The sequence below is a fragment of the Neolamprologus brichardi genome, chromosome 3, assembly GCF_056152115.1.
Source record: "Neolamprologus brichardi isolate AB-2024 chromosome 3, ASM5615211v1, whole genome shotgun sequence".
NCBI lineage: Eukaryota > Metazoa > Chordata > Actinopteri > Cichliformes > Cichlidae > Neolamprologus > Neolamprologus brichardi.
Window position 1 is genome coordinate 33,136,818 of NC_142106.1, and position 116,048 is coordinate 33,252,865.

At 41.4% G+C, this 116,048-nt stretch overlaps 7 protein-coding genes across 10 annotated transcripts; 5 read left to right on the plus strand and 2 right to left on the minus strand.

Moving 5' to 3' along the window:
* Positions 1-815: 815 nt before the first annotated feature.
* tm4sf5 (transmembrane 4 L six family member 5) lies at positions 816-11,825 on the minus strand. Its single transcript, XM_087839327.1, has 5 exons — positions 11,454-11,825; positions 10,358-10,438; positions 6,991-7,133; positions 4,469-4,661; positions 816-1,191 (listed from the first exon to the last, which is right to left on the minus strand). The coding sequence occupies exons 1-5, from the start codon at positions 11,625-11,627 to the stop codon at positions 1,174-1,176; spliced, it is 609 nt and encodes a 202-aa protein (XP_087695453.1). The 5' UTR covers positions 11,628-11,825; the 3' UTR covers positions 816-1,173.
* Positions 11,826-14,382: 2,557 nt separating this feature from the next.
* On the plus strand, positions 14,383-17,449 carry zgc:103586. Its single transcript, XM_087839328.1, has 5 exons — positions 14,383-14,534; positions 14,632-14,748; positions 15,949-16,060; positions 16,135-16,192; positions 17,161-17,449. The coding sequence occupies exons 1-5, from the start codon at positions 14,528-14,530 to the stop codon at positions 17,272-17,274; spliced, it is 408 nt and encodes a 135-aa protein (XP_087695454.1). The 5' UTR covers positions 14,383-14,527; the 3' UTR covers positions 17,275-17,449.
* Positions 17,450-17,549: 100 nt separating this feature from the next.
* fis1 (fission, mitochondrial 1) lies at positions 17,550-22,993 on the plus strand. Its single transcript, XM_087837007.1, has 5 exons — positions 17,550-17,628; positions 18,230-18,362; positions 20,887-20,963; positions 22,047-22,152; positions 22,239-22,993. The coding sequence occupies exons 1-5, from the start codon at positions 17,584-17,586 to the stop codon at positions 22,340-22,342; spliced, it is 465 nt and encodes a 154-aa protein (XP_087693133.1). The 5' UTR covers positions 17,550-17,583; the 3' UTR covers positions 22,343-22,993.
* An 11,357-nt stretch (positions 22,994-34,350) lies between these two features.
* On the plus strand, positions 34,351-37,439 carry cldn15a (claudin 15a). Its single transcript, XM_035912489.2, has 5 exons — positions 34,351-34,689; positions 34,935-35,099; positions 35,373-35,454; positions 35,534-35,641; positions 36,624-37,439. The coding sequence occupies exons 1-5, from the start codon at positions 34,473-34,475 to the stop codon at positions 36,715-36,717; spliced, it is 666 nt and encodes a 221-aa protein (XP_035768382.1). The 5' UTR covers positions 34,351-34,472; the 3' UTR covers positions 36,718-37,439.
* A 2,891-nt stretch (positions 37,440-40,330) lies between these two features.
* On the plus strand, positions 40,331-48,435 carry dnajc3b (DnaJ (Hsp40) homolog, subfamily C, member 3b). The gene is made up of 12 exons (XM_087837035.1): positions 40,331-40,787; positions 42,023-42,133; positions 42,321-42,445; positions 42,552-42,626; positions 42,712-42,855; positions 43,028-43,209; positions 43,298-43,417; positions 45,171-45,276; positions 45,457-45,577; positions 45,807-45,939; positions 46,058-46,206; positions 46,890-48,435. The coding sequence occupies exons 1-12, from the start codon at positions 40,703-40,705 to the stop codon at positions 47,033-47,035; spliced, it is 1,497 nt and encodes a 498-aa protein (XP_087693161.1). The 5' UTR covers positions 40,331-40,702; the 3' UTR covers positions 47,036-48,435.
* A 59-nt stretch (positions 48,436-48,494) lies between these two features.
* Positions 48,495-52,006, minus strand: naa38 (N-alpha-acetyltransferase 38, NatC auxiliary subunit). Its single transcript, XM_006801698.3, has 3 exons — positions 51,891-52,006; positions 50,126-50,300; positions 48,495-48,945 (listed from the first exon to the last, which is right to left on the minus strand). The coding sequence occupies exons 1-3, from the start codon at positions 51,927-51,929 to the stop codon at positions 48,821-48,823; spliced, it is 339 nt and encodes a 112-aa protein (XP_006801761.1). The 5' UTR covers positions 51,930-52,006; the 3' UTR covers positions 48,495-48,820.
* A 5,217-nt stretch (positions 52,007-57,223) lies between these two features.
* On the plus strand, positions 57,224-112,837 carry chd3 (chromodomain helicase DNA binding protein 3). 4 transcript variants are annotated; one of them, XM_006801699.3, is made up of 41 exons: positions 57,224-57,300; positions 57,852-58,038; positions 60,579-60,706; positions 60,811-60,999; positions 61,097-61,224; positions 62,924-63,162; positions 64,616-64,755; positions 64,901-65,030; positions 67,071-67,240; positions 68,895-69,164; positions 69,276-69,479; positions 71,459-71,682; positions 71,762-71,893; positions 72,588-72,687; positions 73,932-74,123; positions 74,214-74,414; positions 74,503-74,640; positions 75,049-75,170; positions 75,923-76,096; positions 77,221-77,362; positions 77,583-77,714; positions 77,928-78,045; positions 80,687-80,811; positions 80,905-81,136; positions 81,435-81,619; positions 82,591-82,768; positions 83,028-83,114; positions 83,456-83,541; positions 83,970-84,103; positions 85,392-85,536; positions 87,841-88,003; positions 88,113-88,282; positions 89,288-89,498; positions 89,637-89,753; positions 89,844-89,978; positions 91,444-91,552; positions 93,702-93,834; positions 96,304-96,499; positions 97,341-97,504; positions 97,824-97,950; positions 110,654-112,837. In XM_006801699.3, the coding sequence occupies exons 2-41, from the start codon at positions 57,876-57,878 to the stop codon at positions 110,755-110,757; spliced, it is 6,237 nt and encodes a 2,078-aa protein (XP_006801762.2). In that variant the 5' UTR covers positions 57,224-57,300; positions 57,852-57,875; the 3' UTR covers positions 110,758-112,837. The 4 variants fall into 4 exon arrangements, with proteins under 4 accessions (XP_006801762.2, XP_006801764.2, XP_006801765.2 ...); XM_006801701.3 differs by having other exon boundaries at positions 89,847-89,978; XM_006801702.3 differs by having other exon boundaries at positions 83,049-83,114.
* The last annotated feature ends 3,211 nt before the right edge of the window (positions 112,838-116,048 follow it).

The window sequence follows — 116,048 nt, forward strand, 5'->3', positions numbered from 1 at the left end:
CAGTCCTGACCCGCCACAATATGAAACAGGGAAGTACCGCCGTGTAATCCCTTTATTTCAACAAAGTAACTGTATTCTAAATACCACCTTTTTAAACGGTAACTGTAACGGAATACAGTTACTCATATTTTGTATTTTAAATACGTAACGGCGGTACATGTAATCCGTTACTCCCCAACACTGCACACGGTCATGGGCACAGAGCTGGAGTCAGATGATGAGTAACAGGTTACAGTGGATCTGTGATCTATATGTGATGCTGCTGTGGATGCCCATTTCACACACAGTGAGGTTGATCCACCTTTTATTCTTCATTTGGATCCGCATGATGTTGCAGATGATGGATGTTACTGATACGGTCATCTCAGGCACAGAATTCACAACCAGCACGTCCAAGGTAGCATCTTTATATTACTGTGCGTATATAGATGTTTGCATCCTGAAATATGTGTTAGAGCTGTATCTGCTGTAGCAATGCTCCACACACAGTGTGTCTAAAGGCTTGTGTTAGTTCTGTGTAATAGCTCATAATTTGGGTGTGGGTTATAATCATAGCAGGGAACCATTATTACAGTTCAGATTGGCAACAGCCACCAGATTGGTGATAAATGTAGTACCATAGGCTCGTGCACAAGTTGTTGTTAGACGAAATGTCTGAAAGTCTTTGTAATAGTGATGGCGTGGTTTAAAAGTTCTCAACCATGGGGTCTGACACCTTTCTGAAACAATCTCTTACTGATAATGAGGCTTAGTAAAGCAGCACTCCTCTAGATGAAGTGTTGAGCGCTGCTGCGTAACGAAGAGCAAATCCAGCGTAATTTAAAAATATGCTGCCTTTATTTTTTAAATTTGATCACATTTTCACATTTACCTGGTATACAGTGTAAGCCCACATCAAACAGTTATTTGCTATTTATTCATATCCGTCCTGCGTTGATTCTTCAGCACAGGAATTACTCTTTATTTCATAAACTATTTCAGTTAAAGGAATTAAGTTGGGAGATACAAACAAGAAGATTGCAATTCACAAAATAATGGAGTTCGGTTCTGACACATTCTGGAAAGAGGAAACAAAAGCGAGTCGATGAGCGTCTTCGCAGAAGTGGCACCAATGGAGAAAAGCATGGGGGTCCTTTTGGAGGCCGGTCACAGCAGGATTTTTCTTCTTCACCCTTACAGTCCGCTTTCATCCTGCAGCAGGACAAACATCACATGTTCAGTTGACATATTGGACAGGACGCCGGCTCTCAAATGACTAACAGGGGTGTTAATAAACTGGAGAACCGTGTTAATATGTAGACATCTGATGATACAGTTCACATGTGAACGTGGACGTTGGGGACAAGTTTCCACCAAAGCACATTGCTGCATACTTTGGATATAATGTCTAAAGATAAGTAGAAGGACGCAGGTCATCAGTAGATGTTTAACCGTGCGCTAAATGTGAGCTTAATCTTTAGCGTGTGGATTTGTCTTGTCGTTCGTACAGTTCATGTTGGTGTTTATGAATTTTGACTGTTACCGTGTTTTCCGTCAAGCTGCTGGTTTACTTATTGCATCTTCATGGAAAGAAATCTGTCACTGCTTTTACATCATGTATTTTTTTTAGTAATTCTTTTAGCTGCTGCATCAAGAGGAAGGTATTGGAAAATGTTATCTGAAATATCTGAGACATGGGAATGTTTTTATGACCTTAAAGGTTTTTGTTTAAACTAACTCTTTATTGTTGAGTTTGGTGTTTTAGCTTTAGATTTATTTGTGCAAGTTTGGATTTTTATGTTACATGCACTCATTGCACTTTTGGGAAAATGTGCTTATTTGTGAATTTGCACTACAAACACAAACAAGCAGAGGTTAACGACTAAAGACAAACAAGAGATAAAATTAGCTCGGCTGTGCACAAAAGATCCTGTTCACAGCAACTGAAACCTACAAATGAGATGATGATGATGATGAGATAGCCTTTATTTGTCAGTTGCAGGTCTTTTGCCCACAACCGAGATGACAGACCTTGCCGACCGTACATACAATACACAAACATCACATTGGGGAGACAGGTCAGGCTAGGTAGCGAGGAAAAAAACATCGAAATGTGTAACACAAAAGGATAATACAGGAATGCACAGATATCAACACACCATAGCACAATAAACACAGACAGCAACATGGGAAAGTGTTCCAGTGTGTACTGATCTGGGACCACCGCAATCTTTCGACTGCGCCTCCAACTGACCCGATGTCCACATCAGAGGGGAGGTAAGCGTTGGAGGTGGCGTTGGATCCGGGGTAGGGAGGGTGATGCGTCGGTGAGTGCTTGTCAGTATCAGTATATGTATGTGTGTGCGTGTCCATAATTCAGCTGAGACAGTGTCCTTCGCCCTGCCAGGCTAAGTAAACAGTCTTCCAGCCAACCCAGGTGGCCTTGCATGGAATGGGAAGGAACAGACTAAACACAGTCGTTATCAGGGTGTTTTGTTCAGCTCCAGCCTTGTAGCTGGCGCCGAGAGGGTATCCGCATGAAGTGATGTTATTTTTTTTACTTTAGTGCGAACAGCTCATATGAATTTCAAAGCAGTTCTACAGTCCAACACTGGTCTCTCAATCTCCCGTTGGAGAGCCGCGAGCTTCGCCATACTTGCGTTCTGTGATGTTGTCATTTCTTGAGCTCAAGGAGCTGATTTCTGAGAACTCACGGCAGTGTGCCTCCCCGAGATGTCATCCAATTTTGCGCCCAGAGATGTTATTCCGGGCTAGCCCTTCTGAGATGTATCCAGTCTGCAGTCAGAGATCTTATTCTGAGTATTCACAGCAGCCGTAGCCTCTCCAAGATCTTATCCGTGGTGACTCAATGAGCCCATTTTGAGAAACTCATGCCTCTCCCATCGTTCCAATCCCAGTGGGCAGCCTTGTGGGGGTCTGAACAGCCGGTTCCACTTTCTTAATTCTTCGATAAGTCAGGGCCAAGCCAGCTCCGATCAGCCAGAACCCTGTTACCATGGTTCCGAATAGGTAGATATCGTCAGCAGTCAGGCTCACCCGAGCCCAAACTTCTCATTGAGAAAGGGGTGTCAATTGCATTTAGGGACCTGTTGATCCAATCCATAATTCCTCTTTTAGGTTTTAGAGAACAGACTGTGAGAGAATGTTCCAGGGAAAATACAAAAAAAAAAACACGAGACTAGACAAGGACATAAGCAGGGAAGATAAGGGAGAGGAGAAAAAGTGCGTCCGCCTCCTCCGAGAGCCAAAGAAGAAGCACATTATGTCTCATATCAATCAATCAATCATTCAATTTGTACATCAGCCATAAACTGCTGATGTATTGAAAAGGTTACCAGATAGTTAGACGACCATTTTTGCACTCGGGTTTTGCATTTTGGCTGTTTTTGAAATCATTTGTAATTACATTTGGATGTGAGGATGGTTTAGGTTAGTGAAATAATGCATCGTGCACTACTGTGAAATTAATTTGTCTACTGAGCACAGCCCTGAAACAAAGTGTATAATGTGCTCACTCCTTGAAGTATCTTTTAGAACTAAACAAGCGAGAGGCGGGTGTGACTGAGAACCAGAGGGCCTGTGGTGCCTGCTGTTCCCACATGGTAGGAGCTTGAGCACCTATTTTCTGAAGCAGCGGTGTCAAACCCAGCTTACAGTGGAGAAAAAATTCTGTAATCTCATTGTTCAGACTGTCTTGTAATTATAAACCAGAAAGCTTTTGTTAATTTACAATTTTGTTTTCTTTCCTGAATATCTGACGCTCATGCTCTGAATCACAACCTGCTTTATCAGCTATTTTACCCTACACAGGAACATAATTTATAAAAATTAATTATTAATTGAAAAAAGTAAAACAAGCATAAAAAAGGTATTTTTTCTTTATAATATGATTTCTTCGCGCAACCACAGGAGTCGCCCCCTGCTGGTTATTAGAGGTATTAAGGGTTAGGGCACATATACACTGGCTCCACTTTTTCTTTTCCTAGAGCTTTTATACTGTCTGCAGTCTAAATCAGTTTAATAATACAAAGCATAGATTTTTTTTTAGAACTTGTTTCCCAAAATGCTTAAAAATTCCTTTAAATTAGTGCTGTTTCCGTCCCCACTGGGAGCCTTTTTCCTATCAACACAGGATCCAAAACTACAAAACTTGTTTTTGTAATCACTGACAGGCTGGATGGAAGTCATGAACAGCAATCCAACAGTTCTAAAGAAATTCAGTCTGGAAGTACAAAATGGCAAACGGCCATAAATGGAGTTGCTGAGAAGAGCTGACTCCAGAGCTGAACCAAACAAGCTACAGCACATTAGTGAGCCGTCACTACGACTCTCATGTTTGAATAAACTGTTTACAATTTTACTGCCTCGAACATCTGACCTCTGAGACTCACAAATACACTCAAGTGATTAGAAGGAATTCCTCTACCCTCGCCCAGCTCAGGCAGAGGTTTAGGATTCGTTCACTTACGTCTTTGCTGTCCCGACAGTCTCCGCAGATGCATCCCAAACAGCCGTTGATCGCCTGGAGGCCGCAGAGCACAATTTGCAGCAAGCCCATGGCCAGCAGGATGGAGAACAGAACGATGTTCCACAGCACTATGTTTTTAGGGTGCACACATGTAGTCCACATATCCTGGTTTACAAGGTAGCTCCCATTGCCCCTGTGAAGGAGAGGAGCAGTGGAGCATAAGCAGTGACCAGAGCTTGTACTAACAGCATTAATGAAAATATGGATGGGGATGGGGAAGTGAAGAAAAAGCGGTGATGGTGGAAGAGAAGGAGAAAAAAGTGTGAGGTGGAGAAAGAAAGCGAGTTGCAATCAAAAACTTTTCAACCTTACTTATTTACATTAATATTAAACTAATACTTCTGAGAAATAATATATATTTTCTTTCTTGCTGATATGCTCTCACATCCCCTTAAATCAACACAAAGTCTGGAAACAGGTTAATCCAGTCCAGACAAGAAAAAACAAGTCTATGCCGCAGCTCAAAATCTCACGAACATCTTGTTTGTTTGAAAAATCGAAGATTAGATATGATATAATTTGATATTTTAGAACATTATTTCATTATTGCTACAATCATGTGAAAAGAAAAATTTCACAGGGCCTAATAGGACCTGGCTGGATCAACAAATGCAAGCTGCTCAGGTCCAGTGACTGCAAAAGAAGCCAAAACCATCACCCCACCACCGCCGTGCCGACAGCTGGTATGAAGTGTTTCTGTTTATACGCTGCGTTTGGTTTTTACCAAATGCAGCACTGTGCATTAAGTCCAGACATCGCAAATTTGGTCTCATCTGTCTGAAGGACATTGTTCCAGAAGTCTTGTGGCTCATTAAAATGCAGCTTTGCAACCCTAAGTAATGCTGGGATGCTCTTTTTACAGGAAGAGGCTTTGAGCTTAGGTTTTTCACAGGACTGCGTTTTGTTACAGGCTCAACAGCGAGGGTTAAAAAAAATAATTAGCCAATACAGATTACCAAGAACAGCAGTAAACAGCTGTTCAGTAAACTGAAAATGAGTCACAATGTCCAACTTGCACAGTCTGAACATCCAAAAGTAAGGTTATGTCCCTGATTTCTCTCTTTGTGACAGCAGCTCATGGGTCAAATTTATATTAGTTAAAGTTTTTCATTGATCAACATCCTGCAGTATCTTTTCTTGAAATTCCCTTTCACATTAAACACTATCGCTGCAGGACAGTGCTTGATCAGCGTTTACTCTGCAGGCAGTAAATATTTATATGTGACATCTTCAAACTTTATTTAAAGGCTGTTGAAGGTTAAAGCTTTCCTTTCCTCTAAACGGCATCACAGAAGTACAGAGTACATTACAAAACAACAAAGTAAACCAAAATACATGCGTGAATGAATCATTTCCCTTTTTGCAATCTAGAATTCTGAAAAATTTGTTTCCTCAATTTGATATCTTATCGCAGCCTATTCATAGTGACACAGACAGCCAACACAAAGGCATCTTTCCCAGCCTCCTTCCTTGCAGCAGATATAGAGCATGTCTTATTATCTGAGAGAATCACTTCTTGTTTTTCATATCATCCTTTCAGCACCATTAGAAATATTAAATAGCAAAATAGTTTGGGCTAAAAATCGACAGTTGACAGAACAGAAACGAGAAAGAGGAACTTAAAGTTTTCTGGAGGAAGGACAAGCCCAGGTCACATGTTAATAACCCAACATGTATTGTGTAATCAGACTTGTTTTTCTTAGTTTGCCCTTTAAACTGCTGTCATAACAGACAAGCCTGAATATTAACAACAAGCTCATATTTATTAACAGTTGTCCCAATTGCATGATGGGCCTTTATCACCTGCTTGTAAAATGACTCAGTGGTGACGATCACTTTGGGTGGATGCTTATGTAACCCTTTTAATTCCATCTGAGTATCGATTAATATTGCAAATGTTTAAAAAGGTCAAGAAACACGTGATGGAACATACTGGCTCGCTGTGCCACCTACTGGACTTTAAGAGTATTGCAGGATAGGGGTGAAAGGGGAAGGTGACGTAGAGAAGGTGGCACTGATAAAAAGACAGGAAGCTGAGCTGTACATTGGAGGGATAGTGGATATACTGCACAAAGGAAGATGAAGATGCAGTCATCAGGCAGGAGGAAAAGAGGAAGACCTCGAAGGAGGTTCATGGATGTTGTATAGGAGGACATGTTAGAGGGTTGGTGTGACAGAGGGGGATGTTATGGATAGGGTGATACTCTGTGCCAAAATCTAACAAAACCAGCCAAAGGAAGAAAAATAATACAGTAATGATTATATATTTTGGTGCTTCTCAAAGAAAGCTAAAGCAGTTAAATATAACTTAAGAGAAAAGAAGAATAACTGAAAAAGGAAATGTATATATTTTATCTGCCTCAAGGGTATCAGTCAAGACTATAATTACTGGCTCAATCTGCTGTTTCAGTGCTTATCAAAAAGTACATTTAAAAATATAATGATGAAGGTGGGACACTCACGTGCCCGTCTCTTTAAAGGGGTACTCCCATTTGCCACTTTCCACCTGGCACTTGGGTCCAACAGCCAACCCAGCTGAGGCGACACTGGTGCAGTAAATCCCACCAAGAACGCCGACGGCGGAGGATATGACCGAGTTCAACATCTAAAAGAAAGATGAGAACATTTAGGTGTTTTTTCACTCATGGAAGAGATTATGAATTATTGTAACTGTACAAGTATGTTTGTTCTTTAGAGAGATTTTTTTAGGTGATCTCTTTGCTGTCATTCATCATTTCTTTTGTTCTTTTTTTCTTCTTTTTTTTCATTTTTCTGGGACAAGTTCATGTTAATTTTACTCAAACTTAATGTGGAAAACAAATGGAAGGAGCCATGAATCACTGTAGGAGACACAGAAGTTTTATGAAGCATACAATATACATATATACAGGGAGTGCAGAATTATTAGCCAAGTTGTATTTTTGAGGAATAATTTTATTATTGAACAACAACCATGTTCTCAATGAACCCAAAAAACTCATTAATATCAAAGCTGAATGTTTTTGGAAGTAGTTTTTAGTTTGTTTTTAGTTTTAGCTATTTTAGGGGGATATCTGTGTGTGCAGGTGACTATTACTGTGCATAAATATTAGGCAACTTAACAAAAAACAAATATATACCCATTTCAATTATTTATTTTTACCAGTGAAACCAATATAACATCTCCACATTCACAAATATACATTTCTGACATTCAAAAACAAAACAAAAACAAATCAGCGACCAATATAGCCACCTTTCTTTGCAAGGACCCTCAAAAGCCTGCCATCCATGGATTCTGTCAGTGTTGTGATCTGTTCACCATCAACATTGCGTGCAGCAGCAACCACAGCCTCCCAGACACTGTTCAGAGAGGTGTACTGTTTTCCCTCCTTGTAAATCTCACATTTGATGATGGACCACAGGTTCTCAATGGGGTTCAGATCAGGTGAACAAAGAGGCCATGTCATTAGTTTTTCTTCTTTTATACCCTTTCTTGCCAGCCACGCTGTGGAGTACTTGGACGTGTGTGATGGAGCATTGTCCTGCATGAAAATCATGTTTTTCTTGAAGGATGCAGACTTCTTCCTGTACCACTGCTTGAAGAAGGTGTCTTCCAGAAACTGGCAGTAGGACTGGGAGTTGAGCTTGACTCCATCCTCAACCCGAAAAGGCCCCACAAGCTCATCTTTGATGATACCAGCCCAAACCAGTACTCCACCTTGCTGGCGTCTGAGTCAGACTGGAGCTCTCTGCCCTTTACCAATCCAGCCACGGGCCCATCCATCTGGCCCATCAAGACTCACTCTCGTTTCATCAGTCCATAAAACCTTAGAAAAATCAGTCTTGAGATATTTCTTGGCCCAGTCTTGACGTTTCAGCTTGTGTGTCTTGTTCAGTGGTGGTCGTCTTTCAGCCTTTCTTACCTTGGTCATGTCTCTGAGTATTGCACACCTTGTGCTTTTGGGCACTCCAGTGATGTTGCAGCTCTGAAATATGGCCAAACTAGTGGCAAGTGGTATCTTGGCAGCTGCACGCTTGACTTTTCTCAGTTCATGGGCAGTTATTTTCCGCCTTGGTTTTTCCACACGCTTCTTGCGACCCTGTTGACTATTTTGAATGAAACGCTTGATTGTTCGATGATCACGCTTCAGAAGCTTTGCAATTTTGAGACTGCTGCATCCCTCTGCAAGATATCTCACTATTTTTGACTTTTCTGAGCCTGTCAAGTCCTTCTTTTGACCCATTTTGCCAAATGAAAGGAAGTTGCCTAATAATTATGCACACCTGATATAGGGTGTTGATGTCATTAGACCACACCCCTTCTCATTACAGAGATGCACATCACCTAATATGCTTAATTGGTAGTAGGCTTTCAAGCCTATACAGCTTGGAGTAAGACAACATGCATGAAGAGGATGATGTGGACAAAATACTCATTTGCCTAATAATTCTGCACTCCCTGTATATATAACCTAAATATTTACTGTTAAGGGTTTTGGTTTCCATATTGGGGTTTTTATAAAAGTCCATGAACAGGGATTGGAAAAGAGAGAACTTGTGTTGCTTATCTTCTATTTCAAAGTGATTTCCTTTTTTGTTTTTTAACTTTTTTTTCCTGAAAACTTGCAAAAATAGAAATAATCATGCCCTAAAACTAAAACATTATCAACTCAGGCATTATGGAGCTTTCTTTTAATAATAAATAAGCAGGTCGACTTAGAGTAAAGCTAAACACAAAAGTTTACTTTATCCCCTGTAGAAAAATTATTAGGTTACTAATTAACTGCTATCATGTTTTATGGCTTTTATCCAATATATAAAATATAAACAGTGCTTAAAAATGTATTAAACTGCCAACCAGTGTAAGGTTTAGGCTGCAGTTGCCCTAAATTAACAGTGTTGGTAATAACATTAAAAAAAAGTTTCTGTTATAGTGCCTGTAATGGTTAATCCACCAGTACGAAGAAGCTCTTTAATCAAAACAACATTTTTAATGCTAAAATATAAATAATTTTGCTATCCAGGAGTTTTAAACAGCCAGTTTTGATTACTTGCTAATATAAAAATCTAATGCGTATTTCCCCGATAAACAAAAATATCATTTGTAGCTTTAATCAAGTTTTTTGCATTAAAAATCAATATTTGTGTTTTCTTGTTTTTATGACAGGTGATCTGATGAATTTACTAACCCCTTTATGCACTGTTGTTGATATCACTGCAAGGTTATCTACCCAAAATAAAAAGGAATGGCAAAATGCACGTCTGTGATGTGTTACTGGACAACGATCACATGGACAGTTCATGCACACAGTGGCTTTCTGCCTATGCTTACTCAAAGTTAGCCATTTATGGTCTCAGTGCATATAATTAACCCAGAGGATCGTACTGCCTCCAAAGTTAGCAGTCTTTCAATGCAAACATAATTTTTTTATTTCCCCTTTTCTTTCAAAGTGTCAATGACCTAAGATGCTAAAAGTCGAAGCAGTGCATATTTTTTAAAAATTGCTGTCTGGTTATTCAGACTTAATGGCTCCTCACTTCTGTAATTAGCAATGTAGTTCCTAATAATCAAAGAGAAGTGAGGATCTGGAATTCAGATAAAGAGCTGTACTTCTGCAAAACATATTCAGCAAAACTTTAAATACTTATTGTTTGAAGTACTAATGATTCTCTTTGTCAGACGCACCTCAAACAGAGCATCTGGGTACATTAATGATCATGCACTAAAGTTTGTCCTTTGGACTTTTATATACCTTTTATTACACATCATTATCAGTGCAGTCCGCCACACACAACAGTATTGTGTAACATGGAAATGCAATAAATCGTTCAAATGATTTCACTCACCCGGCAGCGGTTGCCACAGCAACCTTTTCCACAGCAACCCTTGCCCCCGGCCCTGATAGCTGAACAGCTCGGACACAGCATCTGACAGGTGCAGAGACGAGACATTACATCTGCTATCAAAAAGATGTTTTTGTTGTTGATGAATTCTCTCAAAAAACGTTTTTTTTCTATTTCTTTGGGTCCACCCACAGGTTACATACTTATTTGTGTGTACGCATGAGCACAATTGTGTGTGTGTGTATGTTCGCTTATCTATCAAACCAAATATTTGTAAATCCTGCATCAAGGTTTACCCAGCAAGCAGCGACATCCCAAAGTTAGACGAAAGGGATCAAACTTCCTGGTCTGAAGTGAAATGTTATACTGAAGTACAAAAGATTAAATATTTATGAATTATTTATTGATAGTGATAGCTCACACAATGTCAAGATAGTCCCCTTTTAATAAGGGAAGTGTAATACAATTTAACTACTTTAGCTTCTTTAATAGCATTAAGGAAACTAAAGTAATGAAAGCTGGCAAATTAATGTAAACGCTACAACATTTCTATCTCAATTATAGCAGCATAAATACTTTAGTAATGCATTTAAGTGAATTTATTTATTTTTATTATTAAAGATCTTTTATATGAGTGGTGTGATTTGGTTACATTCATTATTTATTTTCAGAATGACTTACATTTACATTCTTCTTCAATGTTTTGGTATCTAAAGCATGTTCATGTACACATAAGCTGAGCTAGAATTTAAAATGTTTACTCAGTGAGTCATAACACATCTTTAAAATAACCCTTAACCATTGTTAAAGGTGCTGCTTTTACTGGTTTTACATATGACAAGTCAAATAATAACATCACGCTGAACCTCAAAACAGGCTGATAGAGACAAAGAGGCGTGTACTATTAATAAAAATGCTCTAACAAAACTCTATGCTAATCTAAAAAGGATCATGCAGTAGTAATTCTCAATAAAACTCAATAAACGTAAGCAGTTTAACTTTACTAGTTTACACTACGAAACGTAATGGCTGAAAAACCCAATAAAAATGAGCAATAAAACATTTCACCAGACTCTCTGCGTGGAACTGGTTTACTCACAATCAGGCCTCCTCCGAGGAGCCCCCCCATGAGCCAGACCTCGGTGGAGATCTCGCTGGTCTTCAGCTGCTTCCCGTCGGGGAAGAAGAGCAGCAGGTTGGAGATGATGCAGATGAAGGCTGAAGGCAGCAGGATCAGACCCACCAGGCGGGCGCACTTTCCTGTACAACACATGGCTTAAGCTTCTTTTATTTCTTTCACTTGGCTGCTCTGTGGATCTGACTCCCCTCTCAAGAGGAAGTCGGTGAAAAGTGCAGGAAACCAAAAAGAGGAGGTGAACGAGAGAGAAAGAGAGAGCGAAAGAGAGCGAGAGAGAGGAGATCACCTGTGGCGGCTCACGCCACGAAACTCAAATACAAGCAGTGACCGTTACAGCGGGGAACAGAGAGGGAACAAAGGCCAGATGTTGGCGTGGGTGCTACCGATCTCTGATGTCAGAGCTGGGCGTCTCCTCACACGTCTTAGATAAAGATGAAAAGTCTTGACGTAGAGACTTATATTTGTAATGTAAAGTTAACCAGAAAAAAAAAAGTGAACCACTGATAGACTACATGGAAGGGGGGGGGGGGGGGGGGGGGGGGGGGGCTGTGTATGTGTGTGTAATTGTGAGTGTAATTGTGTTTGTTTAGAGAGCTTTATCATTCTCTTAAATGCCCTTTGATACCTGCTGAAGATCTGAGGTCATTACTGCAAAGAGAAACGGGCTTGGCTTACTGTACATCCTGATGAGAGTGTGTCTACCAAGCTTAATGAAACTGGTGGAGCACGGTGTCTTTTGCTTCACCTACCAAATCTAATGTCTAAATCTGATATTAATGCAATCTAGTAAAATGAATATTGTGGATGAATGTTCTCTTGGGATTTTGTGGTGATCTGAGAGATCGGTGCATTTAGTCTTAGAGGCTGGGAGAAAACTGCCAGATCACCATCATTGTATGATTTCACACAGCTCTGAAATGAACAATGTCATGTGAAGCATACTTAAAAACATTATGAAATGTCGAGACTCGAGCTGATTGGTTACCTATAAGATTCTGTAAAGATTTTTGTAATGTTTTTAAGCATTGCAGTAAAGATTTAAACCAAACAGCTCAGCACTTGAAACACAACATCCCGCTGCCTTAAGTTTCATCCAACACGAGTCATCATTGTTCGCTGACTTGTTTTACATTAATTTCTTAATTACATTTTTAAGCTATAGAAGGGGTTAATCAGCTCACATTGACTACATTTATAGCATCTGTCAATATAACAAATGATAGTGCCATAAAAGCACGTTCCACCATCTGCTCATGTCATTGAAGGGTGTGCTGATAATGATTTTTTTCCATGCACCTGATGAATCAATCACTCATTCAGTCACAGAAACAGTACTAAATGTCCAGATCCTTTGGGCTCAGAGTCTGGACAGCATATAAAAAAACAGAGAAGACAAAAATGTGTACTAGAAATGACTGCGTGGACTTACAACTATGAAAGTATCAGCACTCAGGTCAAACTCCATCACCTGTGATGGTACCTAGAGGGTTCTCGGGGAAGGATGATGCCAAAAAGGCCTGAATCCATCTCATACCTGCCACCCACCGAAAATATTTGGTGAATTTCAAAATGCAGCATGTATGAGAGGAGCCCAGGAACTGCTGACACATTTACAATTCTCTATCTCTCAAGAAAGCACTGAACGCACTGTGGTGCATGACGACGATTCACTACACAGATAAACATGTCACTATAAAAAGACTATTTGCCCTCGTAAACATGAGCAATAACTCTGAATAAAATGCAGCTGACAAATACAAATCAAAGTTTGATTTCTTTTTGAAATAATTAATCATTAATGAAAAGTGCTTGTTGTAGATTCACTGTGTACCAGTGACCCAAATTTCCATTTCATTTAAATATTTCCATTGTACTTAAATAACAAAATTACAGGGACATTTTTTTTTTTTACATGTAATCAAATTACTTAACGTGGGCATAAATATTTGTGACTTCATGCCACTTTACAGGAAACGTTTCTCATTCAAAACGAGCAAATAATTTTTCACTAAAAGCAATCTATTCAATTTCAGTTCAGTTTTATTTATATTCCTGTTAAAAAACCCTTTTAACATAAAGAAACCTCCAGCAGCATTCAGGGTCACCTAATCCAGCAGTAACTATAAGCTGTATCAAAAAAGAAAGTAGAAAAAGTGTCTGTCTCCTAAATCCAAACTGGAAGCTTTAATATTTAGATATTAATCTAGAGCAGAAGAACTTATTTTGGAATTAAAAAAATAATAAAACAAATTATAATAATGTGAAGCGCAACTATGACTGTGCATTAAACCGCCACCACATCTCTTTAGAAAACACTGGACTGCATAGCAAATGTAATTCACACAGGAGCAACGTGTATAAGAGACCCACGGAAGCAGAATTTGTACTTTTAGCAAGTGGCTGTGTTCTTTTTAATGAACAAACACGTGAGCCGGTGCAGCGGTGTGGTTCACTGAACAGCTCTGCACTACAATGAAAGCCTCTGGCACGGAGAGCTTTGAATACAGAGATGCTTGTTCAAATCATTGTGATGGTTTAACCCACTCATGGAATTTAGGAAAGTTCTTGATGACTTTATTTCTAAGTATGCAGGAAACACAGATGAACAATAGAGGAAACAATAAACCCTTGCCTCTTCTTCCATCTGTTCAGTTTGGATGCCTTAAATATGTCCGAGCACTAAAACTAGTAAACATGCCTTACACCACAGCAGCTTTATTCACACTTTCTGGTGATGTAGAACCTCCGAGTGTTTTACTTTGTCTGATTAAAAATTTAAGTGATTCGCTATAGCCAAAAGTCAGGTCCTCTGCAGTCCTGACATAACGGTCCCAGTCTGGTCGATGACGCTGCACCCATGCCAGCCAATAACGTGAACGGTAAACAGCTGTCACAAAGCCTCCTAGTTTCGCGACCCCCTGGCAGCCGTCGGCAGACCTGAATTAAAATCCACTTGCATTACCATAGTTTATTTCTTTGTCACGGGACAGCGTAGTTGGATAAGGTGACATAATCCAGAAGCGTCTTCAGCTACAATGACAGGCAAGTGCACCCCTCTCACCCCTCACGGAGTCTCAGCAGCCTCGGGGGTCATTTGTTTAATTACAGCTCACACAGGTTTGTTGCCTGTCATGCGCAGATCAAGTAAAGGAGCTCGTTTCAAAGTGCCTGCAGGCTCGGGACAAGGCTTACTGTCCATACAGCCGCTTCCCTGTCGGTGCGGCCGTGTTGACAGCAGATGGCGCCATAATCACAGGTAATAACAGAGAGGAGTGTGTTTTGCAAGCTCATAAAGTGCGGGTGTCATAGATACCGTAATATTAAGTAATGGATAAAAGTGCAATTAAGCAAGCAGGCTACTGTCCTTAAGTGCAGTTAAAGGTGGCTTTATTTCGGGGGCCAGTATAGTGCTTTTTATGTGCTTATTAGTCTATCTGCAGATTAAATGTTGTGATAAAACAGCACAACAGCAACAGCAGTTATAGTACTCATATGCTTCTCATGTACTAATGCACTGGTTTTTATAATCAAGCAACAAAAACCAGATACAATATTTATTCATTTCTAAGATCCTATGCTTTTCTTAATTATCACATGTATATAAGCACTTTTCTTATATTATATATATATATATATATATATATATTTTAGGTTTTGATATTTAGATTTGTTTACTTAGGTTGATTCGATTGCAAGTCAGTGCACTGAATTTTATTTCTAGTGTGCACTCAATGGTCTATGTTCTTAACGACAGTAAATGAACCCAAGTACTCTTCCACCGATACTACTCACTATATAACATTATTCAATTTTCACTTTTATGTCACTGTTCTTCTAATATGTGAATTTGTGTTTATCTATAACCTCAGACTCATAATTAATATACATGTTTGTGTATATTACACTGTAGTAAATGTTATAGTTTGTTTGTTGCGCAGGATTTTGTAGCTCCTCATAATGCCGATGTGCTCATGTGCTGCTGCAGTGAAACTTTCATTTCGTGGAATAAACCTATAAACTTTATCTTATCCAATCCGCTTTGATCTCATCTGGCACTGAGCTTAACTTGGCTGTGAATTTCCCCAATGAGAGACAATAAAGGATATTGCTCTTCTATTCTATTCTATTGTCTGTAACTTGGTTCAGTAGTAAAAACGGCATGCAGAAGTTATAATACAATAATGTGATCTCTATAGAAAGTAAATAAAACTGACAGAGGCGATTTTCTATCATAATTCTTTTTATATATTTTAATAGTTTCGGCAGACTTCATTTATAAAACAATTTACGAATCACAGATTTTGACTTACCAAGAGAAGGCAGTAAAACAGTCAGACCCAAATGTACACCTCACAAAGTACGATTGCTTTTCAAAAGCCGGAGATATCAAATATGATTTTACGATGCCTAGAGCACTGTAAAAGAACCTGTGGTCTAAGTATTGTTAGGATTCCAGGCTGCAATGTGGAGAATGCATCTTACGGACTGACGGTGTGTGCCGAGCGGACTGCCATCCAGAGAGCTGTGGTGGAGGGCCACACACAGTTCAGCGCTATCGCTGTGACATGGTAAGACACTCAGTCTCAACAAAGCACGTTGCAACATATTCCCGAACGCTCATCCTCTCCTCTCCTCTATGCAGTGACATCAAAGACCGCTTTGTTGGACCATGCGGAGCGTGCCGACAGGTCCTCATGGAGGTGAGGAAGTGTCTCTAAGGATTTTTTCCCATCTAGGAAAGTAACCCAGGAATCCAGGAACCCATATTCATCCTTCCCTGTAAAACACATCTATAGTGGGAAGTAGCTGTGTGTCTTCCGGCAGGAGAAGCTGCATTTTACAGGCTTGTTAAACTAGAACAGTAAAGTGTTATAGCTTTGCTACAGAGAAGGGCACTTTGTGTCAGCAAAAAAAAGCATATTTTCTCCTCCTAAAATCTTGTCATAAACATTTAAGATTAGATAAGATTTATTATGTGTCCTTTCAGAAATTAAAATTGTACCTTTGGGGAACTGGAGGCGTCACACTTACAGACATCAAAGACAGTAACAACAAGAAAGTGCTGCAGTAAAATTGATGAAGATCAAATATGTACGAATATGTGCGAGTGACACCCATATCATACCACATCATATCATGTGTCACCCGGATTTGTTCAGGAGAGTTATACTGCAAGGTATAAAAGACCTCTGGACACGCGACATTCATAAAGGTGGCACCCTGTAGCTCCAGCCCGATGTTAGTAAGGTGCATTCACCATGATACACACTGAGCATGTCTCGCCCCTTTCCCACCACTTGTGATTCTCAATGTTGGGTTATACTTTGTTGTTGCTGACTTGCGATCTTCCTGCTGATGTTTACAGCATCAAAAGGGATTTTTTTTTCTGTAATCCAATAGACCATTTTAATCAAAATTAAAAACACAAACCACTCTAAACCTCATGCTTTACATGCATGCAGCTTTTAGAAATATTTTGTTAAAGATGACCCATTATTGTTAGACTCGCCATTTAATCCAGTCCAACGATATTTTATTCCTGTTGAGTCTTGCCTGGGCTTTGAAATACTTTATGTTAGGAATAAATTATAATTTTGGAAATGACCTATTTTAAGCCTTGCTTGCTGATATTTTTATATCTTTTTTGCTCTCTCTCTGTGTTTCACAGTTTGGATCAGACTGGACTGTATACTTGACCAAGCCAGACGGCTCTTACAAAGAAACCAGCCTCAGTGAACTGTTGCCTTTAGCCTTTTCCCCATCACATCTAGCTAAGAACTGATGAAACCTCAGCGAGATCCTTCTTTGGCTGATCTTACAGTGACATAGCAAAATTAAATAATTAAATAAATAATAAATAAAATAGCCTGTAGACTTCTATCATCTTTGAAGCTATTTTACGATAAATAAATGTAAATGTGATGCCAAGCTACCCATAAACAATAAAGCTTATTGTTTAAACGTCTGATGTTTAGTTTTTTGTGGGGTTTTTTTGTTACGCAAGCGAGGCGTTACCAGAGAAATCTCACGATGACGTTTATGTGTCTGTCATGTGACCACGCTGGGCGTGTCTAAATTAGTTTCCGGAAACATGGAGGCTGTACTGAGTGATGTGGTGGCTCCTGAAGACCTTCTAGTAAGTTTTCACGTTATTAAACTTCTTCCTTGGGATTAAAACAAACATTTAGCATATGAGCGACTTTTCCTGTCGCCCCACGGTGTCTGTCAGTCGATAAACGTTGGTACTCGGGAGAAATGTGATGTGTCGACACGCACTTAGTCGCGTCACGTAGCTAGCTCGTGCTAATCATCATGTTTATGAGTGAACATCCGGACACTGTGTTATCGTAGTTTCGACTAATAAAACAGTTTATGGCTAATGTAGTTTGGCAGTGATGTTAGACTTTACTTTGTGAACTAACCTGCTCAATAGCTGAAAATTGTAATTGTTCCTCGTGGATACACAACAAACAATAAGCAAGGGTCAGGGCATCTGCTAACATAAACACAATCGAAGTGACTTTTTCTGTAAATGAATAAATAATAATAAAATATGAAACCAGGTATAAATTTTAGGTTTAAATCTGGGACTCTCCACCATTTGACCTTAGAACTGAAGAAGCTTATCGGATGAGAGGTGAAACGTCTTCAAGCAACTTAAAGAAATCCAGACGCTTTTCTTTGCAAGCTCCTTTGACTATGAAACCAGTCATTTTTGCCTATTTTTATAATTCCAGAAATTTGAGAAGAAATATAACAGCGAGCTGGCGAAGGGTGCTGTCTCCAAAGAAACAAAGTTTGAGTATGCTTGGTGTTTGATCAGGAGTAAATACTCACAGGATATCAAGAAGGGGATTGTACTTCTGGAGGGTAAGTCCACCCACTGCACCTTATGTACTTATAATGTTATTACTTTTCTGTTGGCTAACAGGATTGTTGCAAGTGCCCCTTGCAGTGTACTGAAAATCCAGATAGCTTAAGTCATCAAAGTAGTTTCCTTTTTACCTCATTAAATCACCATCGCAACTGGTGCTGAACACATAACCTGGGCCCTGTACTACAAAGCGAGTTCAACATAGCTAGGATTTCTTTCAGCTAACAGGATTCACTTACCCTAACTTTGGGAATCAAGATAAACGGTTAAAGGAAGCTGGTTATCAACTCGTAAAATTAACCAGAGCTTTCCCTTGCACCACAAAATAATGTAACTGTAGTAACTAAAATTATAGAAATGTCCTTGGATTGTAGACTTGGTATAGGTTTCCTGATGACTCTTTTCCGTTGACGCAGTGCTGGTGCTGTACTTATTCAGTTTGGACTTTTTTGAGAACCAGCCCACAGTTCAACATGAGCATGTATATTGCTGCAGTAGTTAAGTCCAGCTTCTTTCATTTAAGAAAACTGGCAAAGGAGACACCTGTCCTTTCATCTGGAGACTGTAATAGCTACTTTTATTATGTCTCAGCTTGATTATTGTAATGCCCTTAATGTTAGAGTTACCCATTCTTCCCTGTCGACTCGATATTGGTGCAGAATGCTGCTGTGCTGTGCTGTGGGCACACTACACGTATTCTGGCTGCCTATGCACTCTAGAGCCCAAGTTCTTGTATTTGTTTTTAAATCCTTAAATGGTCTAGGCCTGTCTTTATTCCCACCCTCCTGTCCGAGCTCTCTGGTTATCTGACTTGTTGTTCCTATGTGGATAAATTGCCTTTTCACATTAGACAGTCAGCTATGTGTCCATTTCAAAAACCCATGTTAAAGCACATTTATATTCTCTGACTTTCTACCCAACATGAGACATACATCTTGCTTGTTTTTATTGTTTTATACTTGCTTGGTTTTGTTTTTATTTTATTGCAGTTTTTATTGGTACTGTCTTCACTTCATTTTAATTTCATTTTTATGTACAGCACTTAGTGTCTTCTACGACTGTTTATAAAGTGCTTTATGAATAGAGTTGGTACGCTATGGACTGTTTCAAACTAATAGTTAAATCTTTTGTTTGGTTTTTGTCGTTGTTTTTGATTTTCCGTAGTTATTTAACTACATTGTTAATGGACATCGGTATACAAAAAGTGTAAGATGTAAACTGTGATCCCAGCCAGGCCACTTCAAAACTTTACAGTAAACAAAGACTTGATAAGTTAAAAGTGGGAACAGAGCTGGTTTAGTTTCAGCCGTTGTTTAAGATGAACCTTAAATGTGTGATAAGTTGAGCGCTCCGTTATTCCCACTGATAGACTCTTCCTGTAATTGGTTAGTATTTTGAGTAGTGACAGCACAGTTTGTCCAAATTTAGTGAACCTATAAATTACTTCTCAGTCCCCTCTAGTGGTGGCCCTACTGCTAAACCCACAGTCTGTGCTTGCACTAATAAATAAAGGAGGTTGGCATGTCCATGTAAAATCTTATACATAAAACAGTCAATTTTCAACATTATTAAAACTCAGGGATTTGTCATTCAACACAGCAAAAATATTCCAATCTTCAAATGGGAATAACCTTTAATCAAGAATTTTTGTGGAGGTTTTTTTCTTTTTTTTGTAAATAATGAGTATTGATTTAAGTGTTGTTTCAGCTGTTAACGATCAGGTATTGAAACAACAAGCAATACAAATAAAAGCATTGTACAGTCTAACCTGCGATGACCATCAGAGTCTAAGTTGCTGCTGGATTGCCCCTGCGGGGGTCCTGGTGCCCAGAACTGGGTGAGTGTGTGAGTATTTTCATATGTGTCTTTGAGGGTGGGAATGTATGTTTGTGTCGGGTCTTAGACTCCACCTCTCTCAGAACATCTCCCCCACCATACTCCCTGCCAGTGGCTGGTGCCCTCACCTGCTGGTGCACTGATGGTTCTCGGTGCTCGGGTGTGTACTGGCTCACTCTCGGCTGTTGCCTCTTAACATATTATGCATTATTAGCACTGTATGCTGCTCAGTAACATTCAATATGTATTATTTACTGTTACTGATGCTCATGTTGGTTGTTGCTGTGGTTTCCTACTGTCTTTTTGTTTGATTTTTCTCTTTCTTTTTTTTCCTTTTTTTTTTTGGTTGTTGTTGTTTTTTTTCCTCTCTTTTCTTATAAAAAAATAATAATAATGATAATGATGAGTGTCATCAGTGAGTCATTGCAGCAGCTCCTCCTGCGGTCGCTAAGGTCAGCGTCTCCAACTTTGGAACCAGCAATTTTGTGGTCTTTTTCTTTCTGTATAAATGGGTGTAACTGGTTTTGGATTAGGCACTGGCGCTGCGTCACTGGAAAAGCTCAGCACAGCCAGCTCCATTATTATTATTAAGATTATTCTTGTAACTTGTGACTTTGTGGCGGTTTTCAGCTTTCCTGGTTTGAATCGTGTGTTTGTTTGTTTGTTTGTTTGTTTTTCTCATAGAACTGGTTCAGAAAGCATCAAAGGACGACTCCCGGGACTTTTTGTTCTACCTTGCAGTGGCCAACTACAGACTCAAAGTGAGTGGCACTTGTTTCTTCTTCTCAGTTCAGGTTTATGGGAGACAAAATGAAGAAACAGACCTGCAGAAATCTCTGCTTTTGTATCACGCTGCTTTTGAGCTTCAGATAAGAGAGAGGGCAAAGGTCAAATCTGACAGACAGAGCAAAATATTTCTCTCGCTGCCTTTACCTCTTACTTCCTGCTCCTCCCTAAAAGCATGTCATCTTACTCATTGATTCGCATTTACAGGGGTTTTTTCTAATTGGTCGAATCCTAAAGTACTGCTGAGGCATGGTTACATACACTACTAGGAAAATGTTTCCTTAACACACCCAGTTCTCTGTAAAAGAAATGTCCTCACTTGTATTTCGGTACCATAATGTGCTCCTCTCTGACCTCCCACTCACCGTACTTGGAAGATAACTAATCAGACCTTCAAAATCTGCAGGTCACAATGACCTCGGTCTCTTCTGTGTTACCTTTTGCACAATGAGAGTACATGAACGCCTTTTACCTGACGATCTTCAACACATGATGGGTTTCTTTCATGCTTTCCTGCGTGAATAAAAATGTCCTTTTTAATGATGCCAGAGAGACATGCCGTTTAATGAATCTGTGGAAAAGTTTTGCCACTGAAGCTGGCAGTTATGCTGCCCGCATTCCCAACGAGCCAATCAGCAGCTGAAGCGGTAAACAAACGAACCAATCACAGGCATGCAGTGAGAGCTTCGTGACCGTATGAACTCTGGTGGGAGACATAAAAAGACGCAGATAAGCACGCTTATTGGTATCCTTGGTTTGCCGTATCCATTACATGAATCAGCATTTTTCCGAGTGCTCTGGAGGGATGACGTCGATCATGGCGGCACATTCAATCGAGGAGCGTTGTGTAACCTGGATGTGGATAGCAGGAGGAGAAAAAATGTTTTTAGACCCTTTACTATGGAGCAAAGTCCCACTAGCCACAGCAATTACTGCCATGGCTCTATCTCCCCATTAATTTAGATAGCCGCTTGGAGGTGTTACAGGGGTGGCTGTCAAGTGATGAGAGCTGCTTTTGGAAGGACTTCCGTAAACTAGACTTTCTCTTCTCCCTCCAGGAATATGAGAAAGCTCTCAAGTATATCCGCATTCTCCTAAAGAACGAGCCGGGGAACAAGCAGGCTCTGGAGATGGAGAAGCTCATCGACAAGGCTTTAAAGAAAGGCAAGAAAGAGGCTCTAAATGGTTTCATAATAAAAGTGCTTGTGTTTTGAAAACTACATCCTGACCTTTTACCTCTTGATATCTAGATGGCCTTGTCGGCATGGCGATCGTCGGGGGAATTGGCCTTGGCGTGGCCGGTTTAGCGGGCCTCATCGGCTTGGCCGTGTCAAAAGGAGCTGCCAAATCCTAATTTGGGTGCGAGTGGGAACATGGACGTTTTGCTGGACTCACACACTGACCATTCTGCATAAAAATAAAGCTTTTGTACTAAAAGCTTGGAAGACGTAGAATTCTGATTTGAGGGTGAAATTAAACTGCATTATTTAAAAGATTTGAATATTGCCAGCTGTAACAGGGGTGGAAATCGTCGTACATACATTTGTTGACACACTAATAACCTGTCACTTCCTCATTTGTCTTTTAAACAAACTAGAATAGGAGAGGTGTCGTTTAACCCTTATATAATTTTTATACTGTGCACTTCAGCCCAAATATTTACAGCTTGTAAAAAGAAAATTTGTCCAGATGCATGATTTTGCTTCAGTTGTTGTTCGTTGCATTGATTTTTGAAGCGTTACAGAAAGTGTTACTGATGAAGCGGAAAGTGAAGCCTGTAATCCTGTAATGAGGGAAGAGAATCGTTTGTTTGATGGTGACGTCTCGGCCGCTGCTGAGGAGGCAGTGAGCAGATGTTTGCATTTACTCTGGACACGCAGTTTCTTAAAGGGATGCAGCTCTTATAATGGAAATTAAACTTTTATGTTGTGTAAAAAGCATTTCCTAACATTAATATTAATGGGTTGTTTTCCATCTCTATTAATAAAATAATTTTCAAATGAGAGATTTGTGTTGTATGCTTTTGACATCTCAGAGTAACTACCACACACACACACACACACACTACAGTGGAGTAAAAGCTATACTTTAAATTCTTTTGCAGCACAAATAAGCATTTGATTACATATTAAAACATTGAGCAATGTATTTATATGGATAAATACATTGTAATGAAATGAAATTAAAAGTCAAAATCTGAATTTTACATAGTTAGCATAATTAGCCTATGTTGTTTGGGAGTCACATTTTAGTCACATTTTAATTGTACGTTGAAGCCTTTTATTCACCTGACATCCAAGAACAGCACACAATCACCAGTTATCTAACACCTATGTCTGTGGGAAGAAGCTGGATTGCCCTCGCAGAGAAATCCACGCAGAAAGGATCTAAATGGCATTTAGACCAAGAACCTCAAGCAGTGACTGCACTGCTGTGCTTTAAAAAAGAAAATAATAATAATTGAATCAAATAATTAAATGACCAACACTCAAAATGTTTAAAATCCTTTTAGAAAATGAAACGTAACTTTAAAAACATGTTATATACTTTTAAAGCTATTTCATATTTACTTTTGAACCTGTTTAATAATACTAAAATATGTATGTATAATCTTTTTATTTGTTTGCTATTTGATAATGAACCGATAATCTGACATATGCGATATGAAAGTAGAGCCGTTGCGCAGTGGTTTTCCCATCACTGCCACGCATAACACACATCAGATCAACAAACTCGGTGAACACAGCAGCTGTGAGCGCGGTGTCAAAGCTGTAGGTCCCGTCGACGATTCCCGGTCCACCTGACTGGTTTGTTAAAGAGCGGGAGCGCGCGCACGCAAGCTTCCTCACACACCAAATGAACTTGAACGCATTTAGCTCCCGAACTCCTTATTACCACAAGGCATGTTTATGTTCACACGTCCCTCAGTATTAACACCTGAAGTCCACAAGTGGCTCCGTGTCAGATTTTCCTTCCTGCTTCACCTTTGCGCACTTTGGCGCATCAGTCAACAGAATCTATGTAAAGCTCGGTGTTCTTCTGCACCCAAGCTGCTCACGGGGTTATGTAAAGGACCTGTTTGTGCTCCATCAAAACTGTCAGGGCTTTATTGAGATGAGAGCAAGATGTCATTCTATATAGAATTATGGGACTGGTGTTGCATAGGTGTCAAAAAAATTCCATTTCCAAGTGCTCTTTTGTTTAACACGGCAAGAGATTTTAAGTAGGCTACAGCATTTGAGTCACAACACCGTCTTAAATCAACCAAACTCTGATTTGCATTAAAATGAAAATAAACATTGCTGTGAAATTTTAGCTTCACATATTAAATACTTTTCCCATCTGATTTTTTTTTAAATTACCGAATCAATCAACCGATAATATATTGAAAATATGAAAGAACACCGGCACTCCTGCAAAGTCCCATATTCAAAAACACATTAATTAAAAAAAACAAAAAAAAAGAACTTGTGACAATTTTTAAATGATAAACACTTGAATTACTCAATGTTGTAAAATTAGACATGAAGAATACTTTTTAACATTACATTTTTAGTCACAAAAATGAAGAAAACTCACCTTTCTTATTTTCTGCTCTGCTCTTTGCAAAAAACATGTGATGGTCCATAGTTTGAATGTACAGTAGGCTACATAATAATTGCTGTTCAATTTAGCGTCATATATGTATTAGAATTAAAGGCGTGTTTTTTGTTTTTATGACATACAATGTTTATATCGTTTTTCTTGCACATTAAAATCAGAGGCAGTAATTGAAAATGCTTATTTCAAAAGATAAACTATTAAAGATGAAAGCCTGAAATGTTGAATTTTCTCACCATCAAAATAAAACGGGGTCTTTAATGTGGGACTCGTGCATCAACGATGTCTGCGTATTGGCTTATTAAAATATGTAGTCCTGCATATTTGAGCACACAATTTCTGAATAGTAAATAGTTCACTGCATTATGATGCTAAAACAAAAGATAGAATGCTTTTAAACATCGATTAATTAGTCACAAAAATGAAGAAAGTGCTATTTTCATTTAATTTTCATGAAGGATCGAGTAAATAGTACAAAATTCTGGAGTTTCTACGCCTGTAAGTACAACTGGGAAAATTTCCTATAATGAAGAGCACCTCCCTTTCCTCAAGGCCCCACCCACGCTTCACTGATTTCATAAAAAGTGGGTCCTTGTAACTGATGCAGATACTGTTTTATTTAGGTCCAGCATCACTCCAACACAAGACAACTTATAATCTAGACATGGTTTGGGATGAAGAAGAACTGAATGGCTTTAAAACACACGGTGTAAGAGTTTCTACAAGGAAACAGGAGCCAGGATTCTGTAACACTGTAACATTTTTCCTACTATATCCATAAAGATCAATCGATAAATCAAAGTCCGATATGAAACCCCATTCTTATCAATGTCATTTATTAACTGTTAGATTTACAACGAGGGATTTGGTGCACACAATGTGACAGCTTGTATTGTGATTGTCATCTCTGAGAGTTTAACCCACGCACGAGTTCGCTCACTCTCGATCATCCTCATATCTTGACCCTCGGAGAGATTCAAACAGCCAACATCTTTTTACAACGGGGAGGTTTATGGAGGCTATGGTTTATGTGCCGCGTTATCAGCGCGGTGGGATGTTACTTATTAACCCGGGTGAAAGGACCGAAACTCGGATCGGCCTGAGAAAACAATCATTTTCTCTGGTGTAAAATAGATGATCGTTTAGGTAAACAATTAGATAAAACCATATCTGAAGAAACAAATATCCAAACAGAGGAGCAGAAAATAGACATAATGTCTAACTGACCCCCGAGCTGTCTCCAGCCTCTTCCCACGTGCAGGTTAAACACACTTAAACATCAATGATTCATCAGAGCTGGTGTAATTCAGCTCAGCTTCAGTGCGTCTGAGGGCCAACGTCCGTCAAGTACCCAGCGGGTTTAACACAGATACTAATGTGTAATCACCGCGAAAGAGCACAGTGTAGAGGCTCACTTACCCCCCGCTGTGCAGGTGTAACTGTAAATTAAGGTTGTTGTGTATCCAGTTGTATCCAGTTAAACAGCAGCTGATTGCGGGCAGACACAAGGAAAAGCGGTACATTTTACTTTTTGTCTCTCTTTTATTGTGCTGTTCACATGTCATATTCATCATAATGTGAAAGTGAGTCTGTCTTTGTATGTGGGGCTTTGTCGGGAAACGGAGGCCAGAGGCATCTGCGGGAACAAAGGCTGTTTGTGTCGCAACCGATCACAGAGCGCTCACAACACTTTACAGGAGCGAAGCAGACGTCAAAATGAAGGTCGAGTTTGAAGATTGTGAAGAGTGTCGGAATTATGGAAAAACTCTTAACCCTTGTCCTTTGCATTGCATTTTTAATTTCTTTAACTGATGATGTGTTGCTGCCGTTTCTTTTTAATCTGGCATTAACATAAATGACATCATGTGGGTGCTGCACAATCACAAGACAAGTTTCTTCTACTGTTTTTTTTTTAAAGCACAAGAGTGTTTTTTAAACTTTTTTCTAAAATGAAAACAGCAATAGCACAGGAAATGGACAAACAACACAGAAAAGAGGACGAGCTTAAACAAACAGGATTGAAAGGGGGTCACGTGGTTAACTATATTCTCCCCATCATCATGATGTATATATAGTACCATGAAAAGGTGTTTTCTGAAAAGTAGTAGTAGAAAGATTTCTTATTTTTAGTGTATCTGTCCCAATTACATAATGTGTAAATACAAAATATAGTTTTTAAAGGATTATTTCTTCTATTTGGGGGTGGGGGGGGGGGGGGGGGTATCCAAACCTACAACAGAACAAGAACAAAATAAATGAATAAATAAATAAATGTGCAGTTCCATAAATATAAAGTACTAATAAAGAAAGGGAGAGGCTTATTGGTAAACTTTGAAATGGCATAAAAAAAAAAAAGACAGACAACAGAGATGACCTCTGTTTGTACAGTAGTCAGCAGCCAACTGTACACACCTGGAATCTGGTGACACGGCCATGCTGCACAGCTCTTGAGACAACACCAATGCATTCAGACCAAGTTCACGAGGCCGTTATTTAAGTGAATAATGAATATGAACAATTAACTGTTATTATTATAACTCATAGCATCACTTAATTGCAAACAGAAATTATGGCTACAGTGTTAAAATGTATGTATTAATAGTATTATAAGAAGGAGAAGAAGACATTATATAATAATACAGAAAAAGGCTTTCTATCCATCCATCCATTCGCTTCCGCTTATCCTTTTCAGGGTCGCGGGGGGCGCTGGAGCCTATCCCAGCTGTCATAGGGCGAGAGGCGGGGTACACCCTGGACAGGTCGCCAGTCTGTTGCAGGGCCAATACACAGGGACAGACAACCATTCGCACTCACATTCATTCGCACATTCACACCTAGTGGCAATTTGGATTATCCAATTAACCTATCCCCACAAGCTGCATGTCTTTGGACTGTGGGAGGAAGCCGGAGTACCTGGAGGGAACCCACGCAAACACGGGGAGAACATGCAAACTCCACACAGAAAGACCCCGGCCTGATGTTGGAATTGAACTCAGGAACTTCTTGCTGTGCAGCAACAGTGCTAACCACCATGCCACCGTGCTGTTGGTCAAATATCTTAATGCACATGCGCACACACACACACACATATATAAATATATATATGCACACATGCACACAAAGAAACACATGTGCATGAATGCACACATACACATGTTAACACACATCTCCCATCTGTGTTACCCAACCTTCATTTCCTTATAAGCCTTGTGGGTTTTGCACCATCTGCAATGCGGCTTTTGAGCATTTTTCATTATACTTGGATACAAATGATTTAAAGTGAAAGATGCCAAATCTGTAACTTTCTGGAAAGTGAGTGGAAAGTGGAAAATTATTTGTTGGTCTTTGAAGTTTCGACCTGTTGCTCATCAGGACAATGTTAATGTTTACCCAAGCATACCAACATTTGCTAATTGGCACTAGACTCTAGTAATAAAATCAAGATTTCTGTGTGGAAATTTCACCTTGAAAGTCTGTTTGTGCGTATCTCTGTGTGTCATAATGCCAAAAGTGGTTCTGAAGACACCTATTGTGGCAGAAAATTAACACAGCGGTGAAACTGAATACTTTGGCACGTGTTTTCTGTCCATGGAGCAGCACTGCAATAGCATAAGATGCGGTCATGACATTTCAGGTTTTGCTGACACTTTCACAGATGGGTACAGTCTGTACTTGAGAGATTCCTCAGCAAGATGAGTTCAGGTTTTAAAGATATTATGGTGGCACCAAATCCAAATTTATTCTTTGTGTCTTATCTTTACTACAAAAAAATCATACCAATAAATCCACACTGTCTGGACCTATGTGACAGACTTATACCTGCCATTCCCTGTGGGTATTTTGCGCTGGTAAAAAGCTGTGAATATTGCTCTCCAGTTTTAGCAATTTCCTCTTAGCATTGATACGCATGTTTCAATATGACACTTAAAGGTTGTATAATACGTTAAACCATTTAAAGCAACTGATTGGTTTCATTATGGCTTTATGGGCGTGGTCAAAAATTTGACTGTGGCCTGGCAACGTGAGCAACAGTCCAACAACTATTGTTTTATTTTGATACAAATGTTACTAAATCCTGATTGGTGTAGGAGATGTGAGGTCACCTTTTAGTTTAGTTTTTTTATTTAAAGTCCACCCCCCTCCACACACACACACACACACACACACACACACACAAATAATTGTGAATCTTTTAACAATTAGATTCAATGATTATTTACAGACATACTGACATTTTAAATAAACAAATGGACACAAAAAACTTACTAAGCACTTACCTGCTCGATCTCATCTCTCTAGTTGTGTCCACTCATCACATGCTCATCTCGCCGGCCTTTAATGACCTGTTCTTGGAAAGCACATGAAAAACTTATAAACTTCGTTCCAGGAATTAGTTTATAAATGCCATATAAAGTTTCTTTTAAAAGGCAGAGCCTGGGTGAAAGTTTCAATACAATAGCACCAAGTTATATGTAGCCAAGTAGGCCAAGAAATTGGGTTTAACAAAAAAGCTTTGCAAACAGTTCACTCATAAACTGAGACACTTAGGGCTGGACTGATTTCTCAGTTGTAGGTGAATGTCGCAGAACGTGGCTAATGTGTTTAGACGTAACTGTGGTTTGGATTTCTGTCTTTCTTGATAAAATGTTGGTTAGAGCAGTAAAAGGAAATAATAATGGCAGATATTTAGTTTGAAACACTTACATTGGTGTATGTAGTATGCATGTACTAACAGTATTTATCCACATGTACATGATATTCTTAATAGTCAGATGGGATGTAAAACTTCAAGTATCTAAAAGGGTTCTTTTTAAATTATCACAATTAAGCTATAATTAATATTAGATTTTTGGTTTGCTGTGCTTTTTATATATTTTGAGTTCACATGGCTGTCATTGTGAAAGAGATTGGATCAGTTAAATAAAGGTAAAATAAATAATACTAACTATGGATATCCTAAAGTAAAGCAAATATTTGTATTACTACACTGTTTTAATATAACCATATATTTTTCCTATTCTGAGGTACAATATCTTTTTTATATGGACCATTAATAATGTGCCAAATTTTCTTTTGTACATAACTAAATCTGAGACATTAATTAAATCACAGGAAAAGAAATATGTGTAAAACATAATGGAAATGTAAAATGTAATGCTTTAAAAATTGAACTAGTTAAAAGAAGCGATCAGGTAATCATTAAAAACATCAGCACAAATATCTGGGTGCCCCTTTCCCAAGAATGTTTTTGTTTCCTGGAAAGTTTGTTGGAGCATTAAATTACTCTGAGTGTTCTGGCTAATCATGCACTCCTATCACTGTGATGGAGAAGCATTTTGACAATATCCTGCTCTTCTCAACAGTCAATTGGGCGGGGGGGGGGGTATCGGCACATTTATAAAAAATAAGGGTTGACATCAAATACAGAAAAAAATAAGATGAAAAATAAAAAAAACAAAAGTGAAGTGTCAAAAGCTTGTTTATATTTAAACGCTAGGGAGTAAAGACGTGTCTTCGAGCTAATTTTAAAGATGTCGAGTGCTGGTGAGGTCCTAATTTGAAGAGGTAGATTGGTAAAGCTTAGGTGCAGCTTCGGCTTCAGTCTGCTTGTATGAACAAACACAAGCATCTGAGGACTACGCCAAGATAAAAGTTCAGAAACATTATAGGGTGCTAATCCATTTAGTGGCTTTAAAAAACAAACAATAAAATCTTTAAATGAACTGTAAAGCATACTGGAAGCCAGTGTAAAGAAGAAATATGGTCTCGCTTATATGTGGCTGTCAGGAGTCGAGCTGCCGCCTGCAAAGCCTGCATGATTCCAAAATAAAGGCGACTCCAATATTGAAGCCTGGATTAAATTAAAGCATGAATTACTTAATTAAGTCAGCAGATGAGGGAATATTTGTAATCTTTGCAAGGGCCCTCAGCTAGAAGAGGCAATTTAACAACAGAATTTAGTTATTAAATATAAAACTGCCAGACAAAAAGGTCACTCCTGTTCTGTTTAGTTTTTTCTTTTTTGCAAACGGTGTTTTGCAATTTTCCAAATGAAAAAGTTCCCCCTTAAAAGAGCAATGTGTGTCAGGAGGTTCGAATAGTACCACCTCTGTTTTTTTGTCCATTCATGTTGGAAAGGTCTATCACTGATCATGGTTCTTTGGCTGCAATACAGTCCAGCAAGGCCTTTCACAATATATATATATATATATATATATAGTATTCTATAGTATTCTTTTTAAGATAAAGTAAATGTTTAAAGTAAAGTAAAGTAAATGTTTAAATCATCACCAAAACATGAAAGTGAAAAGAGTACCGGGCCAAGGATAGATCCTTGTAAGCCACTGAACATGACGTAAAAACCATTCAAGGCGAGTTCTTTTAGTGCTCACAGCTCTCCATAAAGACTATGACACCATGATCCACTCTATCAAACACTCAGGTCTAAAAGCACTAAAAAGGCAGGATCATCTGAGTCTGCAATTAATAAAAGATCATTAAAAATGTTTAAAAGTACGGTTTCTGTGCTGTGATGTTATTTTGAAACCTGACTGAAATATTTCAGGTCTGATGGAAATTTGTTTCATGAAAACAGAAAAATGTTAAGTTAAAGTGTTGACTTTTGCCAGTAGCACTTTTAGCTAAGTGCGCACAATGACACAAAGAGCCATCACCACCATCAAACACTTCACCTACACCAAGGAGGATTTCACACCACCTTCTCCCACTACAACTTTTCATATTTATGAAGCAGATGTGAGGAAGCAGTTTAAGAGTCTGAATGCTCGAAAAGCTCCTGGCCCAGACGGTGTGTCTCCTGCCACCCTCAGACACTGTGCAAACGAGCTGGCCCCAGTGTTTTCTGGCATTTTCAACTCCTCACTGCAGGCATGTCATGTGCCTGCCTGCTTCAAGTCCTCTACCATAATCCCTGTCCCCAAGAAACCTAGGATCACTGGACTAAATGACTACAGACCTGTGGCTCTGACATCTGTGGTCATAAAGTCATTTGAGCGCCTGGTTCTCTCCTACCTCAAGACCCTCACGGCCCCCCTCCTGGACCCCCTGCAGTTTGCATACGGAGCCAACAGGTCTGTAGACGACGCTATCAACATGGCTCTACACTTCATCCTGCAGCATCTGGACTCCCCAGGAACCTACGCAGGGATCCTGTTTGTGGACTTCAGCTCCGCCTTCAACACCATCCTTCCAGACCATCTCCAAGGCAAGCTTTCCCAGATGAATGTGCCTGATCCCACCTGCCGGTGGATCACTGACTTCCTGACGGACAGGAAGCAGCATGTGAGGCTGGGAAAGAATGTCTCGGACTCCCGGACCATCAGCACCGGCTCCCCTCAGGGCTGTGTTCTTTCTCCTCTGCTCTTCTCCCTGTACACCAACTGCTGCACCTCCACCCACCAGTCTGTCAAGCTAATCAAGTTTGCAGATGACACCACCGTTATTGGACTCATCTCGGACGGGGATGAGTCTGCCTACAGGAGAGAGGTTGAACGTCTGGTGTCCTGGTGCAGCCACAACAACCTGGTGCTGAATGCCCAGAAGACACTGGAGATTATTGTGGACTTCAGGAAGGCACAGCCCCACTCCCCCCCCCCATCATCCTGACTGACACCCTCATCACCTCTGTGGACTCATTCCGCTTCCTGGGTACCACCATCACCCAGGACCTGAAGTGGGAGCCCACCATCACCTCCGTCATTAAGAAAGCCCAGCAGAGGATGTACTTCCTGAGGCAGCTGAAGAAATTCAACCTGCCAACACGGACGATGATGCAATTCTACACTGCAATCATCGAGTCCATCCTCACCTCCTCCATCACCGTGTGGTACGCTGGAGCCACTATCAGGGATAAACAGAGACTGCAGCGTGTTGTGCGCTCTGCTGAGAAGGTGATTGGCTGCAGACTCCCATCTCTGCAGGACCTGTACACCTCCAGGACACTGGGGCGTCCAGCTCGGATCTCAGCTGACCCTTCTCACCCTGGACACAGTCTGTTTGACCTGCTCCCCTCAGGCAGGAGGCTTCGGTCCATTCGCACCAGAACCTCTCGCCATAAGAACAGTTTCTTCCCCTCTGCTGTCGGACTCATGAACAATAACCATATGATTGTTCCCACCACTAACACATGACCCTACACTGTGTTCACTGCATCATCCCATGTTTGGCACTGATCACCACCTGCACTCATGTATATCTCATGTATCTATCTACTTAGCACTTTTAATTCTTATTCTTATTTTTATTTTCATGTCTATTTAAGCGTTATATGACAGTATGTTTGCACTAAGTACCTCAGCAATTTCCTAATGTTGTAAACCTGCTCAACATTTGGCAATAAAACCCTTTCTGATTCTGATTCTGACCACAATGACGATGCTAGTATGCTAATATTTATGAGGCAGCCATGTTAACCATGTTCTTCAGTTTGTTCACATTTGCAAAGAACACAAATTACAGTTACAGTTGTGGTGACTAACAAACCACAATAAATTTGAAACAGTAATGATAATAAGAAGTCATTTTCAAAAGGAGCCTTTGAACATTTGTAGTTTTTTTTATCAGCGCAAAATGTTTCATGGTCTCCCAGTTCACTCAGTAATGTTGCCAAACTATGTTACTTACCTTCAGTATTTACATGCCATTTGAGCAGTTTAATAATCTATCTGATGAAACATAAAGAGCATACCCCTCTTTGATTATATCACTGAAAATGTGCTCATTATATTTAATCGATTTATTTAAGCATTTTGTGAGTTTTTAGTTATTAGTTTCTTTGTCATTGGATAAAATAAATGCTAAACATTTGAATTTTTGTTACAATTAACAACCTTTGTGTCTTTTTCATTTCCACAAGTCGAACTTTCCCTTACAAACACTCGGGTCACCAGCAACTTGAGTCTGGCTTATTGTTGGTGAACTATTTTTGGAGGCTGACCTTTAAACAAACACATTCGCTGGTTTATAAATCTCCTCACCTCTACCGACTTGACGGCTTGGTGTGAAATGCAGGTTAAGATTTATCTTCAAATTATCAGTGAGGTAAACTCAGAGAGCCCTGGATTTGTCAACGCTGACCTAAAAGCTATCAGGAGGATTATTAATGGCATGAAACAAAGTGAGAAACTACGGGATGAACTGGGCAGCGTTAGACCTTGGTCTCTGGTTGGTGTTTGTGACATTAAATTGAACCTGTTAAATATTGATGTTTCCCAAGCACAGGGTGTGACAAAGAAATTGTTAACTTGAGTCTTCTGGCCTTGAGATATGCAAACCGAAACAATAAAACCTATGCGGTGGAGCATAATTTACAGAAATATATTTGTATATGTTTCGATATGAGTTTTGAAGTGTTATAGTGAATAGTGATTACAAAAAAAATAGTTGTTTTTTTTAAGCAATGATATCCTTTAAAAGTTATTAAATGACAAATAGTGTGATCGTTTATTTTGAGAGAATGGGAGAATTTTATATGTTTGAGTATTTTTCATAAACATAACCAGAAATGCATACAGAGTCACGGCGTCATTAAGTGTACCAGATGACCATTGGACCCTGAAAGTGAACCGATAAACACCTGTTCAGTTTCAGGGGTGTAAAATGCAAAAAAAAAAAAAAGAGGATAGAGTACATGTGTGTGCATGTGTGAGAGAGAGAGTGTGTAGGGGGAGGAGAGACTGCAAGTGAGTCATATAACTGATTATACTTATCTCTTGAACTGGACACATCTCTCAGTGGCGGAGCGGACACACATCACACACACACATTCACCCAAATCCGATGTTTTTATCGTCATAAAAAAAAAACTTTTATTAAATTCAAAAACTTCAGTCTGTCGTCACTGACAGTTGGGCCGAGGAGAAGTCATGGATCCAATCGTGGAAGTGGTGGGTTTGATTTTGGGGTTCATCGGATGGATAATGGTGGGGGTTGCGCTTCCAAACCGTTACTGGAGGACCTCCACTGTTGACGGAAATGTCATCACCACCTCTACAATCTATGAAAACCTGTGGATGTCCTGCGCGACAGATTCAACCGGGGTCAGTAACTGCAGGGACTTCCCTTCCCTGCTCGCTTTGAATGGTATGCTGACAAAATTTTTTACTTCTTAATAATATCATAAGGTTTGGGAAAGTTGGATTCCATCAAATGTTTATGTTGCTTTGTCTGGAGGAGGGTTTCTGTCATAAGAAATGTATTAAAAGGATAACTTGAAGAGCTTAGATGTCCTATCTTTTGTTGTACTGTGGGTACACATTAAATCATCAATTCATCTTTGAAAAATCTGCTAGAATTAGTGGTTTTGTGTATCTATGCACTGTTTCCAGGTTACATCCAAGCGTCTCGTGCCTTGATGATTGCCTCGATAGTGTTTGGCTCATTTGGACTGCTGGGCTCGCTGATCGGGATACAGTGCTCTAAAGCGGGAGGAGAAAACTATGTTCTCAAAGGGAGGATCGCAGGCACTGCTGGAGTACTTTTTTTGCTTCAAGGTAACAAAAACATAGAAAATACAGTCTGTTCTTCCTGGCTATTCAGATAACAATATTGACCTCCTATTACACTACCCCTTAAAGAAGATAAAGAAACCTCCCCAGCATGCTGATGAATCGTGATAATGCCCTACCGCTCTTTTAGATCAGTCCTACCTATTTTTGTTCTTGTTTACTTCAATACTTTGGATCAGAGTTAAACTCTGACCCGTCACTGTTTTATTGCTCACTAAAGACTCCCTGTTGTTGTTGTCCGTTTTTTTCTATCAAAAGGTCTGTGCACTATGGTTGCAGTGTCCTGGTATGCTTTCAATATCACTCAGAATTTCTTTGATCCCTACTACCCTGGCACAAAGTAAGTTGCTGTTAGTGGTGTGAGATAAACAGGCCTAAAGTGCAGTGCTGGCAGCCTATAATTTTGCTGTGTGTCACAGGTATGAGATAGGAGAAGGGCTTTACATCGGCTGGTGCTCTGCTGTGCTCGCCATCGCTGGAGGAGCCGTTCTCACCTGCTCCTGCAAATTGGGCACAGAGGAAAAATAGTGAGTTTGATCTCTTTTTGATGTACAGAGCTGGAGGAAATTCTCAGAGTCTACAGGTGCAATCTGGCCCGGCCATAAAACATGTTCTGGTTTAATTAAAATTGTGCTGAATGTTCTGTTATTAATGTGATACAAAGGGAGACGGATGGCTCTCTAGCGACTCACTGTGGCAACATGAACTTATCTCAAAGTGTCAATAGTTCCCACCCATCCAGGTGTCTTTGTCTCGACTGTGCTAAATGGCAGGTTTAAGGGGCTTATAGTAGGTTTATAGTTTATTTGGTAATTACCTGTCTCAATGGTAAACATAGGCAAAAGAACAAATGAAAATTGTATGAAAATTTTTTGACCAACCTTCATTACAGGGACATCATAAAACACGGCATAGAAAAGATTTTAAATTTGTCTGTGGAGAGATCTCTGTTTGGAAGCTCCTGAGCAGGTCTCAGACTGCTCAAAGTGAATAACGGAGACGTAGCAATCAAAGATTTGAAAAAGAATTGAAATCTTTGGCAGAAACAGAAACAAAAACCCACACACATCTTTATTAAAACCTTATTTTATTAGAAAGTCGGTAAAATTGTAAACTTTTTAAATCAGATTAGTGATTTATTTTTCTATCCAGGTAATCATAAGAATTAAAGTAGATCTAAACTGTGCTTTAAAAAGAAACAATGCAAACACATTACCAAGATGGCTGCCTAGTGGCAAGTGCTCATGTCCTTGATTAGAAAATTGGCTCCCCCCGGTGGTCAAAAAAAGTAGTAACTAGATTATTCACAAGAATTTTACTCACTTTACACTGACCATAGCCTTCTTATATTCACTTCTGATAGGTGCACTGCCACTACAAGGATAACTTATTCTAACACTATTCTAAAAATTTTAATTTTCTTGCTGAGACTCTGAGTATATGATGTGCAGCATGCTTGGGGTGATTTGTATTTCCACCATCTGATCCTGACGTTTTCTTTCTCTGCAGCCCTCTACCTCATGCAAGGGGAACTGTGTATTCTGGACCAGCACCAACCAGAAGCCTGGCCGCCAGTACTTATGGGAGAAACGCTTACGTCTGAGCAGGATTTGGAAACTCAGCTTTGTGGACTTATTCATCCCTACACTTTTGGCTGGTCTAACTAACACATTGTGCCATTTCATCACTGTGGAAACACTTGCAGTGCATCAGATGTTCACTGTTGGGAGTATTTCAGCTGTATATGTTATATACAAATGTATGTTCTGTAGAAATAACATGGATAAAATGATTGCAAAAAGCTTGACAAAACATCAGCGTCACTGCACAAACTCACTGTGCGCTCTCAATGATTAATATTTATATTTCTCTGATATTGTCACTTATTTTCCAATTAATTCAATCACATTTGTAAGGGGAAGGTCAAAAGTGTGATGATTGTTTGGATGTGTTGTTTTGTACAGTTTTGTAGGCGACACCTGCAAGAGGCGCTGGAGGGCAGGTTGTCTTTGTTTTGATTGTATTTTGCCTGTTTGTTTGTTTTTGGGTTTTTGTTGTTGTTTTGGGGGGGTAAGCAAATGTACAAATTTAAATGTTTTACATCGAACATTCCAGTTTTACTTACCACAGACAAAAACAGTGGTGGCTGTATTCTTCCTTTTTTTAATAAAAAATAAAATTAAAATTAAAAAACCATCAGCCAGGCGCATGATTACAGGTCATCAGGACATGATTTGGGTAAAATATTGTGGGAAATCATCAACAACCTGTTCAGTGTCTGTGTTCAGAGTAAAGACTGATTGTAAATGTTATATTTTCATCAAATTACACATTTTTACTATTTAAATTTGGTGCTAAAAGCAGCAAATTCAAATGTCTTTATGTGTCAAATAAAGACTGTATTTTGTACAACTTATTTATGAAGTGTCATTAAAGTGGCGGGAAGCAGCACCGTAAACAGTGTGTGACGGCAACTCACATGATTATTAAATAAAGATGATAGGGAAGAGTCACTGGGTGGTCACCTTATCCCGTGGTAAATGTATGCAGGTGGAAGCGGTCTCAACCAGGAGGACAGTGACTCCATTCACAGGACACATCGACCACCGAATGATTGAAAATCATGTGACTTGTGTGCCTTTGATAGCACCAGGTCTCAGCTCAGCAACTTCTTGTTCAGTTTGTTAACAAAACACAAGAGGAGAACACATCTTATGTGAGTTGGTGTGTGTGTGTCCACCGGTTCAAGGTGAACTCAAGCTGTTTTGGTGAAACATGGCTGCCCAGCTTCTTACTAAGACTGTTAAAATGCTCGATAGTGCAATTATCTGCTGAAGCTTAACCTCGGCGTCAGAATGGGGAAGAAATTTGATTTAAGTGACTTTGAGTGCCAGACGGGCTGAAAAATGCTGATCTACTGCGACAGATCACAATCCTTTGTAGGGTTTACAGTGAAACAGTCTGAAAAAGAGAAAATATCCAGATGCGAGAAAATGTCTTGCTGATGTCAAAGGTCAGATTAGAATGTCCTGACTGTTTTCAGATGATAGGAAGGCAACAGTTACTCAAATAACCACTCGTTACAACCAAGTCTCTGAATGCCCAACATATCGAGCATCAGAGGTGGGCAGTAACGCGTTACTTGTAACGCGTTACTGTAATCTGATTACTTTTTTAAGTAACGAGTAAAGTAAGGGATTACTATTGCAAAAACGGTAATTAGATTACCGTTACTTTCCCGTAGGAACGCTGCGTTACTAAAACTGTGATTTTTTTGCGAGAATGTCTCATGACAGTGACGTAAGCGAGTGCAACGTTCATGACAACAGCTGTGTGCAGATCAACAATGGATAATATATCGAGTGCGGGAGAGAGTATGAGCGTGCAGCGTTTAAAGCGTGGAAGTACTGACCTTACTTTGAGTTTGATTCCATAAAAAGTGACAAAAACATTAGTGTCCGTTGTGCGTGGGAAGAAAACGTCTTTTTACAGCGAAAAAAACCCTAAACAAACCCCGAGTGCGCTACGACATAATGGGAAATTCACAGAGAAACTCGTGGATTCTTCCACTAACCGCTGCGGCACACCTGCACCAGGGTAAACCTCCGCCTACCCCACTCCTGCTTTACAGGTAAAAATAGAGCAACAGGACCGCTGAGTCTTTGATTTTATTTATTTTCTGCTGTGTTTTACTTGCATCTATTTGAAAGACTGAGTGTAAACACAAAAAAATATTTTATGTGCTGGAATGTGCAGAAAATAGGTTTAAATGTTAAACTAATTTCTTCAAGTCAGAGAATGGTGCATATAATTAAATTTTTACTTGATGCATAAAGTTAAAAGATTAAAACTGATAAAACAAGTTTAAAAAAACAGACTTTTCCATTTGATTACATTTTGTATGATGGATTATGCAGAAAAAGTAGAATTGGGCTGAAAAATCTATCGCTTTATCACCTATTCAGGTTGTAAATTGTGTTTTTAAAAAGTAACTAAGTAACTAAGTAATTAATTACTTTTGAAAATAGGTAATCAGTAAAGTAACTGGATTACTTTTGGGAGAAGGTAATCAGTAATTAGTTACTGATTACTTTTTTCAAGTAACTTGACCAACACTGTCGAGCATTGAAGCAGATGGGCTGCAGCAGCAGAGGACCTTAATGGGTGACACTCATGTCAGCTAACATGATGTTGAGGCTACGCACGGACAACAAAACTTGACAACAGATGATTGTACTGATGATTCTCAATTTGCTTCAACAGCTACAGTGGTAGGGATTAGGAGTACACAACGTGAAAGCATTGATCCATCCTGCTTTGTATCACTGGTTGTCCTGCTGCTGGTGATGTAATGGTGTGTGATATTTTCTTAGCATGCTTTAGGCCATTTAGACACCTTAGCTTCATTTGTATGGCACAGGCTACCTGATTATTGTTGCTGACAACAATAGCGTGTCATGTCACACAGCCCAATCATCTCATGTTAAACATGACAATGAGTTCACTTTACTGAAATGGCCTCCACAGTCACCCCATCTCAAACTAATAGAGCACCTTTGGGATGGAAGAGAAGATTCACATCATGCGTGATGTCATGTCAGTATGAAGCAAAATCTCTTAGGAATGCTCCCTGCGCCTTGTTCAATCCGTACTATGATGAATTAAGGTCGATCTCACTCTTAAAAGGCAAAAAGATGTCCGACCTTGTACCACACGGTATAACTATGAAGTGAGTGAGCCAGTGAGTGCAAATCACTTCAAAAATGAAGATTCAGGATTATTTTAAATTAAGTTATTAAATGACAAAACTTTATAGACCTGCAGAGAACTAAAAGGAAGGATGATTTATCATGATCAATTATTATTATTATTATTGTTATCAATATTATTATTAGGACAGGATGATGATTACGGTTTTCGCATTCGTCGCATTTCGTCGCATTTCGCATTCTTTGAGGTAAAAACACAGACTGGGCCTGTTCAGCAGGTTGTTTTACATTGCATAACACGTCGTCATGTGTTACCACTGTTAATTACATACCCCGTGGTGACGTTTGGCCGCAGTGTGCAGGCTGCCGGGCCCATGCAGGGACATGGTGGGAGCGTCACTGTTAAAATAGCTTGTCCAATGAGAGCAGCCCACGTTTCTGGACGAACGCGGATGTGCACCTCGCGGACCAACCACGGAAAAGTAGAGCAGATAGGGCGGGGACGGCTCTGGCAGAGGGGCAAGGTTTCGTTTACAAAGTGTAAGGACGGTCAGCTGTTCGGCTTCAGCAACAGACTAGTCGTTTTAACTTTAAAACGAGTCTAGAAAATAATTAATTCAGGCGGGGTAGTGAATTCAAGCTGCTAGTTCTTTTGTGAGGGGAGGAACCTTTCAGCAACACGACTCATTTCCACACGGAATACTGTCCGATTGGGACTGTAAATACACCGTCGTAGCTGCTCCGCGGAGAGGGAAGACCCATGAGGGTGTAATAAATAACAGGCAGATTTCAATGAAACAGACCGGCGCTTTCAGTCGAAGCGGACGCAGAGCTGTGAAGTTGGCTGGTTCCGGTGTTAAAGCGTGAATCCGGGAAGAGATGGAGCCGTGTCGGCGGGCCGGACTCAGCGGGGTCCTGTGCTCCCTGTCACTGCTGTGTGTCATCCTGGACATCCAGCTGGACGGTAAGACCCACTTCACGTTAAAAGAAAACAAAAAACAGCCTGCTTACTCACTCGTTTGTCGTCTTTAGCTGCTAAAAATTCATCAAGCCGGCTTATTACTGACCCCGAAACTGCTCTTAAAATACTAATACAAAAAAGTAATTACTATATCGTTGCTCTGATTTAAAGATACCGGCTATTAATCTGTAAAAGACATGAAGGCTTTAAAAGATGTTTCCAAGGGCAGTATCCTTACAACCAGGGGCGTAATGAGGACTTACAGACCCAGCACCACCTGCTTTTACCTGTGTCAGGCCTGTGCTATTATAGTTCAGTTACATTTATGTGTGTCAAATCATTATTTTAAAAACACTGATTGTATAAGGTTTCGTCTTGCAGTAATACTCCACTTTTCATTATATCGGTTTTCTTTAGTTTCACCCCTCCCTCATTCCTCGCCAGCGCTAAAATACTTTCAGCTCTACACTTAACTGCCTACTTTACTACTAAAGTTGAGGTTTAATACACAGTAATTGTACTGTATTTAAGTATTTCTCTACCTTCTGCTTCTATTCCGCTATATTTGCAGATGGAGATTTTAAGACTTTAGTCGCTTATTCATTTGCAGATTAACTGCATTATTATAGATCAATGCCTATAAGCAATGTAGAAGGATGTAAAACAGTCCTCAACTGCAATGATCCACTAATATAATGTGTATGATTCTGAAAAGTGCCATTCTGTGTAATGAGTACTTTCACTTTAGGTAGTTAAAGTATATTTTGATAATATGACTTGTGCAATATTTAGCATAAAAGTGCATAAGAGGTGAATAAGGGAGAGGGAGGGGAGTGGGTGAAGATGAGTGAAAAAGGAAAGCGGTTCAAGTGAAAGACATGGTTTAGAAGATAGTAGGGAGACCTGCTGAGATGATCGCTCTGGTATAAAGACAGGAGACGTTAAGAGATGTTAAGAGTTTCATGAGAGGATGGAAAAGATTGGAAATGAGTACATCAGAGGGAAAGGTCAGACTGAGAAGTTCGGAGACAAGTTAGGTTGTTGGTCGGGTGCTGCAGCTCGATTGTGCGTTTTGAATCTTTTTCTGAGCTTGTGCAGCCTCTGTCATCAGAAGAGAGGTGCAAGTGGGAACAAAAGCCAAACACACGAAGAAAATTGGGCTACACTGTGGTTTCCTTCTATAAAGTTGTCCCTCTTCAGTGTCTCCAGCGAGGCTCAAGCCCAGTTTTATGTTACAGGTGTCTTTGGGGCAACTCAGGCTGAGATTGAGCACCACTTGGAGATGGGCCGCAAACTTTTGGCAGCTGGTCAGCTGGCTGAAGCCCTGTCCCACTACCACTCTGCTGTGGGTAAGGTTACACACACGCAAACACGTTCTTGCCACTGGCTGACATTTTCAGTCTACACAGTCGGTGCTTATCTATACAGTCGAGAAAGGTGTGTTATTGTGCAGTAAAAGAGTTTAGAGGTTCAAAGCTTGTGTTTGTTGCTTTTGTTAAAATAAAAATGAATAAATTGTGATGATGCATTTTCCAGAGGGTGACTCTAAGAATTACCTGACCTTCTACAAGCGAGCTGCAGTGTTTCTGGCCATGGGAAAGTCCAAATCTGCCCTGCCAGATCTGACCAAGGCTATCCAACTCAAGCCCGATTTCTTGGCTGTAGGTCACTCACTAGCCTTTCTTAATGTCTTCTATCATATTCCATTTCTTCTGCCCTCTTCCAAGTCTTCGTCATCCTATCTTTTCATCTGTTTGTATTTTTCAGGCCCGCTTGCAGAGAGGGAACATCCTGTTGAAGCAGGGCAGCACGCAGGAGGCTCGGGAGGACTTTGAGGCAGTGGTAGGTTTTATAACGTGCTGCTTTTGCAGTCCTAAATCACTCTCCCACGTATGTTTGCCACAATAATATGTACCTGCTGTTCCAGCTGCAGCGGTCCTCAGACAACGAGGAAGCTCAGAACCAGCTGATGAAGGCGAACGAGCTGGAGGAGCTGCAGGAGGAGGCCCAGGCTGCGTACCACCAAGGGGACTACAGCACAACGATCGCTCTGCTGGAGAGAGTTATAGAAGTAGGGGTCTTGTTGGTTAATTTTATTGTTCATTTACAATCTTACCAATACCAACTGCTTTAAAGTGTGATTTCAAATCTGATTTTAATGCCTCAGCATTTTAGTTATTAAAGGAATCAACATGATCTTTGAGCTGATTGCTCATTTATAAAAAGTTTCCGTCTTCCTCTAGATCTCTCCTTGGGATCCGGAGTCTCGGGAGCTCCGCGCAGAGTGCTACATCCGGATGGGAGATCCACAGAAAGCCATCCAGGATCTCACGCCGACGACGCGGCTTCGCAACGACAACCGCGCCGCCTTTCTGAAGCTCAGCAAGCTGCACTACAGCCTCGGCGACCACCACGAGTCACTCAAGTGAGCGTCGTTCCTGGAATAAACAAATAGGTCTGGCTTGCTCAGCCACGCAAATGAAGTCTCACTTTTTCCATCTATTCACACGCAGCAACGTCAGAGAGTGTCTGAAACTCGACCAGGACGACAAGGAGTGCTTCAGCCACTACAAGCAGGTGAAGAAGCTCAGCAAGCAGCTGGACTCGGCAGAAGAGCTGATTGAGGAGGGCAGGTGGGTATTTCTGTTGGGCTGAGGCACTTCGCTTCCACCTGCATGCAAATGAGAGTTTCAGAGGGCAGCTATAGTCTCAGCCTCTGACAGTGTAACATATACAAATGAGAACATAATTATTAGCACAGCTATGAAAATTTTCCCCAAGTCTTTTTTTTTTTTTTAACAGAGCAAGGGATTTTCAACACAGCATTTTCTTTAAAAAGCATAAATTATAAATATTTGCACACAGTAACAGAATAATTTCATAAAAGAAGAAAAAACACCAGAGTCAGTATTATTAGCCCGCTAAAAAACCACAAACCACTGCTGTGCAATGATTTGCTGTAACTTGTAATGCTCAGCTTGTAAGTTAAAGTTAAAACTGAGGGTTATCGTCCAACTTGCACACAGCAAAAAACTTCAGCAAGAGTTTGAGCTGTCAATGAGAAGACAGCTGGTCAAAGACAAAAGAAGACAGTTTAGACTTGAGAAAAAGAATGGCTGATGCTCACGTTGCAGGAGGTGATATACAAACATATCACAGCGTTTTCCAAGTGTTAAAAACTGGAGCGAGAAGCATCATTTAAAAATCCAAAGAGAGCCACACAGTGCAGAACAAGCCTGGAAGAGGGAGGAAGAGAAAGAAAACTAAGAAGACCCCAGAACAACATGACAACGACCTAAAACTCAGGGTTAAGAACAAGCTCCAGAAGACCAAAGTGAATGTCCCTGAATGGCCTGGGCCAAAGCCCTGACTTAAAAAATCTGGAGGTGCTGGAGATTCATCAAAGAAAAGTGAGTTGTGATTCCTCATGACACACGTGAGAGCCTTATTGAGAACTAGAAGAAACAGTTGCAGGCTGTTAACCAGCAAAGAGAACAGACTATTAGCAGCAGGGGGGCTAATAATGTTGATGCAGGTAGTTTTTATGACATATTTGTGTTTCTGTGCTCAAAGTAAAATAATGTAAGCATCCAAAATAAAACAAGCATGTTTGGAAATGCTGTGTTTGAAAGTCCTTGCTCTCTTTGGCTACGTCCACACGTACCCGGGTATTTTTGAAAACGCAGATTTTTCTATGCATTTGCACCTTTCGTCCACACGTAAACGGCGTTTTCGGTCACTGAAAACTGAGATTTTTAAAAACTCCGGCCAGGGTGGATACTTTTGAAAACTCCGTTTTTGCATTTACGTGTGGACAAGAAAAACGGAGAAAACGCAGAAAACGCAGCGTCAAAGATGTGCGCATTTTTTGACGTCACACTGTGCGCCACGTTATTGTTTCGGTGAAATGAATTTCTACAATACTGTTACTGTTAATTTTACTCTCTGCAGTGTTTAAATGCTTACATATACACACACAGTTACTGTCCCTCCACACATACGACTCGGTTCTGCTTCTATGCTCCAGCTTTGTTTACTATTTCCCACCGAGGCTTCTAGACTTCTGATTGGCCAACATGTCTACACGGTTAGGAATATATCGCCACCTGTTGCTTTGGCATGTTTCTTGCAGCGTTTTCCTTCATTTCTGCCTTTACGTGTGGACGGGATTATTTTTTAAAACGAAAACGGAAAATCTCCGTTTTCAAAAATACCCGTGTACGTCTGTACGTAGCCTTTAACGGCACTTGGGAATTATTTTTTTTTTCATAGGTGGGATAATAATTAACTCATCTGTACATTTGCAGCATGTAAACTGTGAACTGCTTCAGTGCCACAGCATGTTAAGTGCTTTGACCTTTAACTGTGTTTCTCTCTTCCCATTAGGCATCAAGAAGCCATAGAAAAGTATGAATCAGTAATGCAGACGGAGCCTAATGTCCCGTACTACACCAACCTGGCCAAAGAGAGGATCTGCTTCTGTCTTGTGAAGGTGGGAGAGTGACGGCAGCTTTTCTCACGAAGCGATGCTCATTTTTCTCCTCTCACATCCCCCAGAAGATGTGGAACCTCTAAATAAATCGTCATTCCCTTGCAAACGCACTGTCCTAGTTCTCAATAGAGTTCAGTCTTAGTTTGTAATCATTCATCTTTTGCTTCATATCATTTCCAGATTAAATCAGCGCCCGAGGCGATAGACGTGTGTTCGGAGGCCCACCAGAGAGACCCCCGCAACGCCAACGTCCTCAGAGACAGAGCAGAGGCCTATATCCTCAACCAGGACTACGAGAAAGGTGACACAGTCTTCTCAATGAATGCAACTCAACTCATCCCATGCTTATGTCCTGTCATGATGTCATGAGCCTATCGTAACCATAGACACAGCTTCCATCTCAGAACTGCACACGCAGTATCAGAAGATTTTTATTGATAATTGATGATTAAAGTAAAACAATATTACATAATTAGCCTCAGATATGTGGTGTTTAGGAGTAATCTGTAAATCCCTTGTGTGTCGTGCAGCTGTGGAGGACTACCAGGAGGCGAGAGAGTTCGACGGCGACAGCAACGATATCAAAGAGGGGCTGGACCGAGCCCAGAGGCTGCTCAAGCAGTCTCGTAAGAGGGACTACTATAAAATCCTCGGTGTCAGCAGGTAACCAGTCCAGCCAACTTCAACATAAACACTACACGTTTACTTTATTTTTCTGATGCCAAAGTCAACGCCCGTCACTTTTATAAGAGGGCCCGCTAACGCTCAGAAACTTCCTCAGGAATGCCAACAAGCAGGAGATCACCAAGGCGTACAGGAAGCTGGCACAGCAGTGGCACCCTGACAACTTCCAGTCTGAGGCCGAGAAGAAAGAAGCAGAAAAGAAGTTTATTGACATCGCATCGGCCAAAGAGGTCCTTACTGATCCAGGTCAGCAGCCAGCCTTGATATTTAGTCTTTTCCCTGATCTCTCTGAAAACAACTATTTACAGCCACATTTCCACACCACCAATATCTGATTTGAAAGAATTTCCAGGATTTTAGACATACTTTACTAGTCTCCATAAACATCCATCTATTCATTTTCTTCCACTTATAATAGACTTGAAAAGTCTCCGAAAACTCCAATAGCAATGCATGGTGAGCAGCATGTATTACAGTCCAGAACACAAGCATTAAAATTAGTTGGGCTAATTTAGAAAGTTTGGCTTTCTCAGAAATGAAGTGCGGTGAAGTTAAGCTGAGCTATGAGAACATTCATGTGAAAGAAACGAGCGGCTTTGTTCTTCTTTTCACAAAACAGACCAAAAAATGTTGCTCAGCAGACGTTAAAACTGCAGCTCTGCAGTCAAAGAACAAACATTTACTGACTGTCAGGTTTAGTCTGATGAATAGACTGATGTCATTTTGGTATTGTGACAGTAGGGGGCAGCACAGTGGTCCAGTGGTTAGCAGCTTAGCATCTAAGTTCAAGTTCACCGTCATCACAGGTCCTGTAAAAAATTGAATTGTAAAAGCAGAAGAAAATGCATGTTTGTCAAACCAAGTCCAAACTAGTTGATCGTTTACTAAAATGTTAACGATCCTGTTCTCTATTACTTTTTTTTTTCTAGAAATGAGACAGAAGTTTGATGCGGGCGAGGATCCGCTGGACCCAGAAAGCCAGCAAGGTGGAGGCGGAGGTCAGCAGGGCTGGCCTTTTCACTTCAACCCCTTTGAATCTGGCGGCAGCTTCCACTTCAAGTTCCAGTACAACTAGAGAGCAGGACTTGACGAACACACGGGCGGGGAGGGGGGTAGTGTCGTTTTTAGGTGGATTGGATACTTTGGAAAAAACCTTCGGGGGATTTTGGAGGACGAGTCTTCCTCAAAAGCTCTGCGTCAGCCTGGACGCAGGTTTTCGCAAACTTTCTTTTGTTATTTTGGACTTTTTACCACAAAATCAAAGGACCTACCTGTGGTTACTCATAGATTACGTTGTGCTTGAAGAAAATGAAGTCTACAGACGAGCTCCGTAGGAAATGTGTGACAGCTGGAAGCAGTGTCCGCTCTTATTCTTTCTTTGTGCCATTCTTTGAAGCGCTACTCGGCGCCTCCTTTTTATTTTTAGTGCCGTGACTCTTTGCTTGAAAATCTGTACGTCTGTCCGTTTGCTTGCAGTATTCTTTAAAGGTCTACTGATTTCAGTCTCTATTTTTTACCATGTCGAGACGTCTCTACACTAGAGAAGCAGGATTTTTATATTTATCATTAGACCTGTGGCTGTTGAGCTATATTTATGGTGAAACTCGAGCACCGCTACAGGAAACCTGTAGGTGTAAGAATTTCAATATCCTATGGATCTGAAGTCAGTGTAGGTGCTCTGTGATGTATACATGTATATTTTTAAATTTAAATCAGCGCCTCCTGATAGCTAATTGGAATAATTCTGTGTGAATTTTGGTTTGGAGATGTTCATTTATATCCAGGGGCAGACATTATGGATGTAAGTGCACAAAATAAGTGAAAAAAAAGTTTAGAAAAACAGCCGCAAATGACTGCATTGACATTTAGAGTATCTCTGTTTCTTCCCTCCTCCTTTCAAGGAAACGTTTCGAAAGCTTGCACTTTTACTTTGTTCGAAAAGGCCACTTCCCTCCTCCTGCACTCCTGAAATGTTACTGTAGGCCTTTGAAAAGCCTTCCACACACTCCCGTGTGTCTTCAGTGGCTATCCGAGAACCTCATTTATAAATAGGTCTTACTGAAGCGTGTCTGAGCTGCTGCTTTATTTTTCCCGAGGTACACCATATCTACTTCACAAGCAGCATGTTTGGATAATATTTATCCAATGGGTCGCACTGACACATACGAACTTCATACAGTTTATAAATGAGGTTCTTGCAGCCACACGGGCCACACAGGTGAACCGAGATGATGTTTTTAAAGACTTTATTTTTTAGCACAAATTAAGTTATTTTGTCTTTAATAACTTGAGGACACACTGACTGTAACCAGCTTCTACTGCTTGATTGTGTGAACAAAATGTGACAGGCTCTCTTTGTATTTAACTCTGAGTGGGATGGTTTTGTTTCTGGGTTTCTTTTGTTGGAGGCTTTTTTTTCCTGTTGCCAAACTGAGTCAGCTGACAAGCTCAAGTGTATTAAAATATTGAAACAAACGCATTTTTGCTCATTTTGTTTTGCTGTGTTTTAAAGCGAGGCGAGGACGGCAACAAAGTCTCAAATAGGGTGATTTATTTTAAAACACACTGTAATAAAGACGGGCACTGCAGACACTGAGACATACAAGTAAGCTCTCGTTTACTCACACCTCATGCACGCCCACACCATTTCTACACTCGCTGCATTGTGCAGCAGTTGACGCAAACGCACTCTTTCATCAGTCGCCGAGGGACTGACTGAATCCACGACATCGACACAGAAGGTCTGCGTCCAAAGAGTCTGAGAGACTGACGTCGTCCCTTCTCCTGGGATCGACCACGTCTTGAGTCTGGCTCGGCAGGACTCAGTCACATGAATGCTGTCCAAACAGACGGAGCTCCGTCAGTGGTTAGCTCCGAATCCCTGTGTGTCGTCCAGGCTGTCTGCCTCCACCTCGATGGACACCACGTGGTGGCCGGGAATCATGGCCAGGCCCAGGACTCTGGGTTCGCTCTGGGAGAATGTGTCTGAAAAGAAAACGAGACAACAGGTCAGACTTACTGTGTGATACCTTATTAAGCACACCTGCACGTTAATGTAAATACCAAGTCGGCCAATCACATGGCAGCAAATCAGTGCATTTAGACATGTAGTTATGTAAACAGAATGAGGAAGAAAGGTGATTTAAGGGGCTCTACTAGTCTGAATATTTCTGAAATTTTCCCACACGACCATCTGTGTGGTTCATAGAGAAATTTCTGACAAAGTGAAAATATCCAAGCTGATAGGAAGGCAACAATAACTCATTACAAGCAACGTACGCAGAAGAGCATATTTGAATGAACAGCACATACAGAAAGAACAGCAAGGCTTTGCCCAATAACAACAAAAGAAACAGTCTCATTTTATACTGTGACATTCAGACGGTTGGGACAGAGTTTAGTTTAAAGAGCTACCCTGCCATGTATCACTGGCTACCAACATAGCATAGTCTAAATACCTGCAGCCTAACTGGGGTATTTGACTATGCCCACCCCTTTATAACCCCAGTCCAACCATCATGTCATAAAGCTCAGATCATCTCAAACTGGTTTCTTGAACATGAGAATGAACTCATTGTACTCGAATGGCCTCGTCAGTAACCACATCTCCTCCAACAGAGCAGCCCTGGGATTTGGTGGAATGTTTTCAGCACCTAACATCATCTTCTCTTCCACTACAGTTTGTTTCTTAGCAAAACCAATAATCTAGGAACTAAACTACAGATTAATATATGTAAATATGAAATGATTTTTAACTGTAACATCAAAAGATGATAAAAGTTGCTCCATTTCCATGAGTTTCAAAACAACAGGTCACAGCAAATAAACCACAAAACAGTACAAACAACACAACTTTTACCCATTTCCCTGTGTGTTTTTTTGCCAAGTGAATGACAAAAGCATCGTGTATGAGTTTCCCACAGCTGCTGGTTCTGATCAGTATTATTTTTAGCTTTATTGTTAACCTTTAAGATGGTTTGGCATTGAGTAAAGTCACAGTTTGATAGCACACCTGTGTGTTTAAATATTTCCTGGAAAGACACTTCAAAGATGCTTTGATAATACAACACCATAAAAAGTGCGAGGTGTGAAAAAGAACAGAGCAGCCTTTTTATACAGAGTCAAAGGCATTAGTGGACGCTGTGCTCAGGTCGCCTCTGCGTACCTGTGGATTTAAGGAATTCCTGAGCTGAGCCGAGGATGACGTTGCAGTCCCGATCAGTGCAGAGGAAAAGGCCCACCAGAGTCCGTCCGTCTGTCATGCGGATCCTCATGTTCTTGTTCAGGAGCCCCTCCAGCTTCTGCCGTGCCTGAGATGATGAGGACACTTCAGACTGCTCCTGGGTGAGGACAATAAGGGAAAGTGAGCAAAATAAAACCTAAGCTGAGGGCTAAATTATTATTTAACAAACTAATTGGCACATTATTAATCCATTATTATATTATTTGAAAGAAGCCCTGTTTAGACACATGTAACGACCGCTGTGAAATTTTAGCTTCATATATCAAACACTTCTTATTATACATTTTTCTCCAAAATTGTCCATTGACCCACTTTCATAATGTTTTTTGACCCCAAATTTTAAAATCCGACAGTGTTTGAATGCGAATATCTCAAAAACTATTAAAGAAAAATGTGTGAAATTTGCACTGGTCTTTCGTACCATAAAAGGGAATCAGGATCTTTTTTGGGACACATAAACCAAAAAAAGTATTAGCTAGATAAAATGTGAGAAAATAAATTCCATGCACTCCTGTTAAATCTCATATCTCTTAATACGTACTGACATCTTTTTTTCCTGGTAGAACTTTGTACGTACGTTTGCACTGTCATACATTTTGTGAGTCAAAAAGTTTTAGCGGTGTGCCGTGTGCTTGTTTTCTTTTTGTTTTCTTTTTTCCTTTTGTGATCATTTTTTCTTCTTAAAGGATAAACATTATTTATACTGTGTCCAAGCTGGGTCAACTTTACTGTTATTTCTGAGCCCAAGTGGTACAGGAAGCCAAAATAAGAACAAAGTGCCTTGGGGGCTTGTTTCTAAACAAACAGGACTACAATGAGATGAAACTAAACACGGAGGCAGGATAGTGGTATGTCGAAAGACCACTTTCTGCTCCAAGGTGGGAATTTTTAGTCAATTTATCTGAGCTGCACAGTACTTGTAGGAGGCTACATCAAATGTATGTCCCTTTTCTTTTCATCTGCATGCAAAAATGAGTTTTATTCTTGCTAAACACAGAATGAAAGTTGAATGAAAATGACATTTTCTTAATTTCTGTGACCAAGAATTTCATGTTTAAAAGCTTTCTACTTGCTTCTGCTTGTTTTATGTTACAGTACTGTGAAATGAATCAATATACCATTTAGAAACTGTCACTACTGCATTTTTGCAATGTGATTTTTTTTTTTACTGTTCCAAATTACAGTTCCTGTTCAAGAAAGAAAGGCCTGTGGAAATGTAAGGCTTTTACCTTTAATAGTTTTGAGCTATAAAAAGGCCTGAAAGTAGGTGGATGGGACTTAAAACATATATATTGAAAAAAAAAATAATATATGAAGCTAACATTTTAAAACAATCACTATATATATATCCAAACTCTGGACTATAAATGTTTAGGTAAATCTGAGACGGTCGAGGAAAAAATAATGATTTGAGACAGAATGATCAAACTTTGCATTTCGGTGAGGGAAACTCAACACATAGTGAATCTCTAGTCTGTCGTTATATAAACAGTTAAATAAACGCAGGTTACCAGGTCAGATGTACAAGCTAATTTGTTAGCCACCGACTAACGAATTGGCTACAACTGAAGCAATGACAATGTTGAAATACTTTTCAGTTTAACTATTTTTTAGTCTCAGTTTTGACACGTTAAACGGCACCAACAACCCAGAGACAAACTGAAAAATTAAAACGAGAAACACATACGTGAGTCGAAGGGCCGTTTTCCTCAATCATTGTGGCCATAACCTGCCCCTCTTCTTCTCCTCCGGCATTTGCTTACGGAGCAATTTCATCGACGGACCAACGAAACCGGAAACGATCCAGTTTTATTTTCTTCTTAAAAGGGAGGTCCGTTAGGATGCTGGTAGATTTTTTTTTTTTTAAGTTTACATTATTTAAATGATAAATATTAATAATAATAAAAAGTTAACATTTAAGTCTGTAAATTTATTAATTTTAAGAGGAACTACCAGCTGGCACTGATCAAAGACTTCATTAGCCTCGTTTTAGCACTGTTTGCTAAAGCCTTTTAAAAACTCATATACCCATACTTTTCAAAAACGAAAACTATTACGTGTTCAGAGTTTTATTGTCGGGTAAGTTTGGAGAATTTGGAGTGTGGCATTTTAAAGCTCGCCTGTGTGTCCCCACCGTCGCCACAAGTGGCCGCTACAGGATCATTTTCCCTTCATTTCCTGACACATCGCTATAAAAACACTGATAAAATCACTGAGATTTCTATCTGATTTGTACGCGTTGCTTAACCCATGAGCTTCACTGAAAAGATGACTTGTATAACTTACCAATTGTTACTTAAAAATCCTTTCTGAAGTACCACATTTAAAAACCTGGGGGGAAACTGCTAAAGTCATTACAGTGGTTATGATTGTCGCAAAAATATCATTTTCACCGCACTATTATGGCAACACAATAACAATAAAGTCGCAATATCTGCAGAACAAATAAAAGCAGTCAAGTTAATTTGACTCAAAATAAAAGTAAAGAGAGAGGCTGTCAGCATAACTACAAATGAAATGAACCGTTACACACACTGTAGAGGAACCAATAAGCAAAAGATCCTCCATGCCAAACATCTCCTAACAGAACCATGAAACCCAATTACTTACAGGAAAAAGAGGACAGAGAAGCTGCGTGAGAGAAGAAGAAACACTATGATAGTAAACCTAGTTTTCTCAAGTGCCAAAAATCTAAATCTAAATGACCACATAGATTAAATGTTACACACTGGATAAGACAGATGATGTCAAACTGGAATGTTGGCATGTGAATATAAATATCTGGTTTGCACTTTTCTCTCAAAGTAGAGTTTGGAGGAGGGGCTAATAGTTTCTTTTCTATTTAGTTCCTACGTTTTCCTGCGTTTTTTATTTTTATTTTTATTTATTATTATCGCTGTGAAATATTTTAAAAGACTTTAAAAAGAATTTAGAGTCAAGATTTATGTGAGTCATTCGTGAGAAAGGAAAGATCAAGTTAAGACACGATATGATAAGATCAGACAAACACTGTTCAGCAAACAACCCGGAACAGATGTAACTACTGATGTTAAAAAAAAGCATGATTTTGTAGAAGATATACTCTTGTGCAGCAGTATTCCATCATATATTCACTGTATATCGACGCATCTCTATGTGAATGAAATGAATGAGAGTGAAAATAGAGCCTCATCTAGGTGGTGTGCATAGTTTGTTTTTTTTATATCTGGACTAAAGCCATAATCCACAGATCTTCTTGGGTGGTTTTGTAGTGGCAGTGAGTGCTGGCCTTGCTGCTGACTGTGCTGATGGTATCTTGAATCCTTAGAAGAGGGATGACTGGCATCATACTCGTAACTAAAGGTTTGTATCCTCTTTATCCTTCAAAACTCCACGCATAGCATGCAAAAGAAGGCTATTTTGTGTTTTTGACCTATCTGCAGAGAACTCACCCACATTAAAAAGCTTTTAATATGTGAGGTTAAAGTCATTATCAATGGCATCCCTAACCCTAGTGCTGTGTTTTGGAGAGAACCACATCCTATCCACACACCCATCCATTTAGCTCCTTCTGCTTATCAGATTCAGCGTTGTAGTTGGAGCCCGTCCCAGCTTCTTGGGACACTTAAAATGGCACATTTTAATAGTTTAGGTTAGAATGATAATCACAGATGATGACCTATGCCTTATGAGTTAAAAGGATTTACTTTCTTTTACTGTCCAAAGAAGCCTTAACCCTAAACCTCGATGTGTCACACTTTATCTGGTGGATGTTAAGAGACTCAAACTTTGCTGATTATGTCCTTTACAGTCTTGATATAGTTGGATAGCTCAGGAGTTTTTCATCACCCTCTCCCTCTCCTTCTTATGTGTCTGATAAAACTTTCCCAGAAATCATCATCTCTCAATGTACACGGCCACAACTGGAGCCCATTAACTGGCACAATTAAACCCCAAAAAGCACTGTGTCCCACCTTTACTTTTTAACACTTTATTACAAGTGTTTCACTGGTCAGGGAATACGCTGAGCCAAAACTCAACTGATCAGCACTTCTTCTGCTGCTAATTCAGTCCCACACTGCTGGATTGGCCCCCGCTGCACGCCTCTTATTTAAGCATTATCTGCTCCCCGGGTCGCCTCAGTTCAGACAGCTCAGCTCTGAATGGAGCTCAGGAGCCGGTGTCTTCCTCTGTGTGTCACACTGCATAAAATCTGGGTTAGCTGGAGCGCAGCACCCAGGGGAGGCTTTTCTCTCTCATCCTCGACATGTCTCCCTGCCAAACGGACACGGGGAGTGTTGGTAGTGGCGGGCGGGTGGGCGGGGAGGGGGAAGGCGGGTAGTCACAGCAGAGTAGCGCAGTATGTCAGGGCCTACGGCACATGAGAGCCCTGGCTGGTTTCACCCTTTTTTTTCTTTTGCAATAGCATAGTGAGAAACATGCACGCTTATGAGTACAGATACCTCACTCACACACTCACATACATAGGTAGTGTGGGTTAGAGTATGTAAGCTACACACACACAAAGCTTCCACATCACCAGCCTCTCAATCTGGCAACCGCAGACACCTCAGTGGCCAGAGGCTTAGTGGGTGGGTGGATGGGGGGACTCCAGTCACACACACTGTGATACACTTTCCCTGCACTGACACACACAGACATGTCTCCTCTACCCATGTTGTCTTGCGTCGCGCCGTCTCTCTCTTGGCAGATGTGGCCTTTGGATCAGACACTAATTAAATTCCTCTCCTCTCATTTGTGGGCGCGGGGCGAGCTGAGCCGAAGCAGCTCGAGCACCTGTTGCAGCAGCAGAGAGAGGAGGAGGAGGAGGAGGAGGAGCGTGCTGAGCAGGCGAGGCGTAACTGAAATGCTTGTTTACACGATACCCAGTTATTGGTGTGGGAGCCACAGCTGACAGAGTGACAGATAGCATAGAGACGGAGCGCTGAACTTGGAGACGCGGAGGCTTTACGAGATGTCACAACGGCTACGCTGCCTGAGTTGTCGGCCGTGTGGTCGGGATGTCTTTCAGCTTCTGACACTTTTATAATTCCACATTTTTCCCCTCCTGCATTCACTTACAGATCTGTTGGGACAACAGGAGGGCTAGAGAAGGTTGTATCATGGTGGGGTTCAGGGAGATGTAGGCGTGCTTGCACTGCAACATTTCAGTTATCTTCATATAAAACTTCCTTAGGTTGTTCAACAGTGGATGACACAGCTCTGCGTGTAAAAATAGAGTAGTAATACCTGTGTGCATCAACTACTTTACATACTGTATATAATTTTATAGACATAACTTTCTTTAATTTTAGCTGAAGTGGATTTAAAACTTTTAAAAACATACGTTTCTTCCTTTTTTTAAGAGATAGCAAGGTGCTATTTGAATATCTGTGTGTGTGTCGATGTGTGTACATGTGGCTTATGGTGTAAACCACAATGTGTGGTCAGTAAGACTAGAAAGGTGGTTCACTGAGGTAACAGTGAGCCTGGATTCACAATGCTTGCATTTCTTTATTTGCATGTGCTCAGCATGCAAACTGAATGGAGTGTAAAAGACCTTTTGACTTTGGTGTGGCCTGACCCCCCCAAGGCCTCCTCAGCTAGCTCAAACTTCAGGTAATACTGGGCGGGTGGCCCTTTAACTGTGGGCTGGTTGAGCAGGTGACCCGTATGCCAAAGGCTGCTGCAGCTGCACAGTCTGAGTCTGCCCACTGGCCATTTCCTCCACTCTTGCCCTGCCTTATCTCTGCACTATCCTTTCAAAATAAAGGCTGAAAATACAAAAAGTAAATGTTACTACATATAAAACCCTTCCACAGTGTGTCTTTGGTCCTGTCTTCCTCCTCTCACCCCCAAGTGGTCGCAGCAGATGGCTGCCCCTCCCTGAGCCTGGTTATGCTAGAGGTTTCTTCCTGTTAAAGAGAGTTTTTCCTTCCCACTCTCACCAAGTGCTTACTCATGGGGGTAGTGTGATTGTTGAGGTTTTTTCTGTATTATTGTAGGGCCTCTACCTCATATAAAGATAAAAACCCTTTACCTTTATATGAGTCTACTGTTGTTGTGATTTAGCACTTTATAAATAAAATTTCACACTCTTCCCTCTAACTCTGAACAAATGTTCAGACACTCTAGGGCCGACTACAGTTTGCTGAAGCGAATTAAACAGTAAAGACATGAGCAGCTTATTGGAACACAGGTGCTGAGATATTAAAGGGACCAAGGGTCTACTGCTACTAGATATTGGTTCACTGGGAAACAAGAGATTGCAAGAAATGTGTAATTTGTTCCGTATTTATTCAATATCTCTTTCAAATGAAATAGGAATCATGTATTTTAAAACATAATGCGCCTTTTAAAAATATATTTAAATTCTTTTTTTAAACCATATATTTGAATCTTTAGTGAAGTCACAGTTTCCTGCCTGACCCTGATTTTCTATGTGAGGCTTGAATGCGAAAAAAAAAAAAGCAAATCAAAATTCCTTTTGTCAAAACAAAAGTGCCCCCGGGCAGCTACCGAGGGCTGGCCGGGGTCTAGGCATTCCCATGGCCTTACTGCCATCCAGTTGTCACAGCTCGGCGCTAACGAGAGCGCGACTTTACAGCGAGAGCTCGGAAAATCTCTCGTGGCCGTTTTAAACGCCGGTGCGAGAGACGGCGTGCGCACTTGGAGCCGTTTCTCGCGGTGCTTTCTAGAGGTGGAAACGCGGTTTTGCATACCCCGACCTGTTTCCATCCCCACCACAAGTAGTTAATTTTTTAAGCAATACAATCTGATGTAAGTCTGGGCATGGCTGCGGCAGATTTTCCCAACCCCCCTCTCTCACTCACTCTCTCTCTCTCCTCTCTCTCAATCCCTCCCCAGCACTCATACACACGCACACGCTCACACACACACACACACACACACACACACACACGTATATATACAAGCGCGTGCCCAACCCTACTGCTGCTGCTCCAAAATAATTTCTTTTTCTTTTTTTTTTTTTTGAAGCACAACGGTGGGGGCTCGGGAGAATATAAGGTGGCCATATTTGATAGATTTGTGTCGGGGTCTGCAATGCAGAAAGCGAGAGTTGTTGCGTGTGATCTGGCAAGTGACAGTGACACCAGGCAAGTCTGTCGGATTCGTGACTGATCCGGACTTGAGGGGCTGGGAGGGTGGGGGGGATAGAGAAAGAGAGAGCGAGAGAGAGGGAAAAAAGAGAGGAGGGGAGGTGGGGGGGGTCAGAGAGAAAAGAAACAAACAAGTAACAATGTAACTTACATGCAGTCACACACCCCTTTTTTTTGCTCCTTGTAACAATGTGTACGTTTTTGAGGAGGGAGGGGGCGCGCGGAGGGAGAAAGAGAGAAGGAGAGAGAGAGAGAAAGGAGGAGGGGGGTGCGTTCTGAAATAATATAGTCAGCCATTTTTTATGTAAGGGGATTTTTTTTTCTTATTGGGGGGGTTGTTAAAAAATAAATATAAGAGGGCGGCCATCTTTGTTGCTCTGCCTTGGTGTAAAATATTCCAAAACGCCCCCCACTTTTTCCTGAGCCGATTTGAATATTAAATAAATATCATATAATCGGACAAGAACGCGCTTTTTCTCCCCCTTTCTTCTTCTTCTCCTTCTTCTTTCTTCCCCCCTTCTTCTTTTTTTTTTTTTTTTAAATACAAGGACGGATCCAATGACAGGGATATAATGTCCTCTCCTCTCCGGTCCTGTGAGGAAGACGAGGGCATGGTGGTTAATTCCGAGGGAGGAGATTTTGATGAAGAAGACGACGACGGGGACCTGGACGAGAACGCAAGCGACATAAACTCGCCGGCGGCGCCTCGGGAAACTGCAACACCAGCCGCGCCAGGTACAGTAAAAAACGGGAAACTGGCGGACAGGTCGGGAGCGCGCACACGAAATAAGAAATACACACACTCACGCGCGCTTTTTTGCTGCTTTTCTTAGAGGCACAAATATAAGATAGAAAAGCGCGTGATGGAAGTGTCCGAAACCCGCAGATCTTCCTTCTTTTAATCCCCCCACCTCCTCCAACACATCCCATCCAGGTCCACATCGGTACAGTAGAAAGCAGCGAGATCTCGAGTGCGCGCAGACAACAACAACAACAAAAAAGAAAGAAAGAAAGCCTCCTTTAACACTTTTTCCTTCCTCTTAAAAAAAGACAGCCGCACTCAGGCTGCTGTCCTGTTATGGCAGCTATACGTTGCTGTAGGTGCCATATTTGCAGCTGCGAGAGCGCGCTGTGCAAACACAAGTCCAGTTTGCAACAAAAACGCCACAAACTCACACACACAACCTACTGATGTGTTTCTGCTGTGTTTTGCACTTTGTCCTCACTCCACTTCCTCTTTGCGTCTAGCATCCCCAGCAAAAGTTTAAACTGAACTTGGCACCGCTGTTGTGGCTTTGCCTCCCCCCTCACTTCGTCGCAATCTCACTTCACAGCCGTGAAAAGTTGTTGAAAAGAAAAAAAAATAGTCCCTTGTTTTTTTTTTTTTTATTGGTGGGGTTCTTGGACGTGCAGGACTTGCAAATTGTTTTTAAAAAGCAGAGGTCTGCGGGGGTAATGAGGTCGCCCTGAAGGACTGGCACACACGCTAGCATGGACTCTCCTCTTGGCCGGAGGCTATGTATAAATCTGATAGCAGTCTGGGGAGACGATGCAGTCACAGAGCCGGGCGAGTGTGTGAAATCGCGGCGAGAGGCACAAACTGCCTGGTTGTCGCTGTGATAGGTCAGGACAGGACAGCACTGCCCCGCATGCTGTTCGTTTTCTTGCAAAAGGTGCCTATACTGCGTTCAGCTCCGGAGGACCTGCTCGGTCGTTACCCGTATTAAACGTCTATTATCGGGCATGTTTGGCGCCTCGGAGCTGGGTGTTAGTGTGTCTGTGTCTCATTCTGATTCTTAACCGCCCCCTTTCGCAGCAGCAGCAGCAGCAACAACATACAAATATCGATCGCGTCAGGCGATGATTGAGTAAATGACATTCTGGAAGTTTCTGTGACAGTGAACTTGCACTGGGGGGCAGTGAAAGTGAAGGGTGCAGAGAGTGGAGGCTGGTTAACCACACTGCAACAGTGGAGATCAGATGCACGGCTGAAAGCTGCCGTCGTGGGCTGTACTGTGAGCTCTGCTTTGGATGTGACTGAAGCACAGAGTTAAAAGTCAGCTCGGAGCTCCGAGTGTCAGGACGGCAGCCTGCACAAATCATCCCACTGCGCTCTTTTTTGTACTTAATTAGCTCGAGGGCTCCGTGGACCTGCTGTCACGCAGTGCGAGACAGATAAATTAGTGTCGAGGCCTCCCGGCGGGAGGACCTTAACCCCATCGCGACCTTGTTTCCAGCAGCGGTCACAGCGGTGGTCAGGGGGCCTGAGCGGGAGAGAAGTCGTTTCAGTTCACCGCTCCGGCGGCCTCTGAATCACCGAGCCCCGCGTGCGTGCCGCTGCCGCCCCCGGCGTGTGTTCGGCGGCTGAACGCTGCACGCAGACGCGGGAAGTGGGGTTGGCTGGTGGACGGGGTGGGAGTGAGGAGGAGGTGAGGGGATGGCTGTTGCTGCTGCTGCTGGTGGTGGTGGGGGGAGCGCGCACCAACAAAGGCAGGCAGACAATAAAAACCGACAAATCGCAGCCTGTGAAACGGGACGAGCGGCTGGCGAAGACCGCAGCCCATATTTTGGTTATGCTTCAACGCTTTGCTGCTTTCTCCGTGAAGCCCGGGCTGCTATCTTCCCTCGTCTTCCTGTGTTTCTCTTGTCATTTCCAAGCCAGGTCGGCCTGCAGGTTAAATTGCTTTCTCCCCCCGTGGCTGCGATGATTCCCACGTACAATCGGGAATAACTGGACATTTTCAGGTCTTATGCCACATAATGTCAGCTGGTTTCAGTTGCTGCACATTGGCTCAGACCCCTCTGAGCTGTCTGAGGTTTTCAGATTATTTCTTCCCTGAAATAAAAGTTTTATAAATTTAAATCCTCCTTCAACTCATCAGGATGTATCCATTGATTATCAGCAACAACCCCACCACCACCACTTCCTCCCCCAGGGCTCTTTTTTTCTTTTCTTTTTCTTTTTAACAAGGGTAATGATCACCCTTTGCATTGCCATAAACCAATTACATCCCCAGGCTGCAGCAACTGGCTGTCAAATCTACTTAGAGCGCTCTGACAAACTATCTAATTTAGCATGTGTCACAATTCAGACAAGGTCAGAGGTCAGCGATGCCACTGTGTGGCTATCGTGCAGCTTTTGTCATGTGTAATTATGTTCAGCTGGGATTAGCGGGCTTGTCGGGGAGCGTTTTGAGAAGATTAATGTTCAGCTGATTCTGATAGCTGTCTTTTCTTCCACGCTTTCTTAACCCTTTCTCTCTCTTCCTCCTCAGAGGAAGAGGCAGAGCTATCAGACAGAGAGGTCCCGTTGAGGAAGAAAGGCCGGCCGAAGAAGAAGAAGGACACAAAAAAGAAAGACAAGGAAGGGAAACCTGTCAAAGCAAAAAAACGCAAGAAGATCGTGAGTTTCCTCGGCCTGTGGATTTTGGAAGTTTGACGTCCACATTACAGCGTCTTAACTGCTCTTCTTCCTTTTTTGTTTTTCATCTCTCGCTGCATGCACAGGACAGTGATGTAGAGAGAGACTCGGATAGAGAAAGAGACTACGGCGAGAACTCGGACAGCATTGCCAGCGACTATGGATCTGGTGAGAAAAAGAAAAAGAAGAAACATAAAGAAAGGAAAGAGAAGAAAACCAAGAAAAAGAAAAAAGACGATGGGGATCGAGACAGCAGTCAGGAGGAAACAACGAAGGTAAAGACGTTTTCGCTTGACTCCCAAAAACCCCAACAGTGATCAACAGTGACGAGTCCACCCTTGTTCACGGTCTGATGCTCTGCTTTCTTCTCAGCAACCGTTAGAACAGAAGACCTCAGCCCAGCTGGCGAGGGAGTGGGGCCTGGAGGATGTCGATCACATCTTCACAGAAGAGGACTACAGGGAGCTCACCAACTACAAAGCCTTCAGCCAGTTCATGAGGTATGGCCTGCTCTCTGTTCTCGGTGGGTGGGTGACATCAAGACAGCTAAACCTTCCCCAATAGGCTCCACAGATTAGGTTTACTGGATGGTTAAATAGGTTCAGACCACTCACTTCTGATGAGCTGTCGTCAGGTGGAAAAAAGGTGCTCGACATTCAAATTTCTCTCGCTTTTCAGGGTAAAAGACGAGTAAGAGTGCTGACGTCCTGTGGGAACGTTTGTCTGGAAATGTCGTGTCATTACGCCTGTATTCAAAAGACATTAGCTCCCCACACTCGCTGTGACTTTGCACTGCAGGGGTGCAGTTTGGAAATCGTTTGATTCTAACTTCTGTTTGAGTTGCAGAGTGGAGTCAGATCCCCGTTAGCCGATCTGATGGGAGTGGAAGTGCTGCTGCTAACTATGTGGATGTTGACAGTGTGCTTATGGCTTGTTGTCAAAGGAGCTTGCAAAGAAAAGCGTCTGGACTTCTTTAAGTTGCTTGAAGACGTTTCACCTCTCATCCGAGAGGCTTCTTCAAGCAACTTAAAGAAGTCCAGACGCTTTTCTTTGCAAGCTCCTTTGACTACGTTGACCTGGATGACTGAGAACCTTCACAGACTTATGGCTTGTTATTCTTTACTCCCCCACAGTGGTGTCTACATCTGCTGGTAAGCTTACTGTAACTGCTCAGCTCATGTGACAAGGCTGGTTAGGAGAGTGAGGATTCCTCGGCTTGGCTGGCTAACTTTTACAGAGTTCAGGTGCTTGAGGGTCTTGATCCCGAGCAGCTGTGGTGATACAGGTGCCCACCTGGTCTGTTGTGGTGATGACAGAGCTGAGCCTCTAGGCAAAGTTCCTACCTGGCATCTAGCTGACAGACAGAAAGTAGCTATCTGTGAAATATTTCTAAACTCGAGGAGAAGCTTGTTCATCTTGGAGATGCTCTGAGTTAAGGTGCCTCATGGCTTTCGTGGTGAGGTGTATTTTGGGCTTGGTGACCTCAGGCCTGATCCAAGATGTCTTGAAGACATTGTATGTTATGACTGAAATGCTTCATTATGGTCCCTAATCTGTAGGCGGTGGCTAGAGACAGAGAGAGGGGAGATCTAGTCAACTCTGTTTGACTTTTGCCCCCTGGGACAAGGACCCAAATAAGCAGTAGAACGGATGGTTAGATACAATAGAAACATCAATAAACGTCCATATATGGTTGATTCTACAACACATGCAAATGAAACGGTTTCATTGACAGGAATTGAACCTATTAATACCAAATGAACCTTAATAATAATAATAATGATGTCAAAACGATTTGATACTTTTTGGTGGCACTGCTTCCTCCTTAATGAAGAAGACATCCTGTTAAGTGTCTGTTAGCACAGACGCCAGTAGCCTGGGTTGACTACTATTACTTGTTTCTGTCCCCCTGTGGCAGCTGTGTCTTTATCATCCCAGCTTTGTATAAATGAGACAGCAGCCCCCGTGTTACATGTAACACTGTGTCAGCAGCAGCCTGAGCCTCGGTCTCTGGGGCTGACTCATACCTGCTTTGACTCTGATAAGTAATGTGTAATGCCCAGCGCCTGTTCAGCCAAATTGTCTGCAGCTGGTAGGAAAGCTAATTGACAAATGAACCTGGTGATTGGCTCTCTTGATGGAGGTGAAAGTTTATTAATTTTGGTTATGTGGTTTCGCTCTCACAACGCTCTCTCTTAGGCCGATGATCGCCAAGAAGAACCCTAAGATCCCCATGTCAAAGATGATGACCATCCTGGGGGTCAAGTGGAGGGAGTTTAGCTCTAACAACCCCTTCAAGGGCAACGCTGCAGCTGTGGCGGCGGCGGCTGCTGCCGCTGCCATCGCTGTTGCCGAGCAGGTCTCTGCAGCGACCGCCTCACCCGAACCGCCACCTCAGCCTCCACCTGTTAGAAAAGCCAAGACAAAAGAGGGCAAAGGTCTGTCGTCTTCCCATTCCTGTACTAGGACAATGAGATGTTTTCGAGGCACATGATGAACACAGCAGATGTTGACCGATGTTAGGTTTACAGAACTGCGCAAAAATGTTGAGCCACCCCTCATTTCTTTAGATTTTGTTTCCAAGGAGCCAGACTTTTATGTCAATGTTTTTAAGTGGTCTAGAGCAATAGTTGTCCAGACTTTCTGAAAGTATTTCAAAATCTTTCTTTGGAAACTCATTTTTACTTCAATCCTAGTCCCTGATCACTTTCAGAGAAATGGTTTTATTTGTTTGTTTAAACTACTTAACACTGAGCTGTGGATCATCAAGCTTAAAAAAGGCACCTAACTGGAGTGACACCTAATCAGTTTTGTGTCTACACTTAACAGACAAAGAACTGATTCTAAATTTTATCTTTAGGCACTTTTTTTAACAAGCATCTTGTCACAAAAAAATTATTTGTCCCCATTTCTTTATTTGAATCTACAATAAAGATCACACAGTTGCGCAGACATAAAATAGTATTTTTCTTCACCAATGAGGAGATTGACAAAGAGGTATTAGCTGAAAACTTTGCATATCTCAGCATGGTGTGGAGTCTGTCTTCCATTTGCCCATGAAACTGTACAAATGGATGCCAGAAGGAGAGGTGTCAGGCCAAAATCTACAGCAGATGGACAGTATCTGAAAGTCGTGTCCTTAAGAAACAGGTAAAACAGTCTGACAAAGACCTGACACAAAGATCTGAGTAATAAATGGTGTCAGTGTCAGCTGTCTGTCAAGAAGCCATTTTTAAGGAAGGGAAGCAGGGAGAAAAGACTGGGGGTATGTCAAATTACACAAGAATTATGAACGTAGATGATCCATTAGATCATGCAATACCTGCAAAGCATCTGATTGGCAGCAGCTTCATTTTTCAGCATGACAATGATCCAAAAAACGCTGCCAATGCTGTAAAAACATACCTGGATAGAAAAAGACACAGTGGAACTCTATCAGTCATGGATTGGCCTCCTCTGAGCTCGGACCTCAACATTATTGAAGCAGTGTGGGATCATTTTGACAGAGAACAGAACAAAAGGCAGAAACATCCAAAGAAGAGCTTTGAAAGTCCTTCAAGAAGCCTGGAGAACTATTCCTAAAGACTGCTTGAAGAAATTACAGGAAAGCTGACTAAGAGAGTTTAAGAATAAAGGTGGTCAAACCAAATATTGACTTTCAAACTGAATAGAAATATATTTCCATGTATTTTTGCACGTTTCAACTAACTGCTGCACCTGTTTCCCCTTTTCCTAGCAAAATCTAAGGGTATGAGGGGTGGCTTGAGACTTTTGCACATGTGCTTTACATGCTAATGCAGAGCAGTAAACTAATGCTAACATCTCATTTACCTCTATCCCTTTTCTGATACAGCTCACTGATACAGCTTCTTTGTTATGCTGTCTGCCCAGGTCCGGGTTACAAGAAGCGCAGTAAAAGTCCTCGAGTTCCAGACAAGAAAAAGGCTTCAGCCGTAGCCAAAGCTAAAAAGATGGCACCCATCCGTATTAAATTATCACCTATCAGTGCCAAGAGGAAGAAGAGCTGCTCGGTGAGTCTGAAGTTTAGAGTATTCGTGAAACACTGAATCGGTGGAAGTTAAAAACAGCGTCGCTCCCTGTTGTTTTCCTCTGTTTCTTGTTACCTGTCTCTCCTCCCTTCACTCACTGCCCCCGTGCTTTCTCGTGCTCTGCTAGAGCGAGGATATGGATGAGGACGAGTCTGAGCAGGAGGACTCCAGCGTTCACAGCTCCTCGGTTCGCTCTGACAGCTCTGGCCGAGTGAAGAAGAACAAGCGCGGACGGCCTGCCAAGAAGAAGAAGAAAAGTAAGCGCGGCCTGCTTGTTATACGTACAGCACATAATTATAAATGATGTACAGCCTCTCTGTCCACATCCATCTTACAGCTCCACTGTTAAGTTTACTTTGGCTTATTGGAATCCAAAGGAATAATGCAGCTCAACTCTTCTGGTTCAGACAATAATCTTCTCTCTTTGCTGATAAAAGTGTATTTAAAAGGATGAACCTGAGCTGGGAAACAGTATTAACAGCAGTGGAGCGATGACTGAACTGTGTGAGGGATGAGATAGGCAGAGGATGAAGGTGCTTCCAGCTGCAGATGAATACAGTTACAGTCTGTATACTCTTGGAGTATATTTTTAGCAGCTATTTAACAAAACATTCATATTACTGGAGCTCGGTTAAAATGGAGACAGCGTGCAGATTTTCACCTTTTATTCAAAGGAGTTGAACAAAAATACTGCACAAAGTGAATAATTAGACTTTTTATAGTCTCCTATTTATAACACAAAACTGGAGATGCATAAACATAAAACATTAAAAAAAAATCAAAAATAAAATGTTGATTTTCAGTAGTCTGGAGTGCATGGACATCCCCAAACAATAGCTTCCTCCTTCCACCTGCTTAATGCAGCTGTCTTTAGTTACTTGTTAATGTGTCTCTCTGTCTTCAGTTGCGTGTTCAGGATGAGAAATGCGTGCTCGATCGGGTTGCGATCAGGTGATTGGCTCTGCCATTCCATGTGATTCCACTTGTTAACCTTCAATAAGCTCTGTTCTCTTCAGAATTAATGTGGCTGCTTCTGTTTTCTGTCCCATCATCAATAAACAATAGTGCCCAGTGTCACTGGAAGCTGCGGGTAACCATTCGTCACACTGCCTTTACCGCGTTTCACAGATTATGTTGATTATGAGCAGAAGGAGCAGCCTTCATAATTCTTTCTTCTGTTATTGTGGGGCAGATTAGTGTGTCCAAAAATGCTGTTCCTGAGCTGCTCGAAAGGGTTTTTTAGACATAATTTGGTCAAATCTAATCTGAGCCTTTGCATATTCTGGGATAGCTTATGTTTTATTGTTTGTTTGTTTGTTTTTCATTAAATCTGTTCTCAAGTTAAGATATGCTTACTTCCTGATATGTTTTCTCAGTTGGATGTTGTGAACAGACATTTCTTTACCATAGAAAGGATCCTATGATCATCCACAACTGGACGTCCAGGTCTCCTTATGTAGCGGAGCTCAGTTGCTTAGGCAACCATCTATTGTATTTAGCAGTCCCTCATATGTTAGTTTACAGTATTATTACCTCCCATTTAGTAGTTTCTTAAATTGCCAAAATTGATATAAGTTTGACTCTAATCTTGAAGTTGAACTTGTTTCGCTTGCGCTGATCACATGCTGTGAGTTCACATCAACAGCTTACAAACGCAACTATTGGAATAAAGAAAGACCTTTTACATTTTTAGTTAGTGAAGAAATAACATAAAAATATAACACATGCCTTTTTCATAGACAGGTGTGTTTTGTGTGTGTGAATTACACTGAGGCCATGGAAAGAAGGCACTGTGTATAAAAATGACTTCAGTTTCTCAGTGATGAATGCACTATTTTGTTCAACTCCCCAAATGCAAACTGAGACTCTGCACTTAATCCAAACTCATTACACGTGCATCCATAGGCTAAATCTGACTGTTGTCACGTCTGATAGCGTGATTTCATTTTGCCAAGAAGGTCAAAACTTGATCAATTGCAAACCTTCTGCATTACAAGCGTGCAGATGTGCTGCAAATCCGAGCAGCTTCAGGTGTTTCACTTGCGTTTTTCAGTTTTTTTTTTAGTTCTGAAAATGTTCAAACATGCAGCACGTACCTAAAACTTCACCCCGTGTTCTTGAAAACGTCACGCACATCTCTCACATTTGACTTCACTTGTTTTAAGTTACACATGAAACTGCATGGTTATAGTTGGAAGTGAAAAATGAGCAGTTTGGGGGTGAAAAACACAGAAATGGTTTGTGACCTTTTGTCAGTGCTTGTCAACTCGCCCTGTGCTTACTATCTCCCTTCCCAGGTGAAGAGGAAGGGGATGGCTATGAGACCGATCACCAGGACTACTGTGAGGTGTGTCAGCAGGGCGGGGAGATCATCCTGTGCGACACCTGTCCTCGAGCGTACCACCTCGTCTGCCTTGAGCCTGAGCTGGACAAGGCCCCCGAGGGCAAGTGGAGCTGTCCCCATTGTGTAAGTACAACTGCGCAGGAGCGCATCTGCTCCTGTTTTTTATTTTCCCGTCTCCTTTGCATCGTTTTTATTCCACAACTTATCTCCGAGCTGTGTGGCTACCTGAGCAGCAAAAACACCTGTTATTGTTAGTTAAAGCTTGTTTTCATTTGCTTGGAGGATCAGATGAGTAGAAACCCTTTAAGCTTATCAGAAATCTGAGCGGGGAAGCGGCTACGTGCAGACATCCTGCCTCAACAAAAAACTGTCGCCAAATGTGGGTGTAATCTATTCAGCAATGGCACAAATATTGCTCAGTGCTAATTTCTAGATGCTGTGAAGTCTTGGTATCAGATCTCTGAGATTAGTCAGTTAAGGTGCTGTGAAACTGCTCACTAAATTGCTGCATTAAATCCACTGTGTAGAATTTTATGTGATTGTTTCGACTGGTTTAGCTTTTTAGTTTCTTTATGAGTCACGTGTTTTTATCTGTAGGGACGACCTGGTATTGATATCGAAAGTGTGAACAAAGTGAGCGATACTTGTGCTTAAATGTCATTTAGCTAACTGACTGGAGGAGCGGAGAAAAAGAGGGAAAGGGCATGCACTGGTGACAAACAGGAAGCTGAGAAGAAGCTTTTTACCTGCTGTTTATTCAGCGCAAGTGTCAGGTTTATCTGAGTCAAGTATCCCTGAATACCAAGAAGTGGTAGACTGGCATCGAATTTGAAGGAGAGCTGTATCAAAGCAGTATAACTGTCACACTCAAGGTGTTTATTGATGTGCTAGTGAGATACTTACACTTTGAAAGGGTTGGGGATTTTTTCTGGTCCTTTTTTTGGAAAGTTTCGACTCCCCCGAGTAGGTGCTATAGCACAGTCAAAATTTCCACTTCATTAATCGCGAACATTTCAACAATCAAATCAAATGCCATGTTGTAAATATGTATGCATTATTCAAAAAGCAATGATTTGTAATGCCGTGTAACCATTCTGCAGTTTGAAAGTCACTGGTTCTTGCAAATAAACGATTTCAAATTCTCATTTTATTCTGCACAGCAAGGCGAAAAGCTCCTTGCTTTCCTCCGGAGTGTTAGCTCCCTATATGTCACCAGGCTACATTTACAAATTGGCAAATGCCAGTTTTAATATCGTACAGTAGTTGCCAAAGCTGTGTTTTATATAAGATTGGGTCTGTAGTGACTGAGATAGCAGACATTTACTTTAACTGTCAGTGTTGCACAGGGATAGTAGACCCCAAATATGGGTTACATACTGCAGCTGTTACATAAATCAGGTATTTCTTTTTTTAACCTTTATTCACCCAGAATAGGCTCACTTGGAGCAGTGGTCTATTTTTCACAAACTCCATCCTTCACAGTCACGGAGGCCTACTTAAAACAGCACCTGAGCAGCTCCAGCAAAGGTCCTTCTCCCTCTTATCTTATGTCTCACAATCACATTCCCACTTAAGGCTAAAAGAGTCAATGGGAGCCAGGACTCTCAGTGCAGTGAACAGCTGGCAACATTAGCAGCTTAATTCTTTTCTGTGAGTCATTAATATGTAACCACAAAATTCTCAATAAGCATCTTGTGGTTGTTAAAAGCTCCTTTTACTTCATGTGTTCAGGATGTTCCTCAGTTTAACAGTTTTGTTTTCTCTCGCTTTCTTCCAGGAAAAAGAGGGAATCCAGTGGGAAGCAAAAGACGAAGACTTTGAGGATTTTGAGGAGGACAGCGAGGACAGAGTGATATCAGAGGTCGGCGCGAGGGTCGCCACTGGGGCGGAGGAGGAAGATGACGACCACATGGAGTTCTGTCGGGTGTGTAAAGACGGAGGTGAGCTGCTGTGCTGCGACACCTGTACGTCTTCCTACCACATCCACTGTCTGAACCCGCCGCTGCCGGAGATTCCCAACGGAGAGTGGCTGTGTCCACGATGCACGGTCAGTTGATGCTCTTGTCACAGTATTTTTTTAATCTACACCTCACAGATTTCCATCTTCTCGCTTAAATAAACTGCCAGATGTGGTTTTAAGAATGCATTTTTGCTCCAGTGTCCGCCAATCAAGGGACGTGTCCAGAAGATCCTCCACTGGCGATGGGGTGAGCCTCCACCTCCCATTCCTGTTCCACCCGCTCCCGACGCTCCACCCGACGCCCCACCACCGCCACCAATGAAAGGCAGGGCAGAGAGAGAGTTCTTTGTAAAGCTGACCGGACAGTCCTACTGGCACTGCACCTGGATCACTGAGCTGCAGGTGAGTCTGAAAGTCACAACCACAAATAATGGCAAGTCTGTTTTCTAGGGATTCCCCCTCTTCAGTCCAAATATTTCTTCTTCTTCTTCTTTTTTAGCCACACACATGTGTCAGAGTAATGGACCAGACAGCACACATCTGTCTTTTTAATCAAGCTCCTGCAGCCTTTACATCCCTTTGACAACACGCCATAGCAAAAATATAAATAAAGTAATTAAATTAAATTCACAGTATTGATCCCTATCAAATAACTGATATTTCTTATACACACACTGGCCATCAGGTATACAAGTACAAAAATATCTAAAAAGTCAACACATGGCAGCAACTCTATGCCTTTAGACACGTAGACACGATCGAAACCTGCTGAAGACGACACCAGGCGTCACTCCTGTCAGCTAAGCACATAAAACTGAGGCCTCGGTTTACACTCAAAAAAATCTGTTGTTGGATGAACACAATTTAATCATGGCACCTTTTTCCACGTGATTTATCCAAGTACAATAACCCATTTTTGACCATGTCAAACCAACACGTTTGGCATTTGGTGGTTTAATGTAATCAGATTATGTTGGATCAACGTAGTATACTTGCATTGACTTGAAGTGATTTATTTAAGTATGTAAAGTGAAATTTGCTTTAATTCATTTTACACAAGTTAAAACCTTTAGGAAAACACAATGAAATCTTGTTGTTTGAACAACTACTTTGTCAATCAAGGCAATTACTGCTAGTCTTGCTTAATGAACCAATATGAGGGTTGATGATTTCATAGAGGCAAACAACCATTTCCACTTACATTCATGGGTAATTTAGAATCACCAATTAACCTAGCTCTAATTACACACTGCAAACCAGCCAGATTGTGGATTTGAACCCAGGCCCTTCTTGCTGTGAGGCAACAGCACTAACCATCACATCACCAAGCTGTCAATCCAGGCTTAACCAAAGTAGGAAAGCTATGATTACGAGGCTTAATGCAGACTTTTCTGTACGTTTTTGTCCTTGACAGGTTAAACCACAATAGATAGCGATAGCATACACGTGGTGTGGGTGTAATTGTCTGCCTCTTAAAACTCCTGCGATTTTCCTGCAGTTTGACATCTAATGTGATCTTGTGAATTTCGTGAGTCCAGGCAACTAACCACTCTTACTAGATTGTATCATGTCATCTCAACAAGAACAAACTAAGTTGCTGAATTTCATGCAGATGCTGCATGATTTAATTACGTTCACCATAGAAACATGAAATTATTTAGTTCCAATTACAAGTTTGAATCTTGTACATGTAGCAACCACCCAATTTCATTTTTTTGAGCGTACACAGGCTCATCACTACTTCACACACAGGTGTCTTAAAGGGGACAGAATGGGCGCTATCAGGCGTTATCACTCACCCTCAGATTTGAGCTTCCCTCATCAGTGAACCACGAGTGCAGCGCATGCGATTATCTGTATAAGCAAATCCTCGACCCCAAGAATCTTAAACTGATCCTTGGAAGCTTTATTCACAGGGCGGTCCTACTGTTTACGCATATTTTTTTAGCGACTGTTATTACAGCCAGAGATGGTATTTGTAAATGAACGTACATCACCATCACTAAAGATTATTATTCCTTTAAATTTCCGTTCTACTTTAAAAACTGCACTCAGCATGTCATTTGCAGTGTTTACTCAGCATTTTTGTATTCACCACATTTATGGAAAATACACAAAACAGCAAAAAATGCTTTCTACATTTTTTAGGTTGTTCTCCTGTGTTGAGTCTCTAATGCTTCAGATTTAAAAGATCTAACAATGGAAATCAAACCGTGGTTGAAATATAAACAACTGCTCTCCATATTTAGAATACAATTTATGACGAGGGTCACGTTTTTCCAAGTCTAAACAATGAAAAAAATGGTTTTGGAAGCCACAAATCTAGGACGTCCTCACCTGAAAAATGATCATCTGACTAACTAATGTCTTTGTCTCATCAGCTGGAGATCTTCCACTCGGTCATGTATAGAAACTACCAGAGGAAGACGGACATGGACGAGCCTCCCAGCTTGGACTACGGCTCGGGGGGAGAGGATGAGAACGGAGTAGGAAAGAGTGAGAAGAGGAGGGCCAAAGACCCCCAGTATGCCATCATGGAGGACAAATACTACAGATATGGCATCAAGCCCGAGTGGATGATGATTCACCGGATCATCAATCACAGGTAAAGAGCCGTGCACACAAGCACGCAGAGGTCAGGTTTGTGAAGGACCACTAACTGTGATCATGTGTCTCCCTGCTAGTGTGGATAAGAAGGGGATATACCACTACCTGGTCAAGTGGCGAGACCTCGCCTACGACCAGTGTACATGGGAGAGAGACGACATGGATATCCCCGACTTTGCAATTTACAAGGCTAGCTACTGGAAACACAGGTATTTGTTTTTAAAGCTGTATTTCTCTCCTCCTAAACCTCCTAAAACCTGCCGTCCACATATGTGGACATCACATTTTGGGTTGTCCAGACCACAGTACTAAATTTTGCTATACAAGGACCCGGTATCCACTTACAAGGATATTACACTGACACCTGAAATGTTTCGTGTTTCATGCTCTGAAATCTTTTACTTTTTTGACTTTGTTACAGGCATACGCCTTCCTGCAACTGTTAGCAGCACTTCAAATGAACCATATTGCTCAAAGAGGCACAACAGCTGTTTCTCATTTTGTTTTTGTACTCAGGAAAAATGCTGCTGTGTTCAGACACCAAATAAAGAGTTTTGCACATCAATTGTGACTTTATAATGTTCTATCGAAATTTAAAGCAAATGTCCTCATATGTGGATATAACTTTTCTCAGAAACTACATCAGGTAAAAAGATCATTCGTTGTTTTTACATTCATCAGGTCTCAATCAGCCCAAATAGCAAAGAGAAATTAAAATTTCATGCAATGAAAAAGTTTGGATCTTAGGAGGTTAAAGCAAGTCTGCTGGTGTTTTTCAGCCGCTTCACAGAGACCTGCCCTACGTATACGTGCAGTCTCATCTCCCTTTGATGAATCGGATCCCTGCTAGAGTGAACAGCTTAGTGTCAGCAACGTGGCAATAATTGTGTTGCTGTTTAACAGGGACGCCATAATGAAGGAGGACCCAGACAAACCCAGGAAGATAAGGAACAAGAACTCAGATGAGGGTGAAGATGAGTCTCCAGGCTCACCACTCACTGATGTGAGTAAACTGTAGCTTTGTCCTCAGTATTGTAAAGTCTGCAGCTGCTGTCTGCTGTTAGTCAGTCACTCTTTTTTGTTATAAAGTTATTAAATGTTTCTTATAAGAACTATCACATACTGCAATTCAGATTTACATTTTTTATATGCTATACTGTAAGGATTTAGATCCTTTTTAAAGCATCAGTAATTCCCTTTATTTTCGTGTTAAATTGAACACATTTAAGGATCTTTATTGTATAAAAGCACACTACTGGTGAACTGACTTCGATTATTTTTACTAATAGTTTTACTAAAGCTGTCCGATGCACCATGGGAGAATAACCACACTTTCCAATATTTTTCATTTTGCATATCTGAACCTCTCTCTTGGTAATATTGCTCAAAACTATCTTTGAAAATGTAGATTATTGAACAGTTTCTGATTCATAATTCATAAATTCTCATCCAGCAAACCCCTGGGCTCTTGGGGAAAGATCCCCTGCTCACCATGACTGCTCATACAACCTGGCCCAGTCAGTCAGGGAAATTTACTTTAAGACTGCCATCTTCAGCCTTTTGTGATAAAGTTGTAAACCTAGTGGAATTTTTACCCTTCAACTGCAAAAGGCTGATAGTGTATTGTCATCAACCCGCCTCGGTAGCCAGGGTGGAGAGGTTTGTAAATCTGACAACTCAATAGGTTATATAGGAGTTTAAAATCTGTACCATAAGTGCATCTGCTAAAAATCTCGGACGAGTTCAAATCCCAGTGATTGCCTGGAATTTTTCAAATTTATACCGCAGTCACAGGAAACACTATGAGGAGGCTGAGTGGTAGCATTGGCGACCGCCAGTATTTTTTTTTATCATGTACAAATGTGTGTGCATTAAACCACAATAAGTCAAAATACAAACAAACAGACACAATTTGACCTTTCAGTCAAAACCTTTACAGAAAATAAACAAAGACTAATGAATGAAATTAGTTTTTTCTTGGTAATCCAGATGTTTTCAGGAAATGTAAAGGAATTTCCATCCATCCATTCGCTTCCACTTATCCTTTATCAGGGTCACGGGGGAGCTGGAGCCTATCCCAGCTGTCTTAGGGCGAGAGGCCGGGTACACGCTGGACAGGTCGCCAGTCTGTCGCAGGGCTAACACACAGACAGAGACAACCATTCCCACATTCCCAACTATGGCAATTTAGAGTTTCCAGTTAACCCAATCGTATCTCCTCACCGTTTTCTCATTTGTTCCCTTCAGCCTACAATAAAATACGAGGAGCAGCCAGACTTCGTCACGTCAACGGGCGGCACGCTACATCTGTACCAACTGGAGGGCCTGAACTGGCTTCGGTTTTCCTGGGCTCAGGGCACTGACACCATCCTGGCAGACGAGATGGGGCTGGGAAAGACCATCCAAACCATCGTCTTCCTCTATTCACTTTTCAAAGAGGTGCTGACCTTATCTCTGCTTTTTTTCTTTAACGTTGTTTAAAGTCTCGCTGTGTAACACGGTACTGATTTCCCTCTCTGCTCGCTTCAGGGTCACACTAAGGGTCCATTTCTAGTCAGCGCTCCACTCTCCACCATCATCAACTGGGAGAGGGAGTTTGAGATGTGGGCCCCCGATTTCTACGTGGTGACGTACACGGGAGACAAGGACAGCCGAGCCATCATCAGAGAGAACGAGTTCTCCTTTGATGACACGGCCGTCAAGGGAGGAAAGAAGGCCTTCAAACTGAGGGTAAGGAGGGATCGTTAGCAGTAGCGGGAAAACACGATATCGACAGTGGCGTCCACTCATCCTTCCTCCCTTGTTTGTCCTCCTGCAGCGAGAAGCTCCTATTAAATTCCACGTGCTGCTGACCTCCTACGAGCTGGTGACCATCGACCAAACGGCGCTGAAGTCTATTGACTGGGCCTGTCTGGTGGTGGATGAAGCTCACCGCCTTAAGAACAACCAGTCCAAGGTACAGCAGCTACTGCATATGAGTCCACAATAATGCACTTCACCTCTCTCTGGTGGCCAAACTATGCAATGGCAACACTTTAGTCCCACAGTACTTGACTACTTTCATAGGTCGTTTAATGTACTTTATCATGAGAGTAATAGATTAAGTATTAGCTGTACCTCTTCAGGAAGTTGGGGTCCATGCCATAATGACTTAATTACAACTAATTATAAGATCTATGCAATATAAGATATTTACTTACAGTATAAAACACCTTAAGGCAACTATTGTTGTGAGTTTGCACTATAGAAATAAAACGGATGTGAAATTAAGTCAAATATGTTTTTTTTTTTTAATGATGTGGAAGAGTTTTGAAAAATCCACTGAGAGTTAAATAACGCTGAGCTTCCTTATTTGTGTTTCCAGTTCTTCAGGCGTCTGAACGACTACAAGATCGACTACAAGCTTCTGCTCACAGGAACTCCGTTACAGAACAACCTGGAGGAGCTGTTCCACCTCCTCAACTTCCTCACACCTAACCGCTTCAAGTAGGACTTCTTTCTTTGTAAAGCACACACCTTCACACTACATGAACACCTAATTTTAAAAGGGGGTCCTACAAGAGTAGCTTTGCATGATTCGTCATTAATTAAAAAATAATGAATCTAATCTAGCTTTTGGTGCAGCCCATTCACTTCATCCCCTGTTAGAAAAAGCTGTTTTACCTACTCTCTGTTAAGTGTGTCATATTTAATACATGAGTTTTTATGTGTTTTTGAGACGTCTACATCATCAGTGTAGAAGTATAATACAAATAAATCTCATGTATGCAAATTAATATTTAACTAATTATAAAATGGTCAGGTGTTTGAACAAACACTGATAATTTTCTGGCAATTATTTCATGGTTCAAAGAGTGATGCCACACTCTTGAAAGGCCACTTTCTTCTGATTGGCTGCCCCTCGTCTGGCTCCCTCAAACAAAAGCTTGTAAGCTTTGCGTCCATAGAAGCAAATGAAGCTGATATCTGTTCAGCACAAAAGTAGAAAAGATAGTAACTGAGTGTTTAGAGTAGTCTAAAGCCTAATGCTTAGGTTTACAGGGGTTACTATTATCTACACGTATCTCATTACCTGTAAACAGTAATGTGCCCATTAAACAGTAATGTGCCCATTAAACAGTAATGTGCCCTTTAAACAAAAATGTGCCCAGTACTTGTAGCTCTAGTAATTCATCTGTTCTTATTTCTAGTTGCAGTAGAATTGTCTATGATAGATTTTCTTCTCTCTCTCTTTGCAGTAACCTCGAGGGCTTCCTAGAAGAGTTCGCTGACATTTCCAAGGAGGACCAGATCAAGAAGCTCCATGACCTGCTGGGGCCTCACATGTTGCGCAGACTGAAGGCCGACGTCTTCAAGAACATGCCCGCCAAGACCGAGCTGATTGTCAGAGTGGAGCTGAGCCCTATGCAGAAGTATGACACTGACAAATGTAGATACATGATGAGCAGAAATCTACGTTTGTAGCATTTAGACGAGCATCTTCTGTAGCCTAAAACCAAGGTCAGATTCAACTGAAAGGGTGTGTTTGTGTGTACAAGTGCGACAGTTAGTCTGTACATCCTCTATTGTTTGTAAGTGTTTGTTGGAGGGGAGAAAAGGGTTTTAAAAAGACTTAATCTTGATCTACACATTATATAAACATTGTATAAACAACAGGAGCCAGGCATTAATCTGGAGTTGGTACCCCTTTGCACTCTCCTGGGAAGCTTTTGTACATGTTGGAGCCTGTCTGTGGGATTGTTGTCCGTTAATGCAGAAAAGCATTTGGGAGGTCAGACACTGATGTCAGATCAGATGGACTGACTCTTTCTAGTTCATCCCAAAGGTGTTCGGTAGAGTTGAGGTCAGGAGTCTGTGCAGGTCGGTCAAGCTCTTCAACACCAAATGGACTTTCTTTATGTCGGCAGAGAAATGGGCTCCTGCGAAGCTGTTCCCACAAAGCTGGAAATACAGAATTATCAACAACTGAAGAGTTTTCCCATGATTTCCTTTCTTTTGGTTTCTTTTCTTGGAGACCAAAATGTGTCACTACAAACCACATGAGAACATTCAGTCCTCTTATTGGCCGGGTGTGTTCAGAGCAGGAGCAACATTGTTCTGGATGAGTGAATAACATGGAGCAGTTATTCCTAACATTTGTATTCAATATAACTGACTGCAACAAGGCATTTAGCTCAAACTTAGCATACACCTGGTAGTTGGATCGGCTAGAGATTGGATCACGTTTTCACCATAAACCAGTTGCTCGAGTCTCGCTCATCCAATGGTCTTGTTGTAGTTATTTCGGTCCTCACTCATGTGCAATTACTTTGATCACATCTGCACAAATGAACCACATTAAAGCGAAAAATGAACCAGCTGTGCATCTTAAAACTGAACAGCTGGCTCCTGGAATTCATCCACCAGTGTCAGTGGGACTCAGTGAAATGCGAGAATTCAAAGATTTAATCGATCCATATAATGTTGTTGACATCGTATTGACACACTCCTAATCATTTCACGATTTTGTGTTTTTCTTGGATTTTCTTAAATGCAGGAAATACTACAAGCTAATTCTGACCAAAAACTTTGAAGCTCTAAACTCGAAAGGTGGCGGAAATCAGGTCTCGCTGCTCAACATCATGATGGACCTAAAGAAGTGCTGCAATCATCCCTACCTCTTCCCCATTGCCTCAATGGTGAGAAGAAAGAAAAGGACACTTTTGTCTTTGGGGATTCTTGATCCACAGAAAGAGTAGATTTAATGCTGCTTAAGTGATTTGTCCTTGGTTTCCTGTATTATTTCAGCACTTACTCCAAGATTTGCTTTAAATGAATAGCAAATTGCTTAACAGGGACACCCTGTGGTAATGTGTGGAAGAGCTCCTGTGTCATACTTTATCTTCTTTGTGTTTGTAGGAATCCCCGAAAACACCCAGCGGTGCTTATGAAGGGTCAGCCCTCACTAAGGCCTCTGGGAAACTGACCCTGTTGCAGAAGATGCTGAGGAAGCTGAAAGAGCAGGGACACCGAGTGCTGGTCTTCTCACAGGTACGTCTTCACACAGACACAAACGAGCGCACATTCACACACGCAAACACCAGATGGGTATCTCCCGGCGCAGATGTTAAATTGGTCTCGTGACATCTCCAGAAGGCTCAGCGGCAGGCTGTGATTCCAGCTGTGCAGCTGCACGGGTAATCAAGTATTCATGAAAACACATGCCAGTGTCTCTCTCTACCTCTCTGTCTCCTCCGTTTTCAGATGACTAAAATGCTCGACTTACTTGAAGATTTTCTGGATTATGAAGGTTACAAGTACGAGCGAATTGATGGAGGCATCACAGGAGCGCTGAGGCAAGAAGCCATCGACCGCTTTAACGGTGAGACACAGGATCAAGTGCTGTAAGCTGCCCGTGAGCTCAGCTAAGGATGAGTAGGTGTCACGCTGTCTTGCAGTACTCTAGAAAGACTCATTAAATTGACAGAAATAACAAAAATGCTGTGACAGACTAACCGAGAAAGTTTGCTGATTAAAATATAATTTTAAGTTTTTTAAAACGATACGATACCGTTATACCAATAGGCTGTATGTACAAGACTGACACAGCCAGTAGTCAGTGAAGTCATGTGTTTCTGCCACATTTATTTTAGCTTGTTGAAACCAACTGTAACAAGCATACCTGTGGAAGCTGGGACCACTGCACTCTTAAAGGGAGTGTGCCCTGGGTAGCTTCTTCTTCAGCACTAATGGGGCCACAATGTTTTTACAGAACTTTTTTACAGTGCAGGCAATATACTGCATTTTAAAATGATGCAATTTACACATTATTAATAAAACTACTGTTAAGTCAAATTTAATTTACAAAGCGTGTCATTAAAGTGCTTATTTATTTATTCGTCGTCAGAATTCAGATGGTTCCTCGCGTGGTTAATTCTCTACATTTAGGTCGAGGGTCATATGATGATGATGTTGCTTTGATTGCACAATAACAAGAAAAAATATGGAAAACACTTTCAAAAACATTCTGTTGGTAACGCTCAACTCCTCATTTGACTTTTGGGATTCAATGTTTAAGAAAATGAAGAATCTGAGGGCAAGATTTAGCATGATGATCATAGAAATAATACCTCCCAAATGCGTTAAAGCAAAAGCAACAAGTCTGTTTTGAAAATGTAAGGAGTAAAAAGTACAGAATTTTTTTTTTAATTCAGGGAGTAAAAGTAAAAAGTAGTCCGGAAAAAAAAGTCAAGTAAAGTATAAACAACTGAAAATTGCACTTAAGTACATTAAGTAAGTATTTGTACTTCGTTACCTACCACTTCTACAAAGCACGCAGCTGTGCAAAAGTGCTTGTGTCAACGGGTGTAACTGAGTGAATGAAGTATGTTGTATAAAGCAGTCAAATATAGTAGAAAAGCACCATTTACACACACACACACACACACAAACAAAGTGTGGTGGTGGGGGGTGACCTTTATTGGATAGTGGAGAGTGGATGGGAAGAAGGGGGAAATTAAGCAACAAAGCGCCTGGGGTTAGACTAGAAGCCTTGTGACACCCAATTGGCACCTTGTTTTCTTCATGTTTTTCTCTCTGGAAACACAGTGACAATTTCAATCACAGAGAGGCAACAGAAGAAGAATCTGTATGATTAAAAAAAATTTTTTATAGAAATTGGTTGGGACCGTGTGGGTAGGGACCGCCATGCTTGGGATAAATCTGACAGCTGAGGAGGGGTGCAGGACTTAAGCAGAGCAGGGATAAATTCGTGCATCTATCCCACCAGATAAACATGAATCGTATGTGTAACAGCTTATCTGAGTGATTTGTAGAAGACAACATTGTTTTACTGTCAGAACCTGATCCATGTATGCAGTAATGAACGGTGGTTAGCACTGTCGCCTCACAGTAGAAGGTCCTGAGTTCAATTCCACCATCATGCCGGGGCCTTTCTGTGTGGAGTTTGCATGTTCTCCCCATGTTTGCGTGGGTTCTCTCTGCTTCCCACAGTCCAAAGGCATGCAGGTAGTCATGATAGGTTAATTGGTAACGCTAAATTGCCCACAGGTGTGAAGGCAGAGTTTTTGTATCTGTGTGTTAGAGACTGGCGACCTGCCCAATGTGTACCCTGCCTCTCGCCCTAAGACAGCCGGGATAGGCTCCAGCCCCTTTGCGACCCTGAAAAGGATAAGACAATGGATGGATGCGCCACATGTGTTAAGCGCACATTGCTCTTGTTTTGTTTGTTTTTATGAATGCCTCGCGACGCTGCCGGGATTCATCAAAGTCACTGTTACGTGCTGTAAGATCGTCCTGCATCAGTGATTCATTTATGGCAGCTGTAGCTCAGGTGGAAGGTTGGTGGATCGATCTCAGCCCCGGTGCATCGGAGTGTGTGCAAAGGTCACAAAGCATTTAAGTGTAGATAAAATCGCTGTATTGGAGGAATGAGCTTTCTGCACTCTGTAAATGCTCAGACTTTTTCAAACGCATCCCTCACTGTAAAAAGAAGCAACTTGTAGCCTGTAAAACAAGATGTATCCTGTATTTGTTATGCATACAATTTGGAAAACAGGGATTTTCACCTTTCTTCCCTGTAGTCCAGCTAAGTTAGTTGAGTTCTGCTCTGTTTGATTATTATATCGGTGTTATTGAACAGTAGAACTATGTGGGGCTCAGCTCTAAACATTCAGGCTGAAGAGCTACAGGACAGAGCCAAAGTTTTGGCCCCGTGCTCACAGCTTTGAGCGCATCCACCCGCGCCAAATATGAGCTCATTCTGACAGCATCACCCCTTCTGCTTCCTAACACATGAACACTTCCAGCTACAACTATCACAGCCACATAAGGTTCAAAATAGAGCCCCTTTTTAAGGTGATAATATCAGTGCAGTCTTTGAAAAAATTGCCTACTGCAGACTTTAGTAAAGCATGCTTGCGTGATTCTTTTACACACTGTCCTACAAGTGTTCCTGTTTATTTCCCTCTCACACATACGCTCTCCGCCCTCTCTGTTTCCAGCTCCGGGTGCTTGCCAGTTTTGCTTCTTGCTCTCCACCAGAGCCGGAGGTTTAGGCATCAACCTGGCCACAGCGGACACTGTTATCATCTTCGACTCGGACTGGAATCCTCATAATGACATTCAGGTGCCGTTCGGTCGGCTTTTCGTGTAAGCGAAGTGATCTCTACTTCATAAAACTTCGCCTCTTTAAAGAATTACCTCATTGCTTCCTTCGCAGGCCTTCAGTCGAGCTCACCGCATCGGACAGGCCAACAAGGTCATGATTTATCGTTTCGTAACGCGAGCCAGCGTGGAGGAGCGTATCACCCAGGTGGCCAAGAGGAAGATGATGCTGACCCACTTAGTGGTGCGCCCGGGTTTGGGATCCAAGGCAGGCTCCATGACCAAGCAGGAGCTGGACGACATCCTCAAGTTTGGGACGGAGGAGCTCTTCAAGGACGAGGGGGAAGGTGACGGGAGTTACTGTTGAATCTAAAAATAACACGTCCACGAGCTGAGTTGGATCTGTTAGTCAAATAGATTCTAATAGGGCATGTTTTGGTAGGCTTATTCTGCTGAATTCAATTATTTTGTCAAATACACTCAGTTTAATGCCTTTCATTCTGACAGGTTTCGCCACAGGGCATTCCTGGCATGTTCTGGTGTTATTGATTAAAATAATTGGTCGACAAGAGCATTTTTACTTGTTGAAATGTGTTGGAAGAACCATAGAAACAATTGTTCGCTTTTTAACTCCACATTTGGCAGGCATGAAGAACAGTTCAGGGGATAAAGTTGAGGACGAGGGCAACGTCATTCACTATGACAGCACCGCCATCGAGAGGCTGCTGGACCGAAGCCAAGACGACACAGACGACTCGGATGTCCAGAACATGAACGAGTACCTCAGCTCCTTCAAAGTGGCCCAGTACATGGTGCGAGAAGAAGATAAGGTGAGGACTTACTTCAATACCCATTTATTGTATCTTTGCTTGCAAAAATGTGCAACTTTTCCAAAGGTCTGGCTCCTCGCATGGATGAAAAATAGAGATGAAGTGTAGCATTTCTTTGCACAAACATGTTCAAAAATTATGCAAGTGCTGGTTTCCACATAATTTCCCACTAGAGAGAGCATGAAAATCAAACTGCACTGAAAAAAACAAATCATTTTTACTCCAGAGAACATGTTGAGCAACCCAGATTCAGATTCAACAAGGTGCTGGAAACATTCCTCAGTGATTTTGGTCCATTTTTTACATGACAGTATCTCACAGTTGCAGATTTGTCAGCTTCACATCCTGAGATTTGGTGACTGTTGAGTGAAATCAGTGTCATGTTTGTGACATGGTGTGTTATCCTGCTGGAAGCGGCCATCAGAAGGTGGTACCTTGTGGTCGTAAATAGGTGGATGTGGTTGAGTAATACTCATAATAATACTGGTTCTGTTGTGTAAGGAATGCTTAGTTGGTAACCAATGATGCTTTTGTGAATTCTGATCCTACCCCCTGAATGTCACAGGAGAAATAGAAACTCATGAGACCAGGAAACATTTTTCCGGTCTCATTTTGTCCTGTTGACGAGCCCCACTGACTTCTTGCCTCACTAGAGTCATGTGGTGTGGTCTTCTGCTGCTGTAGCCCATTTGGTTCAAGGTTTAACATGTTGTGCATTCAGAGATGCTCTTCTGCAAATCCCAGTTTTAATGTGTGCTTATCTGAGTTGCCTTCTGTTTGCCAAGTCTAATAAACTTGGAGACATCAGATCTGTCCACAGGTTAGCTTGAGATCAGCTTATGTGAGCAAACCACCATTCCTTTTTTTTCTAACAAACTTAAGTTTATTGTTGTTTCTTAGAGATTATATTTTAACTCTTAAGTCCCACAGTCTTCAGTTTTTTCCATGTGTTCTCATATTTAATGCTGCAGATCGAGGAGATTGAGCGGGAGATAATCAAACAGGAGGAGAACGTGGACCCAGATTATTGGGAGAAGCTTTTGCGGCATCACTACGAACAGCAACAAGAGGATCTGGCAAGCAAACTTGGTAAAGGAAAGAGGAACCGCAAGCCTGTCAACTACAATGATGCTGCACAGGAAGACCAAGGTAGGGGGCGAGTCTCGTGTAAGATGAAGAAACTCCACATAACAGAATGATGGCTTAGGAGTAGGAAGCCCTGGATGTGAACATGGGTCCTCGTTCGCGTGGACCTAAGAATGGATGTAAGATTTATTATGTTAATCTGGGGATCGAAGTAGAAAAATAATGAGGTCTCAGATTATGTGTGTGTGCTTTTTGAGTTATGACTTGCACAGTGGAAGTGAATGGGCCTGGCCTATTGACAGACCACCGTGTGCTGTTTCAGAGTGGCATGCTGACATTTCAGATAACCAGTCCGAGTATTCGGTGGGTTCTGAGGAGGAGGACGAGGACTTTGATGATCGGCCAGAAGGTAAGGAAAAAAAATCGGAGGCATCAGATCGAGCAGAGCTGCTTGTGAAAGTCGAAATATATATTTTGTAGGACACGCTCTCAGGCCTGTGTTGAATTACAGCTTGAATTTGATTTAGTTGTTACAGTTCCCTGGCAGAGCAGAACAAGTTGGCTTGCCAAAAATTCAAACCAAAATGCTTCAGGCTTATCAGAAGTTTTTAACTCTTGGTTGACACGAATAACTGCAAAACATTGCAAAATTTAAAAATAAATAAAGAACATGTTTTATTGAGTGCATCTGTCTTTTTTGTAGCAAATATTCTTACGTGCGTCATTTTTGTTGCCTAATTTTTTGCACAGGACGACGGCAATCACGTCGGCAGTTGAGGAATGACAAAGATAAACCTCTGCCTCCTCTTCTGGCCAGGGTGGGAGGCAACCTTGAGGTTTGTACAGCTCTGGAACTAGTCTTACTCATTTGTTTTATTTTAAATTGTGATATTTCTGAAATCTGTCAGGCTTTTTTTAAAGCAAACTAGCATTCACAGTTATTTTTTCAGCAATCTTTAAAAACTGAATTATCCTTTATTGGAGATGGCGGCAAAGCAATTACTTCTTCAACAGCTCTGAACCTTCTAAGCTCATTCATCATCCTGATTATGGTGGACGTGATAATAATCTCCTGCACTGTTAAAGATTGGACTTAGAGTTTATTTTAGCATTATCAAAGAGTCAGACTTAAACAGAAAAGGCCCTGGGAAGTTTTAAAAACACAAAAATGTCTGCAAGATTATGAAAAAGTTTTTCATTCTGGCATTTTCAATCAAGCTCTAGGATAATAGTAGTTCACATATATAAACTGTTCTTTCAATAGGTTCTGGGCTTTAACACACGCCAGCGCAAAGCTTTCCTGAATGCTGTAATGCGCTGGGGGATGCCATCTCAGGATGCTTTCTCTTCTCAGTGGCTTGTAAGAGACCTCAAAGGCAAGACTGAGAAAGAATTCAAGTAAGTATCAGACAGTTTATTACACGGAGGACCAACAAAATTAAAAAATAAACAAATTATTATACATAATTTTGTAGATTCACAAGGAATTAAATGCACAAAATGCGCATCTTAATGATAATCCAATTCATTCTGTTCCAACATTGCATTATGCCATTAAACAGTCTGTTTCATTGTGAAACTGCCAGTAATAAAAGAGCAATGAACTGGATTCGAAGCTTCGGGCGACTCACAAAAAAATCTTAAAAATATTCTTACTTTGTGTACAATTCTGTCTAAATTCTGATTGTTAACATCAGAATTCCCACTAAAAAGTTGTGTAGCTTTTTCTTTGAACTTGATAATGGCAGTTACGCACCAGGGTTAGGGGTTAGGGGGCGACTATAACATCCTGCAGTTGTAAAGGGTGTTTTTAAAGAGATTATGCATATGTAATTTGTTGGCTTTGCAGCAGATGGTGAAACAGCTGTGATGAGCTGATAAAGAGAACCAGACATAAACCTGAATGAAAGGATCAGCCCTACCCTTACCATCATTCACAAGTTAGATCCTGGCGTGATGCTTGTAATAAATCCACAGCAGACCCGACCACACGTTCATGCTTTGCAGCATACTTTATTAACAGACACTATTTCCACGGTTGCCGTGCGCACTCGGCTGCAGCTCGCCCCCTGCCAGCTGCAAACATAACCAACAACAGCACACAATCAGGACCCAGTGCTATTTATGCAGGGCGGTGTGATGAGCTTCCGCCACAATGCTATAAAATGTGTTGCATATTGAGGAGTCATTGTCACTATATCATCTGATTTTCCAAAGATCTCAGTAACTGAATAGAAATGCCTCCTTGTTCGTAGACAGATTTGCAGATGATGCTCTGGAGTAAAGCACAAAAAGTTATCAAAACTAGCTGTTTTCTTAGTCTTGTTTGTAAGGATCTACTGTAGCGGAATTTTTTGCTTTTTTAGTTTTTTAGTCACAAGAGCAGAACATGAGGCTAAGAACATTGTGTTTATTAATGTCATTTATAAATACCTAAGGAGACAGTATGCTTCCAAACACTGTGGTTATACACATTGCTTTATGCTGCATAAAGGAATTAAACACAAAAGTGAACAGTGCTATGAAAATAACTAAGAGAAAATACAAAATGTTATTAAGATATAATATTCAAATATGCTTTTATTTTTTATTATGGTGGTCTTGGTCCTCCACACTATCAAGGTCGAGCTTTTAAACTTCCTCTAAGTCCAGTGTATTCATCTATCTCTGCCTTCTTCTTTCACAGAGCTTACGTGTCTCTCTTCATGCGCCACTTGTGCGAGCCCGTCGCTGATGGAGCCGAGACGTTCGCCGATGGCGTCCCAAGAGAAGGACTGTGTCGACAGCCAGTCCTCACACGTATTGGCGTCATGTCGCTCCTCAAGAAGAAGGTTAGACGAAACCTGTTGCCTTTCCTAGATGCAGACAGATGAGGTGAATGAAGTTATGACAGCTCTCATCCTCAAGAGTATTCTCTGGGGAATCACTTTAATAACAAGATGTGTGGTTTAATATTCCAGGAAACGCAATTTGGTATGGAAAAAAGTACGACTGGTGTGTCTGTTTGGAGTACAATCAAACAAACTCGTGCTCTTTTAATAAGGCCCCGTCACACAAACCTAAAGATCAGGTGGCAATCTGTCAGCCACCAGTCACAAGGGGATAATGTGTATTCCCCAACTGGTTGGCAAGTGTTTGCTGGAGATTCATTTGTCATGACATTCACTGCTAAGCCCTAGTCACACAGGTTAGTAACCCCCTCATAACCACCAGCCACTTCTGTAAAATGGGCAAACTGTGACTGTGATGGCAAACAGGTATACAGTGCTGCAAAGCAGACTTTAAATCCTGCAGATTTCCACACAACAGCAGGATAATCGACATTTGGTTACACGGCTAAAGAGTTGGAAGTACGCAGCTACACCTTCTTATTCTGTTTCACCCTGCAAAATTTTTAAATTTGTCAGCAGTAAGATGAGTTTTGGACAGTCAATACTTGAATTTCTGACAAGGGTGTAGAATTTAGTAGAGAAAAAGGGGCTTATTATAATATGCAATAACTACTGAACTGTTACTGGAAATAATTTTGATCAAAAATTTAAAATCAGTTTGAAGTAAAGGGAACAGTTTGCTTTTTTCCTAATCTGAGTATCACCACACTATTTCTAAAAGGATTGGCTTTGTTATTTCTGGCTAACTACATGTACATGTAGGCTCAGATGCCATCTTTATCCTATAAAAAAAAAAACTGTGTCTCTTGCTGATTCATTAGGTGACAGTTTATATTATGTGTCAGTAGAGAACAGTTCGATAATAAATGGAAGCAGGAGAAACCCAGCAGTTGTGTTTGTTGCTCCCTGCTGGCTCTGTGTCAGAGTCTTTCCTTTGAGTTAAATAAATGCTTGGAACATCGAACAGCAGCAGAATAAAAAGGACTTCTTAAAACTGCATTAGTAGTTTCTATAGCTCAGATAAAGGTTCAGAGTTCAAGATGTTTATCGTCGCTCTGATTGTGTAAATAGGGTCTTGTGAAATGTGAAAAACATTAAGTGTGCTCACTAAGACTCCAGTGTGTTTTGTACCAGTGCAAGTAAAGATTTATATGAACATCACTACTACTACAACACTACAGAGATGGCATGCACTTTTGCAGTATGCATTGCTCATTTGTTGAGTGTATCTGTTATTTATTTAATAGTTTTACGGTTATAGGGGGGAAATGTGTTCACTAGTCTGCTGGTGTGTGATATGTGGATCTTGTACCTCTCATTGGGCATTAGAGAGATCAGACTGTTGTGTGCATAAGTGCTTCCTGGATCTCTTCCCTACTTACTGGTCTATATTGGGGCCAGAACATCATCTAGTATTTTTCCATTTACAAAATTTTAGTGTTGTGTATCCAAGTGAAGAGAAGTTTCTTTCTGTCTGTGCAGCTTGCACTTGACCATGCTTGTCAGATTTATGTGTTTCTCTATCCAAAATATGAAAACCACGACAATCAGGGGTAAATAAACACCTTAGCAAAGAGTTTGCCCTTGCAATTCTTGCCATAACAGAAAATGTCCAGTTTACTCAAGCATATAATGAACTCAGCTCTCATACAGCTGTGGAGAATTAGCAGTAATATTGTGAATATCTTGTGCAAAAATAAAAATATCTTGTGCAGTTAAATCCAAAGTGGGAACGCTGGACTGTGCAGGTAACTGCTGAAAAACTACTGCACGGAGAGTAAATTACTGAATGTAAATACGCTGAAAGACTAACGCAGAATAATGCAACTACAAATCGTATTTAAAAAAAGTTTGGATAAATATAATGATGATAAAGCACATGCAGAATATTTTATTTATAGGTGTTTTTGAAGTAGCAGGTCTTAAACAAAAGAAGAAATAGACCTCTTTCTCGTGAAACGATCAATCATTACTTCTTTAAATACCCTTTGATTTCTTTGCTGCTTCCACTTTCTCAGTTTATCTTAGTTTATCAAAACATCTTCTTTCCAGTTTTCAGTCCAACTTGTTTAAACGTGTACACATCCTGATCTGCTATCTGTGCCAGAGGGATTGTGTGATATACTGCCAGGCAAACAGGGCATGTGGGTGGTGTGTTTAAAGGAGGTGGTATTAGGTAAAATGCGTGGGTGCCAAGTTTTTTTTTGTTTTTTTTTTACTGAGTGTTTCATGTTTTGTGTTCAGATCCAGGAGTTTGAGCACATCAACGGTCGGTGGAGTCTTCCAGAGCTCAAGGTTGAGGTTAGCATAGACAAATCCTCCTCCAGGGCCTCTTCTCCTGCAGTGAAAACCGCCACGCCCACCCCAGATGCCAGCTATAACAACACACCGTGCACCTCAAAGCCAGGTAACCCAAAAACATCCAATAACAGCGGCCAGCAGAGGGCGCTCCACGTAAATAAAAGCATCGTTGATGTGTAATGTGCAAATGATTTTATGTGTATGAACAAATGCAGCGACCCCTGCTCCGACAGAGAAGATGGAAAAGAATGGGAAGGAGGGAGAAAAGGAGGAGGACAAGGAGGACATTGAGGCCCTTGTGGAAAAAGAGAAACTGAAGGAGAAGGACGGGGAGAAGGACGAAAGGAAAGAGGTGGATGGCAACAAAACTGCAGACCCTACAGAGGTGGGACGTGGTCCTCAAAATGCAAATCAAAACCTGCCTGCAGTACAGTGTCTTCTCAATTATTCCATTAATCTTAATATTTATGCATATTTCTGTTTTGTCAGTAAAACCTCTGACTTATTTCACAAATCTCTTATTTGTTGCACATATCCTCCTTTCACTGAAAATTAAAAATTATATTTTACATACAGGCATTGCAGTCTTAAAATTATCTATGCAATCAGTTTCACGGTATCAGCAGTTTAAAGCCTAAAAGACAGAAAAACACAAAAAAAAATATTCCACCACTCAAATTTTAAGACTTTTAAGGCCATAGTGGCAAATGAACAGGTGGTCTGGTTATTACCTTATTATTTCTCTGATGTAGCATGTTTCCACCAGAAATTGTGCAATTTTTTGTATAAATTTATTAAGCTAATTAGAAGATTTATTGTGGCCATCGAAGAGATTTCTCCCTTTGTGACCGTAGACTGTATATAAAAGATGGATATAGGACTGAAGCCAGTTATGGTGCATCTTAACCTGCGTTCTGTTTAACAGCCAGCAGAGGGCGACTCTTCTGGTTGCAAATGTGGGGCTTTCTCACGGGACATTCTGCAAATATGCTCGAGAGTTGTTGGCCATATGGGATGTGACAACTTCTGGTTGCTAGGGAATGTCCTGGGCCACCTGGCCAAGACTGGCGACCTGTAATCTGTCCATAGTGTGACCAACTTCTCGTCTTATGGCAGCTAGAATAGGCCGAACCATGACACTGAATTGGATAAGTAGGAGAAAATGGCTAGAAGGATGATCAGCATTAGAGTGAAAAAGATAATAAAGCAGGGTGTGTTTTAGGATTGTCCTGCCTTGTGATTGAGAAGTTGCACCACTCAGATTCACTCTCGTGACTTTGGTGACATCATACTGGCTGTCTTTATATACAGTCTTTGCTTCTGGCGTGAAGATTTTGGCACATGACTGCAAACAAGATTATGTGATATTGCATTGTTTTATTCTCCGCAGCTTTCCTACTCCACAAAAGAAACGTCACAACATGTGTCTTCCGTTCAAAAAACTGAAAGCAAAGACGACAGCAACACGAAAGAGGACGAGAAGAAAGACACAACCGATAATCCAGCCGCCTCTACAGAGGAGAAGAAAGTACAGGAAGAGACTAAAGACGAGACTAAACAGACATCTAAGCAGGATTCAGAAGTTAAAGAGGAGAAATCAGGTGAAAACAAAAAAAAGAGAAAAGGAAACTTGATAAGCCCAAACATGATAAGACTTTTTGTTGTATTGTGAGTTCAAGTCTGACATGCACAAACACATAAAACAGGTTTATGTGACTCAGGTCTTTTTGTTTTTGCAGAAGGAGAAAGGGTTGGGGAGGAGAAAGAAAAAGAAAAAGAAAAGCGGGAGGGAACACCTACCACAACGGAAACAACAGATGCCAAGGATAAGACCGAAGTGTCTGAAGTGAAGAAAGGTGCGTGTCTGTTCAGTTCCTGGTGGTTAGACGTGTAACGGTATGCTGCAATAACAAACTAATTAACATTTTTACTGCTGTCGTTGATAGCAGAGGAGGTCAAAGGTGAAAAGGATGCTGGAAAAGAAGTCAAAGCAGCGAAGGAGGAGGCGCCGAAGGGTAACGGGAAGCCCCCGACTGAGCGACCTCGCTTCATGTTCAACATCGCAGACGGTGGCTTCACTGGTTAGTTGCAGCAGATCTGGAATACAGATCCTGATTCAACCCTCATTTCTTTATTTTTTTTCTTGCCTCCAGGGAGCCGGAGTTTCTTTCATTTTTTTAAAGTGGTGTTGCATGATAGTTTTCTGGGCTTTCTGAAGGTGTTTCAAAGTTTATCTTTGGACATTGGCTGCTTTTTCACAGTTCTTCTACCTTGCCATTTTCAGAGGAATGTTTTTTTTTGTTTGACACTCAAGCTCCTTGACACTGACATATAAGTCATTAGCACAGAGCACAAAAAGGCCCCTAAATCAAGTGATGAACCAATTTTGTGATTCAGAAAACGTAGCACAGAGCCAATTTTAAAGTATGTCTTTGCACACTTTGTCACAAAAACATAGTTTGTTCCCACTTCTTTAGTTGAATCTATAAACATAGTTTGACAGATATAAAAAAAAAAAAGTTTTTTAGCACCAGTTAGATTCTTTCCCAGAGCGCTATTAAGAGTCTTTAAGAAATAGGAAAAAGTCCAGCAAAGACCTGACACAGGACCTCAGAGATACATCTGGTCCTTCAGTTGACTTGGCTCTATTGTTCACTGAAACTTTATCAGAAATGGTCTCAGTGGAAGGGTGGAAAGAGAAGCAGCGAGAAAAAGCAGGGACATGCCAAATTACGCAAGAACTGGACTGAAAAATCAGTGAAACAGGTCTGATGGAGTGAAATGTATCATTTTTGAGCTTTGAATGTCCTTCAAGAAGCCGTACAAACTCTCGTTTTTGCTTTATATGCCGTATTTCTTGTAGATTTGCACGTTTTAACAAACTGCTGCAGGTATTTCCCATTTTCCTAGCAAAATATAAAGAAATGAGGGGGGGTCAAGGCTGTTTCACACTACTGTATATGATGTCATGCATCAACATTTCCTTCATTAGCAGCTTTATTCTCCTGTGTAATTTTTTTTTCTTTTGGAAGTGTTTCAGTGGTAATCAGAAGAAACAATCAAGGAAACACATGTGAACAAGTGTTCTGCAAAATTTCATAGGAATTTCCATGAAGCTTGTTCAAGCGTCATGCTTCCGCTCATATTTGTATGATACTTCTTTTATGAACTTCCCCAAAACTAGAACAAGATATTTAAAAAACATTGTCAGATAACAAGACTTCTCTACATCTGTTGCATTTTGTCCTATGACTCTCAGTTCACTTTCTCTGTCTGAATACTGGCTTTGTGTTTGAAACACCCCCCTGCTAATCAAGTGAAAAAGGTGTGAGGGTGAAAATATCCAGTTTGTCCAAAAAAGTTGCGAAGCAGTCCAAACAACATTAAATGAACGAGCAAAACATTCCCCTTGTGTTCCAGAGCTTCCGTACAAAAGCAGCACTGAGCCAGAATTATCTCCTCCTTGATCGCGGACCCAGAAAAGCTCTGGGCGCGCCGTGTAAACCCACCTCGTGTTCTTTACCTTGTGCTCGCTTCTCTCCACAGAGCTGCACACTCTCTGGCAGAACGAGGAGCGGGCCGCCATCTCTTCGGGGAAGATGAACGAGATCTGGCACCGCCGGCACGACTTCTGGCTGCTGGCGGGAATCGTGATGTATCCTTGACGGCAGTTGCCCGGGCAATGACCCTGGTGCGTTTATTTTTCTATCGGCCGGCAGAAGCCCAGCGTAATAAGTCAACAAACCGGCCAGACCTCAGTAAACAGCAAACTGTGTGTCTGCTGGACACTGATGTGGAGGGTCATTTAGTTCATGTTGTTAAGGCTGTGGAGTATTCACATTAAACTCAGGTTTCATTATTCTACGAGCTGATGCTGAGGCCTGTATAGACTGAAATAGAAGTCTGCCTGAAGTCTGCTTAGAGGTGAAATCAAAATGTAAAAAAAACACACTTAGAAGAATAGCTCCATTTTGGAAGGAAACTAGCCTTTGTTTTCATTCTGTGTGAGAGTAAGATTAGAAGATGCTACTTATCTTTGTGCAATGCCATTGTTTTGTGGACTTCTATTTTAAAGCCCGAGTGTGGCATTTGGGCTGTTGCCATGTTGGTTTTGGAGCCAGAAGTGGCCGTGCTTGAGCAAGAGGCTCCTGTGCAAAGTCATCAAATGAGGCTCGCTTGCTTCCAAGTAAGCTGCATCCCAATGGTGGGGTTGCATCACATGGACAGATACCAGCTGATGCATGACGACTATAGGAATTTAAAGGAATTGACTCACTTTTGGAGTCAGTCCTAAGTGAGATCTTAAGTTTTTCGCACTTCTGCTTTTGCTTCTTTTTTAAGCATCAAGTTTTGCTGCTTGCAGTAAAGGTCAAAAGTGGTCAACTTTTTTCTGTTTGGTGCTGAAGATATTAAGAAAATAATTTACTGTTTCTTCTTCATTAACTTTAAACTAACTAACGTAAAGAAAGGTGGATTTTTTTATAACTCTAGACAGAGCAAGACTTGCTTTTTCTTTGTTTCTGGCCTTCATGCTTTAAAGTTAAACCGATCAGCTGCAGCCATTAAACATCATTATCTGATTTGGGCTTTAAAGGAAATTACGTTAAGCTTCCAAAATGGCAAAGTTAGTGCTTAGCAGATACTTATATACCACTATGCTTATCTAATTAAGCACTTTGTTTAACATTCACACTCCAATGGAGGCATCAGGGGAAACTTGGGATTCTGCATCATCTGCAAGGATGCTTTGACATGCAAAACACCAACTTTAAAGTTAGCATAGAGCCCACTCTACCTCCTGAGCCATAGCCACCGAAAAACATGGTTAGAGATGCAATGAAGGCAATCCCTTAACTGCATGTGTGTTGCAGGCTACAGGGGCCACCTTTTCTCCTTTTCATACAACTCAGTATTAGGTTAGCATAGGATAGCTATAAGAAAGCAGCACAAATGATCCTATAACCTCTGAAGAAACTACAGATGTTTGCAATTACGATTTTCTCTCTTTTTCTAGTTTTTATTTTAAGCCAGGGATGTCAAACTCATTTTACACTGAGGGCCACACACAGACTACTTTGATCTTTACCACGCCAGACCAACAAACTCCACTTTGTCATTGTAAAGACATTTAACTAAACATTTATTCCCTGAGATGTCTTGATATAAGAAAAAGAAGTCCAATCTCAACAGTACCTCTGAGTTTTTCTACATGATAAATGTGTACATTCACATTTAAAGTTCTGGTAGCTCATCACCCAGACTGTCTTGTAATTATAAAAGAGTTTTTAATAACTCACAGAAAATGTTTTTGGTTTTTTATGCTGTAGAAACAATGAAGATTGTGAAAGAACATTGAATTGACTATATTACTTATTTAAACTGGTGTAGCATCAATGTTTGAATGCTGCAAAATCTATGAGAATACAATTAAAATGATTAAATAATTAAAATAGATAAATACAAAGATTAATGCCCTCCTTCACATTTTCCAAAGCTGTCCCATGGGCTGGATAGGAGTCTTTGCCGGGCCTATTTTGGCCCACAGACCTTATGTTTGACACCCCTGTTTTAAGCTACATTAGTGCACTCATGGTGATGACATGGTAGTGGTATTTATGTGCAGATTTAACTCCTGCTATGAACGTATCTTTTAAAAATTATGTTGTTAATACTTCTCCCCAATGCTCCAAATGTCTAAAAGTGCTCCTTGTTCACCTTCAGGGTGATGTTGTGTGCTTAGTTAGATCCTTTCTATTGTCTTACTCCCAAAGTGTTGTTAACATGACCCTTGACCTCAGCGCCAGTCACGGCTACGCTCGGTGGCAGGACATCCAGAATGATCCCCAGTTCGCCATCATCAACGAGCCTTTCAAGACGCAGGCGAATAAAGGCAACTTCCTGGAAATGAAGAACAAGTTCCTGGCTCGGCGCTTCAAGGTAAGATGGGTCACAAAAACCTTCACTTCTTGCGTTCAACATTAGACTCGCACATTTTATAAATGTCAGTTTCCTCCAAGCTCTCAAAGGTCTCACATGTTGAATACAAATTCATTCCACGTATGTGGGAACGTGGTGTGCCGTGAACATGACAGCGGATGGTTTCAGTCGCTATAAAAAGCCTTGCGGTCCAGTGTCTTCGATCACTTGACTCGGTTGATGGTCGGATGACAGATGCCCCTAGACCCACATATTAGCTGAATGGTATTGCTGACCGCTGCATTTCTGGAAGAGCTCTCATCCTGTTTTTGAGCGGCGCACATGTTTCAGATCCTGCACTCAACATCCTCATTTACTGCGTCGCATCGCTTTTTCTGCCTCAGCCTCGTCGTTTCTCATTTATTTTCTCGCTAAATTATTGTAGGCTTTCATGGGGGGTGAACCTGCCATCGAGAATGCACAGGACAGCAGAAAATAAAACGATTTCTCATCACACTGTCTTAGTTGTAATTGGTTGTGTAACACGGCAGCTTTTGCAACACGTTTACTACAAATAACCTTTTCCAGGACCCACACACAGATACCCATACACACATAAAGTAACACTCACGAAGCTGGATTACTCATGAGAGGCCTTTATTATTAGTAGGGTTGCTATGCCAGCTAAGACATTGTTAAAATATAAGAAATTGGTAAGAAAATTGAGAAGATTTGTAGGTTTCAGTATAAATAGAGCAAAGGTCATCTGTTTTGTCAGTTTTCATATTGGCTAAGTGTGACGCTGGTTTATTATTTCACTGTTTTTAATTAACCACTGTCTGAATTATTAATTATGCTGCATTATTAAGAATGTAATAAGGACTTTGTGTCACATCTTATTATTAGCAGTATTTTTTTCAATCAGGTGTGTGGTTATATACTTACTGTCAAATTATGCCAGTAAGTATAATGTGCTGATTCATTCAGTGTTTTGAATGCATAAAAGATGTGATATAAAATCTTTGTTTTCTCATCATTATCAGTCTTGATAGACTTTTCTCGTTTGATCTGGACACACTTTGTGTGATTATAGATAACTTTTGTTTAAGGATATTTATATCAGACCTTTAAAAAAAACATGGTCTTTTAAATTACAAATAAATGTATTTTTTATGTTTAGAAACATATTTTGTTGTGTGTTGATGGCACATTGTTAATCGCAGCATTTCCACCATTAGGACAGGATGCAGTGTGTTCACCCTTTGCAAATGATTGAGCCCCTGATTAAGTTTTCCATTACTAAATTGGTTGATTGGTTTAAAAAAGTCCCTCTCAGTTATCCATGTGGGACCTTCCTTAGAGCCCGACTGATACAGTTTTTAAGGTTGATATTGGTACCGATATTTGGTGAGTTAAAAGTCTGATATTCCAATATATATCTGCTGATTGCAGCTGATTTTTTTTTCCTTTTAGAGTTGAAAAATATAAACAGATTTCCCAAATATTTGTCATGTATAGTTACTTATTTACTGATTCACTGCCAGTTTCTGTTTGGCTCAGTTGCTCATTGATTGCAGCTTAACAGATACATGGGTTGCCAGTAGTGAAGCTGCAAAGTGCTCTCTAAAGGAAAAGCTACGCAATCATCTATTCTCTCCTTTTTAAATGTGCATTTATCTGCCATTATAAATGCCTTTTATAATGGCAGATAATATCAGCCTGCTGATAAACTGGTCCAGCTCCGATCTCGACAGTGCCAGTTTGACCCAACAACAGTCCAACCCTCAAAATTACTTACATTAAATTAAGATTGTGATTTATAAATAAATAATGGAAGCAAATCTTTACATTTTTTTATACACAAACAAAAACTTAAACAAGCAGTTTTTCCTCAGGTACTAGATCTGTTTCAGCCGTACTTTTACGGCCTGTTGTGTTGATTTTATAACCAAACTTTAGATTTTAAAAACTTTTTATATGATTTTGTTCAAAGATCTTTATTTGTAAATTATTTAAAGCTCCATTTAAGATAAACATACGATAAATGTAATAAAATGCACATATGGAACGAGAGTATAGAAGTTACTAACTTTAACTGTATACAGTGACGGTATCTAAATTGTAGCTGTGGTACATTATTAATATCCAGACTGGGAGTGGAACTATTGTGTAAGAGAGCCCTGGAGGCATTGCAGATCAACTGAAGTGGCAAATTTTAGCGCTCTGTAATGTTGTAACTTGATATCTGTGTTGAAGTGCACTTCATCACAGCGCTGTCATTTTGGAGCCTATAGTGTGCAGGAAGGCCCAGAATACAGTGCAAACCACAATCAGTACAACTCTTAAATCACTTTTTTTTAAATTACATGGGGGTTTTTTTAATCATAGTAAAGCACATATACATGTTGTGGTTTCAGTGACCTCGGATTCATAAACAGTCCTTTCTCTGCTCTTTCTCCATTGACCTCCTCCTGGTCCATCATCCTCCAGCTGTTGGAGCAGGCGCTGGTGATAGAAGAGCAGTTGCGGCGGGCAGCTTACCTAAACATGACCCAGGATCCCAGCCACCCGGCCATGGCGCTCAATGCACGCTTTGCAGAGGTGGAGTGCCTGGCGGAGTCACACCAGCACCTCAGCAAGGAGTCCCTGGCGGGAAACAAGCCAGCCAACGCTGTCCTGCACAAAGGTCAGGAGCGATCGGATGAAAGGCACCGAGAGTTGCGAGGAAATTGTTTGGTGTTGTTCAGCGAACCAAATCTAACACAAACGTTTGTGTCGGGGAAGCAGATCTGTGCAGAGGCACGCAGACGGATTCAGAGAAAGCAGGGAAGATTGTCAGGCAGATAATCAGAGGGGGATAAAAGATACTCATCGGCGTATCTCGCAGCAGCTGTTGTGCAATCTTTTCCTGCTGAGTTGACCGTATCGCTCTGCCTGGAGCTGACTTCAAAAAAACGGCAGGCGGATAAGCTTACACAATGATAAGTGATCGCTCCAAACATTTCCTCGCTGGCTCCTTAGCAAGCCCGTCCATGTTTATATCGCACTGTCGACAGAATAACACGCTCAGCACACTGCTGGTCTTGTTCTCGTCTCGTACGTCTTAACAGACCCGAACGCAATGAAGGCGAAAACCTTTTTTTTTTTATCAGCAGCGCTGCGGACGGTGATTAATTACTTGTTAGGGTGCGATGACAGAGAGGGCAGATACTGGAGGATGGGAACTGTAATCTCTTACAAAAACAGCATCAACAATGTGCTATTTAAACATTTATTCTCAGCATTTGAGGAAAGAAAAGCAACAGCTTGTTGGAAATAAAGCTGCTTAAGCAGACTATTTATAGTCTTGACCTTCATAGCACAGAAGCAGCCTCGGATGTGAAACACCTGAACTGCCACCTTCCAAAAAAAGCACATTTCTTCATATTAATTGAAGATTTTGAGCAAACTAAATAACAATGAGAAGCTGAAGCACCTGGTCGGTGGCTCTTCTTATTGTGGTCTTCTTATTGTTGTTGTCATTGCAGTGTTGAACCAGTTGGAGGAGCTGCTGAGCGACATGAAGGCCGACGTGACTCGGCTACCGGCCACGCTGTCCAGAGTCCCACCCATCGCCGCCCGCCTGCAGATGTCAGAGAGGAGCATCCTCAGCCGACTGGCCAGCAAGGGCACAGAGACGCACACACCCCCGGTCAGCACATCAGGCTGCCTCTAAATACAGCACACACACACACACACAAACGCTGACAGGTTGAAACCTGCTCAAACTTTGCCAGCCCTCAGTGGAAAAATAATAGATGGAAGACATCCAATGAAAACATAGAGCCCATTATCCTCACCCACCTGCACTTTTTAACTCCACAGCTGCTTACTCGGCACTTTTTATTTTGGTCACCTTGCACGACTCAAAAGGGGGTTCGTTTTATTTTTTGATTTTCTTAAAATCACCACGTGCAGAATTTCTAAAGAAAACCTTTTTTTTTTGTCTTTCCCACGGTCTCTCTCCACAGCCCATACCTCCAGGACCCTACGCAACCCCTCAGAACTACGGAGCCCCCTTCACACCCGCGCCCCCGAGCGCCCTACACATGGGAGGGGCCAATTACAGTCAGATGCCACCCGGATCATTCATATCAGGTCAGTGTTTGAGGCGCCGCTGACACTGTAGAAGCTGCAAAGCACCAATGTGTGTACTTAATATGACAGTAAGAAAAAAAAAAAGCTTTGTCAGCAGAAAATGCAGTTTGTGGACGTATGAGAGACAAACAGGTGAGTAACTGAGTAATAATCGAACATCTGGAGGCATTAGGGCTTCAGTAATTATAGCGCAGAAGAAGAAGCTTGTTTGATCTGTCTGACACTTGGCAAGCTGATGACATTTACTCAGATTTATGCTTCTCTGCGGAGGTGTTGTTCCTGTGTCAGTGCAGCTCTGCCTCTGGCTCAGGAACTGATTCTTATCACAGCACGTGATTTAAGGATGTTTAAGGACAAAGCAGCGCCGCAGCGTCAGTTTAAGGGTTCTTTTTAGAGTCATTTTGTGCATTAAATCTGTATCTGAAGTAGCCGTAGTCATGTTTGTTTTTGTTTTTCGTTAACATGCTGATAATGGACAGCGGTGGAGATGGTTTTGCTGGCTCAGGCGCAACATTCAGTTTGTCTTAGTAATTTCCCATCAATTTTTCCACATAAAAGTTCAGTCTGCTCATCGGAAGGAGCTCTCATCAACCTGTGGGAAGCCATGGTGCTGTTTTTAAATTTTTTATTTCTGGGTCTGGATCCAGTCTAAGAAAATTACTCTGGTGATGTCAAAGGGATCATTGTGGTCGGGGTTGTGCAAATTCACACTTTGCGCAGGTTTAAAATGAGCTCAGAGTTTATGGTCGCAGGTAACTCATTGCTGTTGAGCTTCTCTGAGTTTATCATTTTCAGTCAAATCTCCTCCTGCCGCTCCGAGCTGCTCCGAGTCATTGTCTGAATGAATGACTGCAAATGCTGCTTTACAATCACAGACAGTTATCTTTTAAAAGCCAAGAAAAACAACCACCATGCAGTTTTCTCCACATCTCATGAAGCAGAAAAACAAATCTGTTAACCAGTGTCATTTGTAAACAGATCTGTTCGCTCTGGTGGCTCCTTTTGTGTTTTTTACCTTACTTACTCATAATTTTCTTGTTATCAGCAGTCGCACGCTGATATTTCTCACGACTCCACCTTGGTTTCAAATTCTAAATTCTGTTCACGATGTGGCCAAAGTTCTGATTTGGTTTTCAGGCTCGGAGCAGGCACCGTTTGCAAAATCTACAGATTCGTAAAATTGTGCCAACGAGCTGTATTGAGCGCACACACTTTACGGCATCTAGTTACTCAGTCATGCCAAACATTCACTGAAAACTAGTGCACTTTTATACACCAGCTGCTCTTGGCCTGAGGAGAGCTGATTTAATGCCAGGTTCAGACTACATGATATCGCTGCGATCGTGGGCCGATCCAGACGATGTGGGCCGTCTGTTCGCTTACGGACTAAAAACGGGGCTCCATGCCTGACAGCCTCCTGTAGTGTCTCACTAGCATGTTAAAAATGTGTTGGTGTCATCCACGACGGTTCCCTTCGGTTCAGATTGCTTTTTCCAGCTGTCGAGATATTTTTTTCTACCGCTGAGCTCTGTACAGCTGTAATCATGACAATGCAAAAGAGGAATTATGTTGCCGGTGTGGTCAGAACTCAATATTATAATGACTGCTTCAGCTGCCATCTTCTGTTCCTTTTCCTTTCCTTGCTATCCTGGAAATTACAAGCTAGCACCTCTTTACACACATGTTTTGATGGATGACAAGTGTGACTTGGCGGGTGCAGTCTGTCATGTCTGTCAGTCATAAAGTGGCAAGATTTTATGCCTCTGTGTAATCTGACACAGCGATCAGCGTGACAGACAACTATCTTTTAGTCTCAGCTCGCTTCAAAATAGAAAGCAAAGAGAAAGTGCTTTCAAGAGTTCTTGAAAGCTATAGTAATTAACCAGGCATGAAGGGTATAATGATTAGATGGTACTGTGTTGCATTATGGGAAATGCTTCACCCATGCTACTGATTACTAGTGGGTAAATCTCAGAATCTGCTGCAACAGTTTTTAGCATTCTTATTTTTGCTAAACTGCATCACTAACTGGGTTTAGTCCTTACGCTACAGTCACACTGAGGAATGAATGATTGTAATTGCTTTCAGTCTTGTTGCTGCTTCAAAGATGGGGACCTGGGCTTTTGCTACTTGCAGTCAGTTGCTATCCTCAGAGAAACTTTAGTGAGTCAGGCAGCAATAAAACAGAAAGAAAACCAAATCATTGGTTTGTGATTAAATTGGATTAAGGTGACAGTTACGTTCAACCTGTTTGTGATAATATGATCATTAACGGTGGAAACAGGGAACATTGCAAATCTGTTGCAGTCTCCATACTCAGAAATTCACATTAACTACTGACATCCAAAGAGAAATTCAGACATTTCTCCACAGATAGTGACATAGTTACTGCAGAACAGCAGTTTAACTGTAAAAGATCACAGGTGCTCAGAAAGGCTTTCTTTTATATAGGAATATAAGTACTATGCAGATGCGTTGAGTCAAGTCCCCTATTGCAAAGAGATGCGTTGCACACGAGTTGCACTTATCAGTGCAGACTGACTCAGGTTGATGTCTTGCTGGCAAACCTCCAATCTGTTTGAGTCAGACTGCAATTGTTTGGAGACAGGTTGCCTCCAACCAGGCATCCTGTGCAATCGCCTTGCAATTGAAAGTTGTTGCCCTGAGGTTAGTCTGTTGGTAGTTGCTTCTACTTCTAACGAGTTTCCAGATGTGAAAAAAAAAATTAAATCCAATCACCGGGCAACCGCTGACTTTTCCTAGGCTCAAGGAGGTTGCTGTCATATTTTTTTTCTCTAGCGTGACTGAGCCATTCATTTTCACTGCTTAATGTCCTCCTTGTTTTTATACCATCTGCTCTGGCAAAAGAAACCTGTGAGAAAACAGAAGCAGACAAATCCCACCGGTCACACTTTTTATAGTTTCATATTTGAAAGGGTGCGCGCCAACTCCAGCCTCCGAGACACCCCGGCGGAGAAGCCCAGATCTGGCCGCAGAGATCAGAACTTGATTACTTGGCAACGTGCGCCGTTGATGGACAAAACCGGTCCAAAGTGCTGCTCCTATTTTTAAAGATGTCATTTGAGGAATTCCAGCTATATATGGTTATGTTGTTGTGGAAAAAGATTAGGCAAAAGAAAACGGAAAAATATTACAGAGGCCTCACTGAAATGAGCGTGCCTGGGGAGTCGGGTATTTCAGGATGTCTTTGCATTACGCGTAGATTTCGGATCACTGCTCGAGTCTTGGGTTTCATTTTAATGCCGTGTCGTGTGACTGAAAGAGCTACCTGATGGCTTCTAAAGCAGCGGCCTTTTAGGCACTCTGAACAGTCACTTTATCTCCCCCCCACCCCTAAGCAGGTTTAGTTGTGAAACCTTAAAAATCCAGAAAGGAGTCTGTATCGGAAAAAACCATCTGCAGCAGAGCTTTCTGATGTGGCTGCCAGATAGACACCTGAAATAGACATTACCCAAATCAAACACGAGCGTGCTGCGCTGCTATATTAAGGCGTTCTCATCTCTTAACATGTCCGGCCTCGAAACCTCAATACTCAGCTCAGCACTTATGGGATCTAATGACACATTGTGCAACGATAAAGCACAGTCAGAGCGCTATCAGACCTGCCCCAAGGAGCCTGTTTATTTTCTCCTGTTGGGTCCTGCTGTGGCTCGTATTACTTATTGAGTTAACGGCTTAAGAATTAAAAAAGCAGAGAAAAAGAAAAATCGATTTTATTTTGACTTATTTTCCGGCTCTCCTCGTCTGCAGTCTGTCAGGGCTCGCTGGCAGTTTTTCCAGCATGTATTTTCTCATAATTAGTTTGGTAACAGCATGTGCTCTCCAGACGCGCTCTCTGCTCTGCATGTGCATTCGTGTTTGGAGATGTTTAGATAGCGGCGATGTGGCAGAGATAACTGGTAAAACCTGATATTCCCCAATAGCTTTAGCTCTAGAAACCGCAATAGCCAGCTTTCTCTCTCTCTCTCTCTCCAAGTGCTTCTCCTGTCCCTCTTGCTCGGTGTATCTTGATTTTTTTTTTTCTTTTGTAATTGCAGACTGAAACATCTGTCAAAAGCATTGCTTTTTCGAGAGCCAGGGCCTATCTCTGAAAATGTCATTATGCTCAGGCTGTCTGGGTTCGGGCCGTGCCAAGAAAACATTCGGACTTTCTACCAAGGTATTTTGAGAGGGACCAAAGCCGCACGAGTTTGGTTGTTTAAACCTCGTGTTGTGACTTGTGAACTGGCAGAGGGCTGGGCCGAGCACCGGCTGCTTCAGAAATAGTCACACGCGTGCTGTGTTGCTTCGTGGGGTTTTTTTTTTTGCTCACTGGGGGCCTTTTCGTGGCGAGACTGCAGCTGAAGCTGAGCGTGGGCCTGGGGGCTGCTGTCTCGAGCACCGCAGCGGGGCACAAGCATGCAGCAAATGAGACCACATTTACGGTCTTGATTGGGGTTGCGCTGCGTCGTGACCTTTTTAGATTGAGCCCGAAAGGGGGAGGGGGGGAGGGAAAAAAAGTGAGCTGGAGGAATGGACGGAGTTAAAATAACAATTCTCTGATTCTGCGACCCCCCCCCCCCCCCCCTCCATTAACAGCGCACTTCTCCAAGAGAAGCTCCCACACTTGAGTACACAAAACATGTCCAAAAATACTCGGGCTGTGGCGCTTTAAGTGCACATCTACTACTTTAGCTGCACTCTGTGAACCACGCAACAAAACGTAACAATGCTCTGATGAAGGATTGTTTGGTGCTGTCTCACACGTGGCAGTCTGTCAGCATTTGCACAATAACTCGAGTTGCATTCTGGAGAGCCTGTTTCTGCCATCAGGACGCTACACATCTGTGCTAGAAGGAGTCCCACACATTAGGCCAGACTTCATCCTTTAGAGGCGTAAACATTAAACAGATGGAGTGGAGCACGCGTGTCTGCAAGTACCCATCCTGCTAAAGTGTCCTTGAGCAGGACACTGAACCTCAGCTCCCTCCACCCCTCCACCACTCCAGCTTCGGTAGCTCTCCCCTGACCTCCGACCTCCCCCCCCACAGAGAGGAGGGAGGCAAACTAAAAGAGCAAATCCCTACAGGGACCAGTTAAGTGTCACATTATCCTTCTCCCCTCTCCAAGCCTCCACTACAGTCTGCCGCTTGTCTGCCCCCACAGAAGCCGCCGCCGCTGCTGGGGCCACCGGGGGAGCCGCTGGTGGAGCCACCGGAGGGCCAACCGCTGCCAGCGTTTGCCAGAAGACCAAGGAGCACGATGTGGTGCAGCGGCAGCGTGTGGTGGACCTTTGGAAGGACGGAAAGTCAGAGGGGGCCATCGGGCAGGAGCTGAGGATGCCTAAATCCACGGTGCACAGTATCATCGTCAAGTACCGCCTCAGCAACACAGTGGAGAACCTGCCGCGCAACGGGCGACCAAAGAAACCCTGAGAGGCAAAAGCGGGAAGGTGAACACTAAAACAATAAAAACAGGGCGACGTTTGGATGGAAAAACAATCGTGGAATGTAACAAAAATGAGACGAGAAGCCGAATGCATGAGAGCGTTTCCAAAAAGGATCCAAGGATAGAGCACTTTGACACAGCTGGAATGTGAGGGATATAAAGGGAGAAGAAAAGCTCGCTGGATGGATTGAATAAGGATGGGAGGCAGAAAGGAAAAAAAACAAAACAAGCGGACATGAAATGTGAAAAGAAAAGTAGTGGCGGCACTTTGATCCACTAAAGAAAACAAGCAATCAACTGCATAAGGAGTGAGTCCAAAATAAAAAGGGAGAGGTGAAAATCTGGCCTTGAGATCAAGCACTAATGATGCCCGGGGGGTGGTGGGGATGGTGGGGGCAGAGACAAAAAGAGAGAGTACTTATCTGGAACGAACGAACCTTACTTTGAAGGCCTTGGCCAAAAAGAAGGGGGTGGGATTGGGACAGCTGCTTAATGCAATCACAGGATTTCAAAAACTCTAAATTAGACGCCGAATAAAAAAACAACAACAATGCAACAAATGAGGATCTTTTTTTCTTTTAATTCCTCCTTATACAGACTCCTTTAGCTCTTCTATTTCTCCCTCTGAGACAAAAAAAAGATTTCCCTCCGGATCAATTTTTCATCCGCCGGCTGACTGAACAAGGCTGTCCCCTCGATCTGACCCCGTACTCCCTCATTCCACCGCAGTCTTCAACTCCTCCGTCTCTCTTTCTCAGTCGAACACGCTCAGATATGCATATATATTACACGCTCTGGAACTCGCACACAACCTGTAAAACCTGCAAACAAGTGAATTTATCTGCTGAGTATAGGCAGATGAAACCCAAACTCAAAATAGAGCGAGGGAGATAAAGTGGACCGAGATTATCTTGCAAAGAAAAACAACAAAAACGAGGGGCGAAAGTTTAAAAAAAGAAGAAGAAAAAAGTTTTCTAAGTATAAAACACGACTTCCCATGGACTCTCTTGCCCTCTCTCGCATTCCTGAGTCCAAACAAGAAGCATAGATGTAAAAACTGAGACGATGCCTTTGTCCAGCGGTTGGCAGCTCTAACCCAATCTGATGGACAGCAAAGACATGTACTGTATTAGAAAGCATACTTACTGTTGCACCCGTTTTCTTTGGGGGGGAGTGGGGTGGTCACTTGAAGGGGAATATCACTCTAATGAAGTACTTACATTTCCTGTTTTTAAGCCTAATCACTGAAAAATACAAAAGATCATAATTTATGAGCGGCTCTTCCCAAAAGATGAAAACTGTAATCTGTCATCGAAGGAAAAAGGGAGACTCTCTTTGAAGCCGTTTATTTCTTTTTTTATTCTTTGAGTTTCCTCGCTGTGACAGCGTGATGGATTCCACGCTGGAAAATGTCCCCTGAACCCCGAGAAAATAAAACACTCTGGACCGTGTCATCGTTTTTCCAGCTTGGTGTGCGCGCTGTGTGGCGTCCTAGAGATGAACCATTCTGCCTCGTATCTAAAGGGAAAAAGCAATGAATTTGGATTGCTTTCAGCTAAAACTGAGTGATATTTCCCTTTGAGTCTAAAGGACTTAATGACCAGAGAAGTGTGGTAGCAGTGCGGCCTGCAATGAGAATGTCGTGCATGTCTGTAGGTTAAGAAATGAGTGTGAATGTGTGTGATTTGTGTAAACTGTTTGACATGCCTGTTTGATGTCAGTACGACTTTGGATACCTTACTAGAAATATTAAAGTATTTTGTTCAAATATGTTTTTCTGCTCTTAGATAATAAGCTAAACATCTTAGATCAGTCAGTATATACCTTAAAGTCTGTTATCCTGATTGCAATTCAGTCTAAAATAAGCAAAACTATGACTTGAAGCTCACGTTGGTATTTTCTATCTAAAGAAAAGATGGCATTAATATGTTGTACGTGTGAAGTGCACACATATCGTCCGGCTCAGCAGTCGGGAGTATTTTAGCACCTTTTGGTTTAGCTCTGTTTTGGTTCAGTGACTGCTCTCAAGACTGTTTCCAGCTGCAGGCAGCTGTTTTCAGAGAAAATAAATACAATATATGCATCCTGCCCATCCCCAGGAGCAGCGAGTGATCGTGGTGGAGCACCAAAACAGAGCTAAAATGACAGAATAGTTCACTTACAATGTCTTCACCGCTGAGGGACATTTTCCATAATTTCACAATTTTGTAGCTCAAGACTTAATGTTTACAGGAGTGGATGCATTTTAAAGCTAAGAAAACAGCTAAGCTATCGTTAGTTGTGAGCTGATTTTTATGAGACTGCATTTTAGGAAACATGTTCCTCCGGGTGCCTGACCGATATATAGGATCAACACCGATACTAATGTCTGTGATGTAAAAATCCGATATATCGGCTGATCTATTATTTTTTTTCAGACACACGAAACATGAACAGGTTTCACTCACACTAGTTATTCATTTATGCTCTGCCCGAAGTCTGCTCAGATCCGCTGGTTGTTGTTTGTAGCGTTCTGAAAACCTATCCGGTCGTTAAGTGATGACGTGACGAATCCTACTTCCGGGCCTAAAGTAGTCTGCGTTTAATATGGCTTTTGTGTTGTTAACATGTTTAATGTTTTGTATTTTCTTCTATTTAATCTCAAAAAGCTCCTAAAACAGTCAGTGATTACTGTTGACCTCCCTCGGCTTTTATTACCACTAATCATTTATTTAAGCTCAGTTTTTAAAACCTTAGGATGTAACTACAGCCCAGCCCATGCAGCAGTATATGAATGACTAACCTCGTATTGTGGATGGATTATCTCAGTTGTTCTCCTGGCTGAAGTTTGGTCCTTTTACAGCATCCTGCCATGCGATTACATTTGTTCCTGATCACCGAGTACACTCACGTTAACTTTTATCGAGTGGAAAAAAAGTTAGCTTGTTTATATTATGCTAACATAGCTGTGTCGCTAGCGGTCACGTAGCACATCATTATATACCAGCTAGCCAAACTTCAGTAACCCTACAAACGTCACTGCTGTTTAGTTTTCTGTCTTCATTTATGTTGGAAGTGATAACAGAGCTGTACGTTTTAATTTGTTTCCAAAACCCTGCAGTCAGGACATGCTATATTGTATTTAGATAGAAGCTAGCGAGCTAACTTCCTGCTAACTTCTAACTCCGTTAAATGTCATAAATTCCGTTTTCATGGATACCTGGATGTTAAACTCAATTGTTACACCTGGTAGAGCAGAACGCTGATCATTTTATTAAAGATGAAAGACTTTAGACAGTTTTTCAACTCTCAGTAATGCCATAGTCATCGTTTGATATATTGACCTGCAGCGGAGTTTAGGCCCAGACACGGCTAGTGACGTCAGACTTAACGACCGAATTGCCAAAAGGGATGTTGCAGAAGGCCCTCTGGTGGGAAAACTATGCAACGTCAATGATGGTTAATGATGGTTCTTCCATTTCTTTTTTAAAATTTATCAGCCGTTATAAATGCCGATATCGTTCGATTGTCAATTAGCAGCTGAAGCCTGCTCACATGTGGTTAATCATTAAAATCTGGACAAGCAAACTACAAATGAAGGCCAGAAAGCTTCCAGCATCAAATATCTTCTACCTTGGAAAGTATCTACATCTTAACACAAATATGTGTTTGGAGACATTAGGCTGCTGTCTGTATTAACAGTCAGATAACATGGCAGTCACATTAATTTGAATGGTCTGATTCTTATATAGCACTTTTCTGCTCTACTTGTATTCACACAATGTCTTTTTTGTACATCTAAGCGCTTTGTAGCCGACATATTTACACTCTGATGAATACATCAGGAGCAACTTGAGGTTCAGTATTTTGCCCGAGGAATCGAACCAACAGCTTTCCCATTAGTAGATGACCTGCTCTACCTCCTTGTCACAGCCACCTCAGGTTTAGGAATTATTTGTCAGGCTTCAGGTATTACTAAGACTGGGAATAGAAAAAGATTCAGGGTCACGAAGGGTACGCAAAGAATAATTTACCAATATGTAATCTTTATTTCCTGACAGTTTTCTGGAGTGGGGATGTCCTTTCTCTAGCCTATAAATAAAACCACTCACAGTTTCAGAGCTCGATTTTACAATTTGTACCTCCAGCTGAAGCATATTCTTCGTTCTCAGTTGATTGTGAACCTCCTGCTACATGCACGTCTTTCTTTTCCTCTCTTTCTCTCTCTCAGTTGGATGGGCTCTATAGATTTCTAAAAAACAAGCCCGTATTTTGTTTTGTTTTTCTTCTTTTTTTACTTCCTGAAAAGTTGACAGCTTAGAGACACAGGGTTGTTCTTGGTGAGAGGTTTTTGCATTGATGCACTCACGCAAAGCTTTCCAGCGAGGGGAAAAAAAATGCTGCTTTTCTTGCCAACCTGGCAGCATTCACTTCTATCAAAGAGTAGGCAGGACCTACAAGGGAGAGACACAGACTGACATGTTGGCCAGGAATCATTTTTACTGCCTTTTAGATTTCAGATGCTCCATCCAGCTCAGTCCAGAGTTTCAGGCTGAGGAGAAGCTTTTCTGAGAGCATGCACACAACGCTGGGGGGGCTGGGAAGGGGAGGAGCTTGAGTAGATAGAGGTGAAGTATTGCAGAGTTACTTTGGCAGCAGAAAGACATGTACACTGTTGCAGACATCGCAGAGGGAATCTTTATCTGGTATAGTACAAGTGCTTCATTGAATTTCTCCTCCTGTTTTATCTCCACTCCTTCTTTACCTTGAATGCCTTTTTTGGGCCCTGCTGAAGAGGTGCTGTGGGTTTGTGAGGGTTCAGGGTCCTTAATCTTTAGAACTGAGTCCCATTTTCAGCAGGTGAAATCTGAAATGTTGTTGTTGGGTAGACCTTTTTTCAAATTAAAGATTCAGATGTCGAGCATTTAATTACCTTTAATGGTTATATTTAATGACTTTCCTTTGGCTTTTTTTGGCAGCATTATCTCACGGTGATTATTTTCACACTTATAAAATCTGACATAAATTCCACCAGTGCGACCAGGCGCAGCTTTCTGCATTTACCAGCAAAGCTCAAAATCAAAAACAGCAACAACAAAAGAAATGACTTTGGGACATCCACGTGTTTTGGGTTTATGTGACTAATTAATAGTAAAGATTTCCCTGCTTTTTTGCCATGGGAGTGCTTTTAATGTGAAAGAGCGCCAGCAGGAAGCGAAGAGTAAACAGCCAGCAGTGAGGGTGTTCTCACCGAGATAAAATCAGAAACAACAAGCATTGGTCCATTCCTGTGAGTCCCTGGTGTCTAAACATGGCGCAACTCTGCCACGAGGTGCACTCATTAAGTACCGATTTCTAAAAAAAACAATAACCAGAGTTGTTGTTCTGATTTGATGACTCCTTCATTAAAGATTATGAATTGAAGATTTTTAAGGCGTACTGTGATTTGCTGTAAGAACATTAAAGAGAGAGTGTTTTCTCATTATTTTAACAGTCTTCTGTCTTCTGAAGCTTTTCTTTTTTTATGCAACTCCTCATTTCTCCTGCTCTTTCACCCAGTCTTTACCTCGATTTGTTTTGGTTCTTATCAGATTTTGCTTGCCCCACACACTAACTCTCTACTGGCTCATTCTCTTGATCTCCTCTGTTGGCCTCCACTGGCAAAATGCCATATGTTTCCCCCATAAGTAGTCCCCCCCTCTTCAGACAGACGCACACGGCTTCAACACCCCTCCACCCCCACCAAACGTCTTCACTTATGTGTCTTCACTTCGTATGACATCTTTGATCTGCACAGGGGTGTTATGACACTTCTTTCCCTGTGGCGCGAGTCGGACCTCTTTTGGTCCGTTCTTGGCCTTGTTTCGAAAGGAGCGCTAAACTCCCCGTTGTACTCCCAGAGCAGATTCATGATGGCGCGCAAATGTGGGAAGCACAGATCCTTTTGCTGGCCAGCTGTGCAAAGAACTTAATTTTTATGCGTGCGTGTGTGTGTGTGTGTGCATCTGTGTCCTTGTGTGACCGTGTGCGTGCTTGTGGATAAAGTGTGTGTTTACTCATTGCTGGCCTCACTCTGTCCAGGTTAATAGTTATGCATTCTGAGGTTTGGTCAATATTGTAAACTAACTTGATACTGGATATGTAATATGATATATTGATGTACTGTATTATGCAAGTTTTCTCATTAAAAGTATTAAAAATCACACTTGAGTGGGACTTATTCACCAAAAAATAGAATGAAAATTGCTGTTTGTAAGATTTTGAATTGCACCATATTGCAAAGTATTGACTTATACACACTCACCACACATCATTAGGTACAGCTTACCTAATGGGTTGGACCCCCCCCTTTAACCTGCTTTAATTCTTTGTGGCACAGTTTCAACAAGGTGCTGGAAACATCCGTCAGAGATTTTGGTGTTTATATGATGCTCAGTTGGTACTACGGCACCGATCTGGATCGCTGATTCAAGGCTGATTCAATGTTGCAGCAGAAATTGAGACTCAGTTTCGTGTCCTTAGTAGAGAGGAGTTGTATTAGATTTGTCCTTCTCTGCACCTTCGTTGTATCAAGTGGTCATTTGAGTTAGGTTTCCTTCCTATCAGCTCAAAGCAGTCTGGCCATTCTCCTCTGAACTCTGACATCAACAAGATATTTTCAACCAGAGAACTATAGAAAACACCTACCTGTGGGTTTTCTCTGTATTATTGCAGGGTCTTTAGCTTACCTTAAAAAGCCTTGTACGAGTTATAAAAATCTAAACTGACTTCACAGTTGGCATAAAGAGGGAACCATCCATAGAGAGCAAAACTGTGGATTGCATTGCATTGTGTCAGTCCCAAAACATCCTTTATAATGGTGTTGAGTTTGTCCAGGAACTGCAGTTTTTGGCACTTTGGTGTCGGCGTTGCACGCTTTGTTTATAATGTGGAAGTTTCTCCCTTGGCTCGGAGGCACCCACCACAACTCCCCTCTTAATGATTTGGAAGAGCAGTGCCCTCTTACTGTTTTTGTGTCGAAAAGACATATCGCTCTCTTTCTCCAACAGCCCCGCATCCGGAATGCACTTTTAACCCAAATCACAGTGATTCATTGAAGGTCAAACCTGTCAACACTTTCAATAACACAAGTATCTGCTTTTCTTTTTCTGCTTCGAGTTAGGAACGAGCACAAGGCTTCGAGTCAGATGTATCCGTCACAGAAAAGACTTTTCATGCCGAATTGCTTAAACTGAACTCGTGTCTCTTTCTTCCCCCCACCGTCACCATCCGGCAGTGCTGAACGGGCCTCCCATGTCTGTAAAGAAGGAGCGGGAAGCAGAGCTGCTAGTCAACCGGCGGGAGCAGCGCAGCGGAGAGGTCATCTGTATCGACGACTAAACCACACAGACACGCATACACGCTCACACTCACACACTGAAACCCGTCTGCTGCAAAGACACCTTTGATTTCTCTCCTAGAAAGTTCTGGCAGTGAAACCAACGTCGCTGAGCTCCACATCACAATGTAATTGACTGACTGAGGGTGAACTTGTTGACCCGCTAGTGATTGTAGTTCCTTTCTTTGACACATACGCACGCATACACGCAGAAGTCCTCAAAAATGTTACTCTGCTGGCTGGTACTCCCTAAAAAGCTCAAGTCACACACAGACACACACATGCAGAGGACATTAGCACTCACGCACATGTGCACTTACTGTCCACGGACACACACCGACAGTACACGCAGTCCAACTTGTCTCAAAAAACTTCCTGTGACCTTTTCTTGTCTGCCTCAAACCATTATACTCCTCATAAACGGCCTTCCTCGCAGCGGCCTCCTCCTCCTCCTCCTTTAGGGATGCTTCTAACCTCACACAAATGCAAGCATAAACACACACACACACGCACGCAAACACAACGCTAAACCCACCTCAATCCTAGAAACCTTTTTAGATTTCTCAAGTAGACCATGTAACCTTCTTCTTCCTCCTCCTCCTCCCCTTCTGCTCCTATAACCCACGACAGGAAGCTGCATGTGAAACTAAACTCATTTCTGCCATTGCACTCCATCTGCCCCCCCCCCCCCACCCCCCTCCTGAAGCATGCTCTAATCACAATAATGCTGTCTCGTGAGAAAGGAAGAAAAATATATATATACGTCAAGCTGTGCCTACAGTCGTTTTAATACTGTTTCTAACTCTCAGAGAAAGGCTGAATCTCCGATGTCTCAGTCCAAGCAGCTCCAAGCACAGCTCCGGCTTCTTCTTCTTTCATTATTTGTTTTGTTTTGTTTTTAACCTTCACTTTGTTTAGATGGTACATGTTCCGATAAAACACACGCAGAAAGGTATGATGCATATATTCAGGACTCGTCTGACCACAAAGTATTTCCCGCTTCCCCTCGTTCCTGGTTTATGTACAGAGCTTTGAGGTATTTGGGGGGTTTGTTCCAGAAAAAGGTTTTTCAGAAACCTCCTATGAATGTTTATAACCTTTCATAAGCAAGTCAGTGTTATTAAATCCTATCGACCACCCTCAGCACTCCTCCCTCCTTTCCTTCCCTCCCCGTGCCCCCTTCCCCCTTCAATCAACCCTTTTTTTTCTGTATTTTTTTCATTTCCAAGTTTCTTTTTTCTTTCTACAAAATCCTGTGATATACAGTAATTTACATATTTAAACAGCTCATTCGTGTTCTCTTGTGTTTTCACTCTCGCGATTATGAGTATTGTCGTCGTCGATGTTGCTGTTGTTCTCGCCGTTGCTATTTGAGAAAGAGCTTCTACCAAAAGACATTTTTTGTAACAAGAAACTATGAAAAACAACACAGTATGTGCGACACACGGTGCACCTCTTTGCCATGTTTGTCCGATGATTACGAAAGACTGTAAACGAAGAAGTTGAGCTAACTTCAGAAGTAGATATATTACATTAAAACTTTTTTTTCCTTCCCTCTCGCTTCCATTTTAGATTTGGGGCTTGCAAATGACGTACGTGTATAGAAAACGGGACATGTGTAACCCTAAATGCTTCTATGAGCAAAATGAAAATGCATACTATCTAACTCTAGGAAAAATACAGTCATGCTGAAAAATTCCACTTAATATACCGCATCATTTAATAAAAAGCCTTAATAAAGAAATGTAAAGTCATTAAAATGAATTAAGAACCTGATGTCAACCTGTTAATCCTACAACATCCTGTCTTTTACGTTAAAAAGCCAAAAAAACAAACAAAAAAATCATGGTAGCCAGGAGTTCATTTATCCCATACATTTAACTCTTCCCAGGAAGTAGTCAGAGTCCATTTTACAAATGTTTTGCAACCCCTGAACTAAAATGTTACATCAAATCAAGCACTTAGTTCATTTTTTCTGGTTTTACTTTGTCCTATTTCCAAAACTTTGTGTTGATTTCTGGGTATTTTGTGTCACTGTGTATGTAGTTGGTGCCGATTAAATGATGAATGGCAGTGAAAACATTTCAACGATGACGCATCTCCTTGTTTTTTTTTTTTCTTTCTTTCTTTCCTTTTTTGTTTTGTTTGTAATAAAACTGAATGAAATGATTAAAAAATTCTCTCTGTGGACTTCATTGAGTAAAAAGCGCTTTGAGGCAACTGTTGTTGTGATTTGGCTCGATATGAATAAAACTGAATTGAATTGAAAGGATGATTAAACACAACACATGCATTTAGAGTTCTGTGAAAAACTAAGGAACTAAGCCAGTACATAGCAGCCAGGTGTTGATAATTAAATGCACTTGAATAGTTGTGACAGTTTACTGGTCTGAAACATTCAGCTGCGTCAAGAAAATCAATAAATAAATGCCACGGTCTTACAAGAGTGACCATCCCAGTAAGTTCACCTTAATCTCAGACGGTGCAGTGCTCAAAGAAACTGTAATAACAACTCAGGAGCTCCATCTCAGACTCTACAGGCCTCAGTTAGCATGTGAAATGTTAAGATTCAAGTCAACACAATTAGGAAAAGACTGAACAGTTATGGCTTGTTTGAAGGACTTTCTTCAAAAAAAGAACATATCAGCAGAGCTTATGTTTGTGAAGTACAACAGAGTATTAGCTCCATGTTAACTAAAACAAATGAGAAAAAAGCCAAAATGTGGAGATTACAGTTGTTGTTTCAAGCCAAACAACTACCACGGCTCCTATACCCTCTACAACAGCGGTCCCCAACTTTTTTTGCACCACAGAACGGTTTATGTCCAACAATATTTTCACGAACCGGCCTTTAAGGTGTTGCGGATGAATACAACAAAATAAAACCTGTACCGGTACTAACAAAAAAAGATATAGGAAAAGACTCAGGGAAACCGATTTCAAGATAAAAATGATTAAAAAATAACACTGAAAACCGATAAAAACCATGAATTTCACACCCGAGCCTCAACTCTCACGGCCCGGCACCAAACGACTCACGGACCAGTACCAGTGCGTGGCTTAGGGGTTGGGGTCCGCTCTACAAAATGCTTTGTTTAGATAAATTAGTGAAACAAATGATTGTCTGTCGTATCGTGTCTTGTAATTCATCCTCTTTATTGCACAAGGGTGTAACCATCAGCATCCTTGCATCTGTATACTGCCGGATATTTCATTTTGTACAAATCCGGCCAACTCTTTCAAGTTTGGGGAGGGGGGAGGTCGTTCTGACCAGATGCAGCTTTCTGCACCATGTTTTCAACCTGTTTTCAACCTATAACCACAATGTCTCTTTCTTGAAATTTTCATATTATGAAGGGGGGCGGGGGGGCTAAATGTGGCCCTAATACTCTTTTCCTAATAAAGTTACATCTGAACTTCTGGAACAATGTGAACAATGAACAGACAAGACCAAAGTGCAGATGTTTGGCTTAATGCACAGTGCTTGGAGAAAATCAAACACAACATAGCAGCACAAAGCAACTGTCAGCACGGTGGTAGAGAGGTGACAGTCTGGCCTTTCTCTGCAGACACAGTCCCTGGGCACCTTGCAATCACCGAGTCAATCATGAACTCCTCTGGAGACCAAAGTATATGTGAGGACATGTAAGCCTATCTGACTGACAGCTAAAACTTGGCAGAAACTGGTTGTGCAACAGCACATCAACAAATCTACAACAGAATGTGAAGGTGTTGCAATTGTCCTGTCCCATCTTGTGTTTCTTGTGAATTTTGGTCCTCTTAATACAATTCAGCCTCTCCAGTGGTCCTCTGCTCTCATGGGCGAACTCAGACTATTGTTGTCTCATAATTATACTCTTTGTTCTGCCCTGTGACATCAGTGAGCTTTGAGTACTATTATGTGGACCAGTACCAGTTTCTGCAATGCTACTTTTGACTGGCGTGGCTTCCATCTCACAGAAATTATTTCAAAAAGCAGAAAAAAGACTTTTGTTTTTTGCAGTCTAAGATGATGAAGTTGGCTTCTTTCTGCTAGACTACAAACTCCATGCCACTCCAACAGGGACCTAGCTGTCCTCACGGAGCTGTAAACCTTCAGTCTTTTCACACAGCAAGCAAAACTATTTTAGTCAAAATAATTGGCTTTATTACATTGGTATATTTTAGAGAAAGAGAGATACTAACATATGAAATAGCATCACAATATTTTTCATTGATGCAGTATTTTGAATGGAATCAGTGAAAACAAATCACTGAGTCTTATTTTTTCATTGAGTAGAAAAAATAAAAGAGGAGTCAGTATCTAAATGTGCAAACATTAGCTATATTAAGTTTCATGTGGAAGGCAGTGAAGTGAGCAAGTTGCATTTTAAAGCTCTTAAATGTTATTTCTTCTCAGTTTTTAAATACCACAGTCATGATCACTTAATTTGTGTGAATACCACCTAACACCCAATTGTCTTAGTCGCTCTGCTCTGATGGTGGATGCTGCAAGAGTCGGGAAGCTCTGAGGACGCCGCGCTGATTCAGTGTCTCCCCTTCGCAGGCCCCTCTGCCTCCCACACGCACACATGCACAGCAACCTTGAGGAGCAGATGACTGGTGATTCACAATGACTAAAAGGTGAAGAGTCACCCTGCTCTGCTATTCAGAACAGACTGCTGCCGCTCACAGATGAGCGTTTACTGTTATAGGAGCTTTGCACTCCCTAATAGGAGAGTCTGGAGATGATTTCAGCTCCCATGAGGTACACACTGGGAAGCCCTCTGCAGATAGCTCTACATGTCAGGTGAATACTCTTCTGTACTGTTCGTGTATTTTTGCATTTATATCTTGGGCTTGTAGATGTTTTTGTTTTTAATGCTCATCAGTGTGGTCAATCGAGTCAGAACCCATCTTTTTACATTTGATGTCGATGTACTGATGTCTAACGTATTTAGTTTTCTTCTGTACATTACTTTGTAATCAGTATCTTGAAAGCCCAAAATGTATTAATATATTTATTAATTGCCCAAATAATTTAATATCTGCTTTTCTGCTATTAACAATTGGTTATTTGTTTCCATTAATATAAATATGACATATGCAACAAAAGTGAAAGTATGCCACAATACAATATCACATCTACACAATAATAATAAACAATAAAATGAGACATACTGGTGAAATACAAACTTCTAATAAAAATTAATCCTGAGCTGAAGCAACAAGCTCACTTACTTTATATGACAAGGTGTCCATAAGCAAAAAGACTGACATATTTTACTATTTATTGGTGAGGTGCAACAAACTG

Bases quoted from the DNA above. Each gene is read 5' to 3' on its own strand.
- tm4sf5 (XM_087839327.1), bottom strand. From the start codon at position 11,627: ATGTGTTGTACAGGAAAGTGCGCCCGCCTGGTGGGTCTGATCCTGCTG. The intron at 7,134-10,357 runs GTGAGTGAAATC...TCTTTCTTTTAG, and splicing joins GCTGTGGCAACCGCTGCCGG to ATGTTGAACTCGGTCATATC. The intron at 4,662-6,990 runs GTGAGTGTCCCA...TCTCCTTCACAG, and splicing joins CCCTTTAAAGAGACGGGCAC to GGGCAATGGGAGCTACCTTG.
- zgc:103586 (XM_087839328.1), top strand. The intron at 16,061-16,134 runs GTAAGACACTCA...TCCTCTATGCAG, and splicing joins AGCGCTATCGCTGTGACATG to TGACATCAAAGACCGCTTTG. The intron at 16,193-17,160 runs GTGAGGAAGTGT...TGTGTTTCACAG, and splicing joins GCCGACAGGTCCTCATGGAG to TTTGGATCAGACTGGACTGT.
- fis1 (XM_087837007.1), top strand. From the start codon at position 17,584: ATGGAGGCTGTACTGAGTGATGTGGTGGCTCCTGAAGACCTTCTA. The intron at 17,629-18,229 runs GTAAGTTTTCAC...TTATAATTCCAG, and splicing joins TGGCTCCTGAAGACCTTCTA to AAATTTGAGAAGAAATATAA. The intron at 18,363-20,886 runs GTAAGTCCACCC...TTTTTCTCATAG, and splicing joins GGGGATTGTACTTCTGGAGG to AACTGGTTCAGAAAGCATCA.
- cldn15a (XM_035912489.2), top strand. From the start codon at position 34,473: ATGGATCCAATCGTGGAAGTGGTGGGTTTGATTTTGGGGTTCATCGGA. The intron at 34,690-34,934 runs GTATGCTGACAA...CACTGTTTCCAG, and splicing joins TTCCCTGCTCGCTTTGAATG to GTTACATCCAAGCGTCTCGT. The intron at 35,455-35,533 runs GTAAGTTGCTGT...TGTGTGTCACAG, and splicing joins CCCTACTACCCTGGCACAAA to GTATGAGATAGGAGAAGGGC.
- dnajc3b (XM_087837035.1), top strand. From the start codon at position 40,703: ATGGAGCCGTGTCGGCGGGCCGGACTCAGCGGGGTCCTGTGCTCCCTG. The intron at 42,134-42,320 runs GTAAGGTTACAC...TGCATTTTCCAG, and splicing joins CCACTACCACTCTGCTGTGG to AGGGTGACTCTAAGAATTAC. The intron at 45,940-46,057 runs GTAACCAGTCCA...AAACTTCCTCAG, and splicing joins AAAATCCTCGGTGTCAGCAG to GAATGCCAACAAGCAGGAGA.
- naa38 (XM_006801698.3), bottom strand. From the start codon at position 51,929: ATGGCCACAATGATTGAGGAAAACGGCCCTTCGACTCAC. The intron at 50,301-51,890 runs GTATGTGTTTCT...GTCCTCACCCAG, and splicing joins AAAACGGCCCTTCGACTCAC to GAGCAGTCTGAAGTGTCCTC. The intron at 48,946-50,125 runs GTACGCAGAGGC...TTTTCTTTTCAG, and splicing joins GGAATTCCTTAAATCCACAG to ACACATTCTCCCAGAGCGAA.
- chd3 (XM_087837028.1), top strand. From the start codon at position 57,876: ATGTCCTCTCCTCTCCGGTCCTGTGAGGAAGACGAGGGCATGGTGGTT. The intron at 61,225-62,923 runs GTATGGCCTGCT...GCTCTCTCTTAG, and splicing joins GCCTTCAGCCAGTTCATGAG to GCCGATGATCGCCAAGAAGA. The intron at 85,537-87,840 runs GTTAGACGAAAC...TTTTGTGTTCAG, and splicing joins TGTCGCTCCTCAAGAAGAAG to ATCCAGGAGTTTGAGCACAT.